At 47.6% G+C, this 115,105-nt stretch overlaps 36 protein-coding genes across 37 annotated transcripts; 19 read left to right on the forward strand and 17 right to left on the reverse strand.

Annotated features, from left to right (window-relative positions):
- The first annotated feature begins 832 nt into the window (after positions 1 to 832).
- On the forward strand, positions 833 to 2,863 carry BJ212DRAFT_1384541 (uncharacterized protein). Its single transcript, XM_041336777.1, has 7 exons — positions 833 to 958; positions 1,005 to 1,227; positions 1,280 to 1,396; positions 1,451 to 1,554; positions 1,600 to 1,909; positions 1,965 to 2,133; positions 2,195 to 2,863. Exons 1-7 carry the CDS (start codon positions 858 to 860, stop codon positions 2,539 to 2,541), a joined length of 1,371 nt encoding a protein of 456 aa, XP_041188337.1. The 5' UTR covers positions 833 to 857; the 3' UTR covers positions 2,542 to 2,863.
- Positions 2,864 to 3,104: 241 nt separating this feature from the next.
- Positions 3,105 to 3,688, forward strand: BJ212DRAFT_1485233 (uncharacterized protein; the record flags this gene model as incomplete). The annotated part of the gene is made up of 2 exons (XM_041340945.1): positions 3,105 to 3,239; positions 3,305 to 3,688. 2 exons carry the CDS (start codon positions 3,105 to 3,107, stop codon positions 3,686 to 3,688), a joined length of 519 nt encoding a protein of 172 aa, XP_041188338.1.
- Positions 3,689 to 4,148: 460 nt separating this feature from the next.
- On the reverse strand, positions 4,149 to 5,680 carry BJ212DRAFT_713289 (uncharacterized protein). Its single transcript, XM_041343897.1, has 7 exons — positions 5,338 to 5,680; positions 5,120 to 5,286; positions 5,032 to 5,067; positions 4,714 to 4,981; positions 4,529 to 4,660; positions 4,389 to 4,475; positions 4,149 to 4,340 (listed from the first exon to the last, which is right to left on the reverse strand). Exons 1-7 carry the CDS (start codon positions 5,476 to 5,478, stop codon positions 4,233 to 4,235), a joined length of 939 nt encoding a protein of 312 aa, XP_041188339.1. The 5' UTR covers positions 5,479 to 5,680; the 3' UTR covers positions 4,149 to 4,232.
- A 466-nt stretch (positions 5,681 to 6,146) lies between these two features.
- BJ212DRAFT_1303162 (uncharacterized protein) lies at positions 6,147 to 8,345 on the reverse strand (the record flags this gene model as incomplete). The annotated part of the gene is made up of 10 exons (XM_041333377.1): positions 6,147 to 6,431; positions 6,484 to 6,498; positions 6,552 to 6,640; positions 6,712 to 6,860; positions 6,923 to 7,014; positions 7,078 to 7,268; positions 7,323 to 7,407; positions 7,469 to 7,533; positions 7,585 to 8,161; positions 8,217 to 8,345. 10 exons carry the CDS (start codon positions 8,343 to 8,345, stop codon positions 6,147 to 6,149), a joined length of 1,677 nt encoding a protein of 558 aa, XP_041188340.1.
- A 573-nt stretch (positions 8,346 to 8,918) lies between these two features.
- BJ212DRAFT_1384553 (uncharacterized protein) lies at positions 8,919 to 11,188 on the forward strand. Its single transcript, XM_041336778.1, is given in 6 exon segments — positions 8,919 to 9,026; positions 9,039 to 9,040; positions 9,071 to 9,441; positions 9,607 to 10,296; positions 10,362 to 10,407; positions 10,460 to 11,188. 4 exon segments carry the CDS (start codon positions 9,343 to 9,345, stop codon positions 10,759 to 10,761), a joined length of 1,137 nt encoding a protein of 378 aa, XP_041188341.1. The 5' UTR covers positions 8,919 to 9,026; positions 9,039 to 9,040; positions 9,071 to 9,342; the 3' UTR covers positions 10,762 to 11,188.
- Positions 11,189 to 14,271: 3,083 nt separating this feature from the next.
- BJ212DRAFT_1384581 (uncharacterized protein) lies at positions 14,272 to 14,722 on the forward strand. Its single transcript, XM_041336779.1, has 3 exons — positions 14,272 to 14,389; positions 14,445 to 14,648; positions 14,702 to 14,722. The coding sequence occupies exons 1-2, from the start codon at positions 14,324 to 14,326 to the stop codon at positions 14,595 to 14,597; spliced, it is 219 nt and encodes a 72-aa protein (XP_041188342.1). The 5' UTR covers positions 14,272 to 14,323; the 3' UTR covers positions 14,598 to 14,648; positions 14,702 to 14,722.
- Positions 14,723 to 17,609: 2,887 nt separating this feature from the next.
- On the forward strand, positions 17,610 to 18,476 carry BJ212DRAFT_1384588 (uncharacterized protein). The gene is made up of 3 exons (XM_041336780.1): positions 17,610 to 17,728; positions 17,788 to 17,939; positions 17,992 to 18,476. The coding sequence occupies exons 2-3, from the start codon at positions 17,814 to 17,816 to the stop codon at positions 18,262 to 18,264; spliced, it is 399 nt and encodes a 132-aa protein (XP_041188343.1). The 5' UTR covers positions 17,610 to 17,728; positions 17,788 to 17,813; the 3' UTR covers positions 18,265 to 18,476.
- Positions 18,477 to 20,918: 2,442 nt separating this feature from the next.
- BJ212DRAFT_1436696 (uncharacterized protein) lies at positions 20,919 to 21,322 on the reverse strand. The gene is made up of 2 exons (XM_041337731.1): positions 21,109 to 21,322; positions 20,919 to 21,051 (listed from the first exon to the last, which is right to left on the reverse strand). The coding sequence occupies exons 1-2, from the start codon at positions 21,264 to 21,266 to the stop codon at positions 21,045 to 21,047; spliced, it is 165 nt and encodes a 54-aa protein (XP_041188344.1). The 5' UTR covers positions 21,267 to 21,322; the 3' UTR covers positions 20,919 to 21,044.
- A 9,312-nt stretch (positions 21,323 to 30,634) lies between these two features.
- BJ212DRAFT_1485242 (uncharacterized protein) lies at positions 30,635 to 31,742 on the reverse strand (the record flags this gene model as incomplete). Its single annotated transcript, XM_041340946.1, has 3 exons — positions 30,635 to 30,985; positions 31,039 to 31,313; positions 31,400 to 31,742. The coding sequence occupies 3 exons, from the start codon at positions 31,740 to 31,742 to the stop codon at positions 30,635 to 30,637; spliced, it is 969 nt and encodes a 322-aa protein (XP_041188345.1).
- BJ212DRAFT_1580111 (uncharacterized protein) lies at positions 31,400 to 32,655 on the reverse strand. Its single transcript, XM_041342271.1, has 3 exons — positions 32,443 to 32,655; positions 32,249 to 32,393; positions 31,400 to 32,197 (listed from the first exon to the last, which is right to left on the reverse strand). Exons 1-3 carry the CDS (start codon positions 32,524 to 32,526, stop codon positions 31,776 to 31,778), a joined length of 651 nt encoding a protein of 216 aa, XP_041188346.1. The 5' UTR covers positions 32,527 to 32,655; the 3' UTR covers positions 31,400 to 31,775.
- A 1,765-nt stretch (positions 32,656 to 34,420) lies between these two features.
- BJ212DRAFT_1281275 (uncharacterized protein) lies at positions 34,421 to 36,604 on the reverse strand (the record flags this gene model as incomplete). The annotated part of the gene is made up of 10 exons (XM_041331606.1): positions 34,421 to 34,473; positions 34,529 to 34,583; positions 34,634 to 34,697; positions 34,798 to 35,164; positions 35,332 to 35,476; positions 35,535 to 35,683; positions 35,730 to 35,790; positions 35,837 to 36,035; positions 36,085 to 36,233; positions 36,281 to 36,604. 10 exons carry the CDS (start codon positions 36,602 to 36,604, stop codon positions 34,421 to 34,423), a joined length of 1,566 nt encoding a protein of 521 aa, XP_041188347.1.
- Positions 36,605 to 37,866: 1,262 nt separating this feature from the next.
- Positions 37,867 to 38,268, reverse strand: BJ212DRAFT_1485245 (uncharacterized protein; the record flags this gene model as incomplete). Its single annotated transcript, XM_041340947.1, has 2 exons — positions 37,867 to 38,169; positions 38,209 to 38,268. The coding sequence occupies 2 exons, from the start codon at positions 38,266 to 38,268 to the stop codon at positions 37,867 to 37,869; spliced, it is 363 nt and encodes a 120-aa protein (XP_041188348.1).
- A 554-nt stretch (positions 38,269 to 38,822) lies between these two features.
- On the forward strand, positions 38,823 to 39,623 carry BJ212DRAFT_1534358 (uncharacterized protein). Its single transcript, XM_041341801.1, has 3 exons — positions 38,823 to 39,125; positions 39,199 to 39,254; positions 39,313 to 39,623. Exons 1-3 carry the CDS (start codon positions 39,007 to 39,009, stop codon positions 39,375 to 39,377), a joined length of 240 nt encoding a protein of 79 aa, XP_041188349.1. The 5' UTR covers positions 38,823 to 39,006; the 3' UTR covers positions 39,378 to 39,623.
- Positions 39,016 to 39,898, forward strand: BJ212DRAFT_1534362 (uncharacterized protein). Its single transcript, XM_041341802.1, has 4 exons — positions 39,016 to 39,125; positions 39,199 to 39,254; positions 39,313 to 39,623; positions 39,680 to 39,898. The coding sequence occupies exons 3-4, from the start codon at positions 39,411 to 39,413 to the stop codon at positions 39,794 to 39,796; spliced, it is 330 nt and encodes a 109-aa protein (XP_041188350.1). The 5' UTR covers positions 39,016 to 39,125; positions 39,199 to 39,254; positions 39,313 to 39,410; the 3' UTR covers positions 39,797 to 39,898.
- A 1,788-nt stretch (positions 39,899 to 41,686) lies between these two features.
- On the forward strand, positions 41,687 to 43,475 carry BJ212DRAFT_1485247 (FAD/NAD(P)-binding domain-containing protein; the record flags this gene model as incomplete). Its single annotated transcript, XM_041340948.1, has 8 exons — positions 41,687 to 41,710; positions 41,773 to 42,055; positions 42,105 to 42,187; positions 42,237 to 42,581; positions 42,641 to 42,765; positions 42,827 to 42,956; positions 43,011 to 43,040; positions 43,092 to 43,475. 8 exons carry the CDS (start codon positions 41,687 to 41,689, stop codon positions 43,473 to 43,475), a joined length of 1,404 nt encoding a protein of 467 aa, XP_041188351.1.
- Positions 43,476 to 45,329: 1,854 nt separating this feature from the next.
- On the forward strand, positions 45,330 to 47,396 carry BJ212DRAFT_1467698 (uncharacterized protein). The gene is made up of 8 exons (XM_041338987.1): positions 45,330 to 45,369; positions 45,431 to 45,713; positions 45,764 to 45,846; positions 45,896 to 46,240; positions 46,300 to 46,424; positions 46,486 to 46,615; positions 46,670 to 46,699; positions 46,751 to 47,396. Exons 1-8 carry the CDS (start codon positions 45,343 to 45,345, stop codon positions 47,132 to 47,134), a joined length of 1,407 nt encoding a protein of 468 aa, XP_041188352.1. The 5' UTR covers positions 45,330 to 45,342; the 3' UTR covers positions 47,135 to 47,396.
- A 55-nt stretch (positions 47,397 to 47,451) lies between these two features.
- On the reverse strand, positions 47,452 to 49,580 carry BJ212DRAFT_1449145 (uncharacterized protein; the record flags this gene model as incomplete). Its single annotated transcript, XM_041338648.1, has 6 exons — positions 47,452 to 47,680; positions 47,742 to 47,856; positions 47,909 to 48,525; positions 48,587 to 49,197; positions 49,266 to 49,417; positions 49,439 to 49,580. 6 exons carry the CDS (start codon positions 49,578 to 49,580, stop codon positions 47,452 to 47,454), a joined length of 1,866 nt encoding a protein of 621 aa, XP_041188353.1.
- Positions 49,581 to 50,860: 1,280 nt separating this feature from the next.
- BJ212DRAFT_1449146 (uncharacterized protein) lies at positions 50,861 to 53,887 on the reverse strand (the record flags this gene model as incomplete). The annotated part of the gene is made up of 9 exons (XM_041338649.1): positions 50,861 to 51,330; positions 51,382 to 51,514; positions 51,575 to 51,690; positions 51,740 to 52,407; positions 52,455 to 52,500; positions 52,556 to 52,667; positions 52,721 to 52,815; positions 52,874 to 53,022; positions 53,856 to 53,887. 9 exons carry the CDS (start codon positions 53,885 to 53,887, stop codon positions 50,861 to 50,863), a joined length of 1,821 nt encoding a protein of 606 aa, XP_041188354.1.
- Positions 53,888 to 55,046: 1,159 nt separating this feature from the next.
- BJ212DRAFT_1449147 (aldehyde dehydrogenase) lies at positions 55,047 to 57,028 on the reverse strand (the record flags this gene model as incomplete). The annotated part of the gene is made up of 11 exons (XM_041338650.1): positions 55,047 to 55,149; positions 55,209 to 55,281; positions 55,342 to 55,380; positions 55,433 to 55,492; positions 55,558 to 55,613; positions 55,664 to 55,738; positions 55,791 to 56,068; positions 56,145 to 56,535; positions 56,589 to 56,627; positions 56,679 to 56,956; positions 57,008 to 57,028. The coding sequence occupies 11 exons, from the start codon at positions 57,026 to 57,028 to the stop codon at positions 55,047 to 55,049; spliced, it is 1,413 nt and encodes a 470-aa protein (XP_041188355.1).
- Positions 57,029 to 57,288: 260 nt separating this feature from the next.
- Positions 57,289 to 58,081, forward strand: BJ212DRAFT_714761 (uncharacterized protein). Its single transcript, XM_041343898.1, has 2 exons — positions 57,289 to 57,354; positions 57,407 to 58,081. Exon 2 carries the CDS (start codon positions 57,513 to 57,515, stop codon positions 57,969 to 57,971), a length of 459 nt encoding a protein of 152 aa, XP_041188356.1. The 5' UTR covers positions 57,289 to 57,354; positions 57,407 to 57,512; the 3' UTR covers positions 57,972 to 58,081.
- Positions 58,082 to 59,707: 1,626 nt separating this feature from the next.
- On the reverse strand, positions 59,708 to 61,391 carry BJ212DRAFT_1384723 (uncharacterized protein). Of its 2 annotated transcripts, none has more exons than XM_041336781.1 (4): positions 60,217 to 60,445; positions 60,073 to 60,161; positions 59,831 to 60,017; positions 59,708 to 59,776 (listed from the first exon to the last, which is right to left on the reverse strand). In XM_041336781.1, the coding sequence occupies exons 1-3, from the start codon at positions 60,404 to 60,406 to the stop codon at positions 59,868 to 59,870; spliced, it is 429 nt and encodes a 142-aa protein (XP_041188357.1). In that variant the 5' UTR covers positions 60,407 to 60,445; the 3' UTR covers positions 59,708 to 59,776; positions 59,831 to 59,867. The 2 variants fall into 2 exon arrangements, with proteins under 2 accessions (XP_041188357.1, XP_041188358.1); XM_041336782.1 differs by lacking the exon at positions 59,708 to 59,776 and adding an exon at position 61,391 and having other exon boundaries at positions 59,886 to 60,017; positions 60,217 to 61,345.
- Positions 61,392 to 63,631: 2,240 nt separating this feature from the next.
- Positions 63,632 to 64,207, forward strand: BJ212DRAFT_1240558 (uncharacterized protein; the record flags this gene model as incomplete). The annotated part of the gene is made up of 1 exon (XM_041329582.1): positions 63,632 to 64,207. A coding segment is annotated over one exon (576 nt), but the record flags the coding sequence as incomplete, so codon positions are not given.
- A 1,683-nt stretch (positions 64,208 to 65,890) lies between these two features.
- BJ212DRAFT_715158 (uncharacterized protein) lies at positions 65,891 to 67,278 on the reverse strand. The gene is made up of 5 exons (XM_041343902.1): positions 67,098 to 67,278; positions 66,655 to 67,048; positions 66,252 to 66,588; positions 65,992 to 66,198; positions 65,891 to 65,944 (listed from the first exon to the last, which is right to left on the reverse strand). The coding sequence occupies exons 2-4, from the start codon at positions 66,940 to 66,942 to the stop codon at positions 66,023 to 66,025; spliced, it is 801 nt and encodes a 266-aa protein (XP_041188360.1). The 5' UTR covers positions 66,943 to 67,048; positions 67,098 to 67,278; the 3' UTR covers positions 65,891 to 65,944; positions 65,992 to 66,022.
- A 288-nt stretch (positions 67,279 to 67,566) lies between these two features.
- Positions 67,567 to 69,933, forward strand: BJ212DRAFT_1303175 (uncharacterized protein; the record flags this gene model as incomplete). Its single annotated transcript, XM_041333378.1, has 10 exons — positions 67,567 to 67,778; positions 67,838 to 68,017; positions 68,079 to 68,209; positions 68,238 to 68,399; positions 68,459 to 68,797; positions 68,848 to 68,934; positions 69,032 to 69,348; positions 69,402 to 69,440; positions 69,496 to 69,581; positions 69,687 to 69,933. The coding sequence occupies 10 exons, from the start codon at positions 67,567 to 67,569 to the stop codon at positions 69,931 to 69,933; spliced, it is 1,800 nt and encodes a 599-aa protein (XP_041188361.1).
- Positions 69,934 to 72,541: 2,608 nt separating this feature from the next.
- On the forward strand, positions 72,542 to 73,778 carry BJ212DRAFT_715128 (uncharacterized protein). The gene is made up of 5 exons (XM_041343901.1): positions 72,542 to 72,880; positions 72,940 to 73,119; positions 73,181 to 73,311; positions 73,370 to 73,495; positions 73,555 to 73,778. The coding sequence occupies exons 1-5, from the start codon at positions 72,663 to 72,665 to the stop codon at positions 73,683 to 73,685; spliced, it is 786 nt and encodes a 261-aa protein (XP_041188362.1). The 5' UTR covers positions 72,542 to 72,662; the 3' UTR covers positions 73,686 to 73,778.
- BJ212DRAFT_714900 (uncharacterized protein) lies at positions 73,432 to 74,875 on the forward strand. Its single transcript, XM_041343900.1, has 6 exons — positions 73,432 to 73,495; positions 73,555 to 73,894; positions 73,944 to 74,075; positions 74,128 to 74,444; positions 74,498 to 74,536; positions 74,593 to 74,875. Exons 2-6 carry the CDS (start codon positions 73,747 to 73,749, stop codon positions 74,809 to 74,811), a joined length of 855 nt encoding a protein of 284 aa, XP_041188363.1. The 5' UTR covers positions 73,432 to 73,495; positions 73,555 to 73,746; the 3' UTR covers positions 74,812 to 74,875.
- Positions 74,876 to 76,116: 1,241 nt separating this feature from the next.
- On the reverse strand, positions 76,117 to 77,902 carry BJ212DRAFT_1485256 (uncharacterized protein; the record flags this gene model as incomplete). Its single annotated transcript, XM_041340949.1, has 6 exons — positions 76,117 to 76,202; positions 76,257 to 76,443; positions 76,501 to 76,586; positions 76,642 to 76,651; positions 76,722 to 76,951; positions 77,011 to 77,902. The coding sequence occupies 6 exons, from the start codon at positions 77,900 to 77,902 to the stop codon at positions 76,117 to 76,119; spliced, it is 1,491 nt and encodes a 496-aa protein (XP_041188364.1).
- A 1,309-nt stretch (positions 77,903 to 79,211) lies between these two features.
- On the forward strand, positions 79,212 to 81,781 carry BJ212DRAFT_1580125 (Alpha/Beta hydrolase protein; the record flags this gene model as incomplete). The annotated part of the gene is made up of 7 exons (XM_041342272.1): positions 79,212 to 79,310; positions 79,365 to 79,461; positions 79,511 to 79,558; positions 79,603 to 80,541; positions 80,595 to 80,798; positions 80,857 to 81,054; positions 81,150 to 81,781. 7 exons carry the CDS (start codon positions 79,212 to 79,214, stop codon positions 81,779 to 81,781), a joined length of 2,217 nt encoding a protein of 738 aa, XP_041188365.1.
- A 1,820-nt stretch (positions 81,782 to 83,601) lies between these two features.
- On the forward strand, positions 83,602 to 85,557 carry BJ212DRAFT_1281344 (cytochrome P450; the record flags this gene model as incomplete). The annotated part of the gene is made up of 11 exons (XM_041331612.1): positions 83,602 to 83,693; positions 83,743 to 83,839; positions 83,894 to 84,030; positions 84,081 to 84,206; positions 84,261 to 84,510; positions 84,560 to 84,682; positions 84,729 to 84,831; positions 84,884 to 84,970; positions 85,027 to 85,108; positions 85,165 to 85,287; positions 85,344 to 85,557. 11 exons carry the CDS (start codon positions 83,602 to 83,604, stop codon positions 85,555 to 85,557), a joined length of 1,434 nt encoding a protein of 477 aa, XP_041188366.1.
- Positions 85,558 to 88,858: 3,301 nt separating this feature from the next.
- BJ212DRAFT_1485259 (uncharacterized protein) lies at positions 88,859 to 91,004 on the reverse strand (the record flags this gene model as incomplete). The annotated part of the gene is made up of 5 exons (XM_041340950.1): positions 88,859 to 89,096; positions 89,158 to 89,272; positions 89,325 to 89,947; positions 90,010 to 90,620; positions 90,690 to 91,004. 5 exons carry the CDS (start codon positions 91,002 to 91,004, stop codon positions 88,859 to 88,861), a joined length of 1,902 nt encoding a protein of 633 aa, XP_041188367.1.
- A 506-nt stretch (positions 91,005 to 91,510) lies between these two features.
- Positions 91,511 to 92,784, forward strand: BJ212DRAFT_1485260 (uncharacterized protein; the record flags this gene model as incomplete). The annotated part of the gene is made up of 3 exons (XM_041340951.1): positions 91,511 to 91,604; positions 92,063 to 92,259; positions 92,446 to 92,784. 3 exons carry the CDS (start codon positions 91,511 to 91,513, stop codon positions 92,782 to 92,784), a joined length of 630 nt encoding a protein of 209 aa, XP_041188368.1.
- A 1,981-nt stretch (positions 92,785 to 94,765) lies between these two features.
- BJ212DRAFT_1384807 (uncharacterized protein) lies at positions 94,766 to 95,565 on the reverse strand. Its single transcript, XM_041336783.1, has one exon. It carries the CDS (start codon positions 95,442 to 95,444, stop codon positions 95,055 to 95,057), a length of 390 nt encoding a protein of 129 aa, XP_041188369.1. The 5' UTR covers positions 95,445 to 95,565; the 3' UTR covers positions 94,766 to 95,054.
- Positions 95,566 to 96,280: 715 nt separating this feature from the next.
- On the reverse strand, positions 96,281 to 96,677 carry BJ212DRAFT_1384811 (uncharacterized protein). Its single transcript, XM_041336784.1, is given in 3 exon segments — positions 96,281 to 96,322; positions 96,333 to 96,357; positions 96,372 to 96,677. 2 exon segments carry the CDS (start codon positions 96,611 to 96,613, stop codon positions 96,333 to 96,335), a joined length of 267 nt encoding a protein of 88 aa, XP_041188370.1. The 5' UTR covers positions 96,614 to 96,677; the 3' UTR covers positions 96,281 to 96,322.
- A 1,007-nt stretch (positions 96,678 to 97,684) lies between these two features.
- On the reverse strand, positions 97,685 to 98,666 carry BJ212DRAFT_1281379 (uncharacterized protein; the record flags this gene model as incomplete). Its single annotated transcript, XM_041331614.1, has 8 exons — positions 97,685 to 97,734; positions 97,788 to 97,903; positions 97,952 to 98,001; positions 98,050 to 98,065; positions 98,120 to 98,170; positions 98,218 to 98,376; positions 98,428 to 98,504; positions 98,571 to 98,666. The coding sequence occupies 8 exons, from the start codon at positions 98,664 to 98,666 to the stop codon at positions 97,685 to 97,687; spliced, it is 615 nt and encodes a 204-aa protein (XP_041188371.1).
- A 9,223-nt stretch (positions 98,667 to 107,889) lies between these two features.
- BJ212DRAFT_1303184 (uncharacterized protein) lies at positions 107,890 to 108,312 on the forward strand (the record flags this gene model as incomplete). Its single annotated transcript, XM_041333379.1, has 1 exon — positions 107,890 to 108,312. One exon carries the CDS (start codon positions 107,890 to 107,892, stop codon positions 108,310 to 108,312), a length of 423 nt encoding a protein of 140 aa, XP_041188372.1.
- Positions 108,313 to 110,528: 2,216 nt separating this feature from the next.
- Positions 110,529 to 110,864, forward strand: BJ212DRAFT_1281339 (uncharacterized protein; the record flags this gene model as incomplete). Its single annotated transcript, XM_041331611.1, has 1 exon — positions 110,529 to 110,864. One exon carries the CDS (start codon positions 110,529 to 110,531, stop codon positions 110,862 to 110,864), a length of 336 nt encoding a protein of 111 aa, XP_041188373.1.
- Between the last annotated feature and the right edge of the window lie 4,241 nt (positions 110,865 to 115,105).

The raw sequence follows: 115,105 nt of genomic DNA on the forward strand, positions 1-115,105 counted from the left end.
TGTGATATCACATTTGAGACGCTCGAAAGGTTCGCACTAGTAACCTCGATGCTAAGTTTGCTGGATAGCAATGCGGAGCAAATGATGGACACAGAGTTTTAAGTTGCCTCGAGCTCGGACTGAGATGTGGACGGGAAGGACATGTTGAAATGGCCAGAAGAAGATTTGACTTTGCGGAATTTTGGAGCATACGTATTGACGAGGGGGTCGACCCTGCCGCAGCAGCTGACTCGGAGGATGCCATGGGATTCCGGAATATGATCATTGATGGTCACGAATATTGAATCGATGATGGGATTATATTGACTCGATATTCATAGTGCTCTTCCATCCGACAAGTACTTCTGATACCATCTGCGATTCTGCCATCCGCTACGTACACTGGCAGAACATGGCTCTGCAGCCTGCCAGGTTCTGCCGATAGAACTACTTCAAAATAGTTCTGTCCAGTGGCAACACTAGCTCAGCCGACACTTCGCGTGATATGATTGTTGATTCATACGCACACATGCAAGCCTTATCTAATCTCCGATTTTATTTGATGTGACTCTTGCATAACTACATATATAATCGACGCAAAGCAGCCTTCCTTGCCAGTGCCGAAGCTCAAGTTAACACTCAGTACTCAATTTCGAGCGAGTCAACTTGGTTTGTTGACTCATCTCCCAATCTGTTTAACTATTAACGTTCAACCGAGCGCTTTCCTCTACTCCTCCCAATTTTCTTGAATTATTTTTTGTTTATAACACATGTCTACGGAGCCTGCAGTAGCCTCTGACGAGAAAAACCCTGGAGAGGGTACAGTAATGCATGAAGGAAGTGAAGATGAGAAGTTGCAGAATGCTCGCAAGCAGAGTATGTGTTTTTTTCTATCATCTTTCTACAGATGGCTGATTGTCGACTCCGTGGATATCATAGTCGAGTTCTATTTTGCAGACTCGAACCTGCCGTTCGATAAGTGCGCATGATCATCATGCACTGCGTGCATGGCTGATATGATTCAGGTTCATGTGGAGCCTCCACACCGCAAATGCGGAACACTGGGTACCCATCAAAACTGTCTCTTCGTTCAAGCGCATGCGAGAGTATGTGTCGAACGGCCACGAGTGGATAGTGAAGGCCTTACGGACAAGCATGGAGCTGGAAGTAGATGAAGCTGGTGAAAATGCGAGGCGTCGCACTGAGGTGCAACCACCGAAGGGTCAGTTTGAGAGAAGTATCTACGCGGTAAGCTGGATCATAGAGGTATCGACAAATTTGCTCATGCATGGCACTACAGAAAGGGTTTGGCGACGAGACCTCCGATCTGCAGAAAAAGTTGGAAGAATTTTTCAACCAGTATGGAGAAACGAATGCTGTCAGAATGCGTCGTGTAGACGGGAACAAGCAGTTCAAGGCATGCTTCACAGACTCAGTCAAGAAAAAACATACGTGCTCATATTTTTCACAGGGATCGGTCTTCGTCGAATTTGCAGAGATGAAATCCGCGGAAGCATTCCTAAATGCTGATCCTAAACCATCTTGGGATGGTGCAGAGCTGCTGATCATGTCCAAGTATGATGTCTCTCTTCTTGAGTTTTTCTCTCTAATGGACTCTAGGGAGGCCTACTGCGATATGAAAATCAAAGAAAAGGGTCTTACTGGCAAAACCGCCGAAATGCGCAAGGACAGCATGGCAAGCCGGAAGGGATTCAATGCGTTCCAGGAGATGCAGGACGAGAAAAAGGGGAAGGGTCAAAAGGGTAAAGACAAGCCCAACCCCGAAGTCTGGCTCGAGTTTATGGGGTCCAAGATTCGTGTGCAGGAGGAAGATGGCGGCAGCGTGAAGAGTGAAAATGTGCCATATATCAGGGGCGCAACAATGAAGTTCACTGGCTGTGGTGGTGATGCTAACTTTACAGAGATGAAGGTAAATTGGTGGCTTTCACTTCGTCTATCAAGGTTCTGACTTCCTGCGCCAATAGACTCCTTTGAGAGAGCGTTTTGCCCGGGTACCATACATCCAATTCTCAAAAGGAGATGATTTTGGTCTCGTCGGATTCGACAAAGCCTTGACGGAAGATGAGATCGACTACGTGAAGACCAGCCTGAAGACTGTGAATTCCAATGAAGTTCAGTGGTCTATACCGGAAGGTAGTGTCACCCTCCCCGTATTGTATATGATCCGTGCCTTACTCCTGTTATCGTGTCGCAGAGGAAGAAGAGAAAAAATTCCAAATCGATCGTGCCAACTTTGCTGCGCGATCAGCTCTCTCGCGTTCTCAAGACCGAAAAGGTGGTTCATCACGAGGTGGACGAGGACGGGGGGGTGGACGCGGGGGTCGGGGTGGCAGAGGAGGGGGCCGTGGTGGCAGAGGTGGAAGCCGTGGTGGAGGTCGCAGTGGCGAGAAAAGCCAGCCCGCCGCAACATCTGAGGAACAGAGCGGAGAAAAGCGCAAACGGGCCATTGAGCCTGATGGTGGCCCTGATACTGGCGTTCGTGGTCAGGCCATCCCCACGATTGCGCCATCAAAAAAAGCAAAAACGGATGCTACATTATAGTAATATCTGGTAAGCTGTGTGTATTATGTGTGCAGTTGTACTTTTGGGCGTCTTGAAAGATAACGTCTGTTATGACTTTCAGTACTCGTACTCAATATTATTATATTGTTACTGCAGAAAAGACAACGATACGGAGGAATCAGAACACAAACAGTTGATGCAAATAATAATAGGAACATCAGAAAAAAAGCCAAGGATCCCAACTTCGCATAGGACATGTATTGTTGATCAAGGGAGTGATTAGATCGATAAGATACGGCGATAAAATACTAGGGCGCATGTCTTATTATAGTTAGGAAAGCTGTGTAAAAGCTGTGTGGCGCTCACTCAGCATGGCTGGCCTTAGAAGTTATAATAGGTTTCGCACTGCAGTCACTTCGGTTCCCTGTACTCCTCTCCAGACATAATACCTACGTTTACCTCAACCCTTTCTTACTAGAAATATCAATCCGCGTGCCTAGTAGAAATGGATAACAGGCAAGCCCATTTTCCATTTGCTCCGACTCCATTGTTCTAACGACTTCCCTACTCCCAGGTCTCATCCTTCTCATGAACCTTGCGACATGGAAAAACAACAGTTCGCAGACTCGGAAAAAGTTGACGAACTGATCCCAGAATCGGAAGAGGAAGAAATTTTGAGTGCCAACGAAACCTCTCTTGAGATGCTTGTCGTCATCCTTAACTGGACACTGATCTCAGTGAGTTCACATCGTCCACAGTATCATTGCATCCTCTAACGATGCATGGTTTTCTTTCTCTCCAGGCAGTGATAACCGGGTCAATTTGGGGGTTAGCGTTCAATGCACCGCCACCAGGATCTCCCGATGCCCCTACGCAAGAATCTCAAATGTCTTCACTGCGTTATACACTCTCACGCGGAGTCCTCCTCGTCGGCAGCTTGCTGAGTTTCTGCGTGGCACTCATCATCGGTTTGGGCAAGAACCTCATGCGTCAATACACGCTCACTCTGATATTGCCACCTTATGGCCCCCGTCGCCTCCCCAAGCATAGGGCTCAAAGTCTACGCGCGATTCCAACATCCGTGCCTACTTGGTTCATGCAGCTCCTGAAGACATTGCGATGTATCTTTCCAGTTATTCAGTTTGTGATTACTATAATGCTGCTCGTACTCTACTGGTTCTTTTAGTGGCTCGCTCTTGCCTGTTATCCTTCTGCTCACCCAGTCTGGCATCAATACTTTGCATCGTCTCTTTTTTGTAATGGAGTTTGTGTTTACTTTCACCCTCGAGGCTTCAGGGAATGAAGTATGGAGGGTTTTGAGTACGATTGCTTTTTCTTCATGCGATTTTGTTTCACCGTGATCTAGTCGCAAAACGATTTTATTTTATTTTATGATGAGTTCCGAGGACTCTATCGTCGATCTTGATTGAACGATAAATTATGGTAGAAATCATAACGAATAAAGCTCGAGATGGAAGTCCAGAAGGATAAGGACCATTATTGTACACGAATACAATGTATGTACAAGAAAAATCATCAGGAACAGTACTCTCATTTTTCATGCAATGGAATACTCGATTCAAGATCGAGTGGTTGCCTCGAGCATAAATATCGACCCAACCAAACGATGAATACTAACACAAACCTATGTACCACTAGACCGTTGAAACGTTGAAGGCAATTATAGAACCGTATAGTATCGATATGATCAACTTGAGAATCGATCGAACCTAAATGTCCTTGACTTGTTCCTCAAGCCAGTTCCATAGCTCCGAAGCCTGCTGTGGATCCTGTGCTTCTGGGTGTGTGTTCCCAATGCGCGCCCAAGGAACAAGATACTGTCCAGGATATAAGTTCGAGTTCAGTCAAGAGAGAAGAGGACTAACCTTTCCATTAAGATTTGCTCCTTCTGCAGTGGTTCCAGCGTATAGCTGCGTGAGCGCGCCAAATGATACATCATGGAAAACCATGTTCTACAAATATCGAACGATCAGCTTCCGGAAGGTTCAATGATGTGATAACATACGCCTATCATTTTGCTAAAGGAGTCATAATAACGGCTGAGCTCCGTCTTGACACCACCAGGGTTGAGTGCTGTCGAGACTATACCCTGGTCGCCATATCGTCTGGCTACCTCAGCTGCAAATAAGACGTTGCCCTTTTCACACCGGAGTTCAGCAGAGGAGTTGACACAATGGGGACAAAACTTGCCATTTTGCTCTGGCCATAGAGACCCATGGCACTCTTCTGTTTCCTGGCGGGGGAGTCCTTGAACGTGTTATAGTCCAGACTACCGAACCAGTGGGCGTTAGAAGACGTGTTCACAATGCGCGCAGTTCCGTCAGGTGACTGCGCAGCACCCGCTAGAAGAGCAGGCATGACAATTTTCGTGAAGTAGAAGTGACCAAGGACATTTGTGCCAAATTGCAAGTCATAACCGTCGTCCGTCAACATCTCCATAGGAGGAGTCATTACCCCACTGAGCGATGTGTGAGCTGACGATGAGATGACAAGTTAGGCAACACTTACGCGTTGTTGAATAGAACGTGCAGAATAGGTTCTCTCCTTGGGGAGGTGTCAGTTGTCTTGTCGCTCAACAAATGCAATGTGGGCATACCGCAGAAACTCTTCTCCAGAAGCCTTGACGGACTTCAAGTTTGCCAAGTTGAGTTGCAAGAAACACGCTTCTTTTCCGGTGCTCTCCTTTAGGTCGCGAATAGCGTCTTCACCCTTGGTCTTGTCGCGACAAGCAATGTAAACCTTGGCGTTTTTTGTGAGGAGGACCTAACGATGAAAAACGTCAGCATGAAGCAGATACGTCAGCGGGAGACAAACTCTGGCAGTCTCTTTGCCTATCCCTGAATTAGCACCAGTGACAAGAACAACCTTTCCGGACATGTCTGGGACGTCAGACGCGAAAAACTGCGTCGACGGAGGAAAAGTCTCGCGAACGAACGCTGACCAGATGTGACCCATGATGAATGATGGAGAAGCGACTTCGAGTGGTGGCTTTAGAATTCAATTGGAGGACTTTTGAACTTGAAGAAAATTGGCGAACTTCAACTGTGGGTGATCAAAGATGGTGACTGTAGTAAATATTTTGCGAGCCTTTTATACGTATGTTCAAGCCAAGTTCGAGCCGCGACTGTTCGCGTACGCGGCAATTAATTGATTGACTCCTATCAGAGTGGCGTGGAGTACCGTACGTAATATACTCACTGGGTCAGCCAATGCGTCATGCTCATTGTGTAATGGGCCAAATCATCGACGGCAATGATGCCGAACCACCATCGACCGTGCGGCGATGGTCTGAAGGTGCAAAACATAGTCCTCGATTTACGAACTGCGATTAACTTAGAACCTGCCAAAGGCTTAGTAGGCCACGCCAGCCAGCATTCAAAGGTTAACGTTCAAGGCTGACGCAAAGAGGATCACGAATCGCGGTCAATGCAACGACATCAATGTTACTAATTTACATAACAGACCCTTCCGCAGAACACAGCAATGCTTCCTTGTGGTGACTCGGCGGCGGGGTTACTTCATGACGCGCGTTGCGTAGAAATTCCTCAACATCAATGAGCAGCCGCAGCCTACCAGCCCTCTTGAACCCAAATCACATCTCGTCGTTATGATGGTGGTCGACCTCACCAGGAGAGACCATTAGTTGAACCTCCTAGCTCCTCCTCGTTGGACATTGTCTTCGCAAGGCAAATATCTATCATGCCTGCTCGCCGCAGATTGGTCTCTGTCGGATGCTGCACATCTTCCAGGACTTCATTGATAGAGGCTGAACGATGACCCAACCACAAGAGTTGTAGTACACCTATGTTCGGAATAGCAGCCTGAGTGTCGTGCGATGCATCGAGTGCCCTTGTCATGTGTAGTGCTAGTCCCAGCATGATCACCGATGCGGATGTCGCGAAAGCCAACTAGAACCATATTCGATGAATAGTTATCGCATATATATCACGACGAGCTCACAGGAAGAAGGTTGATCTACAATATGCTTCATCAGTTAATCAAAAACAGCATCTGTGCAGTTCACTTACATTGAGGCGTAGGGCAATTAACTCCTCGTTGACATATGCCGTCCCATTGCCGAGCTCAATTCCTTCATTGGATGTGCCCAATTGACCCGCTGAGCATATGACACAGAATGAGCGAGAACAGGGCGATGCTTGAAAATGTCGAACGCAATGTATCCCTTACCTATCCAGATGAGTTGTGCAGCTGCTTTTGCAGTCGCAAATTCTAATTGATCCGGTCTCAAAGTGAAATTGGAAATCAGGCGAGCACCGTCATATAGGAATTGTGAATATTCATCGGTGAGATTCAATCCTACCAATGACATGATATACCTAGAAGTCAAACCGTATGTGAGACATTTAAGCAGTGCAGTCAAGGAAATTTTTTAGCCTACTCGTCCGCAACAGAAAGTTCGGTGATTTGTAAAGGTGTACCGCCAAATACAATCCCACTGCTGCTGTCCGGGCTAGCCAAAGCACTGCCGATCTAAAATCAACGGTAAATTATTAAACTTTCATAGCCCCTCGAAATGGGGGCTGTATAACGCACCTGGGCTTGCCAACTAGTATTCGACCACTCAAATTGATTCATTTCCCATTGCGTGGATGGCTGCGATATGGACGTGGAACTCAGTAGACTGTTGGTTTGCATGTCGACCACCCCATTTGTAGTGTTCGCTGATAGCGAACATTGCACGAAATAGACCTGGATGACGTATGGAGTGACAACGCCAGGGATAGCTGCAGAACGTATTAAGTTATCATATCTGTATTTCAAACAAGCATGAACCGTACCCCAAGTCATGTTTACGGCGACCTCATCTTGTACTGAAGGCTCAATCTCCAGTAATGTGGAGACCATAAGGTAGACACCATTGAGCTAGAGTCGATTTGTTACTCAGCTTCTATAGTCTGCATGAGCTATCTCAGAGAACGCTTACCTCCGTGACTTCATTGTAAGGATCTTCATATTCCACCCATGGAACTATATGTATCTGGTCTGGCCCTGTAGACATTTTCAGCATGATAAAACATCACCACAATCACAACTACCGACAGAGAGTGCTTGCATTAAGCACGCGAGAAGAATCTGGCCCAAATGGAACGATCGCCGTGCTGGTATTCGCAGAGTATGTCACATTTGGAATCAATCCGCAATGCGATGTTACTGTCGTTGCGTTCACAGTTGCATTTCCTGCTATAGCGTCTGTTTTGAGGGTGTCGTAGAGTGTGGTGTTAGATAATCCTGCAGATGCCAGTCCAGTCAAATGATTGACAATTGGTAGGGATGAGGTAATGAGTCCCAGGTTCGCAAAAGAGCCGTACGATGAATCATCTAGCCATCCTAGTGTTGTTGGCACCGACGTCGTCATGGAAGTATTGAAGGTTTGAAATTGTAGGAGAGTGGAAGAGGTGACATGCAGCATGGTTATATTCGCAAGGTAGATTGCCACAGCAGAAGTCGTCCACCATGAGGCGGGGATGTCGGTTTGTTGCCAGACGCTACTGAGTGCAGAGCCAAGGCCGGCCCATGCGCCAGAGATGTCATGAATGGCAGTTAGTTTCAGACGACGCACAAGTATCCTCGAAATCGCAAGCCATTGGGTAAGGAAGAGCAGAATAGCCGTGTATATCTGGATCAGGTATTATAATTGGTGTATCATTAGGATAACAGTAGTAGACACGTACAGTATAAAACGCTTGCAATGAGGCACTCAGCACCACAGGCCAAAAATCATTGTTTGTTGGTGTGAAGGAGAAAGTTACATTGTGTTCCCAGTGACGGGCATAAAATATAACAAGGACGATGTGGATCATAACCAGCGTGGCATGCAGGATGTAACATGCGCATGCAGAAAACAATCCATTGTGCGCATTTTTTGAAGCATTTTTCGGGCGGGCCTTCCAGTCCACTGAGGGGGGGGATGTAGTTGTTGGCATGCAACAGGAAGCATTTAATCGACATGATACACAAGTCTTTGACATACCAAGTATCAGCGATGCAGGTGAATGTAGATGGACAGGTAATAAGGTGGACCTGGTCAACCACCTGAGCTCCAGTGGTCAGACCTTGATAGAAGGAAATTATTCATTCCTCGAATTTCCTTCTTTATAGGAGAAGGCTTCAACAGTGCATGCCTCAACGTTTCAAACTTTCGAATGGGGGTGATGCGGTCGGGCTAACCCGTGTCGTAAAGATCCTAGTCGCCCATCAAATGCTAAAGTACAATGAACCCGAGGATCGATGACACCTTTGTTCTATACTCGGTACCGTATTGTTTTACTACAAGGTCACGTAGGCTAAATAATAACGGTATCACAGGGTATCACTTGCATCGCCAGCTCCGAGTGATAGGCATCCCTACATGAAGCACTATCTGAGATTTCATATGCAATCTATTATCTGGTTATCACAACCAAGGCACTCATCCTTTTGTCCTGCTTCTCGACAACTTCTCAAGATTGCTATCAATTAGGTTGACAATAACATGCATGTACTACGTACATAATCTAACTCTCTGAGATCAGACAATTAAGTACTGTTTTCTGCTCCAGCAGCCTAGATTCCCCAGTACATGGGTACTTCCTAGGGACTCGAGAGACACTACAGGACCCACGGCCCCCAGTGCGCTGGGCTACAGACTGTTCTCGTCTCGAAAATTAGATATTTTATGTAAGAAACAGAGAAGACTTCAACACAGGCGCTCATCCGGATGTTTCCGGTGTTCCTAGAACGTCTTGGTCGAGACTAGCTAAGTTCTACGCGTATGACAATTGACCTAGCGCTCAGCGTTGCTTGTAGTACTCCTTATACATGGCTCAAGCGCTCATGCACATGGTCCACGAGTCATCTGATCAATCATTAATCATCGTCGACGTGACACAATCACTTATTCCCCGGTCCCAGAATGTTGTAGGATGTGGCAGTGGTGAGTCTTAATGCACTATATAGAATATTATATTTAGACTTCCCAGACTCCAGAGCACGCTGTAGGCTGTCAATGTGACAGCACGGACCTCCGCAGTGTAAACCACGGAACGATGAATAGATATTAATGACATACCAACCCAAAATAAGAACAACCTCGGAGCTCCCGAGACGACCATCGAAGATCCTAACCACCACCTCACCAGCCCTCCTCCCAAAAACGACTACCGAAGATTCCAACCCCCCACAAACGACCCCAACCCAACCCAACCTCCACGCACAACTTTAATACTAATGTCAACCATCGCCATCGTCTCAGCAGGAGCAATGGGCTCCGCAATAGCCAAACGCCTCGTCCACGCCGGCTGCACAATCTACACCAACCTCGACGGCCGCTCCCCCGCAGCCCACCAACGCGCCCTCGACGCAGGGATGATAAATGTCCCCCTCGAAACCCTCCTATCCAAGTCAAACTGGATACTGAGCATCGTGCCTCCAGGAGAAGCGTTTGCGTTTGCGCGCAGAGTCGTTGCGGTGTCCAATTCCGTGCCCCTTCCCCTTCCACGCGCGTTTGTCGATTGTAACGCTGTGAACCCCGAAACGGTAAGACGCATCGGAGGGCTGTTTAGAGAGACCCATATGGGATTCATCGATGCAGGGATAGTAGGGACACCACCGCGAGAAGGATGGGATCCCACTTTTTATGCCTGTACAGAATCAGGATCTGAAGACGTGTTGGAAGAGTTTGCTGCGCTGTCCCAATACGGACTCAAAATATCACTGTTGAAAGGCGCGGGTGCTGGAGTAGGCGATGCGAGTTCTTTGAAGCTTTGCGAGTCCGTGAGTCATCCGTCCTTGCAACATGGGTGAGCGGGATTGAAACTGAAGGCTGGTGGTGGTGACAGATGATGAAGAAAGGATCTATAGGCCTCTTCATGACGATGATGCTGAGTGAGTCCACCCCCAGAATTCACACCTCCGGATAATCAAACAACTACTCCAGCTGCCCACCGCTCCTCACCAGCAACAGCCGACGCCCTAATGAAGGAACTCAGCATCTCCCAACCAGCCCTAATGGGCAGACTCATCCAAACAGTCCCAGAAGGAATCCCCAAAGCCTACCGATTCGTAGCCGAGATGGAAGGGCTCGCAGAATTCGTGGGAGGGGGAGAAGCGGATATTTTTAAGGGATTCGCGAGGGTGTTTGAGAGAGTGGCGGGGTCGCTTGAGGGTGATGGGGTAGATGTCGAGACGTTGAGGAGTGGCGTGGAGAAGGCTCTGGAGTTGCAGGGGACGTCGAAGTAGGCGTTGGGTTGATCTCCAATTCGGTCAGGGCATGTCAATCAAAGATTTTGCTCAACACGCGTTCCAAAGTTTGGAGGTGAAATTGCACTTGTCGAGCGATCACAACCTCAACTACAAATTGTAGACACAGACGTAAGACATGCATGCACGTAGTTCAAGATGTGAGGTCGATAGAAGAACTGACAACATTTGTAATTGTGCAGCACTCTCTAAGCGTTTCTAAGTCAAACAAATCTCCATGGCACGCGCGAAATACCTCCAAGAAAAAAGGCAATGAGGATAATGCTGTCAATAGTGAGAGCTTAATCCAAGTGCTTCGTGGGGGGCAACAACTAAACCGGGAGTAAATGTCAAGTGGGGATCGAAGTAAAGTAGGGGATCGAAGTGCGCGCAACGTAGGCAAGAAGGGATCAAAATAAGTGACTACGAAGCAGTGACAATGCAAGTGCCGTCCGGCGAGAATGACACTGAGATAACTGACTTTGTGTGCCCCCGCATGGGCCTACCAACTAGCTGCCACGTCGCAGCATCCCACAGTCGAACAGTCTTATCCCGAGAACCACTGACTATGCGAGTGCCGTCCGGCGAGAATGAGACCGAGTAAACTGGCCCAGTGTGCCCCCGCAAGGGCTCACCGACTGGTTGCCCCGTTGCAGCATCCCACAGCCGAACAGTCATATCCATCGAACCAGTGACGATGCGAGTGCCGTCCGGCGAGAACGAGACCGACAAAACTGAACCAGTGTGCCCCCTGAGCACGGCTTGAACAGCCGGCCAGTTCATATCGCGTCCAGATACCACGCGAAGAATATTCGGAAACCGTGCAGAAAGCTTTTTGGATAGCGGAGAGTTGGCAGGTAAGAATGGGAGTGCTGATACATATAGATGCGGTGTGCTGTGTAAAATCATGCCGCCAGAAGACCTGAATGAATCTCTGTACGTCCATCGCAGTCGACGAGACATCTTTGAATTCGGGATAGCCCTGTAGTCGCGCATGAGCGTCTTATCTGGTACTCAGTAGCAATGTACTCACTTTCAGCCACTGGAAATGAGCGGAAGGGCAGTAACTGCAGCGCTGAGCGCATTGATCAGGGCGAGCAACTCGAGCCAGAAAAACAGCTGCTCATGGTCGAACAACAATTTCACTTCTTTCGCAAGCTCCTTGTCAAAGATTGTGGTTCGTACATGCGACGTCCAAAATCGAGATGAATATGACAGATGTGGGGGGAGATGCATTTTTGGACGCGATCTTGTAGCCCGGGATCTTCGCTATTAGGTAGATACGACGATTTTAAATCGCAGATATTGAACCGAAGACCGTGTTCCATTACCCGGAGTGATGCGAATGCAAGGTCGCGTTGTGTCTTTGACAGGTCGATGAAAAATTCTCCACTGGATGATTCGTCCGTTAAGAAATCGCGGAAGGATGCATGAAGGGGTCGGATTGGGGAATCTGGGTTGGTGGTGCCGCTGAGAAGGGAGCCCATGCCTTTTACCACAAGCTCCACGTCGAAATTGTCCTCCCGCGTTGGAAAATGGCACCTCATGGCATTCAGGGAAGCCAAAGGAAGGGGTTCAGCTGTGCCTAGTATTTGTCTCATCACTGAGCGAAATCTCGCTAGCTTCGTCGAACGCAGTTTCGGCGGATGCTGCATATGGGTAGATGCATCCTTGGGCATGATATTTGTTAAAATGAGGAGATACATGTCGTGCAACAGCCTGCTTCTCTCAGCAGCATCACGTGATACCACAGAATTGTAGCATTCGATTGGAGATAGCCCCATATCGGACTTTTTGATGTATCCGCAGGCGAGACGCGCCCACTCGAAAAGTCCATCGGCTTTCTCAGCGAGGACTGCAAACTCTGCGTCCCGAAAACGCCACCCTTCCAACTCCTTGGATACGTAAGCATGGATGTCACGCTTTGCGTCTGCTGGTGGAATATCATCCATCGACATCGGTTGAATATGTTGAACATCGCGAAACTCGTTATTGATATCATCAAGCAGGCGAGAGGTAACGATGAAGCGGAAGTTGTGTGGGAGGTCTGTGATTTTTGGAACGGCGGGGTTTTGATGTTTGCCAGCTAGAATACGGAGAAGGTCTCTTCGTGTCTCCACTCCACCGCTCTCGTCCAGTGCATCGATCACGATCACGATCGGTTCCCCAGTTGACCCAGATGACTTCTCCAGTGGTTCGACAAGAAGTTTCTGCCACTGCTGGAGGATATCCGCCGTCTTCTTGAGCGAACTCGCAGCCTTAACTGCATCTGATAATGCCCGCTTCATCTCTGGATCACGGTCAGCCAGGTCGCGCGCAATCGTGGAAAAGATCTTTTCATGGCGACGATCTGCTTCTCGCTGGCGGTCAAAACAGTAACACGAACCAAGCCCTCCGACGTCTTCGAACCACTTAGCGATAGTGTGCGCGATGGCCGATTTTCCCTTGCCTGCAGGGCCAGATAGCCACAGCACGCGTGGAACGCTGTCCCCAGTGCTGTTGACCCATTCGGTGATCTGGGAAAGGATTTCTGTGCGGGTCCCTTGAAGGCATTGTTTTCTGGTATCTAGTCCCGTGCCCTCTGCGTAAATCATACCGCTGAGGTACAATATTTCTTCTGAAAAGGTATGAATATATGTCAAGGTCACAAGGATGTCCGAACCATTACCCGTGCGGTGGACGTGTATAGCTATGTCATGGACGTGTATGACTACGTCGTGAGCAACTTGGTCCCGGAAGTTTTGCATGAGCCTATCGAACACATCATTGTACTTTTGAATCGTATCAATTGTTTCCGAGACGACGTTCTTTCCAAGTCTGCTCCCTGTGATGATGATAGAAGCTTAAGATGGTACAGAGCGCAGTAGCTTGTTGAGACTCACAAAAGTTCTTGGTCTCAGAATAATTTTTGATAAAATGGGCACATTCACGGGTCTGCTGAGAAATCTTTCCAAGGATAGCGCGCATCGACGAGATCTTGCCGAGCATCTCGTCTTGTGTTATGAAGTTATAAACTTCGCACAACTTTTCAAGAAGTTTAAGTACCGCTTTGTCGCGATCCACTTGAGCTAGAATAATCTGCACAAATGATTGCTGAGTACAGTGGGAGAGAGAGAGAGAAACTGAAAACATACTTTGGCTGCACAAGATAACACGCCCAGTGCCATCTTTGCATATGGATGTACCTGTGGAACTGGATTAGCTCGGTTCTGATCGAGAAAATGGCCCATACATTCGCGATCTCTCCGATAACGGTGTCGAATACCCTGAGTAGTTTGAGATATGTGTCCTGGAACTTGTCAACAGCATCGAGATCCCCTTGTGCGTCTTGAAGATGAGAAACCACGGTTGTCGCAGGTCCCGGAAGTGAATGCATGTGCTCTACAGTCTCTTGAGTATCCTGAACTACAGATTGGCACACCCTTCCGAGTCAAATGATCAATTCTCACCTGCCAACTCCAGCGTGTCCTAGGTGCACTCCTGTCAGGCACCCAAGACAGACGCCTCCATCATCCACGTTGTCAACGACGACATATAAAAGTCCAGCATTGTCGCCGTATCCATGCATCCTGGACTCTCTAAATCAGATACCATTGCACGTAGTTCGAGGATGGGATCAGTCTACATTGTGCATCATTCTTCATTTGGCTCGAATACCTACTGAGATACTGACGATTTCTCAGGTATACGTTCCCCAGCTCTTCCTCTGCCTTCTCACAAAGTCCACGACATCTGCTATGAAGTCCGTGCTGCATATCCTTTTCTCCCAATGCCTTTCAAGAGGAATGCTTACCAAGGTACCGATCCTCCAGATGAAGTGCTCAACTCTACTGTGAGTGTGATATTGTTACACCAAGCCCTACGACGGCAGACGCTGCCGCAGGTAGGCGAGTCAGTTTGCTCAGTTTGCGATGATATCGATGATGACAGATACACACAGGCCACGGGCTTGGTGTATACGAGAGTCCACAACGTATGGGACGAGTAAAGTCCACGAACTTATGGGGCTACAGAAAGCGAACAGCACCGAACTTGCCAGGAAACCATAGAACTTGCAAACTGCAAGTGCACCACAATTGCATCAGTTCCTTTCTTCCTTTCCGTGATGCCCAACACTCTCCCTCATCCGCTTAGCATCAACTGAATTCCTCAACAACTTCCACACCTTCCGAACTCTCCAAGCACACATCTAGCTCTCTCCAGGACTCCCACTCCCAAACCCCAGCCGCTCATTCTTCTCCTACCCATCCACCCTCATCACCGCTATGTTTCCCAGCTCTTGACGCATGCCGACTTTGTCATTATTGGCTCGGGAATTACTGGGTCGTCGGCTGTGAGGAGGCTTTCGGATAGTGCAAGTGCTGAGGGGTATGGTGTTAAAGTTGTTATGTTGGAAGCGAGATGCGTGTTGTGGGGTGACTGGGAGGTAAATCTCGTATCGGCTCTTTCATAGACCAGTGGACTGACACTTTCGGTAGAAACGGCGGGCATATCTCACCACCTCTATAATCATGACTACACCTCACTCGAGCGTGATCGTGGACAAGCTGTTGCACAGAAGATAATAAAATTGAGGTTGGCGCATCTCAAGGAGTTACGAAAGCAACACCCTCAAAAAGAAAAACTATACCAATAGTAAATAAAAATATAAAGGCAAAACCAGAAGGCATTCTCGCAGAATTGCAATGGTGGGATAGAATCTGTAGTTTTATAACTCGGGCATGCTCAAGAAGGCGAAGACAGGCTCAAAAACATAAAACAGGCCTCTCCTTCGATGCTGAGCACCGTGAGGTATACGAAGTAAAAGAGGTCATCGAGTCACACTGTTTCAGGGAGGGAAAGCGTGCCTTTGGTGGGGTAAGTGGGGGGGGGGAGCGCGCAACACCACCAGATACAAAAATAACCGGTAATAGTACGAACTTCCGCGGTGTAAACTACAGAATAATGAATGTTAATGACACACCCACCCATAAATAAGAACAACCTCACCAGCCCTACTCCCAAGAACGACCACCAAAGATCCCAATCCACCCCCACGTACAACCTCAATACTGATATCAACCACCGCCATTGTCTCAGCAGGAGTAATGGGCTCCGCGATAGCCAAACACATCGTCCACGCAGGCTGCACAGTCTACACCAACCTGACAGCCGCTCCTCCTTTGCCCACCAACGCTTCCTCACTGAAGGAATAATAAATGTCCCCTTCGGGAATTCGTGAGAGTGTTTGAGAGAGTGACGGGGTCGCTTGAGGGTGACGGGGTGGATGTCGAGCGATTGAGGAGCAGTGTGGAGAAGACATCAGAGTTGCAGGGTAGGCGTTGGAACTATCTCCAGTTCAACCCATAGTCCACGAGTGGCGGCGTGCCTAAACGTCTTAACTAGAAGGGCCCAGGCTCGTCAATCAATCAAAGGTTTTGTTCAACACGTGTTCGAAAGTTTATAGGCGAGGTTACACTTGTCTACAAGCTGGAACCCACCACAAACTTGTAGACGCGGACGTGGGGTATATGCACGCACGTAGTTCAATATGTGAGGTCAATAGATGAACCAACTTGAAGAGCGTTGGTGATTTTGCGTCAAGGAAGCACTTCTACAGCGTCGCGCAAGATCGAAGCGCGCGCAAAGTGAGCAACGAGGAGTCAAAATAAGTGGGGACCAAAATAAGTGAGACGAATAATATGGAAATGAGCACAAGGGATAGTAGTATTTGGATGGGAGTACAGCATTGACTACCGCAGCAAGGACGCTTTAGCACCATTGCGAGGTTTCGCGAGATCTAAAAATTATGCAAACAGTCCTATCATTCGCCCTGAGGACCAAGGATGCATTGAACTACTGCTTGCAGTTGCAAATTTGCGGAGTCTCAAAAGTCAGTACGACCGCGCCAAACTTTGCAGAAACCTAATTAAGAGCTCCATATTCTCTCCTACTACGATTGCTCCAGCATTCACGCGCACGCCCCTAGAGCGGAAGTGAAGACATCGCTATGCTGAACTCTCATATTTTTGCTGTCGCATCTTTCGAGAGTCACAAAATACAACTTGTCACTCGCACGTGGACGCCGATAGCACACGTCTTTCAGGAAGCTATAATGAAGATCCTACCATATGACAGTGGCCGGGAAGGTCATACTAAACATACTAACGCCATTGCCATTCATCCCGTTGGCACCTTCGTTGTTTCCGCATCTGGGGACAGCCATGTCCATCTCTGGCGGCTCTCAGATCGGCGAACCATCGCCATCTTCCAACCTTCATCCTCGCCGCAATCTTTCACTTTCTTCGCAGACGGCAAACACATCCTCAGCGGAGGCGAAGATAAAAATATCTCAGTGGGCAGTACCAAAGAATGCCAATTGAAAGGCGAGTTTCTATTTTTGACTATAACAACGCAATTCGAACATCCTTCGCGCAGATCCTGGCTACCACGACAGCCTGCGATGCATGTATAAGTAGGGACTTGGAGGCCGCCGAAGAGTTACTCACCCAAGACATCCACACCGACACCAATGACTATACTTCACTTGCCCATTGCCCATTCGTTATATCCCGAAAACATGCTTGGGACCTCGCCCTTGACGATGCAATCGAGGTGAGTTATACTAACCCACCATGGCTCTCTGACTGAAGACTTGCTTTCATTTGTGACATAGTCCATCAGCATTCGGCCCTCATTGACAGGCTACATCTCCCAATGCATCGCTCTCTGCGGAAAAGGCCACGTCTGGGACGCCGGGGCAGCATTCGATGTTGCATCCATGTTCGCCAACCAATATTCAGAAGCCAACCATTTTCTAAGCTTGATCAAGGTACGTTAAATTCGTCTCGTATATTCTCTCCTTCATTGCGTGTTTCAGGTTTTCGCCCTGTTCAGCACGGATCAACACTAGGGAGCAAAGCTGCTCAACAAAGAGCTGGCTGCCGCTTGTCCGAATACCGACCCTCTTGCGCGTCGTGTTGTGGAAGTATGTGTCACGCGGCTACGCTTGGTCATCGATACTGATCTTTGTAACTCGCACATCAGGCATATCTACGCATTCAGCTTGGACAATGTTGATGACCACTTCACTACCGCTGTCAACTCTTTCACGATTGACCGTTATGCAAGCGGAGATCCCGGGGCAAGAGCAAGATGGCTATGATACAGAATTCAATTTCTTCTACGGAATGCATCCAGTGCGTGCCACAGCGTATTTTCTTCCTTTCTTTCTCACGTCGTTCATTACAGCATTCTCAAATTTCCCGACCACGACCTCAACAGCGCCATGGGTGTCCCAGGAGACCAAGACTCACTGATGAAGAGCCCTCCTCTACCACCGCCTGCACCACTTATGACCCCACCGCCAGTCGCCGCCGCTATCACCTTCAGAACCCACCTACCACATCTATTCACCCGGCCGCCCCATCATGTAACGCCACCCGTCGTCGACGTCACTTTTGCCCGGGGTCTACAGGTGCAACCGGTCGATTCCCAACTGCGTCTTGGATGTCTGATGCATAAATTCACAGTGTTATACTGCAGCGGGTGTTCCTGGGAGTGACGACTCCTTGATATACGATGAAGACTCATGAACTTCCTTCACCGGATCCCAATATGCAACAACAGTAAGCAGTAGCCACGCAGGCAGACACCGGGGAATATGGAGGCGGTCGGTCGTGTTTTTACTAGGGCAATCTGTGTATTTCCCTTGAGTATCTCAGTTCTAGCGTTGATCTTGTTATGAAATCTATATTGACTTGGAGTAGTACATGTTTTATCGATAGGTAATGGCCATCGTTCTGTAAATCATTTCTCGTCCTTGTATCTATGGCTAATTATTAACCTCACGTCTTCTATATGTAAAGTTGCTTGCGCACCATAGGAGTCACATTCAAGTTTTTGAAACGTCATCGTGCTCATGAGAACTTGAGAAGGATTCGATGCATCACCCTGGAGGCGTAAGGACAAAGAACACGCACGAAGAGTGAATCGCCTGAGGCTGGCACAAGGCTCGGCAGGTAAATAGTTTTCCAGATCACCTGCAATTATGGATTATGAAATCGAGCATAGCGCGAGAGACAAGTATGAATTCGAAATGAAAGATATACGGCCAATGAGATGTAGATGAATAGGGAGTAGATCAATCACTGAAATGATCATCAACTTGTGAACAGCGCATTCAAGGATATTTCAGGTGACGTATCGATGATCTACAAACCGACGATCAGTTCTCGAATCGTGTCCGCAAGCCTCTGTGGATTGCCTTGCAGGGTCACAGCATCACCCCACGCTCCAGATTCGCAGAGTCCCATCCCGCTGAGTTTGGTGAACATATAATTGAATCCCTGCGAGTATGCACGCTAGGAAGGGACTTTTAAAGATACGTTCCGCTGATGACTGTAGATAGAGCGTGTAGGTCGTGAAATGACTCACCTTCAAGTGCGATAAACTGGCCTGCACTCCTGCATCATCCATGAATGATGAGATTGGAACCGTTGTTGTTATCCTTTGGGACTATGAGGGGCACAAGCATCAAGACCTAAGATGTATCACCGTGACAGACATAATTTGCTGAACTCGTCTACAGCGAGTCGTTAGGTTCGGTATTGCGAGACCTTCGATCTCAGTTGATCAAGAATTGGTGATGTGGCAAATGCATGAGCGCTAGAGGCGATTTCGACAGTCGAAGGTGTGTGCTCTTGCATACACACCTTCGGGAAACAAAATGGCCTTGGAATTCACATTTCGGACACATACGAACTTGTTGTTGGAACCTGAGTTGGTATGTGAGGCGAGTGTGGGTTGCGGTCAGAGTCAGATAGTAGTCCCAATGAGCGCTGACTTGAAACCTTACCGTATTTGTCTCTAAATTCTCCTTGCTCATTTTTCGAGGTATTCTGCGGTTGTGGCTTTAAGTGGGAGTGCAGGTGGTGGTGGAGAGGAGTATATGAGGAGCGGGGGAAACTTAAGGGCGGAGCGGTACGTGGTGTGAGTGCCGGGGTTGGTGGTGGGGGTAGTGGGCTTGTGAGGATGACGAATGTTAGTGAGCAGGGGAGTGTAAGGGCCCGATTTATGAGTTTGAATTTATGGTAAAGGGTTATACAAAGACGCACTCAAACAAGCCCAGATCTAAAAGGTTTGGCGAACTGGAGCTTGTGCACTGGGAGCACGGAATTGGCTGACGTGGCTTTGCAAAGTTTCGTAGAAATTATGCCAATATTCTCTCCTCCAACTACGATCGCTCCAGCATTCACACCTCTGGAGCGGAAGTGAAGATACTGCTACGTTGAGCCCTCATATTTTTGTATTAGACAGGATGAACACAGTGGGCCACGGAAATGAACAATAGTATGTACTACGCACTATCCACTGATAACGACCAAGGACTCCGTGCCTGGGTGTGTTGAAGACGCACGTAGTAATTGTATTATGAACGCCCTCTCAACAGCTTCGTGAGTCGCAGTCTGCTTTCCCTAGTCTCATATCCGAAGATTCACATCAAGCCACTCATTTAGCGCGAGCTCAATGCAAACTTATGCAACTCAATTATAGTCTTCAGACTCTTCCTGTCGAGTCTCTAGAAACCGACTATCGAAGAACTCCTTGACGAGGACGCCCGTTGTGACACGCCGGTGCACCTACGTCCAATATCACCTCAATTCAATATCACCTATCGTGCCAGAACCTCTGACGTTAGCTCCTACTCTTCGTATGGCCTCGATTTCGTCTCCCGTTCGCTTGTTCTTACCTGGTGCTTTTCCACCTCCACCTGTTTCTTCACGCCTCACATTCTTACATGCATCGTTTTCACGCTACTCTCGTTCTCACCATCTTCGTCGTGGATATCGCGATCACATGCTGTACTGGACAGTGCACGCAATGAACTACATATTGCGTCCAACCCTGTTTTCAGCCCACTTTGAATGTACTCGGTGCAACGGGAACTTGAACGACCACAGGTGACTGCAACAACCATGCCCTTCTGTTGAGCTTGTCAGTCCGTTATCAGGAAGCACCGATGCATACATTTCGACCTAATCCAAGGTGCACGCACAACCGCATTTCTGATCGAATCGGCATGCTTTGACTGGCGTTGCATGTTCTCGCAAACCAGCACAAGCATCGCGAGTCATGCAATCAGCTCCACAATGGGTCGTTCGTTCAGACAACCCTGTACTCTGACTGGATGCTGGGCATAGACTATATAGAACACGAAATATTATCCACTGTACACGTTACATGCAAGTTATATCTGAAATGTCCAAAAATATCAAAATCGCTAAAATATGATCATCACAGTACTAAGGTCTGCAGGTGTTGCTTTTAGTAAGTGGGAGAAACGGAAAGGGCTTTAAAGAGACTCACTCCTCTCGGCACCTCTGCCAGTGCTGTCCATGTGCCATGCGACTTAAATCAAGCTCAGGACCTCCTCTGGGAATCACTAACGCAGTTTCAGGGCTATAGAACAGGTCTCGAGAAGCGGGTGGTACCCAGAATAACAGCCGATGTTTGGGCCCTGCCATCCACCCACTATCAACATTCAGGAAAAAGGGGGTCGAACTGCGGTCGTCATGAGATGCTCCCTCCGTTAGCTCAGAGGTGTCGCAGAGCGCATGGGTAGAGTTGGACGAGAAGCGAATGGAGTGATTGTTCCAAGTGTTCAATTTCATGGTAGTGGTGTCCTCGATCATATGATGTTCATCTGAGAATGGTGAAGGATGTGACACGGGGCACTGTTGCGACGGCTGCCTCGTCACTGCATCCCACAGCCGAACAGTCCCATCCTGCGAACTAGTGACGATGCGAGTACCGTCTGGCGAGAACGAGACCGAGTTAACCCAATCAGTGTGCCCCCGCAAGGGCTCACCGACTGGCTGCCCCGTCGCAGCATCCCACAGCCGAACAGTCTTATCATACGAACCACTGACGATGCGAGTGCCGTCCGGCGAGAACGAGACCGAGTTAACCCAACCAGTGTGCCCCCGCAGGGGCTCACCGACTGGCCGCCTTGTCACAGCATCCCACAGCCGAACAGTCTTATCCTTCGAACCAGTGACAATGCAAGTGCCGTCGAGACGTGGACTGGGAGAAATTCAACTCGCGACTCAAGGAACAACTGACAACAATACCAGAGCCAAGACCGCTAGTTGACCTTGAAGAATTCCAACTCGCAGCAAAACGCCTCGCAAAAGTCCTTCAAGACGTAGTTGACGAAACCGTACCGAAATCCAAACCGAATCCTCACGCAAAGCGGTGGTGGTCCAAGGAACTGTCCCAAATGCTAGACCGCAAACACGAGCTAAGTGACCTATCCTATAAATTCAGAGCGCTACCAAATCACCCATCACATGAGGAACACCGCAAATTCAGAAACCAAGTCTCAGAAGCTATCTACAAGGCCAAGAAAGAACACTGGACTCAATTTCTCGAAGAAACCACTCAACGCGAACTCTGGATAGCAAACAAATACGTCACCACCCCCAGCACCGACGGCGGAAAAACTCGAATACCAGTCCTACAATCCAAGAACGCAGACGGCACAACCATGGAGGCCATATCTAACGATGAGAAGAGCACGCTCCTAGCCAAGACATTCTTCCCCCCACCTCCGGCGGACAACTTCATTCCAGAGGAATTCGAGTACCCAGAACCCATCACTCCATTCGAACGCATCACGGAAGAACACGTCGAACGAGCAATCAAGAACACAAGCCCATTCAAAGCCCCAGGACCAGACGGGATCTGCAACATAGTCTTCAAACGAAATGCCAACACACTCATACCATACTTAATGCGAATCTTCGACGCAGTTTTCACGCTCCAAACGTACTATGAACCATGGCGCGACTTCACAACCATAGTACTACGAAAACCAGGCAAAGCCGACTATAGCGTACCCAAAGCATACCGTCCCATAGCATTGATCAACACCATGTGTAAGCTACTGACAGCCATAGTTACCCAACAAGTCACCAACATCCTCGAAAAGCACCAACTTTTGCCAGCAAACCATTTCGGAGGACGACCAGGACGTTCAACTACCGACTCAGTACACCTACTCGAGGCAACAATCAAGGATGCATGGCGAACGAAACGAGTAGCATCAGTACTATTCCTAGATATCGAAGGAGCATTCCCGAATGCAGTCACCAGCCGCCTTATTCACAACATGCGACGTCGACGACTACCAATGGAACTCATCTCATTCACAGAACGAATGCTCACAGGACGACGGACCCAATTACGATTTGACGACTTCACATCAGAATGGTTTCCAGTAACAAACGGGATAGGCCAGGGCGACCCGCTATCGATGATATGCTACTTAATATACAACTCCGACCTAGTTGAAGTAGCATGAGGACGAATAGGTAACCGAAGGGAAGAAATTGCACTAGCCTTTGTGGACGACACAGCTTACATCGCCACAGCCGAAACATTCGAGGAGACGCATGAAATCCTGCGAGACATGCTTGAACGAGAAAACGGAGGCTATCAGTGGTCAAGAGAACATAACTCCAAGTTCGAAACAACGAAGTTTGCACTCATGGACTTCACGCGCAGCAAAACGAAGGAACGAAGTCCCATCATCCTCAACGGAGTTACGATCCAACCAGCGCACCATACCCGCTTCCTAGGAATCATTGTGGATCAAGAACTCACCTGGAAAGAACATGCAGCGTATGCGATAGCGAAAGGAACTGAATATGTCCTACAGATCCGACGACTCTCGAGAACCACCATGGGAATCCCAACCAAACTAATGCGTCAACTCTACCTAACAGTGGCAGTCCCAAAATTCGCATACGGCGCAGACATATGGTTCAAACCGATATTCAGACGAGGATCCAATGTGAATGTCACCCAAAGAGGCTCCAAAGGAATAGCGAAAAGACTCACATCCATACAACGCATAGCAGCGCTAAGTATAACCGGCGCCATGAGAACCTCGCCAACAGACGCGCTCGAAGCCCACGCGAATCTCCTACCAATACCACTACTCCTACAGAAGATTTGTCACCGAGCCACCGTCCGCCTAGCCACCCTCCCCCAATCCCATCCGCTATACAGCAAACTCCAATGGATAGCAGGACACAACGTTCAGACTCACCGTTCATCATTGCACAACCTACTCCACACCTTCCGCATCTTCCCAAACGACGTCGAAACGATCAACTCGTCAAACCAAACGAGAGCGTCAGAAGAACCAGCATACAAGACACAGATAGCGAAGGACAAGAAGGCCGCAAAACAAGAGCATGAACAACTCAAGGACATCATCCGCATATACTCGGACGGATCAGGATACAAGGAAGGGATTGGAGCCGCAGCAATACTGATACGAGAAGGACAGGAACCGCGAATCTTACGCTACCACCTAGGATCAGATGCAGAACATACAGTATACGAAGCCGAAACACTGGGCCTAACGCTAGCAGCTCACCTCTTAGCCACAGAACGAAATGTGACATACCCAGCATCAATCCTAATCGACAACCAAGCAGCCATAGTATGCGGAACCAAAGCAAACAAGGACAGCAGCAACTTCATTCCGGAACAGTTCAGCAACATGATCAAATCGATTTCGAAACGACGGGACGAACAAGGAGACTTTGATCTCACCATCCGTTGGGTACCCGGACACGAGAACATACCAGGCAATGAGCTAGCAGACCGCGAAGCCAAGAAAGCTGCAGAAGATCCCGTAAACAGCAGCCCAAAACGTCAGCTACCCAAATATCTACGAGATAAGCCACTCCTATGCAATGCACCTGCGCTACGAGCCGCCCAGAAGATAAAGGTAAAAGAACTCTGGAAAACCCTATGGACAAAGTCACCACGCTACACTCGAACTCATGATATCGACCCATCAATGCCCTCCGCCAAATATCTCAAACTCATCAACGGCTTACCCAAACGACACGCCAGCATGTACATCCAGCTCCGTACTCGACACATCCCCCTGAATCATCACCTCCATCGAATCAACAAATCCGACACCCCGCACTGCCCAATATGCCCCAACACGAACGAAACGGTTCACCACTATATCTTCGAATGCCCCCAATACCGAAAGGAACGCCATATCTTCGCAAACGCCGCACGTCGAGACGCACTGTCAATAGCCCACATCTTAACATCCGACAAAATCACCCCACACCTCATCCGATACATCAACAGCACTGGAAGATTCAAGCCAATATTTGGTGAGAATTAACATATGTAAAAGAACATAACACACCACAGTAAAAATGTCACAGGGAAACATACCCAAACCGCACATACCAACCCGAACCATACACTCTCCCATGAAAGGATCGACACTCCAACAAAGCTGTCACTGACGGGAACCACAGAAGACACGATTACAGAGGAACCACATAGCAAAATCGAAGAACGAACCAGACAAGACAACGAAGCTACGACCCTATAACCAACCTCCCCTACTAACACGTCTTCCTCCCGCAGCTTTCCTTTCGTGCCTGCTCACCTCGGTGACAGAGTACATGTCTGCACCATAAATGAAAAGCATCCAAACCCCCCAAAAGATGAAAGATAGCTAATGACGAGACAATGTCCAACATAGGGTCTACGACCCCAAAGGACTAAATCTGAAGCAAAAAAAAAAAAAAAAAATGCAAGTGCCGTCCGGCGAGAACGAGACCGAGTTAACCCAATCAGTGTGCCCCCGCAAGGGCTCACCGACTGGCCGCCTTGTCGCAGCATCCCACAGCCGAACAGTCCCACCCTGCGAACTAGTGACGATGCGAGTGCCGTCCGGCGAGAACGAGACCGAGTAAACTGAATCAGTGTGCCCCCACAAGGGCTCACCAACTGGCTGCCCCGTCGCAGCATCCCACAGCCAAACAGTCCCATCCTGCGAACTAGTGACGATGCGAGTACCGTCTGGCGAGAACGAGACCGAGTTAACCCAATCAGTGTGCCCCCGCAAGGGCTCACCGACTGGCTGCCCCGTCGCAGCATCCCACAGCCGAACAGTCTTATCATACGAACCACTGACGATGCGAGTGCCGTCCGGCGAGAACGAGACCGAGTTGACCCAACCAGTGTGCCCCCGCAAGGGCTCACCGACTGGCTGCCCCGTCGCAGCATCCCACAGCCGAACAGTCCCATCCTCCGAACCAGTGACAATGCAAATGCCGTCCGGCGAGAACGAGACCGAGTTAACCCAACCAGTGTGCCCCCGCAAGGGCTCACCGACTGGCCGCCTTGTCGCAGCATCCCACAGCCGAACAGTCTTATCATACGAACCACTGACGATGCGAGTACCGTCCGGCGAGAACGAGACCGAGTTAACCCAATCAGTGTGCCCCCGCAAGGGCTCACCGACTGGCTGCCCCGTCGCAGCATCCCACAGCCGAACAGTCCCATCCTGCGAACTAGTGACGATGCGAGTACCGTCTGGCGAGAACGAGACCGAGCAAACTGAATCAGTGTGCCCCCACAAGGGCTCACCGACTGGCCGCCCCGTCACAGCATCCCACAGCTGAACAGTCTTATCATACGAACCAGTGACGATGCGAGTACCGTCTGGCGAGAACGAGACCGAGTTAACCCAACCAGTGTGCCCCCGCAAGGGCTCACCGACTGGCTGCCCCGTCGCAGCATCCCACAGCCGAACAGTCTTATCATACGAACCAGTGACGATGCGAGTACCGTCTGGCGAGAACGAGACCGAGTTAACCCAATCAGTGTGCCCCCGCAAGGGCTCACCGACTGGCTGCCCCGTCGCAGCATCCCACAGCCGAACAGTCTTATCCTCCGAACCAGTGACAATGCAAGTGCCGTCCGGCGAGAACGAGACCGAGTTAACCCAACCAGTGTGCCCCCTGAGCACGGTCTGAACAACCGGCCAGTTCATATCACGTCCAGATGCCACACGAAGAATATTTGGAAACCGTGCAGACAGCTTTCTGGATAGCGGAGAGTTGGCAGGCGTGAATGGGAGTGCTGATACATATAGATGCGGTGTGCTGTGTAAAATCATACCGCCGAAGACTTGAATGAATTTCTGTACGTCCATTGCAGTCGACAAGACATCTTTGAATTTGGGATGGCCCTGTGGTTGCGCATGAGCGTTTTATCTGGCACTTAGTAGCAATGTATTCACCTTCAGCCACTGGGGAATAAATGAGAGGGCAGCAACGGCGCCACTGAGCGCATTGATCAAGGCGAGCAACTCGAGCCAGAAAAATAGCCGCTCGTGGTTGAACAACAATGTCACTTCTTTCGCAAGCTCCTTGTCGAAAACTGTGCTCCGTACGTGCGACGTCCAAAATCGAGATGAATATGACAGATGCGGGGAGATGCATTTTTTGACTCGTTCTTGTAGCCCGGGATCTTCGCTATTGGGTAGATACGACGACTTTAAATCGCAGATATTGAACCGAAGACCGTGTTCCATTACTCGGAGTGATGCGAATGCAAGGTCGCGTTGTGTCTTTGACAGGTCGATAAAAAACTCTCCGCTGGATTGTTTGTTCGTTAAGAAATCGCGGAAGGACGCGTGAAGGGGTCGGATTGGGGAATCTGGGTTGGTGGTGCCGCTGAGAAGGGAGCCCATGCTTTTTACTACAAGCTCCACGTCGAAATTGTCCTCTCCCGTTGGAAAATAGCGCCTCATGGCATTCAGGGAAGCCAAAGGAAGGGGTTCAGCTGTGCCTAGTATTTGTCCCATCACCGAGTGGAATCTTGCTAGCGCCGTCGAACGCGATTTTTGCGAATGCTGCATATGGGTAGATGTATCCCTGGGCATGATATTTGTTAAAATGAGGTCATACATGCTGTGCAACAGCATGCTTCTCTCCGCAGGATCGTGTGACACCACAGCATTGTAGCAATCAATTGCAGACAAACCCACATGAGGCTCTTTGATGTATCCGCAGGCAAGCCGCGCCCACTCGAAAAGTCCATTAGCTTTCTCAGCGAGGACTGCTGACTTTCTGTCCTGGAAATCCAGTCCTTTCAACTCTTTGGATACGTAAGCATGGATGTCGCGCTCTGCGATTGCTGTTGGAATGTCATCCATCGACATCTGTTGAATATGCTGAACGCCATGAAACTCGTCTTTGATATCACCAAGCGGGCGAGAGGTAACAATGAAGCGGAAGTTGCCTGGGAGGCCCGTGAATTTGGGGATGGCGGGGTCTTGATATTTGCCAGCTAGAATACGGAGGAGGTCTCTTCGTGTCTCTATTCCACCGCTCTCGTCCAGTGCATCGATCACGATCACGATGGGTTCCCCAGCTGACCCAGATGACTTCTTCAGTGGTTGGACAAGAAGCTTCTGCCACTGCTGGATGATATCTGACGTCTTCTTGAGTGAACTCGTGGCCTGAACTGCATCTGATAATGCCCGCTTCATCTCCGGATCACGGTCAGCCAGGTCGCGCGCGATCGTGGAAAAGATCTTTTCATGGCGACGATCTGCTTCTCGCTGGCGGTCAAAACAGTAACAAGAACCAAGCCCTCCCACATCTTCGAACCACCTAGCAATTGTGTGGGCGATGGCCGATTTTCCTTTGCCTGCAGGGCCAGATAGCCACAGCACGCGCGGAACATTGTCCCCAGTGCTGTTGACCCATTCGGTGATCTGAGAAAGGATTTCCGTGCGAGTCCCTTGAAGGCATTCTTTTCTGGTATCCAGTCCCGCGCCCTCTGCGTAAATCATACCGCTGAGGTCCGATATTTCTTTTGGAAAGGTATGAATATATGTCAAGTCACAAGGATGCCCGAACCCTTACCCGTACGGTGAACATGTATGGCTACGTCGTGACCGACCTGATCCTGGTCCCGGAAGTTTTGCATGAGCGTATCGAACACGTCATTGTATCTTTGGATCGTATCTTCCGTTTCCGAGACTACGTTCTTTCCAAGTCTGTTCCCTGTGATAATGGTAGAAGTTCGAGGCGGTACAGAGCGCAGTAGCTTGTTAAGACTCACAAAATTTCTTGGTTTCCGAATAATTCTTGATAAAATGGGCACATTCACGGGTCTGCCGACAAATATTTCCAAGGGTAGCGTGCATCGACGAGATTTTGCGAAGGATCTCGTATTGCGTCATGAAGCTATACACTTCACACAACCTTTCGAGAAGTTTGAGTACCGCTGTGTCATGATCGACTTGAGCTAGAATAATCTGCGCAAATGATAGCTGAGTAACAGTAAGAGATAGGGAGTGAGAAAATGACAACATACTTTGGCTGTACGAGACAACACGCCCAGTGCTATCTTTGCATAGGGATGTACCTGTGGAACCAGATTAGTTCGGTTCTGATTGAGAGGAGAGCCTGCATACATCCGCAATCTCTCCGATAATAGCGTCGAACATCCTGAGGGGTTCGAGATATATGCCCTGTAAATGAACAGGAGAAAGTTCTACGGTTGCAGCAGGTCCCGAACGTGAATGCATGTGCTTTACAGCCTCCACTTCCACAACAGACGGAGCCACCTGAACCTGCGCAACCACCAGAATTTAGAGAGAGCACAGAGACTGGAGGGCAAGTATGAGAACCTACCGAGGTCGATGATGCACGTTCATTCGGGAGAACAAGACTGCTGCTGGGGGAATCCCTCGAGCGCTTATGACAGTTTTAGTCGCATTCTAGGACACTCATTACACATGCTCGTGGACTTACCGAGATCCTTGGCCTCTTACCACCGCCCTCAGTAACCTTGAAAGTATAGCTGGAGTGGAGTGAACCAAGTGATCCTGATAAGCCACGTACTGAGCTTTCGGGAGCTGTTGCTTCGGTGTCTTGACTCGAATCCCCCGATAATGTGCGTTTGCGTTTGTCCATGGTGAAGCGAGGTAAGGTAAGGAAGGGTCCGATATCATTTATATATAAAACAATAGCCCATTATTGGTACATGCCTCGAGCAAGTCTCGAGGCAATATTTGTTCCACTGCCACACACTGCAAGCACTAAATGGAACAGGTGCAAATTCAGAGCAACGTGTATCAGAGAGTCAACACGGAGATTGAAAGCACAGGCTAGTATGCACGGCCATCACCAGAATGCAAGGGAACTTCTGTGCGCCAAGGTGAAACCCTAGGGTAATCATGATATCCAGAAGTCTCGAGGGTTCCCTAAGAACGAGAAAGAATCTAATCGTCCAATAATCGTTCAGTAAGGGTTGAGTCTGATCGTCGTGGCACAGCAGGTCATCATGTGCGCAACAGGTTTATACAGCATGCATAGCCGGTGCCGCACCCAGATCTCATCTCCAATCTTCTACCAACAAGACTGGCGTTCAAGTTCCCTTCAAGTGACCCGCCAAAGTACTCCAGCGTGTCCTAGGTGCACTCTCGTCAGTTGAACAAGTACCTAAGACAGACGCCTCTACCAGCGACAACTCGGATGTGTAAATTCAAGTCCTGGGCTCTTGTGACGACTGTGAGAAGCGATAGCTTTCGGAGTCGGCACAAGTGGGAATATTTCAGACGCTCGAGTAACCAGATACAAGGATCAAATTCAAGAACGCCGGTCTATACGATACAAGTCTAGGTACGTCTTATACTGTATCGTGGCAGAGTGGCTCGTGATAAAGGAATCATGTGTTTAGGCTTTGTTTCATACGTGGCAAGGGGGAGCTCGGACTTTTTCCCTTTCTGATTCGGACGTGATCAGTCTTGGACTTGTCCATCCGTCACAGCTCTCTTCCATATTTGGCATACTGACGTATACGTTTTCCCAGCACCGGGGAGAACATCATCTCCCGGACATCTAATTTAGGGATTAACATGTTTGTATACGAGACAATATATGATCAATCTGATATCGAGACCGATACCATACAAAATTCCAGGGATGCTGTTCATGTGGAAACGTCGTCAATGCATTAGATGAAAATGTCCCGTTCTTCGTAGCTACAATATCTCCAGTATCTTAACGTCTATCCTGTTAATAGCAGCCATGTCCCTGACTTGTGCGATGATATTGTTATCCGAGGCGATTCTCTTATACTCCCCACCACGCTGTCGCGCCAGCAAAAGTGCGCCGAAACGGCGACTAAGGCGAACGAGCAACCTCAACTGTCTGGTGACCAGCTCATCAGGCCAATTACCCACGCTCTGCGACTCGTCTGCAAAGTCAGGTAGCTCGAGAAGATCACGAATCCACGGATGGATGAGCAGGAACGTCTGCTGAGTACGCATTGCAGGCGAGAATTGAACAAGCTTGTCTTCCGTCGTGATCACCACGTCTCGTAGCCCATCTGCCTTGACGTCATAAGTGGAACATCTGGCCTGTCTTGACCAAGCCTCAGCCTGACTTCTGTGAGAGGAAATGTGATGCAAGGCAATTGCAGTCTGGCATCGGAAAAACGAGGAACGCTGAACTTCTCGAGGAAGGTATACAATTTCGAAGCCGACTCCACAACCACAATATCGTTTCGCAGCGTGGGGACCAATATCTGCGAATCGTGCTCAGATAGAGGTGGCAGTGTACATGATAGACCCTTGTATGAGGAAATATCGGCTGGCAGACAACTGTTGAAGTTGGACGATTGTCCTACCCAATCAAGGGCTGTGACGTTGCCCGAATGGGCTACAATATACTGCAAGAGTCGTCCGAGCGCCTTTTGTTTCTTCTCCCCGTAGATAACAGGGAGGTTGACATCAAAGATGCCATACAAAGAGTAGGCGATGTCTTCCTCCTCGTGGTTTTACGGTTTGACGCCCATCGGAGTTTCTCTCGGCTATCTCTTGTACCTGGATGGAAGTCGACGAGCGCCCGCGCATTTATACCAGTTGAACACTTCAACTCATCAATGATATAGTCAGACTGCTTGTGGTTGCATGAGCGGTCGTCGAGATATGGGGTCCAATCTGCTTGGTAGAAAAGAATGATTCTAGGAGCGAGGAACTCCTGAACGGTCCATCCTCGCGTGTTCCAAGTGCTGTTTGCGAGTGACAGAGACGGGACATCCGATAGGTAGACGATGGTGAGCGCTGAGTCCCGATACCAGATAAACATGGAAATGACTGATTCTTGGAGCTCAGCATTGTTTTACTGGTCGATGCAGCATGTGTCGCTCCACGCCCAACGATGTCCTGCAACGTGAGCGACTTTGCAGAACTTCTGCAACTTCACCATGGTTCCGACCGGATCCAAGTCGTATATATCCCTGCCTTGAATATCATGTAGTAGTGGCTCCTTGGCTCCCCACCTATGGGACAACATAACCCAACTGAAGTACTTCGCGACCGTTTCTTTGATGAGCTCCGTTTGGAGGGACCCATGCATGCCCAATGAAGTCAACTCTTCGTACTCTGTACTCTCTATGAATGCGTCGATCCGCACACCCTGATCGCACAAACGTCCAGTAGAGGTGTTGATTAGACGAAGTGGAGCCTTTTTCAGTTGGGCTTCGATGACTTTCCGAATAGCACTTTCTACTTCATATTGACGGCGGTGTTGCTGACCTAGCTCTGCAAAAAATGTAAGTCTTCAAGTCGGCGCTTGAGTCGTTTGTGGCTTACGTTGTATCCATGGATCGTGTGCGTTATTCATCTTATAGAACATGACTGTGAAAGCCTCCGATGCATCATCATGACGATGTGCGATACGAAGCGCTTTATACTTCAATTCGTATCCAAGATGAGACGAAGGGTTGAGCTCAATGACCTGCGAATATCATTACAAATATTAAGATAATCACCAATATCATCCGCACCTTGTTTGCGTCCGAAAGAGCCTCCGTATGGAGGTTCTGGCTCAACCTCACCTTACTGCGATGCACAAAGTATGAGGAATCCATCGCGAATGCTGTAGAAATTGTGTTCTCGATGGACAACAGCTGAAGATGCCCATCAAAGTCTCCACTCGCGAGCAGTTCTCCGCTAAGAGAAATCGCGACGCAGCAAACATATGTGGTGTGTTGGAGTGGCTCTCCTATCTGCTGATGGGACTTCATGTTCCACAGGCGCACGGTCTTATCGTCGGAGGCAGTTGCAATGAAGGAGCCATCAGAAGAGATGGCAAGTGAGTTGATGTCGTTGGTGTGACCGAAGCAAGGTTGACCGATCTGGGTTCCATTCAACGAGTCCCAAAACTTGACCGTTTTATCTTCTGATGCGGAGACAAGTTGCTGGCCGTCAGGTGACCACTTAACGCTGTGAACCCAACCGTCGTGAGCGTTGATGTCGAATAGAACCATGGCATTATCGGTGCTCCAAACCCGAATCTTGCACTGTGTTCCGGATGCTAGCTTTAACCCATCTGGGCTGAAGGCGACACAATACACCGCACCCACGCCCTGGAGTGTGGAGAGGATAGCGCTAGTCTTCGCATCGCATATAATAACTGTTTCATCATACCCTCTGGCAAGTCTCTTGCCATCGGGGGAGAAACACACCGACCAAACCTGGCCTCTATGCTTCATCAGCGGTTTGAATGCCATCGGCTTCTTATCGACGTCCCAGATGGCGATGGCTCCATCTTCTCCGCCACTCGCAATTTGTCTATCGTCTGGCGATATGGCGACTGAATACACATAGTCACTGTGTCCCTTGAACGGACCTCCCACCAAAGCTTTGTTCTTCACGTCCCAAATTTGCACGGTGCGATCCCATGAACTGGTGGCGACCCGTTGACCATCTTTGAAGAAGGCGACCTGCCGACACTGATTTCATGTGCACTTTCTCCGTGTATGTTAGCGTCGGCTGGGTTGACTGCTGCCGGCGTCGCGTGCCTTCCCACAGCCTGAGTAGGATCTCCTATATCGCGCAGTCCTGACATATCGCTGCGGCTAAACAGGGGGATAGACTGTCAGCAACGTTTGAAGTTGACGAGGGGCGTACTCCGTGGTTAAGTCGTCGACCTTGTGTGTCGTGGGAGGTCGTGAACTAAATCGGACGTCTGTGCACAACCCAATTTATTGGTTTGCTCCATACCACATTGCTACAGCATTTTGGTTCCATCCGAGTCAGTCACTGCCTGCGTCCGTTGTATTAAGTTCTTCAATTTTGTTCACAGCAGAAGAAATATACTTGCTGTATACCAGGCTGAAATTCGCACCCACCGATCATGAACTTCAATGTATCCTCGTGAGAGTATCTGAGAGAGTGGCGCAGTCGCTTGGGGATGGATTTCGAGACGTTGGAGAGCGGTGTGGAGAAGGCTTTGAAGTTGTAGGGACGTCGAAGTAGACGCTGGACTTACCTTCAATCGATCCACGAGTGGCGGCGTCTCAACTAGAAGCGCTCGTCGATCAATCAACGATAACACGCAGTCCAAAGTTTGTGGGCGAGGTTGTGTTTGTTTGATCCCACCACAAACCGGTAGACACGAACGTCAGATATATGCACGTAGTTCAAGATAAAGAACTGCAATTTCGGATCAAGGAGGCACTATGTTACTAAGCTGTTTCACAAATGTATAACCCCCGCGGCACGCATAAAACACAAAGCAATAAATGAGGATAATGTTGTAAATAGTAAGAGCTTAAGTTAAGGGAACAAACCAGGCAGACCAGCGGTAAACGTTAAGTGAGGATCAAAGCAAAGTGAGGGGAGGCAACGAGGGATCAAATAAGCAGGGACGAAGTAAGCGAGACGAATAATATACCCACCACAGACAAAACGCAAACGCACATCCTTCATAACTAAAAGATGATATGACCGAATAAAATAGACGAGAGAACCCATCATCACTCAGTTATCTTGCTCCATCGTCTCTTTCTCATATTTCTTCTTTAGGGAGCTCACTGCGTTTATTGTCAGTATGGGTATAGGGTTTAAGTATGAACGGGGAAAACACACCTTCTCGGGATAATTGACCCGAATTCAACCATCCACTGGGAAATGCGGCTACGATCTACCACCACCTAATGAGCACTCTCATACCAATCAAAATGGGGAACGCACCTTCTGATACAAAATCTTTCTCGACCCCTGTTCGCTAACAAGCGCATTACTCCCGTCTAATTCACTATTCGTTCACATTAACAACTACTTCCCAAATCCCCACAAGAACAATGAAAGAAGAGAAGAGAAGAGAAGAGAAGGAAAGAAGAAGAACTTGCACTCACTTCTTCTCATTCTCAAGTCTACAGCACTCATTGCTAAGCATCACAAGCTGCCACACAATCACCTTCATCGCCTCCGTCAACCTGTATTTCTGGGCAGGGGGATGTGCGTCTCGCGTTCCATCCGCTTTATTAGTTCCTGTGGCGTTATCGTCTGCGCCTGGTCCTCCACCGTCTGTGCCTGCACCGGCTCCACCATCGGTTCCGGTACCATCAGCGAGGGTTCTGTCGCCGTCTGCACGGACGTTGTCACCATCGACACCGCTCCCTGCACCATCATCGTGGTGTGCGGCGTCTGCGCTTGCACTTGGCGTCGATGCTGATGCTGCGCCCGCTTCACTTTCGTTCTTGGCCTTTTCCTTGCGGCGTTCTGTGTGAGGTGTTAGTAATGATATGAGGAAGACGTTGATGGCCAGGTGTACGAGTAGTGGAAGTTTAAAAGTGTAAAAAGCGGTTACGAGTAGTACACAAGAATTGACAAAGGAATGAACGAAAGGAAGAACAGAAAGTTGGATAAGAAAGACGGAAGTGACGCACCCCAAGCAACAACACTCTTCTCCCACTCCTCCTGCGCCTTCGAAAACCCGTCCTTTGTAAGACCCGTGAGCTGTTGAAGCAGTTCGTCTTGTCTATCTGTCAAGATCTTGAGGTGGTCTACGAATATAGTGCGTTTGATGAGTTTCTGTGCGCCGACGCCATTCAGTGAGCGAGCGCGTTCAAGGGTAGGTGATACGACGTACAGTCATAGTGAAGCGGTTATAAGGAAACAACACTGGCATAAGATTAAAAAAGTCTTCATCGTATTCGCCGAGGTTGACAGCTTTCAACGCGACATCTGCGAGTATGGGTTTGATAGAGGGTGGGAACTTGCCCTTGACGTCCCATGATTCTATGACAACGTCAGACCATAAGCTAGGGTACGTGGAGACACGTACCTTTGGAGATGGCAGTCTTTAGATCTTCGATGGCTAATTGAAGTTCAGGATGAAAGTCGCGCTGGGTGCAAGTGAGCGCAAGATATGACGTTGTTTGGGTGACGTACGAGATCGACGACTTTCCTCTTCTTCCCGTTATCCTCTATGACTGTATAGTTCTTGCGTTTCTTGTTGGTCTTGTCTTCGCCTAGCAAACTGATAGGATGTTCCTTTGTCCCTTCTTCCTTGGCAACAGTCTTGCTAGGTCCAGCAGTCGCACCACCCTCAGCAAGGACCTTTTTCGATTTAGGTTTCTTGGGCGTCCTACTGCGCACACGAAATGAGGACATTGGAGATGTAATCAAACCGCACATACCTATCTTTCATAAGAGCAACTTCGCCACTAGAGACGTAAAAGCCCTGTTGCTTTGTTTGAGCGAAATGAGTGCGATTATCGATGTTCAGCTCGGAGTCGTCAATGAAAGGGTCGTTGACGTCGTAATACTCTGAAGTAGCATGTTTTTTCTGCTGCCTTACTCAGCGAGGTGTTTATATGAAATGTGATATTTTACCTTTTTCTTTTTCGGCTCGCCGTCGTCTTCACCTTCGGAGTCTGATGTGTCTGCTTTTGGAGGAGGTGGAGTAGGTTGACGTTGACCTGTTGTTTTTGCCAAAGTAGCAATATCGACTTCATAATTATCTGGACCTCCTAGATTTATTTGTAGTCTGATAGTTTGTAGAGGGGGTGGCGGAGGAGGGGGCGGAGTTGGAGAAGGAGAACGAGGACGTTGTGGTTTTGATTTTGGTTTTATTGTAGAAGCAGGTTTTGGTGAAGAATTTGAAGATTTTAATTTCTTTGAAGGCGGTTGTTGTTGGTCAATGTCAGTATCTTGCATTACTACGTCTTCAGACATTTTCTGATATGATGAGCGCGTGCACGAAGGTGGGTACGAGGAGATGAGGTGGGTCCTTTCCTAAAAAGGAACCTCTCAGCTCAAGTCCTTTCCACTTTTCTCATCCGAATCCCTCAGTTCTCAAACTGCGAAAATCCAAAGTCAAACTAACATCGTACATAGACAATCACACTAACAATGACAAATCATTTCCCACTCGGCATTTCCCGGTGTCGGAGTCGGACTTGCAGTCTAGTTTGGTCTGGCATAGCACACCATTTCACCCCTATTGTTTTGTGACTTACCTCCAAAGACGACATCGCCAGAGCACCTCCTCCCAGCTGCAACATCCTGAAATCATCCAATATCGAGGGTCACACAGCGCTCTATTGGGCAATTGCGAATAATCGACCAGAAGCTGTTTTGGTTTTTCCCCTCATGACGACGATCACTTTTACGACGCGTGCATGATAACTGGTGACCACGCATTGTTTACGCGGCTGGGTCTTGGATATACCTCTGCTACTTGAAAGTGAATTCTAATGCCCACACAAGAAGCCATTCATTCATTCAACGGTCATCAACCGAGTATACGCATTTGATACACTCTCTAGGCTGCCCCCAGATAATATCCAGGTACATGCATGTGACGAGCCTGAGAACCACTTCGATGTTGTTTTGCGTATCAGCATGTTCCAGAAGCGCCTGCGCACTACACAATACATGTATTACGATTTTATTGCTGGGGGTGTGTGATCATGTCTCTCGCGTTGATGCCATGGCATAAATCCTTGCAGGACGTATATGGTGGTTCCGGTTCCGCTTTATAGACAGGGTATGGTCCTCCCGGATTGGCCTATGTAAGAATGCCTATCCAACCTGTCCAAATGCTGTACTTTTGATCGAGGCCCATAAACGCAAAGCCAACTGTACAACTTGAAGCGCTGACAATTCCGTTCAAACTGACGGACACCGTGACAACGCTTGTACCGTATGTTAATTTTTTTGGGATTAAACGAGTCCAAGGTGTGCTGACAACTTTATTATAACCACTTATTTCTCGCTGGCTACTATGATCTGGAAGATATTCTGAACGTCGTCCCCCTAGCGACACGGCTTACTACATTTCGAATGAGTTGGGTGATTGGGTGATGAACGAGTAAGTCTTCTCCTGTGAGCCCCCTCAGCTTGATCCGTGTTACATGTGCATGTGTTCGCTCTCATTTTACCATCCCAGTCATCTTTTACCCTTCTCCGTAAATGAATCAAACCGGCCCCTCGTTCTCGCTCTCTGACTGATAAAGTTGCTCAGGGATAGGGTCCTGGATCAACACAAACTTGAAGCCGTAGGGTATCTGCCTCAGGCTGCATGCAGCGTGCGTGCCGAGGATAGCGAAAACTTGGCCGAGCTCCTCTAGGCTCTTGCCTTTCGTCTCGCGCACGAATAGCAAGATAAGGAGGGAGCCAATATATATGCAAAGTGTTGGGGAGACAACTTGGACGTTTGCGCTGATGATTTGGCCTCCAGATATAAGTGGAGGAGTGTCGAGTACACTTAGCTCTGGGTCCTGTCCATCCAGCTGTCACCATGGAAGCTATAGGGCTACGTCTCGAAGGCCCAGCATCGGAGAAGTGTGAAATATGTCGGGAGTGCGGGTGGAAGACATGCGGAATCGACGGTGGTTGATATGAATGCTGGGGGATCTGGAATGACTTCGCGTACGCGACTGAGCTCAGAGATTGTCTCGGAAAGGGCAGGATGACCAGGGTACGTCCCGAGTGACATGCGCTTTATGTATTTGTTGGGAAGACCGCGCGGGTACTCGAAACAACAGCTGATGGTGGAGCACGTGTGAACAAGCTTTGCACTGGATATTTGATGTAAATCCTCGATATTCTTAACCTTCCGTCGCGGCAATCATTAATATTATAGTTCTCACCTCCCTCCTCATAGTCACTCTTAAGTCCTGTATAGCGCCATATGCCAGGCGCGACGTCTGCGAGGAGCCTGACCAGTGTCCATGCGCATGAAGAAAGGAAGTGTGGTAGGTAAATGTCAATTCCCATGCGCGTATCCCCTTGGGGCGGGTCTTTGGATGAAATTCGATCCAGATTCCAGAACGGGTATGCTTTGAGAGTAAGTGCGGTAGATCTCGTGCTGATCACGAGTCTAGTTCATATGACATTAATATATCTGCTCATTCCGTAAAGTATCGACACGCTTGTGTATTGCACCAAATTAGTAGTTACCATGTACACACCAATCTCATGTTCTCAAAATCAGTCGTGGGTAGGATACCTGGAACAATCGGGAGTCCACACGAGTCTATTTGGAAATTCGTTGATCAGCCAGCATATATATATTTGGGTGATAAAGGGGCGTTTCCCGAAACTTTCCCGCAATCATGTCTACTATCCCAACGACTGAAGTCATTATCTTCGACACTTCAGAGGCGTTTCGAAAGGACATCTCAGTTTTAGGCCCTGCGGCCGATGTAGTTTCAAAGGTTGATGGTGTCCGGAGGTGCGTGTGGTTTTCTTGCTGGCAGATATTGCTGGTTGTATTGGACGCCTTAATCATGCTGTTATCGCGACAGGCCCGTCTACACTGGGACACAGATCGAGAACCCAACTACAGGGTATATCTTCCTCAGTACGTTATAACATTTTGCTAGTCTTTGAAAGGGGGCTTATCATTGCCCTGGCGTTAGACTGGGAAAGCCTAGCGCACCATCAGGCGTTGATGGCTGCCCCCTCATATGGGTCCTGTGCTTGACGCTCTGAAACCCGCTTCGGGGGCCCGTTTAAGATGTATCATGTCATTTTCAACGACCATCCCATCGCATTACAGCAGCCTGTCACAGAGGTTCTCCTCCTCACGCTCAAAGATCCCAGTCATCGCACAGAGGTGTTCGAGATCCTCAGTAAGATGTCGGACTTGACCAAGAAGATGCTCGTGTTTGGGCCTACAGTGGAGAATGAGAATGAGATTATTCTTGTCGGCGGCTGGGCAAGCGTTGAGGTAGACATTGATGTTATCGTGATTTTGCACGTACTGATGCTGTTGTGGACTTCCAGGCTCATTGGGAGACGGTTGCCAATCCTGAGCCGAAAGCAGTGATCGAACGGCTGTTCGTTCTTGCTACTAAGGACCATCTGTTCCATGCTGCCTTGAAGCCATACACAGGAAAATAGCAGTCGGCAGGTGCGGTCAACTAAAGTCGAAACTAAAGTATTTGTATATTATGAGCTTCTGCATCGCAAAGCCCACACGACGGAATACAAAGTGGAAATATGGAGCCATCGAAAGCACGCCCTGGCCATTTATATATTGGTCGGGGTTGCCGGGAATCAACATTTCAACTCCCGATCCGTTATGCCTGACGCGACTTGATTCATCATTTTATTGATGAGAAGACCCATCCAAGGACATTCTGCCCCCTGGGACATCCAAGATACAAGTCGAGCTCGTACCCATTGCAATCCGCCTGAATGGAACAGCGAGACAGGAGGCACTCATCTGCGATAAGACATCGTGGCACGTTGCTCTAGCGGTGCTGGCGATAACTCCAAATGACAAATGAGCTAGGCGTTGCACCGTGCGTGACGGATGGGAACTTCATGACCAACCAATATCCTGGAACTCCCATGCGTACTTGAAAGTGGCAGCCCTGTGACGTGAAAAACCACCATATGCCTCCGATGCGGCACGATGCGATACGTTCGGCACGCATATAACGGAGCTTGAAATCAACTACGCTGAACACACAGCCGGACTCGGAGTACATCTGAATCTTTCAATTGTAGACATCAGAGGCCGGCGCAGACATCGTTGAAACACGTTCACACTACCATGGCAGATTCGCCGCACGCTATCATGGTAATGTCTCTCGAAGCACTTGGCATTATCATGCAGAGACACCGGATGACCAACCCTTCGCAGCTAAGTCTGGCTCGGGACCACTGGCACGCAGGCCATATGACCAACAGAAGGCAGAACAATTCTTCGACCATTTCCTTCGCATCTCTTCAGTGAGGACTTTCAAGACTTGGTTCCGGTAAGTTTCTTGCTGGTCCATGTCAGCGCCAGCATTCGCGATGTCAAGCAGTGTCGTGGTTCACCCAGTCGGCATTTCGGCAACTCTCTCACATAGAAAACTCCGAACTCGATATACATTATGTGACATGTCGAGTGAGAAATAAAACAGCAAATAAAATACCCACTTGTGATATAACATACCTGATTTATCTGTTATCTGACATCTCGTGCAGGAAATAAAATGGCGTTATTGAGTAGGGGGTGGTTCGTGGTAGTAACTGTACATGTGAGTTGTCTTTTTGAAGTTGTTCTTCCATCAAACCGGAGCAGGAGACAAAACCCCAGGGTCTAGACCGATTGACTTGATTAATCGATTGCCGGTGCGAGCTTAGTCTTTGTTCCTTACTCTTATAGCTTCTCGCTCATCAACATCTTAGTCCCTCCCGTCTCTCTCTGAGTTGTAGTCACTGACTGAGAACTTTCCAATGATGGGACGTTATATTATCATTGTATGTTCGAAGAAGTGTCTCAGCATTATAACAAAGGGTTTATGTAACTGTCAGACTTCTATCGGACAGTCCGGTGCGTTCACACGACATACTTAGTCAACAATCTTAATAATATGATGTTACACTACATACAATTGGAGCGCCAGATAACAAATCATCTGTACACAGACAAATCCCTGACTGTCAATATTGTGCTTTCAGTGATGCATCTTCACGGGAGCGGCCGCCTGGAAGGAAATCTTGGTCAGTGACTGCGAAAGGATCATTCATTTACCTCTAGGACGTGTGCTGACATTTTCAAGTAAGAGAACACTCGCTGCTTCCAATTCGGGAGACGGAACCCACAAGAAATAACTAGCCAGCGACGAAGACGGGCGCGGACTCCTGATGATTGTATTGATATGACAGAATAATGTACGTTCTCGTTCTCCTTAGCAGCCTATATCAACAGTCCGCCCACATCAATCATTACACACTTTCAACCACCTCTATCATCCGCACTGTATCATTCCCAAGTCTTACTCCTTAATTGATACCATGAACGCACAGGAATCTAAAACAGTTAGTAATGATGTGGGGCTTGGTTAAAACGAAGCTATGTACTGACCCTCTCGATATCTTAGGCTGGTTCGACCCATCAGCCGGACCATCTATACAAAGGAAGGCGAGCTTCATTGCCCCTCAACATCGTAGTCATAGGATGCGGTATGGGAGGTCTCGCCGCTGCATACTGCCTCGCACAAGCAGGCCACAACATCACCATCCTCGAAGCGGCGTCAGCCATCGGTGAAGTAGGCGCTGGCGTTCAAGCCAGTCCTAACGTCTCGCGTCTCTTGATGCGCTGGGGTCTCGGCCCATATCTTGAGAAATTTGGCGTCAAAATTCAGGCTTTGAGCTTCAAACGATGTGAGTTGCGTTGAAGTTTCTGGTGCTCTTGCTTGATGCCAATCTCCAGGGAGCAACGATGAGGTCGTAGGGTGGACACCGCTTGGGGATGTGATTTATAAGGAATACGGTTCCCCTTTCTACTTCTTACACGTCAGTCCTCTCGTTATTGCATCTTTTCCTTCTGACGAGGCTAAAACAGCGAGCTGATTTACACAAAATGCTCTACGAAGTCACAGAGCCATGCTGTAACATCCGCGTTAATAGTCGCGTCGTATCCATGGACCCATCGAAGCCCAGTGTAACTCTTGCTTCTGGAGAGGTCGTATCTGCTGACCTCATCATTGGCGCCGACGGAGTCAAAAGTATTACTCGGGAGTATGTTGTCGGCGGGCCCGACAAACCCAGGGTTACCGGAGATGCTGCTTACAGAGCCATCATCCCGGCTGAGAAACTCCTACAGGATGATGAGCTGAAACCGTTGGTGGAGAAAATGGAATCGACTATATGGATGGGCCCCGGAGGTCAGATCATCGGCTATACTATTGTAAGCTCACTGTTCGGTTAACATGGTTAATATCGGGAACTAATGCTCAAGCTGGACAGCGTGCCAAGAAAGAATTTAACCTTGTCATGGTGCACCCTGATGAAGCTGAAGGAGGCGTGGAATCATGGACTGCTGAAGGTAACGTGGTTAAAATGAGGGAGAACTACAAGCAATGGAGCACCACGTCAGTGACTCCGTTTCAATCCCGACCGTATGGTCATGCTAACTAGTGGCGCGAGATGCAGTGTTCAAAAGCTCCTGGCGCTTGTTCCGTCAACGCTCGATTGGAAGTTGATGGACCGAGACCCATTGCCTTCGTGGATTCACAAGGATGGCAAGTTGGTCTTGTTGGGCGACTCGTGCCACCCAATGCTGGTTTGTGTAATTTCTCAATCAAAATAGCGCATACTGAGTGTCATATTCCCCCAGCCATACCGCGGACAAGGGTTAGCTATGGCGGTAAGGAGGAGTGTCGACAGTAAAACGAGTGCTGACATCAGAGTTCTCTAGATTGAGGATGCTGCCGTACTAGGAAACATATTCTCGCACTGCTCGGACCGTTCAGATATCTTGCCTCTCCTCTATGCCTACCAATCTATCCGGTACGATCGTGCCACCGCGACGCAGAAGTCCTCAAGTTTAAACCGGCACATACTTCACAAACCCGACGGGCCAGACCAAGAGGCTCGTGATCGCGACATGCGCGTGGCCATGGAGGAGGGCTTGCGCATTGCACGCGGCGAGCCGAGCACTGTTATGCTAGCGGGAAATGCGAATCAGTGGGCTGATAAGACGAAGAGCAACATCCAATTTGGATACGATGCGGACGAGGAGTCAGAAAAGTGGTGGCTCGCGAATGGGAATAAGCTTATGACCCTGGTTCCTTCAATTTGACGCGAGCCAAGAGTTGTGCGTTTTGCAAATCGTGTCACTAACACCATGCGAGTCTTTTAGTTGTTATTTATATTGGTTCTATTCTAGACTATTGGCTGATACACAGATATCGAGTATGGTGGCCGTTTGGCTTAGCAGTCCCATCCTACAGTAGTACTGTACCTATTGCACAGCTGACCTATAACATTTTGAATTTTCACAATACTTATTCTGAAATATTCTGAGGACGACACCATTATGTCATCTATGCTCATTATGGCATATGGTAGATGACCGTGCTCCGCACGGTCATCTCCACATAATCTTGACATATGAGCACGAAACTTTGGCTCAAGTTCCCGTATCGTGACTCGCTCAAACGCTTTTGGTAGTGTGAAAAGAACGGTTGGTTGATTCATGGGAATATTGGAAAATCCGAGTCGATCAATAGCATTGGGTCTGCAGAAACTCGACGTCAAAAATGATTTCTTGGGCAACATCTGCAAGAGCCTTTCGCGATCAGGCATCCGCATTTTCATGGAGGGGCCCGGCAGGGTGGCCTATCGGTGCAAGCTGTTTGCTTCACGTGAGTCATATGAAGGTGGTCTCTCCCTCAGGCAGACCGTTACAGAAGGAAGACAGTTGTCACTTCTTACAGGTATCTCTACTGCACACCCTACATCTGGAAGAATAAATTCATCCAATGAATGGTGTCGCAGTTAAGATTCAAGGTTTGTGACTTGAGCGGTACAGCAGATTAGCACTAACAAGCTTCTGAATCCAGTACTATCAGCGGAAACCCACAGGGAAAGAGATGTACAATCTCGTCTGCAAGCTGTTCACGGTCATCTATGTTTAAGTTTTCGAGCATCCAGATTTAATGTGATCTATCTCCGTACATCCGATGATCTACCCGAAGGGCATAGCATTGCCAGGAGTCCTAAACCAGGATAGGTGCGCTGATCTCTTGTGCAGCTCATTCAAACCTGCGATCTTATTTTCTACGCCATGCATAGGTTGTCCGGAGGCCGGGGCATGGCAGCCGTGACAGTGGCACAGTTCATCTACCTCATGCGCCATACATACTCACGGTATACACGCTTGTCATCATTCAGAAGTCCATAAAGGAAGTACGGCTTGTCCTACCACAAGCCCATTCATAGTCGACCGTAGATCGGATATTTTGCCTTCGCTGCGCCTCGCCCACGGGGAATATCCCATTTCTAAAAATTTACTGCGGTAATTCATTCTTCCCTGCAATGTCTCTTGCATTACCTTTGTCGAGTATGGTTTACTAATTGAATACCAACAGTCCGGCGACCGTATACCAATCGTCTTGTCTCATCCACCCCTATCATCATCATCTTTGCAAGCATCCTGGCTCTGAGTTAAAATTTTCCGGGCCCTCTGTGGACGCTTGTGTGCCTGAGAGTTTGGAGATTTTGATAACATGCTGTGCGTCCACATGGCATACAATTGGTGTGTCTGGTAACACCTCATTTAGACACAGACAAAGCCCTAACTGTCAAGGTGCTTTCAGTGATGCGTCTTCACGGAAGCGGCCGCCCGGAAGGAAATTTTGGTCAGTGATTGCGAAAGGATCATTCGTTTACCCTCTGATTCAAAGGACCTGTGTTCACATTTTCAAGCAAGAGAGCACTCCTGCTTCCAATTCAGGAGACAAAACCCACGAGGGAAGAAACATGACTAGCCAGCGACGAAGACGGGCGCGAAACTCCTGATGATTGGATCGATATGACGAAATAAGGTACATTCTCGTACTCCTTAGCAGCCCGTATTAATAATCCACTCACATCAATGATTATACACTCTCAGTCCTCTCTATCATCACCACTGTATCATTCCCAAGTCCTGCTCCTTGATTGATATGATGAACGCACAGGAATCTAAAACAGTCAGTAATGATGTGGGCCCGATCAAAGCGAAGCTATATACTAACCTTCTGAATGTCTCAGGCCAGTTCCACCCATCAGCCGGACCATCTATACAAAGGAAGGCGAGCTTCATTGCCCCTCAACATCGTGGTCATAGGATGCGGTATGGGAGGTCTCGCCGCTGCATACTGCCTCGCACAGGCAGGCCACAACATCACCATTCTCGAAGCAGCGTCAGCCATTGGTGAGGCAGGCGCTGGCGTTCAAGCCAGTCCTAACGTCTCGCGTCTCTTGATGCGCTGGGGTCTCGGCCCATATCTTGAGAAATTTGGCGTCAAAATTCAGGCTCTGAGCTTTAAACGATGTGAGTTGCGTTGAAGCGTTCTGGTGCTCTTGCTTGATGCCGATCTCCAGGGAGCAACGATGAGGTCGTAGGGTGGACGCCGCTTGGGGATGTGATTGATAAGGAATACGGTTCCCCTTTCTACCTCTTACACGTCAGTCCTCTCCTTATTGCATCTATTCTTTCTGACGAGGCTAAAACAGCGAGCTGATTTACACAACATGCTCTACGAAGCTACTGAGGCATACTGTATTATCCGTGTTAATAGTCGCGTCATATCCGTGGACCCATCGAAACCTAGTGTCACTCTTGCTTCTGGGGAGGTCGTATTTGCTGACCTAATCATTGGCGCCGACGGAGTCAAAAGTGTTACTCGGGAGTATGTTGTCGGTGGGCCCGATAAACCCAGGGTTACCGGAGATGCTGCTTACAGAGCCATCATCCCGGCTGAGAAACTCCTACAGGACGATGAGCTGAAACCGTTGGTGGAGAAAATGGAATCGACTATATGGATGGGCCCCGGAGGTCACATCGTTGGCTATACTATTGTAAGCCAACTATTCGGTTAACGTGGTTAACATCGGGAACTAACACTCGAGCTGGACAGCGTGCCAAGAAAGAATTTAACCTTGTCATGGTGCACCCTGATGAAGCTGAAGGAGGCGTAGAATCATGGACCGCTGAAGGTAACGTAGACAAAATGAGGGAGAACTATAAGCAATGGAGCACCACGTCAGTGACTCGGTTTCAATCCCGACCGTATGGTCATGCTAACTGGTGGTGCGGGATGCAGTGTTCAAAAGCTCCTGGCGCTTATTCCGTCAACGCTCGATTGGAAGTTGATGGACCGAGACCCACTGCCTTCGTGGATTCACAAGGATGGCAAGTTGGTCTTGTTGGGCGACTCGTGCCACCCAATGCTGGTTTGTGTGAATTATCGATCAAAATAGTGCATACTAAGTCTCACATCTCCCTAGCCGTACCGTGCGCAAGGGTTAGCTATGGCGGTGAGGAGGAGTGTCGACAGTAAAATGTGTGCTGACATCAGAGTTCTCTAGATTGAAGATGCTGCCGTCTTAGGCAACATATTCTCGCATTGCTCGGACCGCTCGCAGATCTTGCCTCTCCTCTATGCCTACCAATCTATCCGGTACGATCGTGCCACCGCGACGCAGAAGTCCTCAAGTCTAAACCGGTACATATTTCACAAACACGACGGGCCAGAGCAAGAGGATCGTGATCGCGACATGCGCGCGGCCATGGAGGACGGCTTGCGCGTTGCACGCGGGGAGCAGAGTACCCTTGTGCTAGCGGGAAATGCGAATCAGTGGGCTGACAAGACGAAGAGCGACATCCAATTTGGATACGATGCGGACGAGGAGTCAGAAAAGTGGTGGCTCGCGAATGGGAATAAGCTTATGACCCTGGTTCCTTCAATTTGACGCGAGCCAAGAGTTGTGCGTTTTGCAAATCGTGTCACTAACACCATGCGAGTCTTTTAGTTGTTATTTATATTGGTTCTATTTTAGACTATTGGCTGATACACAGGTATCGAGTGTGGTGGCCGTTTGGCTTAGCGGTCTCATCCTACACTAGTACCTATTGCGCAGCTGACCTGTAACGTTTCGAATTTTCACAATACTTATTCTGTCAGGATGAAATATTCTGAACATCTCTTTGACAATCGAATAAAATTCTTACGCTATAGGCAAGTAATGTTATAGATTCAGATAATGTTACCAAGCTAACCACTACTTATTCAAAACTTCACCTCCCCAGTGATTTCACCAGCATACGTGTATCCCATGTGAACTCGCAACATCGTGTTCGGATCAGCTGGATCGTGCTTTCCATGTTTGGATTGACCTGCCCATTCTTCGTTCTGGCCCCACAGATCGAAGAATCTTTGAATCTTCTCATGCTGTCCGGATGTGAGCAGGTATTCATACACTGCACGCCATGCGCTGTCCAGTGCACCGACGACCCACCTGCAAGTTACATTGCCTTCAAGTTGTAATTATCAAAACGACCCAACTGATTTTCACTCACGAGTGACGAATGCTGATGGCCTCTCCAGCGAAATGGAGCCTCTTGTTGGCATTGGGTACGGTGAGAGACGTGTATAAATCTTGAAAATCTCCGGGCCCAAAGAACGCAAAGGCACCTGTGGCAGAGAGTGAAAATCAATTGGCTCACATCAATATTCAAAGACTCACCCATGACGAGCGGGTCGTCGCTCCAGTCCCACGCATGCATGTCTACGTACTGATCCAACAAGAAACTATAATCCATATTGTGTACTTCCGCGAGATTGCGCAGCACGAGTTCCTTCAATTGCTCCTCATACTCTATCTTACCGGTGTTGATGAGCGCTCCCAAGCGTTCTGCATCATTTGTCAAACAGTAGCTCGCAATCAGCACTGTGGACGGCGTGCTAGATTCAGCCCCGTGAGAAGGGTAGATGATAGTTCGAATAGGAAGGTCTGTGGATGATTTGCCTCCTATGATACCGAAAAGTTCGGTCCACCACGCTGATTGAAAGCGCATGCCAACCTTGACTGAAGGACCGTACTGCAGTTTACGCAATGCATTTTTCTGCATCACATTCAAACCAGCACCTCCGAGTTCGATCACCCGTAGACCCGGTAGAGGAATAGTCGATATAACGTGTGAATATGTGCGCGGGCTACACTCGCCCCTCACAGAAACATCCATTGCCATGTCTCCACTCTGAGAGATGCTTGTGACCTTCTTATTGAACTGGATGACAGGCTTGGTGCCGTTAGCAGTAAGGTATGCCGCCATGTAGTCGGTGAGCACTTGAGAACCGCCTCTGGGTACGGTAATGGCATGTGTGAGACTGTGCATGAGTTCCAAGACAGAAGTGCGCTTACTCTAAACACTTCCATTCTACGCCTCCAAGGGTCTGTGACTCAACACTAGCTAATGCCAGCGCTTGAAGAACCGCTTCAGTGAGACCGCGATCATACGCGCCCGTGCTATCGTCGAATGTCTCGCACCAATTGATAGCATTGGCGGAAAGATGCGTGCGCGGAATTTGGAGGCTGGCGCTGGGAGTGTATTTGAGTGACATGAATGAGCGAAGCGAGTATGCATCGTGCTTCATTATGTTATGCCAGCCCGAATGGACATTTTGCTCCAAGTCTTCAATGAGGTCCTTAGCGAACGGTCGAATGACATCCTGGATAATATTCTCAACTCCCACGGCGATGTACTGAGAATTCACACCCATTTCTTGGGCACGGAAGTCAGGAGGGCGCGATGTCTGAGAGACTTGATAACGTTGATTGTTGAAGTAGAGGAAATGCCCTTGTCTCTTTGACGTAACATGATAATCGATAAGTTGGGAGCTTAGAGGTGGCTTCGATAAACCCTTGTTGAGCTTCGAGTAGTTGATTAACTCGCCCAGGCGCCTCATCATACCAATCTTGTAGTTGCCTTGAGCGTCCTTCGTTGGCAGGGGAAACCTCATGGCGCCAACATCCTAGTTAGCAGGGAATCCAAGAATTTACATGGTCAGCATCTTTGGCGCAGCAGCATCGAACGACATACGTAGTAGTCGTATTTACCACCATTCGGGAAGTTGTAGGTGAAGAGGCGTCCGCCGGTGCGGTCCGACGCCTCCAAGATCTCGTAGTCGATGTTCAGCGAATCTAGGATAAGGGCGGTGTATAGACCACCAACTCCCGCGCCTAGAATTCCAACTGTTCCCAGCGGGCCATAACCACGCTTAGGGAGCGCAGGTATCTGCGAGGTCTCTTGATGAGGAGTCGCGGTGAGTGGGGGAATGTTTTTGCAGAGAGCATCATCATAATCTTCGATGATTTTTCGACCCCAGTAGCCTAACACATCTCCTCGAGAATCCATGGTAATCGCACCTGGGATTAGATATTGAATGTGTCGAATGTATCTCGTCTAGTAAGATCAGATCGAAAACCACCCTATATATATTGAGCATATCGTTCGGAGAATGAGAAAGATTAGCCTGTTCTGTGACTGCCCAGTGCAAACAACGTTTGGACGGGAACCTGAAGATATCGGTTATAGAGTAGCTTCACCCACGGCCGGCATTTTTAAGACGCCATCACCAGATAGAAGTATGCTGTCTCAGCAGATTAAGAATTCGAAGAGAAGGAAGTGGTCTCGTACCCAGCTGCCTGATAATTTGGTAGGAGTAGTAGAAATAAGGCAAAAGCGATAGGTCTTGGTTAGTGGTCCTGGTAAGTGTTTTGGCAGGGGATCTGGTCCAACAGAATAGGGAGATGGTCGGACCTTTCTTTGCAATGTGGGATAATGGTTTGCCAGAATTCTGAAGTTGGAGTTGCTCCGGTGTACTAGTGCGTACGAGTGGGCCTTTGATCTTGTAGTCATGATCGCGAACGTACTAAAGAGTGACGCGTGCACCGGGAGGGGCGTCTATCGGATTATCGGGATGAACGTACTGGAGCTAGCCATCGCTGTCAATGAAATCAGCAGACATGTACGTAGAGAAGGAGAAGTTTTGCTAGAAGGTCGACGGACCGCTCCCGAGTCCCGAGTCTATAAGTATCTTTCATACACTTACTATAGATACACGTTTTCCTTCTCCTTCTTCAATTTTTTCTCCATCTCGACTCCCCCTAGTGGCTCATCAAAGCGGCATTAAGGGGAATTCATCATCAGCGGAGTGACCCTCCCAGTGAAACAAATTAATTACCAGGTAATACATAGTCTCCTCGACGTCTAAACAAAGTTTGATACAGTCACGTGCAATCATCATCTCTCGTTTCAACCGAATAGAAACCCACTATTCTGAGAATGGCTGAGGTTGCGTAAAATTATCTAAACTGAGCGACCCAACTTATCTCGACAGAAAAATGATACTAATAGCACATGTGCGTATGTGCACCGTTGATCACCAAAGCTTCAAGGTGCATGTGACCGGTGACCGTCAAGGAAGTATAATACCGGGAAGCCTTTTACTGTTCATGCCCAAGTGGGTAGTCAATCTGAGCTTCGAGAGCCTGTATCAAAATATCAGATAGTAATACACGTGCAAATGATATCGACAACAAATGTCAAATGATAGATAGCATGCGAACAAATCCATCAAACACATCCGTCTTAGACGCAAAATGTCGGCCATCAGCACATCACAGCTCAACTCATCATACATTTGCCCTCTCCAGGTCCTCCTCCCTCCTCGCCTTCTCGTTGCCAACAGTGCTCGGTACATTGCCCTCCACCTGATAAAGCTGCTCAGGGACAGGGTTCTGGAACAATACGAACTTCTTGAAGCCGTAGGGTATCTGCCGCAGGCCGTACGCAGCATGCATGCCAACGTCCATAGCGAAAACTTGGTCAAGTTCCTCCAGGGTCTTGCCTTTCGTCTCGCGCACGAATAGCAGGACGAGCACCCAGAGAATACAGCACCATGCTGCGTACCAGCCGAAGGCACCCTGTGGTTTGAAGGTCAAGATGAGCGAAGGCCAAGTGATTGACAAAACGAAGTTCCAGAACCAAGTGGTCGCAGTGGCAAAGGACATGCCGAGATCACGGATATAGAGAGGGAATGCCTCTGCGGAGTACGTGAACGGCACTGGACCTTCACCTGGAGAATAGAAGATCGCAAAGAGGTCTGAAGGAGTGGATATCAATGGCAGTATTTAGAACCAAAAAGATGGCGTACATATACCGATACTGACGCCAGCTACACGCCCTGTTTCCGAAGTACTCCAGAAGGAGAAGCCGGTGATTAAAAGACAGATGGCCATGCAGGGAAACGTGAACAAAAGCAAGTTCCTCCGCCCGTAAGTGTCGATCTAGTGTTTCAATTTTAAACATTTATGGAAACTCCAACAACCATGGAAGGGACCACTCACGGTGAAAACAGCAGGGAGGGCGAACAACCAATTAAGTACACCGAATACAAGGGATGAATCTAGTGCCGCACCCTGCGAGAAGCCAGAAGCCAGGAAGATGTTGGACGAATAGTAAGCTGCCAATCCGTTAACGATTATTTCAAATCATGGACACGGATCTCATACCGATGACATTGACACCGCAAAACTGCTGACCAAACATGACAATCCAACTAGCAACGGCAGCATGCCTGTTACGCGGAATCGTGAACATCTCAATAACACGGTTGCGATCCTTCTTTATCTCGTCTTCCGCCTCGAGCAATACGTGAATGTAGTACAAATCACGAGCAGCCTGAACACGCGAGAAACGAAGCCGACAAAGCTCATTGAAAGCATCCTCGTAGCGACCCCCAGAGATCAACCAACGAGGCGACTCGGGCACAAATAAGACTTGCAGGCAGACAATAAGACCGGGAATACCAGCAGAACCTAGCATGAGTCGCCAGTTCAGACCAGTCACACCGGGGGTGTCCTCAATGAAGTAGAATACAGAGTCGATAAGGTCTCCCAGAGCAATGCCGAAAGCGGTCCACATCTGCCACATCATGACGAGAGCACCACGTATCGGCGCAGGCGAACACTCGGCAGTATACACTGGGACAGTGGCAGATTTGGGACCAATACCAAAACCAAGAAAGAACCGTGAGATGAAAAGGTGCCACCAAGTATTGGTGAATCCAGACCAGATACATGTCAAGAACGAGATCAAGCAAGTGATGAAAATGGTCTTTTTACGCCCAAAATAGTGGTTGAGTGGATGCGTCATCCAGCAAGAAATGGTGGCGCAGCATCTGCGAAGTGATGAGGAACGATATTCTGCAATAAAAAAAGCACACACAAGTAGGGTGCAGAGTTGATAAGACCGACCAACCATGAATCGCGTTCTGCACACAATTTATGAATGATGATGATTGGAATGATAGAAGGGCTTTTACGCACGACTATTCGGATCGCCGATACCAAACTGCTTGGGATAAAGGATTTGAGCGCCATTGATAACAGCCTCGTCCATTCCCTGAACAGCCGCTGCAAGTGATGACATTATGACCATCTATTTTAACGGTGTGAGCTATGACAACCAGTCTAAAAGAGGGCAGCTCCAACATAATACAGCGTGGGCGTTTGTCGCCACTTGTGTGTAACCTCTTCCGTAAAAATGCGTTTGTCTTCATCTGAAAATATGGCTAGACGATTGTAGCCTGCACATCAAACATCTCAAGTCGGCTGAGGAAAATGTGTCTCAACAAGTTAACACACATGTGGGATCCTGGGCAACAAGCGCCCCTTTCTTGAGCTCAGGCAACAGATGGGTCATTCCTCTCTCCTGGGCAAAGATTTCGACATCCGCCATAAGACGATCATGAGGTATGCCGCGCAGGGGGTTTGATAACTTGGCATTGACGTTACTGACAGAAAACTTTGCGTCAGTCGTGGGTACATAATACAAGGGTTATCTCATTCGCACGCGGCCCTTGTCCCCGCATTTGTTTTATGGCGGTGAACATGATGCGGGTGATGCGAGTGCTCTACTGTGGTATCGGATTTTTCATTCGAGGGCGGGGACGTCGACATCACAGTCGTAGGCATACAGCACGGAAAGGCGAGCAGAAGGCACCACCCGGGCACTAGAAAAACGCTGCGCCACGTTGCAACTGCTGCGGTAATAAAAACTTGAGCAAAGCCTGTGTGGATAATCAACTCAAATAAAATAACGGTGATGTAAGGCGCACGTATAGTTATTGTACGGACAAATCAATATCGCGCCGGACATGTCATTGTATGGCAAGGTCGATCGTAATCATGGATGAAACGACAGCCTACAGCACACCGAAACTGCCTTTGAAACCTCCACGGCCAACTCATGAAAGCAATTGAGTACTGTCACAAACAGGGATATATGTTTGGTGATCTTCAAAAGTCGAACAACATGATCACGAAGGACGACAATATGCATCTCATCGATTTTGACTGAGATGGACGTGAAGGCGAAGGCGAAGTCACATGCCCTTTGGCCAAGTCCATCTCTGCTGGTATTAACTAGGTGCAAGCTCAAGCTTAAGGATTAATCGATTAGGCCTGGCTGATCCTGCAGCTGAAACGTTCAGCATGAATCTTAGCGCTACTTACCCTAAATGATCATGATGAATTTGCAAACCAATGAACCACACCGAGATGCTTGAGCAGCGGAGTTTGAATGTCACCCTGTTCGCTCCTTGGACCTCGGGATCAATGATAGTACTTATCAATATTCTTGGGCCTCACTGTACTCATTTCTAACTCCTTCAACTTCGGAAACCTCTACTTACCCTGAAGCCTCTTCACCTATACTTTGATCGACTTTTAAATATCGAGCCGAGGCTGCTTGCTCAGCATATCACAACTAACTGCACTTGCAGCACCCGTGCAAATTAATGTGTTGGCGCTGTGCAAACCATTATCGCTATCGAAGATTCTCCCATTTATACTCCGTCATGCGCTATCTTTACATTCACAGCTAAGATTCGAAGATGACGATGACATCTCGCCACCGAATTCTACTGCACCGAGTTTTTTGCACTTCGGACCGAGTTTATTCTTGATTCTTACCCCGTGTTCCGATTACACCAAGTTTTATAACGAGATCCGAGTACTCGTCGATGATATTTTGGTTTGATAACGTCAAGTTCAACGTACACCAAGACTTATCATACCGAGATCCTCTGCAGTCCAAGCATCCATGAGCAACTTTCCAGAGTATGCTAGACTCTAGTACCCTCCCCAAATCATCATCGGCTCTTCCAGGTTGCTAGATAAAGAAAACGAGGGTGTGTTACACGTACAACCATTCTCAACGAACTTGAAGTGGGCTCGATGGCTGCCTACTCTCCCTGCACAGAAGAAAAAAAACAAGGAAAACTTTGTATAGAATTCGTTGACGAGCTGCCGGACATGTTTCTTTCATTTCGAGTCAGAGTTTGAATCTTTGCATCGAGTTCTGCGTACCGAGGTTTGTTGCAACGAAATCTTTGTACTGAGTTCGCGCCGAGTTTATCGCACTGAGTTACTGATGTGCACCGAGATCCTTTGTGTCGACTTTTGTACTTCCTTTGCTCGAAATGGGTGCGAGCATAGTTTCAAAAATGACTCGATGTAAGTTGAGTGTATGGACCTATCAATTTTCTGCTTTACCCTCATATCTACATTCCAGGTCCGCACTATCACTGACGTCCCAGCTGTACATAGTACCAACCCATGATCATGGCAATATATAATACAGTAAGTCTGCGAGTTCCCAGACTACTATTAGTCCTTCAGCAAATCTAATACTGAATGCATGCGCCCCTATCCACCGTGCGCCCCGGATACAGTCTTCGCAATATCAATGCTGGTAGAAGCATACCTCCCAACATCTTACCCATGCAACGACACTACATCATCCCGTCGACTCTTCTCATAGGCGATTTGGTGGAATAGGCGTATACACCGCAGCAGTGAGCGCTTTCACCGCCTCCTCCGAATGAGGCAGATACCTCATCGCTAGTTGTGCCTCAGCCCTACCCAGATTCAGATCAGCCTTCCGAGAGATGAAAAGATAACCAAAAACAGAACTCACTCCTTCGGCATATCAATAGAACTACGAAGCTGCGTGAACGTATCATACGTATGTTTCATAAACTGGTATCCATCTGTCAGGGTCCAGCGTCAGCGTCAGTGGCCTTCCTTCCTAGGTAGAGTGGAAATCTCACAGCCCGACTCGCCCACCCCTGCAAATGGTAGTTCGCTCACTGGCCAGTGGATCTGTGTGAGCGCTAATACGAGCATGATGTTAGGACGTACCGGCGAGCTGTTGGAAGGTGTCATTGAAAACAATACCACCGCTCTGTGTTTCCGAGACAACTGTTGTAAAAAAAATTGATTACAATGTTTTAGTATGAACCGTCATCAGCCAAGTGAAAACATACGCTGTTGCTTCAGGCTCTCGTTGTCACTAAAAGTGTACAGAACTAGCGGATGAGATCTTTGTGCGATAAATCAGTCGATGAGTTGGATTTTGGGAGGAGAGCTTACCGTGCATTAACAAAGTTGATTGCCTGTTGGAGAGAATCTACGGGCACGATAGGTAATATCGGACCAAAGATTTCTCTGTAAATACCATGCTATCAGAAATACATTTCCAACAACAGGGAATACTGACTCTTCGAGCAAGGAGTCGCCATCTACGACATCCTTAACAATGGTGGGCTCAAGTCTCCTCCTTGCGGCATCAGCGCGACCCCGAAGAACGACTTCACCCTTTGTGCGGGAAAGAAGTGAAATGAGGCGTTTATAGTGCGAATCTGACACGATACTTCCGAACGATGGCGAATCCAGCGCACCCTTGGGGAAGAATGCGTTATAATGCTTTTGGAATGCCTTGACCAGCTCGTCCTGCTTGTCCCGCTGTATGAGGACATAGTCAGGTGCCACACAGATCTGCCAGAATTCCCGTTCAGTATGTTATAACTTGTCACATCGGGGAGTGGCCCCAAATTGGTCAATATTAACTTACCTGTCCTGCATTGTTGCACTTGCCCCACAAGATCCTCTTGGCGGCAAGATCGATATCGTATGCCGAGTCGATAATGACAGGACTCTTTCCACCTAATTCCAGTGTCAGTGGTGACAGGTGCTTAGCGGCAGCGCTGGCGACGATCCTGGCGACCTTGCCATTCCCCGTGTAGAAAATATGGTCCCATTGAAGCTCGAGAAGCTCTGTAGTTTCAGGCACAGCACCATTGACAACACGGTACGCATTTGGGTCGAGGTACTTTGGCACAATTTCCTCCAAGAGCTGTGAGAAGGTGGGGAGAAGCTCAGAGGGTTTTAGTACGGCGGTGCAGCCTGCTGCAATTGCTCCAATGAGAGGTTGGAAACTGAGGACCATAGGGTAGTTCCACGGTCTGTTTAAGTGCGATGTCAGGAAACGGAATTGAGACAGTATCTTCTGCCTCACGAGATTATCAACACATTGCCCTTCGGAGCCTTGTAGATCCTGGTAGATGTATAATTATGAGTGACATTGATGGATCAAACGATCACTCACGCTGGCTTCCATAACTTCTGCCGATCAGCCACGTCAGGATATTCAGTCTTGGCCCACTCTGGGAGTTGTTTTGCACTCTTCACAGCTCTTGCGATGATGCTGCCCACTTCGTTCACCAAGACCTCTGTTTTCGGCTTTCCGAGGTCTATTTGTAGGGCATCGTAAATGAGCTCCCGTTCATTCTGCGCCATGCGTGCAAGCTGGTATAGCTGGTGCTGACGCCACGGTAAAGGACGCGTCAATCCGCTACGGAATGTCGCATGAAGAGCATCTCTAATCTTCACCGCTGACTTAGATCATACAACGAGTGTTGAACAGACCGAACTTACCTTTGGAATCGTACTAGTCATCCTTCCGTCGCAAATCAATCGATCAAGTTGTACAGGCTGGAGAGATGCTAACAGTCTGAGAACCAGACATTTTATTCACGGACAGTAGCCGCTCGACGGGAAACAAAATTACCGGGGTGTGCATCACGAGTATTTTGAATCAGCGGCAGAAATAGGGATTACTGCGGTCCGTGCGGATCATGAAAGAAGAAGCCAGTCCCGCACGTAATACAACGTGTTGCATGAAAACTTGCAGTACGCCTCGTTTTTCAAACATACCTTTACTGGGACGTTTGACGTGACGGATGCAATTCTGGGTGCATAAGTAGCAAGGCCAATTTTTGGAAATCTGCGCAACATACTGTAAGTACGTTGATTAGTAGCATAGGAATGACGCAGCTATCTTTCGTAGATCTGTACTTTGATATGTTAGCCACGCCAAATCTCGGGAGTCGGTTGATGAGTTCACGATATGGGCACCTGCGAATAGAACTTTGTAAATCTGATGCAAGCAAAAGTCTCGGACCCGTCAAGGCCGGGTCAGTCACAAATCCCGATGTGTTCGAACTTGGTTAGTCGTCCGCGTGTCTTATCAGATGGGATGCGAAGAGCTTACTCTTTACCCGGGTACTTTTTATTTCCTTTTACGTCTTTTACCCTTGTATTCTACAAACGCCTCGTTTTTCTCCTATCTCTTGAACATAGTCACATTGTGCAGGGCTCCCTTTCATCGTCGAACATCCCTTTGTCACTAACGTTCCGCTTCTCATATGCGCTTCTTATGACTCACTTCTCCCTATATTCATGTATACGCTGTCGAATCCAGCGCGTTTCAATCCCACAGAAGCAAACGTCCTTTAACCGTCTCAATAATTCAAATATCCCTTTTAACGAATTCCTTTCAACTTGTTTCGAACGCATTCCCCATCGAACTCATGCGCATCAGCCTTACAAAATATCTTGAGTCCTCGTTAATGATCAACATATGATCAATGTCCATCTCCTCGGAGTGTCGCATTCACCTCTCACCACACTTACGGTGCTCTGCGTTTGTACTACTCAGAATATGGAATGCATCAATGAGTAGTGTGTATCTTGTATTGCCTCTTCAGATGCAGTGCGAAGTATTGTCTCGCCGTGTCAAACCTCGACCCCACCTTGTCACAGCCTCTGTACTACTAGCATGTCAAGCCCCAACCGTGCCGTGTCATGCCTCGTTCAGGCTGGGTCAAGGACCACTTATATCACAACACGTCTCCCTCATCATCTTCGCAGCCTCCGCACTGGTGCAGTGGTGCTAATCTCCATACTTACCTATACCACGTCAAAGCCCACCCTGCCCGTCAGCACTTTGACTGTCAGTCTGACTTGCGTATATTTTCGATCTCTCATAATAATTGATTTTCTTACATTGTCACCTTAGGTCTCCTTTCGTCCTAACAGAATTAGACGTCATACACTGTGGTCGTCCACTTTTATCTTATCTCTTTTAACCGAGACATGTGGCATAGTGCGAACAAACAAGTCTTGTTTAAACTTAGCCGTCAACAAACCTCGCAGTGAAATAGGGCTGTTGGGTACGCTGCGGTTGATGAAACAGACAACTGATGAGCGATAGCAGGATTCCCAATTGACGGAGACAGTTTACTTTGCGACGTGCAGCGTCCGTCTCTATTGCTCAGAGATTAGTGCCCTGCACGCGGGAATTGTATTTCTGGAAAGAAAGGCGGGTGGCTTATTCGCCTACACTAACATCTTCTGAAATAAACCATTTGCATTGGCAGGCTTTTAGTCCTCGTCGTCTTTGGTGAAGTGCGCCTACCCATTGACGGCTGTGGAGGGAGCGAAGGAGGGGCTGGACTCTGGAGGGCGCGATCGAGTGAGAAGGCGAATACGGTGAGTGCAAGTGCATCGCTAATTTTTTCGAGGTGGTGGGAGCGTATATGGTTATGGCTTTGGATTGATTTTTATTTTTATGAGCTGATACAGGATACGTATACGCGGACACACGGGGAGCTCGTCATATTTGCCTAGCCTCCTTGCGCAGCGCCATAAGCTTACCGATGACAGGCGGGAACCGACTCGAAGGGTGGCGCAGCTCATAAGTTTTGCATCGCCCGCTTTGTTGAACTCATCATCATCGTCTGGATATCGTCATCGACACAAAGGTTTCAAATTGTCAGCATTGCTTCCAGAATCGTGCAGTTGAAGATTTCATCAAATAGTGACGCCAGCTTGAATTTGCAGAGGCACGCTTCATTCATTATGCACAAGTTAGCTATCAGGGCCAGGAACTAGTACTGATATGCCAGCAGGGCCTCTTATCAATAAAAGTTCGAATTGGCGCATGTAGATTTGTGGTAATCGATAGGATTCCCTCACTTCGGGGCGGAACAGTGTAAGGTATAACCTTGCGAGTCAACTATACGACGTGTCGTCGATCAAAATTACAGCGATTCAGATACTCGAATTGAACGTATTTTGGCCACTAAAAGTTGTCTCGAATATGAATGGAATAAGAGAACTACCTACAACGCAACAAGCAGCAAAAAAATTGTATGTGTATCGTTCAACGGCATGGCTGATTGTGCGCCTATCAATGCGTCGCCAGCCTGACATGGATGCTTCTATATTTAAATATAGAAATCAAGAAATTCCCATTAAAAAGTAAGGCAAGTACCTCTCACGAGAGGGGCACCAGGGACCCAGTACCGGGACCAGCATAAACGCAGTCCATCTTCACATCTAGGAGCGGATGATCGCTCGTCCCTTGTGTAATTGTCATGTCAGAGCGGTAGCATCGTGAACACATAAGTACCCTACCAGCATGACAGTACGGGATTCCATCCTCTTTGTGTCCTCACCACATCACAGGCGACCACTCGTCTATGAGGTTGGCAAATGTCTGGATGTGGCCATATGCAGCCGGCTGGGGGCCACGCAGTCGGCGCAGTGCGATGAAAGTGAAGAAACAAGCAAATATGAAAAGCGCAATGCATAGGTTCCAGATCTGCACGAGGGTGTGAGGATATCGTAGCAGCTTTACATAGGCAGTAAGTGCGAACCTGGGCAGCATACATGGCTACCGGCAATACCTCCAGTTTCTCATCTTGGACGACGGCATTCGTGTTGAATGCAAGCCCAAACATCCAGTCTGTGATCGTCGACGATGGTATTCAATAACACCGATAAAGGCATGAATGACTCACGTAGGAAAGGCTTCGCGACGAAAACTATAAGACAGGTCGGATGAGTGAAAATCGTCTTCACCGGGTTCGTCGCTGTTCTAAGTCCTTTCCTCCCTGTAGCACACCTCCATTGTCTTTCGTCTCGAATGCAATTTGCGATGAGGTCCGAGCAATGCAGCCCAAGCGTCAACGGTCCCTGGATAACTGCCATGTTGACAAAGAGCAGAATCCACCCGGCATAAGATACCGAATGGAACCGACCCCGTTGGGCAAGAACGACCCCGTTTGCAGGGTCAGCGCATCAGAGGAAGATACCCACCCGCCTAAAAACTTGCCCCAGATATACATGACAAGTGCGGCCCATCCAGCGCATGCTGCAACGATCCCCCAAAGAGAAAAGACAGCTTTCCGGATGCTAGGGTGAGCACGCCACGCAGAGGGTTGTATCTCCGGTGGCTTCGTTGGACCTCCATACGTGTCTAGGTCAGACACACGACACATGCACCGGAGAGTAGCGGGGGTCAATTGTGTGTGGTGGACCAGAGCGGCGGTCAAGTCGAAAGGTGAGGAGCTCCACGTCAATATTTTGACAGCCCACATCCCTGATAATGCGATCATCACCTGGAGAGAGAGTGCGACGCCCAAAATGATGAGAGGTAACCCTGCAAAGGCAATGCGCGCCGGAAATATAATTGGCGTGTGTGACGGTATTTGATAGTCTAAACATACGACGAGTGAGGCTGAGCTATAGGATATAACGAGGAGGACACCCGAGATACCATTAAGCAGGGCACCGTTAGGGCTATACCATCCACGAACTGCAGTCAGAAGGCGCAGGTTGGTGTTGAGCCAAAGCCGAGACTCTGAGGTTAGCGCAGAGCGCAATGAGATACAGTGTACGAATCCTATGGACTCGGTGCATAACGTGACGATTAAGTTAAGGGTCAGGGCCAATATCTCCATATCCAGCGGCAACTGAGCATAAGGATTATTGGGAATCGTGTTGATCTCCGGCAACTCCGTGATTGGCTAAAGTGACAATGCCTGCAATGATGCATGGGCAGCTGAAGATACTTGAGCATGCCACTCCGACAAGAGCATATCTGCGACTCGTCAGATTGCGGTCGTAGAAATCGGTTCTAGTCTCAGACTGTACATAAGTAAATTGCGCAAATGCAACTTCAAAGATACTCACTATCAAATCGATCACTTGATGGATCCCAGGCGTGATAAATTTGATTCTCTTCAGCAAACGTCCGTAATATTAAGACACCATGTCGAGCTTGCTTTGAACATTACAAGGTTCCATCACCCGCATGCCAGTGCACTGATACCGCGGCAGATCGCTCGCATTCACTAATGCTTATGTGATGTTAGCAAAGCCTTGCTTGGATGGTCTGGAAACTCACATGGGACGACTACTGGCATTCAATGAGCTTCAAAGTGCCTGAGCTAGTACAGGATTCCCCGATATGTTTATCTCCTTATCGCTCTCGCTTTCCTCCACGAACATCGCACGGTGCAATTGTGACTGTTGAGGACGGTGGTCGCCAATGTTGGAAAGCTAAATGTATGCGACCCCCGTTGTCGGAGAGGTAGCCCTCCTTTGACACGTCAGAGTATTACACCTAGTCAGAACTTGGTTTTGGATGCGACATTCGATGGAGAAGCAGACAAGAATTAAGCAGTAAGGAAAGATCATGTATTGGCTGACTCAGAGCGAATAAGGACCCTGTGAAAGCTGCGTCGACTTTGAAAGTGTGTTGCATATCAAACTGTAGTATGAATTGAGAACAGACGGCACCAAATCGTAAGCTGATGAGGGTTGTCATCTCTCAGTTGCAGGTCAATCGATAGAGTCGAAATCGTGCTGTACAGGTCCGAGATATACCAGTAGCCTGAGGACCTTCGTTCACACAAAGGACAGATAGCCGCTCAATCGAAGGCAGATGGGGTCGCCGTGTGGGTCACAGAGGAGAAGCGCCATGTGAATTGGTTTGCAATGCTAACGATTGCTATGATGATTTCTAGGCGGTGGGGTGAGTCCTGTATTGCTTTGATAGCGACGCAGTCTCTCTACACATATACCATATTATCCACGGTCGATGAGTTTAGGGCGTAGGCGCCTATGAATGATGGAAGCGAGAATGGACTCATCAGAAAGTTTCGAAGGGAGCTGCGCTGTGACGACGGTGACGTTGCTACACCAAGTCACTCACTCCCTGTCACTCCGGTCCGTCGACATTCTTACTAAACAACAGTACTAGCTGAAGTTCGAACGTTCAACCCCTTCCTCACACATCAGGGTTATCAATATCAATGATAACCCCGATGTGTCAGGTGTATCTGCTGATTTCATCGACGGCGATTGATAGAAAACCGAACCCGAACCAAACTGCGGCAACTTTAGCGCCAATTGTTATATAATTAAAGTATACATGCGAAGAGGATTGTGTCGAAAGGTAGCTGCGGCTCGCGTCCCTCGCTTTGTTGAACTCATCCTCACCGTCTGTCATCGACACGTAGGTTTCAAATTGTCAGCGTTACCTCCAAAATCGTGCAGCTGAAGAAGATTTCATCAAACGGTGATGCCAGCTCGAATTTGCAAAGGCACGCTTCATTCATTATGCACAGGTTAGCCATCACCGGGGCCGGGTATGCCAGCGGAGCCTCTTATCAAGCTCGAATTGGCGCCATGTAGATCTGGGGTAATCGATAGGAGATTGGTATACACCGGTGACCCCAACATATGCAGCTGCGCTTCTTCGGGTTTCTCCATACTCAATGCTTTTAATAGGGCGACGAGCCACCCACAGCCCGAACCATCCTTCTCTTGAATTCAAAGGTTATCACGAATTTCCCCCCGAGACTTTGAGTTTCACTGTGAGTTGCAATATCTCCTTCCCCGACATTGAACGCGACTATAACTTACTCTTCAAATATATTAATAGGAATAAGTCTCGCGTGAACTCTAGCACAACCATTATTTTTGAAGTCCAGCGACACGTACTTATGTGGGTGTTGGGACCACCGTCTTGTATGAATGCTACTGAAGCTCCAATCTTTTGCAGTCCAGTGGCATATGGAGTGGGTTTTGGTAATCGTAGAGAACAGCACTGGCGCCAAGCTGTGGTTCAGCGATGGCAAGCCCATCGGAGCAGTCCGTGGCAAAGAGAGCCACAGGCTGATCATCGACAAACAAGGTTTCATCGATATCACTGTACCCTATGCAGTACCTCTGTCTGCGATCGACCTGAACAACACGGTCGCCATCTGCCCAGAACTCCAACAAGTGAGCATTAACCTCGCAATCCCCGGGGATGGTACTTTCTCGTTCTCGATCACTCCATCTATACCTGTTCACAAATCTACCTTTATGGGGACGTTAAAGCCGCTGCCGGAGGTGTTGGATGGTGATGTATCGTTTTTCAACGAGATGGTGGACTCGTGCTACGTGCCATACCAAGACATACCAGACGCACCAGGCAAGGATGTGGAGGAGATCAAAGCTTTAGGGCTACGCCTTTTTCCATTCTCACCACACAGCTTTCAGCTGGCAATGGCGGTGTATGACTGGACGACTGCGTCGTTTGCGCGCATGGTGCTGATGAAAATATTCGAGTACACTAGCATCCCACCAACGCCGTATCCTCTTGACTCTCCAAATATCGCAAACGCAATCTGGAAGTCAAACTGGGGCTCGTATGTTCCGAGCAATAAATTCTACATGAATTCTTTTATGATGAAGCCCGCGTCTACATTGCAAGATGTTCAGGATCAGCTTTGCGACGTCGAGGCTCGTCTGCAGAAGTTCAGCATCATTCAAAACCGGTTACTCGGTGCTGCTTTTGCGGCGATGCCCCGCACATCCGTCTTTTATGCGCCACAATTATTCAGCGGGCAGCTTGATATATCTCAGCTCAGCCTCGATTACTTTGGCATCGAGATGCTAGAGTGCCCCCTCAATGCTGGGCCGACTAGCGAGTCGCTTGTCGTGTCTTTTACGGCAGCGATGGCGACTTTCGTCAAGGTGGGCAGCATTATCACAACCAAGATGGTATGGAGCTTTGCGGATTCGATCGACATCGCAAAACATTACCAAAATGGCCTTGTATTGGTTGTCAATCCTCCTGACAACGACTCGTGGGTTTGGGATGCGGCAAGCTATATCACACCGCTCTCGGACGATCCTGAGAAGAATGAGTATACATTCGCTCCAGGGACGTCATTCATTGTGGAGTCACTAGACGTACGGGACATTGATGACGATGAGAGGAACAAGTCTGTTCAGTTTCTGACTCTGAAGCTGCATCTTCCTGGTTCTGTTCGCGATGATCAAACCACGCAACTTCCGAGTCGGCCTCCACTCAATAACATACCTGCGCGTCGTTCCAGCGGCCCCAAGTTCAATCACCATCTCACGAATAAGACTGGTGGAAGACGATGTCATTGTGTTGATGATGCTGAAAGGTATGTCTATTGGTCATGGTTTTCATGAGATTTGCTGACAAGTTTGCGCCGCAGGAGCCAGCGGGAAGAGGCAGCACAATCGGTAGAATAAATAAGATGTACACTTGAGGTGTGAGGCTTGAAGTACCAATCCAATGATGAAGTATTGTTCTCGTTTGCACAAGTGATGCAGTAGAGAATCGCCGGCAGTAACCTTGTTCCGCAGGTGTTGTGAGTTTACGCAGTCTTGGGCTGCCTGTCAAGTATCTTGACCCCTTCGCTTCCCTACGTCTCATATCCCGTCTTGCCCATCTTCTTACCCATCTGATCAGAATACCCTCTTCGCAGGTCAGGGATTTCATCAAGAATTTCGATCTGGGCAAAGTATTCGCAGTTCGATTGAGGCGCCTTGCAAAGAACGGACGCACGCAACGCAGCTCGACGACCACCCACCATAAAGGTGATAACTCCATCTTTGCAGAAATCCTTAGTGAGTTTTCCATTCCTTCATCCACTCTCCATTCGAATTCATCACTACTAGTGTACCCTGGTTCTCTGGCGAGGGATCCAGGTCCCGAGGTCTCCATCGATATTTCCTTCGCCAGATCCTCTCATGGCGATTCTTCTACCCGCAAAGCTTCTGACATGGCTCAGATATTTTTGCCTTGTGTCAAGGGCGTTGCATGTGCAATCCCATTTGCCGGTCCTCCGATGCAAGCTACTATTAGTGGATTATTATCAATTCTTCAAACCATAGATGTGAGAGCTTATTTTATCACCCGCGGGAGCCCCGATGCAAATCGGAGCATACAATCATCTAGCCCGACTCCGTTCCCAGAGCCGAAGCAGAAATGCACCTTATTCGCAATTTTTACATCCAGCAGACTGTATGTTACCATGAAAGTACGCTAGCAGTCTTGAACTGAAAGCTCAATATATCTACCGCTTCCAGGTTGTGCATGACCTTGTCTGTTGAGTTGCTTAACCGATGCTGATCGTACCACAGCTATGATCTTGCCTTTGACCTACTTACCTGACGCTGATGGTGCCGCGGCCGTGTCCCACTCTCAGTGTGTACCAGGAAACCAAAAAGGAACACGGAGTGCTCTGTTTGAGGCCGCGGCCTTGGCATCCTGTGTCGAGGGTTGATTATACTTACTGATCACAGCATACCACCACTAAAGTACTGATGCAAATGATCCTCTGAGAAATCCATGCGCTATTACTAGCGGTTAAATTAACAACGTAACGGCGCCAGGTTGGTCGGCTGAATCTAAGTTATCTAGAAGGAATGATACCACTGCATGCGCGATCAGAGGAGTAATCAATGGCTACTAAAACACTTACTAGAACACTTACAGAACTTCTGGACCCAGCACTAATCCCGTTTACCACTCGTGTCGTAAACAGCGCGGATGCATAGGTCCGATAAATAATGGTAGAATGGTGAACCCAGAATCGACACCAAATGACAAGCGCCAAGGAAAGCAAATGTTATGCTCATATAAAGTCGAACAGTTTCGGAGTGAGATACGAACCCCGTGAGCACGATGGCTGACAATGGACTGTGTAAGTTGCGATCACGCATTACGAGGTAAACTGCTCACCTATGAGCAAAAGCACAACTGATATGCTAAAGATAATGATTGGTACTGCCAAACCTAGGAGGTGCCAGAAAATTCTCCAGCGTCTCTCAATTATGATCTGTGATGAGGTCAACGCTGGCCTTCCACTCTGACAATAAAATCCGTACTTCTGCAGCACTACGCTTTTGAAAAGGAATCCAGAGGCAGATGCCTTCAGCTGGAACAATAGCCCAAACAACGAAAAGACGAGCGACTCTGCCATACAGGCATAAGATGCAGAAGATGCGTAGTTGACTTGTTTCGCAAGCGGTGGGTTTGAGGAGATAAAAACCGCCGCAGTGGTAAGCACTAGTCCTTGCTGCGCAAGAAGTTAGAACACATTAATGCGATCAATTTGAATGAATGATGCCCATCATCGACTTACCACGATGCTCACTTGATTGAGCTGGGTCAGATATTGACGATGCAGCTCTTCCCAGGTGTTTCCTTCTTTCAAGAGGTCATGCAGCCAGTGCAGATCGTCGTGCCAGGTGAATATGAGGCAGCATATTTTGAAGATATGCCGCAGAATAAAGGATTCTGGAGTAACCCACTTGCGTGGAAATTGGTCGAAAAAGCTCCCTGAATCATTCGGGGCAGTGTGTGGCTGTGCCAATGACTGTGAGGATTCACAGTTGACTCGAGTATTCTGACTTGGACTGGACATGTGCATGAGCAACAGTAAGCAGTAACAGACTTATCTGAGTCAGACACAATTGCGAGGATATATAGGCTAACATTATAAAGGGTTTATATTGACTGCGTACGTTGAACACAACCTAATTTCAATCTTGCAGCACAGAAAATTCGAATGTACGTGTGACTTACCTCACATGAGTGCTAACAGTTTTAGGAGGAACGGCAGATGCCCACTATGCACCATATGGTGCAGGACAGCTTCATCCGTGATTACCGCAGCCGGAAAGCGTTTTTCATGCATCAAATGATAGCCACGGCATCATTGACAATCTTTTTTTACAGAACCCTCTCCCACTATAGCTAAAGTGGATTTCGTGGAAGGAAAGATGAAACAAAGTCGCTTCTAGCGCGTGATCAACAATGCGCTAGTCCAATGGTATTTCTCGGTTCCTTCGAACAACCCAGACGCCCTGACATCATTCAGACCCCAGACTGCTCAACATCTTCGCTTCAGCTTGTAAATGTTGTAGTCATCATATATATAACGGTTTCAGCATATTGTCGCTCCCGCTCCCTTCCCTTTCCTTCACTCCTTTGTTGACTTTGTCGGTTCGATCTTTACCAGCATCGGTTCTATACCACTCACACTCCTTCTACAATGTTTCGTGTGCCCGCGAACCTTCTATTCACTGCTATCATCAGCAGCCAGGTTATTATACTGGCATTTGGGTATGGATTTCTTGGCGCAGTTCTCTATTATGGTTACCTCGCTCCACCTGATCGAGTCGGCAATTTATGGAAGCATTACCCCCAAAAGTTGACAATGGTAGTCACATTAATAGCAACTGCACTTTCGGTGACTACTGCTATGTCTGTACACGCCTTTACTCTCTCTAGCTTACCGCTCACAGAGATGAACATTCCCCTAGTCTTTTCACGATTTCAATGAAGAAGGCATTAAAACATCGGATGTCGGATCCCATGTCTCTCGTTCAGCTAAGCGCTGGTGTTGCTCTGTCGAAGGGCTCATACATATTGAGACCCGAGTACTTGCGACTGACTACCCTCACACTGTTCGTGTTTGGTATCCTAAGACTCTTGACAGCTGGGTAACTCATTACCGAGAACATTGTATTGTTGCAGTATTGTCTAATTTAAGTGCGGATATAGATGGACGACTCTCCTGACGCCAACCTACTTCCTATGGCCAATTCAGATGCAAGGATGCGAACTTGACATTACTGGAACCGCGTTTGCCACCTTGCTCTCCGGAGAATTTCAAATGCAGGGTCTTGTTGATAGTGCGTATCTCTACTAGTACTTTCCCAGCGTTTTGTCCGTTTCTTCTAAAACGAATGACCCAAGTCCAGGACAATGCTTTTGAGGTACTCGACATCGGCGCAATGCTAAGCGGAGTCTCCGCTGCTGGGTATACCTATGGTCTTCCTGGGACATTTAATTTCAATGGCGCAAAATATAACGTATCAACTCGTAGGTTCAGATTCTCAGGTCACTTGAAGTTCTTTTGCGATGATGTATTGTGTACCTAGAGGGGATTGTGCCCGTTATCGAGGATTATTCCGGCTCGGATGGAGTTCCGGATGCCAATAGTACTCGTCTTGGGTTTTCTGGTGGAAACGTCACAGTCAACACAAGACAGATACCGGGAGAACATACCAGCGTGACTATTCCTCAAGGCTTCAGTAGGAACTATTCCATGTGGCAGCAAGGGTTGACAGCCAATGTCAGCTGCCGGCCCATTGACGCGAGTCAAACGCAGTACCTTTGGAACACGGATAATTCCTCCGTTATCTATGCCAACGCAGCTGCTTCGAACAAGTCTATCGCTGGTCTTCGCCTGTGGAATATAACTGCAAACTGCGGAGCCGGTGAGTTCCGACCGCATATATCTTGCCTCGGATTTACTGTCAGCTCTTAGGTACACCCACATCGCAAGAATATGTGACCATGGTGGACTGCAAGTGGAAATGCGAGCCTGTCAGGGAGCGGTTTTCTTCCTTCAGTTGTGTGCCCAGGGCCTACGAATATAAATCAGACTTATACAAGCTTCAGTGAGCCATTGAAATATGGGTTGTAGTCATTGACCGATTTTGTTCCTATAGCGATTCTTTCACAAGGGTTTTACAAGTATGGGTTCCTCAATGCAAGCGTGTGCGAAGTGACCCCACTGTTGACCACAGTCCGCGCCAAATACTCCTATGACCTAATTTCCTCCGAGGTTAATTCATCCACCCCTTTCCGGCCAGAAAATGCTCCGCTACTGTCATTCGTTGCTGGAGTTGCCAAGTTTCAGTCGATGAACTCGCAGGGGCTCTTGAGCAGCGTGATTGGAGACACTCTGTACTCCATCTATTCCTCAACAACCAACACATCCATAGATGAAAATCTTAGAAATCAGACGCAGATTTACCAAGAACTGGTGGGTTTCATGTTGCAATGTCTTTGACCACCTTAAGTTTATGCCTCTCTTAGGAGGAGTATTGGCGTGGCGTTGTTGAATTTTCTGCTACAGTGAGAGTTCTGATCCCTTGGGTCAAATCCAGATTGACTCAACATCGTTTGACAGTTCCTTCGCTCCGGGTTCATGGCTGTGGGTAGCTTCCCCGGCAATACGATCCCAGACGACCTCGTCTCTCCAGTCAATGGGACAATGTACATATCAACGATAGGTTGGACTCGGCGTTCGGTGACATATCTTCTTGCTATTCTTCCCATCACCATCACCACCATCCTCACATTCGCTTGCGCGTTGTATAGTATCTTACAGGCTCGGAAAGAGAACAGTGGCCATAGGACCACATTCGATCCGTCAAATACCCTTCATCTCATTATGGCATCTGCTGCTGGGAATCTGACACTCAAAGATTTCAACGAGAATGGAATTATCGACAATGAAGGCGTGAGGGTGCGACTGGAGGAGTCCAAGGACGACTATGGTGTGAAGAAGATGTTTGTGATAGCTGATCCATCGGATTTAGTGGCGTCGCAGGAGAACCTGGTATGATTTCTGGTGCCATCCCACCATGACGGTTGTCTTTTCTTATCGGTATACCCATCTTGACCCGTTTGATGGTAATGGTCGCATGGCACTGTCAAACAGCGCGCCTATACTGTCAAACCTCCTAAGTACGCTCATTTGTTATTCTACAGTCGCCATCGACCGAGTATTTTACTATCATTCTTTACCTTTTTCCCTGTCCCCACGTCTGCCTGATACTCACTGTTTTGTGGCCTCAAATACAGTCGTTAGTTGTAGAGTTACACTAGTGTATTTTGAAGCCCCGAATTGGACGCTTTGACCTCATTTTTCGTTCGAACTACTCTTCTCTATTGTGCCGTTGTCTTCGAGCCATATGCACTACAAGGACACCCCTTCGGTCGGCTGTTGGACAATATCTTGTGACTTGTACCCCCATCATCGCACCAAAACCTGGTGCCCCCACTGGCAGTCGTCGTCTACCACACTAGATAGCGCGTCTAGAGCTCTAATATACTTGGTCTCAAGCACGCAAACCCCTCATCAACAATGACAATGACGACAAATACGAAAACAGCAACCAGTACCTTCATAGCTACCTCCTCTGTGGGAAAGGACAACCTAACATAACCTATTGCACTTGACAGGGTGCAAGTCGACCGCGGCAAAAGAGGATGGTGTAACCATTGAGATTGACGGTCAGAAGGTTGCACTGGGCATTCCTGGAACATTGAAAGCAGCGCGCTGCTGCTTGGAATGTTGATACTTTCGTGGATATTCGCCCGCAGAGCTGCCACCGCTGACAAGGTAGCCGCAGGCATACTTTTGTACGTTTTGATCAGTCTCTATCCCAGCACCTTCAAGAGCTAACTGATGGTCCGTTCAGCCTTGCCTCACCGCTTGCGTCGTATGTGACTGACCATATGCTGGAGGTGACTGAGCAGACGAGGAATCTAATATCGCATGACAACTATCTCCTGCGCAGTTGTATTATTTTCCGATATTTTTTCATTGCTAGGATATCGAAACTTCAAACAACTCACGAGTGGAGCGATCGTGCATTAAACGTATCAATTTTGCTTCTCGTACTGATGAGCACACCGAGGGAAATGATAGGTCCATCGGCGATATCACCTGGTGAAGCAAAGTCCTCTAGAAATTGAAAGTAAAAGACCGGTGGTACTTCTGTTCGATTTCACAGGTGACACGGTGTCGCACAGGGTGCTTTTCTTCCTCACAGGTGGGGCTATCGGCCGTCCTGCTTTGCAATACGACCAGCATTCTAGAGTCAGGGTCCATCCCATCTAAATTCGACGTCGTACTCGAGACTGAAATTTAGTTCAATTACGAGGTATTATTTAAAATGCAGCACCCATGCCCATCTGCGTGGCTCTAGCCAAAGCCTAACGGAGGCTGCGCCAGAAGCAAAGAGTACTCTCCAAGACAAGACGTTCTGAAAGGGAGTGCATCGTCGGTCTATTGATAATGCAAAACGTCAGATGAAAGAGCTTACGGCGCGCAAGATAGCGTGCTTACACAAATGACGATAGGATGGTCATTCAGTCAGATAATAGCGAATATGATGTGTGTTGAGGATGTGACAGTTTTGCATATAAAAGAAAGCTCGCGGAGTCAATGCATGGTCCTACAGAAGATCGGAGCTCAGGCATGTCTCCATGCATGGCTTGTACCGTCCGTTCGCACGCGCGTTATTGAGCGACTCCGCTTGTTTGATCATCTCTTCAATATCCTTCCATTGCAGCTCGCTCGGAGAATTTCTCTGCATCGGCCCAGAAAGACATCTGCACTTCCGCTTCCTCGGACTGAGTGCTATCTGAAACGAAGCGCAAAAAATAAGCTTCTTTGAGATTTTGAAATGTGGGGCAGAGGGTTAGAGAGAGATCTGAGTCTAGCTGCAGTAAGCGGTAATCGACTGACCTGAGTCAGAAACAATTGCAAGGATACGTAGGTTATGTAAAGGACTCACCTCACACACGAGCGCTAACAGTTTTAGGGATCCTCCCTCCAAGTCTCCATCTCTGTCATCTTGTAAATTCCGTGCATCCGACTCGTCACCAGAGCTATAATCATTATTTAAATCAGAAGAAGGGTCCTGGTGGTGTTAAAGACGAGAAACTATGGTGTTAATACAGTGTGTACAGTGTGCAGTAGACATTGGATTTGAGCTCCGAACTTACTAATCGTTGCAGAATCAGTTACAGTACTAGTCATTTGCATACATGGTCGAAGTTTAGCCAAATCCGAGTTCCCGAACGGACTCTTATAACTGATTCGCACCGTAGGATGAACGGCAGATGGGCCCATACACGACATGGTGCAGGACAGCTTCATCGGTGATTACCGCAGCATTTTTCACCCATCAAACGACAGATGCCGGCCAATCATTGATATTTATTTTCTACAGAACCCTCTCCCACTATAGCTGGAGTGGGTGTCGGGAAAGGAAAGATGAAACAGAAGTCGCTTCCCGTGCGTGGTCAACGCTGTGCTAGGTGACTCTAACGGCATTTCTCGATTCCTTCGAACGACCACAAAAAGTTCGGACATCCCTGATGTCATTCAGACCCCAGTTGATTGCTCAAAATCTTCGCTTCAGCTTATAAATGTCGTAGACATCATATCCTCACTCCCAGTCCTTTCCTTTCCCTTCCTTCCCTTCACTCCCTTGTTGACTGCAGCAGCTTTGTCGGTTCGATCTTTACTAGAATTGATTTTGTACGACCTACCCTGGTTCCATGACGTCTCGTGTGCCTGCGAACCTTCTATTCCATACTGTTATCATCGGTAGCCAGGTTATTATCCTGGCATTTGGGTATGGATTTCTTGGTGCAGTTCTCTATTATGGTTACCTCGCTCCACCCGATCGAGTCGGCAATTTATGGAAGCATTACCCCGAAGACTTGACAATGGTAGTCGCACTGATAGCCACTGCGCTTTCAGTGACTACCACTATGTCTGTATACCCTTTTACTCTCCCTAGCTTACCACTCACAGAGATGAACATTCCCCCAGTCTTTTCACGATTTCAATGAAGAAGGCATTGAAACATCGGATGTCGGATCCCATGTCTCTCGTTCAGATAAGCGCCGGTATCGCTTTGGTGAAGGGCTCATTCATATTGAGACCTGAGTACTTGCGACTGACCACCCTTACGCTGTTTGTCTTTGGTGTGCTGAAACTCTTGACAGCAGGGTAACTCGTCAATGGGATCATTGTACTATTGCGGTATTGTCTGATTTAAGTGCGGATATAGGTGGACGACTCTCCTGACGCCAATTGACTTCCTATGGCCAATTCAGATGCAAGGATCCGAACTTGACATTACTGGAACCGCATTTGCAACCTTGCTCTCCAGAGAATTTCAAAAGCAGGGTTTTGTTGACAGTGCGTATCTCTACTTCCCTACTGTTTCGTCCGTTTCTTCTAAAACGAATGACTCAAGTCCAGGACAATGCTTTCGAGATTCTTGATATTGGCGCAATGCTAAGCGGAGGCTCTGCTGCAGGGTATACCTATGGTCTTCCTGGAACATTTAATTTCAATGGCGCAAAATATAATGCATCGACTCGTAGGTTCAGATTCTCAGGTCACTTGAAGCTCTTTTGCGATGATGTATTGTGTACCTAGAGGGGATTGTGCCCATCATCGAGGGTTATTCTGGCTCGGATGGAGTTCCAGGTGCCAACGGAACCCGTCTCGGGTTTTCTGGTGGGAAAGTTGTAGTCAACACAGGACCAATACTGGGAAAACATACCTAGCGTGACTATCCTCAAGGCTTCAGCAGGAATTATTCCATGTGGCAGCAAGGGTTAACAGCCTATGTCAGCTGCCAGCCCATTGACGCGAGTCAAACGCAGTGTGTTTGGAACACGACTAACTCCAGTATTATCTATATCAACCCAGCTCCTTCGAACAATTCCATCAATAGGTCTTCGCCTGTGGAATGTATCTGCAAACTGCGTCGCCAGTAAGTTTGACTACATATATCTTGCATCGAATTTACTATCAGCTCCTAGACATGCCCATGGCGCAACAATACGTGACCTTGGTGGATGCAAGTGGAAATGCGAGCCTGTCAGGGAGTGGCTTTCTTCCTTCAGTTGTGTGCCCGGGGCCCATGAATATGAATCAAACTTATTCAAGCCTTAGTGAGCCATTGAAATATATGTTTGTAGTCATTGACCGATTCCGTTCCTATAGCAATTCTTTCACAAGGATTTTATAAGTATAGGTTCCTCGACGCAAGCATATGTGAAGTGACCCCACTGCTGACCACAGTCCGCGCCAATTATTCCAACGACCTAATTTCTTCCGAGGTCAATTCATCTACCCCTTTCCGGCCAGAGAATGTTCAGCTACTGTCATTCATCGCTGGAGTTGTCAAGTTCCAGTCGATGAACTCGCAGGGGCTTTCGAGCAGCGTGATCGGAGATACTCTGTACTCCATCTATTCCTCGACAACTAACACATCTATCGATAACAATCTTGGAAATCAGACGCAGGTTTACAAAGAGCTGGTGAGCTTCATGTTGCAGGGTCTTTGGCCACCTTAGGTTTATGCCTTTCTTAGGAGGAGTACTGGCGTGGCGTTATCGAGTTTTCTGCCACAGTGAGGGTTCTGATCCCCTGTGGTCCAATCCAAATTGACTTGACATCGCTTTGCAGTTCCTTCGCTCCGGGTTTATGGTTGTGGGTAGCTTCCCTGATAATACGATCCCCAACAACCTCTCCTCCCCAGTGAACGGAACAATGTACATATCGACAATAGGTTGGACTCGGCGTTCGGTGACATATCTTCTTGCTATCCTTCCCATCACCATCACCGCCATCTTCACACTCGCTTGTGCTTTGTACAGTATCTTCAAAGAGGGACGGTATCGTTAGGGCCACATTCGATCCTTCAAACATCCTCCATCTCATTATGGCATCCGCTGCCATGGATCTGAAACTCAACGGTTTCTCCAAGGATGGGATTATTGCGAACGAGGACGTGAAGGTGCAGCTGCATGAGTTCAAGAACGATCATGGTGTGGAGGAGAAGAAGTTTGTAAGAATTTAGACGCTTGTGTGATTTTTGGGACTGTTGCTAGTTGACTTTTCTTGTATACTTGTCTGATTGTAATGGTGGAGCAGTCGGACTGGCGCCTATTCTTTCCGATTCTGTCAAACCTCCTAACTACACTCATTTGTTGTTATTCTACAGTCGCCATTGGCCGAGCACTTTGCTAACCATAGTTTACCTCTTTTCTGGTGTAGGACTTGTGCCGCATCACAGGCGTGTCATGAGGACAGTGGTCGCCAATGGAATGTATGCGACCCCCGTTGTCGGAGAAATCGAACGGGTCGGAGTATTATACCTAGTTAGAACTTGGTTTTGGATGAGACATTGGATGGAGAAGCAAAACAGTACTGACAAATTGTGTGCTGGCTCACTCAGATTGACCCTGTGAAAGCTGCGTTGACTTTTACAGCACGATGTTGTATATTAAACTGTTGCAGTACGGATTTGAGAATAGACCACACTCACATCTGGGATCGTACTGACGAGTGTCGCCATTTCTAAGTTGCAGGTCAATCGATCAAGTCGGAGTCAAGCTGTACAGGCCTGAGATATACTAGCAGCCTGAGGACCTTCGTTCATGCAAAGGGCTTGAGGAGAATTGATTTACAATGATGGGTGCCGTGATTTCCACGCGGTGGGGTGAGTCCCGCACTACTTCAGTAGTGACGGAGCTATACCTCTCGGATTTGCAGAGGCATGATTTATTCATTACGCACAAGTTAGCTATCGTGGCCAGGAACTAGTACTGATATGCCAGCTGGACCTCTTATCATTAATAAAAGTTCGAATTGATGCCATGTAGATTTGGGGTAATCGATAGGACTCCCTCACCTCGGGGCGGAACAGTCCAAGGTATAACCTTGCAAGTCAACTATACGGCGTGTCCGAGTCATTAATCAAAATCACAACGATTCGGAAGCTCGAACTGATACGTGTCTCCTCTAAAAGTTGACCCAGATATGAATGGTATAAGAGAACTACCTACAATGCAGCAAGCAGCAAGACTTTTTTTGTATATCGTTCAACGGCATGGCTGATTGTGCGCCTATCAATGCGTTGACATGGATGCTCCTACATTTAAATATAGAAATCAAGAAATTCCCATTCAAAAGTAAAGCAAGTACCTCTCACGAGAGAGGCACCGGAGATCCAGCACCGGAACCAGCATACACGCGGTCCATCTTCACATCCGGGAGTGGATGATCACTCGTCCCTTGTGTAATCGTCACGTCAGAGAGGTAACATCGTGAACACATAAGTACCCTACCAGCATGACAGTACGGGATTCCGTCCTCTTTATGTCCCCACCACATCACAGGCGACCACTCGTCTACAAGGTTGGCGAGTGTCTGGACGTGGCCGTACGCAGCCGGCTGGGGGCCACGCGGTCGGCGCAGTGCGACGAAAGTGAAGAAACAGGCAAATATAAAAAGCGCAATGCATAAGTTCCATATCTGCACGAGGGTGTGAAGATGTCGTAGCAACTTTACATAGGCAGTAACCGTACGAACCTGAGCGGTGTACATGTATACCAATAATACCAGTTTCTCGTCTTGGGAGTTGTTATGTATGTTGAATGCAAGCCCAAACATCCAGTCTGTAATTGTTGACGATGGTGTTCAATAACACCAATCAAGGCATGAATGACTCACGCAGGAAAGGCTTGGCAATGAAAAGTACAAGGACAGATCGGATGAGTGAAAATCGTCTTCACCGGGTTTGTCGCAGTTACAAGTCCTTTCATCCCAGTAGCACACCTCCATTGTCTTTCGTCTCGAATGACATTTGCGATGAGCTCCGAGCAATGCAACCCAAGTGTCAACGGTCCCTGAATAACTGCGATGTTGACAAAGAGTAAAATCCACCCCACAAAATTGGCACCCGGCATAAGATACACAATGGAATTGAACCCGTTTGGCAAGAACGACCATGTATGTGGGGTCAGCGCATCAGGGAAAGATGCTTTCTCGCTGTCAGACTTATCCCATATATACATGACAAGTCCGGCCCATCCAGCGCACGCTGCAAAGATCCCCCAAAGAGAAATGACAACTTTCCGGATGCTAGGGTGAGCATGCCACGCAGAGGCTGTGTCTCTACTGGCTTCGCTGGACCTCCATACGTGTCTGGGTCAGACACACAACGCATGCATCGGAAAGGAGCAGGGATCAATTGCGTGTGGCGGACCAGTGCGGCGGTCAAGTCGAAAGGTGAGGAGCTCCACGTCAATATTTTGACAGCCCGCATCCCTGACAATGCAATCAACACCTGGAGGAGGAGTGCGACACCCAAAATGAGGAGAGGTAGCGCTGCGATGGAAACACTCAACTCGTTGTTGAGTGGCATCGTTGGACGGCTGCGCCATACGACGAGTGAGGCCGAGCTGTAGGATACCATGAGGAGGACAGCCGAGATACCGTTAAGCAGGGCGCCGTTAGGGTTATACCATCCACGAGCTGCAGTCAGAAGGCGCAGGTTGGTGTTGAAACGAAGCCGAGACTCTGAGGCTAGTGCAGAGCGCAATGAGATGCCGTGTATGAAGCCTAGGGACTCAGTGCATAACGTGACGATTAAGTTAAGTGTCAGGGCCAATATCACCGCATGCAGGCTTAACAGAATAGGAGAATCATTGGTGATCATGTTGATGATGATTTGTCCGGAGACTCCGTAATTGGCTAAAGTGACGACGCCTGCAACGATGCACGAGCAGCTGAAGATACTTGAGCATGCCACTCCGACAAGGGCACATCTGCGACCCGTCAGACCATGGTCGTAGAAGTCGGTTCTATCATCAGTAGTGAACTTCACATCAGATATCATCAGGTCAAAGTCCTGGTGATTCGGGAGTGCGTCATACGCAAGAAGACCGGACGGATGCGAACTTTCATCTGTCAGTTTGGAAGAAGTGGTCATGGGAGGCACAGACAGAAGGCTGGCACATTATGGACAAGCAGATTAAATATATTTCGCTTATGAGCATAGCCTCTGGCACAAGTGACTCCAGTGCACTGTTGATTGACGTCGCATCGCAACGCGGAAATACTAAAAGTGCACATATTAGGATGTTGATCGTCGAAAGTCAGTCGAGCCTATCCTTATACTGTACACGTATCCGTGCAGGATGCACAGACCGGCCGTTGTCTGCCAATTAAGTCAGGCCAGTGAGAAACAAGATCAGCAATCAAAGGAGTTTGAAGGTGTGGAACATCAGAAAGTAGCAGCGATATCCTCCACAAATAGACTGCATATAAGCAAATTGCGCAAATGCAATTTTAAATATACTCACCTTGATGAGAACACGTCAAATTGGTCAATTGATGGATTCCAGGCGTTATAAATTTGTTTCTCATCAGCAAACGTCCGTAATATTAAGATTCTATGTCGAGCTTGTTTTGAACATTAGAGTGCCGTTATTCGCATACCATTGCACTGATAACCACGACCGATCGCTTGCATTCACTTGTTCTCATCAATACCTAGTCTGTACATGTGATGTTAGTAAACCCTTGCTTGGATGGTCTGCAAACACACTTGGGACGACTATTGTTGAGGACAGTGGTCGCCAATGTTATGATATACAACCCCCGTTGTCAGGGAAATAGCCATCCTCTAACTCGTCGGGGCATCACACCTAGTCAGAACTTGGTTTTGGATGCGAGATTCGATGGAGAAGCAGGCAAGAATTAAGCAGTGAGGACAGATTATGTGCTAGTTGACTCGGGTTGAGTAATACTAAGGACCCTATGAAAGCTGCGTTGAACTTTACAGTCCGTTGCATATCAAACTGCAGTACGAGTTGAGAACAGACGACACTCACCTTTGGGATCGTACTACTGACGAGTGTTGCCGTCTGAGTCTTAGTTGCAGGTCAATTGATCAAGTCGAAGTCAAGCTGTACAGGCTCGAGATATATTAGCAGCCTGAGGACCTTCGTTCATGCAAAGGGTTTCGATGAGATTGCCACGACATTTGAAATGAGCGTAGTGTCATGATGATGGATTGTTGTGATGATGATTTCTGGGCGGTGGGGTGAGTTCCGCACTACTACTTCAGTAGCGATGCAGCTATCTCTCTTCGCATATTTGTACCTTGACATGTTATGCACGGGTTGATGAGCTTAGGCCTTAGGGTGTAGGCGCCTGTGAATATAATTTTGTGATGGATAGAAGCGAGAGTCGAAATTAGAAGGTCGGTTCAAGGTTGCGCGTTGACCCTATACCCGATGTCACTCCAACATACTGGTCCGTCGACATTCTATACTGAACTAGCTGAAATTCCACTTCCTGTATCTGCTGAATTCATTGACGGCGATGTTGCACGGGTTACATATTCCATTCGCGATCACGATTGAAACATCAAACGATATCTCACCAAGACATTCGACAATCAGTGCACAACCTCTCATGATTCATCCGAAGTAAAGGCGTTCAAGACATCACCTTCTCAAAGCTCGTCAAGCGATCCTGAGAGAGGTAGCTAATAACAAACGATTCGTCGAGATCTGGGCTGGCACCCAATTAGAAGCTTCTTTGGATGTATCAAACTACCATCAAGCTTTCCTCACAGATGGTGAGCAGAACAAAAACTACGAACACCCGCTAATCGAATCCCAGATTTCCTATACTCTCTCTCCTTTTCCCCCTCTGAAACGTCCCTACTATACACTGCCGAAGCATCTCTCAACACCGATGATGATCCATACTTCAAATTTAGATACGCACCTCACTTTGGTGATACCTCTCGCGCAAAGAAACATCCTACCATCTTTCTATTCAACTGGACTAGATCCCCTGCCTTCGCAAGAGCAACTACACAAGACTTGGCCCTTGTTGTAATTCCGTGTCAGTCCACCAAAACACCAATTTTATTCGCCCAAGCCACATTTGCAACAGAAGACACAATCTTCGCAACAGGTCACGAATACACTATAGACGGCCGTCTCCTCGGCGCAAAAGGATGCTTCAACCGTCCCATGGGCATATGGCAACTCACTTCCCCCAAAGGCTCGTTCCGCTCCCCATCCGCATCAAGACTCACTCTCCCAAACAGATCTTGTCGTTCCCCTCGCGTCTTATACCACGACAACCAGCCCATCAAACTCTTCTGGTTCTCAAACCCCGTAGGTGGCCCTCACGCATCCTGCGTCTCTCTCGAATTCCGCGACCTTCTCACAGGCATTAACACTATCCTCGTAAACAGCGTATTCGAACCTACCCCCTCAAACGACTTTCCAGGCCTCTACACAGAATACAACATGCCTTCAAGCCCATTTCTACGCCGCGCAGACCGCGTATACATTGTGCTCCAGTCTATATGGCACTCACGCACAACTGTTCTCTTCATCGATACCCAATCCGGAGCGATCATAAATGCGACCACATTAGGCGACGGACCGTTGTATAGCTGGACTGTACACGCTACGGATAATAAGAGTCGGTTTATTTGCTCAAGGAGTACGCCTACTACCCCTTGGGAGGTCGTATCAGGATCTTTTGATCAAAATGATACCCTCCAATGGAAATTCCTTGACAAACCGATGATATCTTCTACAAGTACGTCCCATCCAAGTCCTGCGCGTCCCACTCACTCACTCGCTTGTTTTCAGTCAAAGAAGCCCTTGACGACTTAACACCATCCATCATACCCATCACCACCCGCGCACCAACAGAAACGCTCCTCATCCAGTCCAAGAAAGCTTCTACGAGTAATGGCCCCAAACCAGTGTGCGTCACTATCCCGCACGGAGGACCCCATGCGACATCGACTACTGCGTTTGTTCCAAGTGTTGTCGCATTAGCACTTGAAGGATGTACGTCCCTCTCTCTAACTTCCAAACTGCAATCCTCGATCACTCACTCACACCACAGACACCCTCAACCTGCCCAACTACACAGGCTCCATGGGATTCGGCCAAGTATACATCCAAAAGCTCCTCGGACACTGCGGGAGCATGGACGTCGAAGACGTCGCAGAAAGCGTTAGGGAGCTTATTAAAAGGGGCGTTTCAGAGGAAGGAAGACAGGTCGTGATGGGTGGCAGTCATGGCGGGTTTATCGCTGCTCATCGTACGTCCTCTTTCATCCAAAATGGCTTTTTCATTCACACTTGATATACACGTTTGATGACGATGACACTGACGTTCACCTTTGCGCGCATACAGTGATAGGTCAACACCCAACCCTATTCAACGCAGCATCACTCCGCAATCCCGTCATCTCAGCAGGCGAACTCGCATCGGGGACTGATATCCCTGATTGGGTTTATTCTGAATTCGGTGTTCCGTCCAACGACCCTGGCTCCTACACGTCATCCATGACCATCTTCAACTCCCTCATACCACCACCATCCACATCACCCACACCGACGCCTCTCACGTCCGCACCTTCTGAAATGGCGCTCCTGCTCCCACCAACACCCCCAACTCCACTAATGACACCCGACACATATAACACCCTCTACGCCGCATCCCCAATCGCGCATGTCGATAATGTAACAGCGCCAGTGCTGATATTGATAGGCGAGGATGATTTGAGGGTCGCTCCGGGGCAGGGGATTGGTTTTTATCATGCGATTAAGGGCAGGGCAGGTGGAGGTGCGGTGCGGACTGGGAATGCGACTGAAGATGGAACTGGAGCTGTGGATGAGACAGGGACCGAGAAGGACAAAAAGAAAGGGATAGTAGAAATGTTATCCTTCCCCGGAGAATCGCATGCGATCGATGGAGTTGAAGCTGCTAGGGTTTCGTTTGAGGCTACGAGGGATTGGTTCAAGGCGTTTGCAGAGGGCCGTTAGTTCGTGTGGTGGTGTATACATACGGGAAATCATGTAGGCTGGGATATACCCTTGACGTCGACCGTTGAAATTTGAACATGGTGTAAATTCGACAGATCGATTCGTTCTTCTTGTGTCAACTAGGTGTTCGGAATATCAATGGATGTATGGCTCAATCAAGCATTGCACTGTATCATGGTGTCGTTCTATTTGGACATCCTGTTAGCTACCTTGATCTCACGCATAAAGATTTGAATTGATATCATTGTGCATGGAATCATGGGAGCTAACAACCTGCCAGTATAACGCTCCCCACCTCGAGCACCGGGAGAACTGGCTGCATAGAGGACACCACAAAAAAACCAAATAAGAAAAAATCTAGAGATCAACGATTCGAAGTACTCATCTCTGGCCGTGAATCCAGAATCCTGGTACTCACCCTCAGAATCGACCCGGACCCTATCAAACTCCCCTGATCTCATCGACAAATAAGTTGTATGTTCTATCAACGAGATCATGAAAGCTACCAGTGCCAACTTCAAGCTCGACCTCCACGCAGAGGACCTTGAAGCGGTGAGACTTGGACTCGCTGCGAAAAATAGAAATGCTAGTAGAGGTTCACATATTAGTAGGGCTATAGCTTTGATTACATAATGTCACGCTTTTCAGAATCAGTTGGAGGCGTTGCGGCCATCCCTCGAAGAGTTCACCGGTTCACTGATGATGGTTGTGTCCGCCATCATCGTGAGAGAATATGAAGAACGCCCATGACACACTGCGAGCACGCAGTCGACTCAAGAGGTGTGCGAAAGGGAAATCCCGTACAAAGAGCCCAAAATTAGTCATCATGTAAACCTTAAATATACAGCCACATGAACTTACCAGACGCGTGATCTGAGTTACCAGATAGCGGCGTCAAAAGTTAATGAAATCGTTTGCTGAATACTGAGAAGGGGGTGGTTTATACTACTTTAGAACATATCTAGATAGTCGGATCAATGAAAAAAGTGTGTTGAAGGGCGCTGCTCACTAAATGCAGTATTTTGGATGTCATGAGTGATATCATGTGACCAAAATCAATGAATATATGCGCGTCGTTCGTGTCTTGATATGTGTTATTGACGTGTCTCATAATCTCATTCATGGATTCACAACATTGGCATACTTTTAATTCATTATTCCGTCCATTTCAATGTCTCCGCCATCAACTTCTTCTGATCCGTTGATCGATAACTTCACGCAGCTTCTCATTTGTTTCACACTCAGTCTGAACTTGACACTTTGAAATTGTTTTCATGTAGTCTGTTACCTGCTTGACTCGCTATGGACCTACGTACTTCTTATGCTTTGCATGTCCTCGTTTCTATTTCACGCTGCTGGTTCCGTATGTTCTACAATCAATGTCATTGAATTTTGCGTCTTAGAAGTATTCGAAGTTACATTAGTAAGCTACTATATATGGTTAAATTAAGGTGACCGTAACGTTGTCACGGTAGGAGGGGGTATGTGTCAACTTACGCCAGCTCGATGTCCAGAATTGCACTTTCCCACACCTCTTGAGTCGACTAGTACGAACTTGGCATTTCAAATCCAAAACCTAGGTGAGGACAAACACAAGGGAGTTATCCACTCGAAAACGTGAGGTGCTGCGCATCCTGCACCGGGACTATTCACATGAGATTTTCGTAATCATACTAGGTCCCATTTGAAAGTGCGGTGCTTCTGGAGTACTTAACCTGTGCCCATGGCATGGGGTGCTGTGACTATCAGCAAGCCCGACTGTTGCAATGGCGTTTATCACTGTTGCATGCACTCTTATTGTCTTGGCCAGCATCTGGATCATGAAACAACAATATCAGGCCACAAGGCGACTGTCATTACCGCCTGGACCGCCTGGACGCTGGCTTTTAGGAAATACAATGCCAAAGTCATAGTGAGTCTTTATCAAGGGACATCAATATGATCTCTAATCCCTCACGCAGTGCACCGTTTCAATTCGCGAGGTGGACAGAACAATACGGACCCGTGTTCTCGCTCAAACAAGGCCATAGGATTTTTGTCATTATAGGACGTCATCAGGTAAGTATCAAGCAGACCATTGTCTAGCCAGGCACGAAGTGGGTCTCGTCATAGGCTGCGGTGGATATCATGGAAAAAGAGGGAGCAAACCTCGCAGACCGCCCACGTTCTATTGCAGTTCAAGAGACATTATCTGGCGGGATGAGAATACTCCTTGAGCGCAGTGGTGAGAAATTGCGCCGGGTGCGCAGGTATACACTTTGTCTACCAGGTGCAATCAGTGGTACTGAATGTAACACAGGGTCTTGCATGCAGGCTTGCAACCCAGCGCTGCAGAGACATACGAGCCCATTCAGACGAGGAATTCGAAGAACCTGGTTCTGGATATTTTAAATGATCCAAAGAACCACCAAAGTCATGCTATGCGGTACGAACACTAGCTATTGCTCACGCAGTACAGGTTATAACGCGTGCATTTTAGTTATGCCGCTTCTGTGGTCATGTCTTTTACCTATGGAAAAACTACTCCGACTTCATACACAGACCCTGAAGTTGTTGCCGTCAACAAATCTCTTGCGCGTTTTGGTCGAGCCGTGAGGCCGGGAGCATACCTTGTGGATACATATCCAATCCTGCGTTTCGTCCCAGGGTACCTGAGCGAGCTGAAGGCATGGCACCAAGATGAACTTGCTCTCTTTAATGGGCAGTTGAATGCGGTGCAAAGACAGATGGTTCGTGATTTTGTTGTTCTGATAGACGTCTTCGTTCACCACTGTGAAGTGTGAGGGAACTGCAAAGCCATCATTTACGAAGTTCATTTTGGAGCATCAGAAACAGTACCAGCTCAAAGACAAGGAACTAGGATACATCGCAGGAGGAATGTTTGAGGCTGGTTCTGATACGGTAAGCTCTTACATTGCATCACGTCTTAACTTGACGATTGTTGTAGACTGCATCTGCAATCACAATTATGATGATGGCTGCTACCATTCACACGGACGCACAAGCTCGCGTGCAAGAGGAACTTGATAACGTCGTGGGGCATAAGCGACGTAGGTTACGCCTTTCTTTGTTCATCTACTGGCTGAGATAGCTCCTGATTAGTGCCGAAATTTGATGATCAGGAAATGCTGCCACAGGTTACTGCATTCATGCTCGAGACTCTGAGGTGGAGACCTGTCAGCTTTGGAGGTAGGTCTCATTTGAGACGTGATGACGCGATCGTGAACGACGGTGTTGCACTACAGGCTTCGCGCATCGCGCGACCAAGGACATAATTTGGAATAACTACCTCATTCCTGCGGGTGCGACTGTTATTGGCAACCATTGGTCAGTAGGCAATCATTTTCGTTGTCTCACCTTTATCTCTGACACTGGTCTTTCAGGGCTATTGCAAACGATCCTGAGGTCTTCCCAGAACCGCACAAGTTCAATCCTCAGCGTTGGATTGACAATGCGGGTCGTGTGCGCGATGATCTCCGGTTTTTCACTTTTGGGTTTGGCCGCCGGTGAGTGGCATCGCTCATTTCTTGACCCGTTCTCATGACTTGCTTGAAAACGTCAGAGTATGTCCTGGTCAACATGTCGCAAATCGGTCTATCTTCATCAACACGGCTCTTATTCTTTGGGCTTTCCACCTGTCCGAAAATCCTGCAGCAAAGATTGACACACTTGCCTTCTCGGATACTCCGAGTATACATGCTGCTCCGTTTCAGATATGTTTGGAGACGAGAATCGATGAGAATCTGATCAGGGAACTGTGCGCATCCGGGGAGTGAAGGGGGTCTATCTGCGAACTTGCAAATTCAGTGATGCTTATAAGTATGTAAATAGTACTGGTTGATACATATGCTAAGCGCTTGTTTACAGCGCACACCTTTGTACCTGGGAATCTGTGATCTTGTGGGAGTCTGTAGCGCGCCAGCTTCCAACTTGTTCTGTACTATACGCCCAATACACGTGCTGCGGTATCATTGCACACGGCTATGAAGACGTTGCGCAATAAGATTCCCTTGGAACAGCAGACCGTGTTCATTCATATCGGTGCCTAGCTTCGTGAGACTTGTTCGCCATATTTGAGGTGCATTTGCGGTAAGTAATATCATACCCTATCAGCATACTGCATGCTTACACCGCATCTCGATCGCTCTGAATCGTTGGACCAGGGGTCCCAAGGCAGTGGTCTAGAAACGATGGCTCTCGGAGGTCTCTATAACTTGAGATTTCGTACCTTTGCACTCGTTTCTTCATTTCACTGTACAACGGGAGAGACTGATCAGATGCCCGACTGGATATTACCCTTTCTCGGAGAATCGCATGCAATCGATGGAGTTGAAGTTGCTAGGGTTTTGTTCGAAGCTACGAGGGATTGGTTCAAGGCGTTTGCAGAGGGCTGTTAGTTCATGCGGTGGTGTATACATACGGGAAATCATGTAGGTTGGGATATACCCTTGACGTCGACCGTTGAAATTTGAACATGGTGTAAATTCGAAAGATCTTCTCGTGTCAACTAGGTGTTCGGAATATCAATGGATGTATGGCTCGATCAAGCATTGCGCTGCATCATGGTGTCGTTCTATCTGGACATCCTGTTAGCTACCTTGATCTCATGCATAAAGATTTAAATTGATATCATTGTGCATGGAATCATGGGAGCTAACAACCTGCCGGTGTAACACTCCCCACCTCGAGCACCGGGAGAACTGGCTACATAGAGGACACCACAAAAAAAACCAATTAGAAAAAATCTAGAGATCAACGATTCGAAGTACTCATCTCTGACCACGAATCCAGAACCCTGGAACCCACACCCTCAGAACTGACCCGGACCCTATCAACGAGATCATGGTAGCTGCCAGTGCCAACTTCAAGCTCCACCTCCACGTGGAGGACCTTGAAGCGGGGAGACTCGGACTCGCCGTGGAAAATGAGAAAGCTGGCAGAGGTTTACCAGCCTCCTCACTGTCCGCGCAGCTACCAGTACTAGTACATATCCTACAATCAGATATCAGCGAGCTCTGCGTGATATGGATAAAAGATTTACCAGCGAGGGTGCAGAACTGGCGCTTGGTGCGATAGACACTGAGTGCTAGGTAAATGATGGGTGAACTTTCGCAATGGCGTCGAGGTACGCGCAATGCCAAGTTGGCATGATATCCACTGGGATCGGATCGAACGGAATGTACATTGTGTGCATCTTATCCTTAGTATCGACCTATATGAGGTATATGAACTCATACATGCTACGAGTAAACATTCATACCTCGGCGTCTTGATCCAGAGCCCGGCAGACGTGAGGGGCGTCTCAAATTCCGCAACGATCAGCACAGTAAGAGTTTTTCGTCGACGTGAAGTACTTACTACTAATGGGTGCAGATCATCCGTTAGGAGATGGTAGACTACTTAGTCGTCATCGCCGAACGGAATCTCCAACACTGGTAGTGTGATGGGCTTCGGAACGGGTGCTTCCAAGGTGACAGTGATGCATCACGAGCTGCTCATCGATGGCACAGGTGACTGCCAAGTCATAGGCGACATCAATCCGACAGGATGTGTGTTGCTCAGAGCGAAGTCGGGTGAGAGAAGGAGGAGGAATGGCCGGTTAGTGTCTCGAGGGACTCACCTTAAGTAGTTTGCATGGTTTAAGGGACGATCCAATCATAGTAGATCTTATTGTTGAATATAACTGGAAAGAGTCGTCGTATTTGGGACTCGGAATGTTGTTGATGGTCAGGAAGCTGACTGCTGTGACTATGGAGTTGTCATGTTTAGAAGTTCGAAGTATACAACGATGGAATCACTCACGTATAGGACATCGATTTCTCCGAGGATTCATGACCAGCTGATTCAGGATTCTCTGACGGTTTGGGAGACGGTTTTTTTCAGTTATTGAAATGTCATTTCAAGGTTCAAATCACTCACAAGAACACGAGGATCCAAGAGGAAAGTCGAATTCAGACTTCCTGCGCAGACTAATATTGTTTATGGAATTAGATGTGCCACCGTCGGGTCCCCGCACCGGAATGCGACGTTCAGGCTGAAGCTGCTGGTCAACGAGCTATGGCGAAAGAGACTGATTAGATGCCTGACTACAGTGCTCGCCGTTACAGCTCTTCCGTCGCCATAATATTACAGGGCTGAAAATGGAGAATCAGTCACGGTGCGGTTTGCGGATCGTTACGTGTAATTCTGAATCATGAGGGATTTGCTGGAAGGCCCCACTTAAAAAAATGGTATTGGTCCTCATTGATCTTCCAGTACAACAATCTTAAGATACAGCAAGACGGGAGAAATGATTGGAGCGATGATCAACAGCAGCAAAATTAGGCACGTACAAAGGAAGAAGGAATGTAGATAATCACCCGAACATGAGTAACCCTAATGACTGTGTCAGGATCGATATTGGTATCTACAGTGTCCATTGATGTCTCCGGCCAATGCAAGTGGGGACATTGACGGAGCGCTGCAAATAACTCGCGGAATGTAACGGGTGTTATCCGCTGGTCCACTAATTCCAGCCAGCCTATGTGCGACTACGCTGACATGGCTTCGAAAAGAAGGTCGGTGATGATGATGATGATGATGATGATGATGGAGTGATGAAGACTGAGCTGCAGGTATCGGAGCTACGTGAAACAAAGGAGGTGTGAAACCGCTGTCAAAGAGTTTCCTGAGGGCTCGTGCGTGAACTTCTAGACCCGAAGAGACCATGATAATGGTGCTTTCGAGGGTGTGGCATGCCTTGCACTGGGATAGTGCACGAAAAAGCTGCTCAACCTCCATCCACGGAAATGCAACGACATCGATGTGAAACTCTTTCAATGAGAGGAATTCTGAGTATTGCATGAGTGTTTTGATGTATGCGGCTGTGCCTGAGGGAAGTAAAGAATCGCGAGGTTGAGGAAAGGAGTAAAATCGAAATGATGGTTATTGAGATCCAACTGGAGGGACGGAAATCTTCTCCCGCTCTTGCTAATTGCAACTTCGAGAAGGGCACGGAGATTGGATAGGTACTCCCATGCAGCCAGGTCGAGGGGTGGACAAGCCAAAGTTACAAGTTGCTTGCACGAACGGACACTGTCAAATAGAAAGGACAGCTTGCTCCCCAGTGAGTTCACTAGCATATGTGAATCCCATGTGAACTCGCAACATGGTGTTCGGATCAGCTGGATCGTGCTTTCCATGTTTGGATTGGCCCGTCCACTCTTCATTCCGGCCCCACAGCTCGAAGAATCTTTGAATCTTATCATGCTGTCCAGATGCAAGCAGGTATTCATACACTGCGCGCCATGCACTGTCCAATGCACCGACAACCCACCTGCAGGTTACATTACCTTTAAGTTGTAGTCATCAAAATGATCCGACCGCTTTTCACTTACGCGTGACGGGTGCTGATGGCCTCTCCAGCGAAATGAAGCCTCTTGTTGGCATTGGGTACGGTGAGAGATGTGTATAAATCTTGAAAATCTCCGGGGCCAAAGAACGCGAAGGCACCTGTAGCAGAGAGTGAAAATGGATTAGCTCACACCAATATTCAAAGACTCACCCATGACGAGTGGTTCGTCGCTCCAGTCCCATGCATGCATATCTACGTACTGACCCAACAAGAAACTATAATCCATATTGTGTACTTCCGCGAGATTGCGCAGCACGAGTTCCTTCAATTGCTCCTCATACTCTATCTTACTGGTGTTGATGAGCGCTCCCAAGCGTTCTGCATCATTTGTCAAACAGTAACTTGCAATCAGCACTGTGGACGGTGTGCTAGATTCAACCCCATAAGACGGGTAGATGATAGTTCGAATAGGAAGGTCTGTGGATGATTGGCCTCCTATTATATCGAAAAGTTCGGTCCACCACGCTGATTGAAAGCGCATGCCAACCTTGACTGAAGGACCGTACTGCAGTTTACGCAATGCATTTTTCTGCATCACATTTAAACCAGCACCTCCGAGTTCAATCATCCGCAGGCCCGGCAGAGGGATGGTCGATATAACGTGTGAATATGTGCGCGGGCTAGATTCACCCCTCACATAAACATTCATCGCTATGTCCCCACTCTGAATGATACTCGTGACCTTCTTATTGAACTGGATGACAGGCTTGGTGCCGATAGTAGTACTAGTAATGTATGCCGCCATGTAGTCGGTAAGCACTTGAGAACCGCCTCTGGGGTACAGTAATGGTACGTGTGAGACTCCGCATGAGGTCCAAGACAGAGGTGCACTTACTCGAAACACTTCCATTCTACTTCTCCAAAGGTCTGCGACTCGACACTGACGAATGCCAGTGCATCAAGAACCGACTCGGTTAAAGCACGGTTAAATGGGCCTGTGCTGTCGTAGAATGTCTCGCACCAATTGATAACGTTGGTAGAAAGATGCGTGCGCGGAATTTGAAGGCTGGCGCTGGGAATGTACTTGAATGACATGAATGAACGAAGCGAGTATGCATCGTGCTTCATCATGTTGTGCCAGCCCGAATGGACATTTTGCTCTAAGTCTTTCATGAGGTCCTTAGCGAATGGCTGGATGACATCCTCGACAATATTCTCAACTCCCGCGACGACGTACTGAGAATTCACACCCATTTCTTGGGCACGGAAGTCAGGAGGGCGCGATGTCTGAGAGACTTGATAACGTTGATTGTTGAAGTAGAGGAAATGCCCTTGTCTCTGTGACGTAAAATAATAATCGATCAGTTTGGAGCTTAGAGGTGCCTTGGATAAACCCTCGTTGAGCTTCGAGTAGTTGATTAACTCGCCCAAGCGCCTCATGATGCCAGGCTTGTAATTGCCTTGAGCATCCTTCTTTGGCAGGGGAAACCTCATGGCGCCAACATCCTAGTTAGCGGGAAAGCCAAGAGTTTACATGGTCAGCATCTTTGGCGCAGCATCAAATGAACGACATACGTAGTAGTCGTATTTGCCACCATTCGGAAAGTTGTAGGTAAGGAGACGTCCGCCGGTGCGGTCAGACGCCTCCAGGATCTCGTAGTCGATGTTCAGCGAATTTAGGATGAGGGCAGTGTATAGACCACCAACTCCTGCGCCTAGGATTCCTACTGCACCCGGCGGACCATAACCATGCTTAGGGAGCACAGGTAGCTGCGAGGTCTCTTCGAGAGGAATCGCGGTGAGTGAGGGAATGTTTTTGAGGAGAACATCATCATAATCTTCGATAATGTTTCGACCCCAGTAACTGAACACATCTCCTTGGAAAACCATGATAAGCTCGCAGCTGGGATTGAAGATAGAATTTGTCGAATATATGTCGTCTAGTAAGCACAGACCAAAAACCACCTTATATATTGTGTGTTTTGTTCGGAGAATGAGAGGGATCAGCGCTAGCCCATGGCGTAAGCAACATTTGGACAGGAACCTGAAGATATCGGATATGGAGTAGTCTCTCCCGCGGTTGACTTCTTTAGACCCCAGATATCACCATATCCAGCCAAGTGTCTCGCCGCGTCATACTGTATCATGAGGTTGTGAACTTGACCAACTTGATTAAATATTTGTTCGTCATATAAATCTGCTAGAACGTATGATAAAAGGTGCCAACTGTTCCAAAGTCTGAGTGTCATGCAAAAGTCACTCATGGTCATGTGACGTTAGTTGGTTGTCCAAGAACCCTACCTTACACGTTTTCCTTTGCCTTTTGAATTTTGTTTCTCCGTCTGGGTCTCAACATTCACTCCTAGTGACTCATCAAAGAGACATTTGTCCAGTCCATGTGGTACTCGCGCACAACTGTTTTCTTCATCGAATCCCAATCAGGAGCGATCATAGATGCTAGCTGGACTGTACACGCTGCCGATAACGAGGGTCAGTTTACTATTTGCTCGAGAAGTACACCCCTTAGAAGGTCTTATTAGGACCTTTTAATCAAAATGATACCCTTGAATGGTGAGTCCTTGATAAACCGACTTGTCTTCTACGAGTACGTCCCATCCAAATCCAAATCCTCCTACCCCCGTCCCACTCACTAACTCGCTTCCAGTCAAAGAAGCCCTGGATGACTTAACACTATCCATCATACTCATCACCACCCGCACACCAACACAAATATTCCTCATCCAATCCAAGAAAGCTTCTACGAGTGGTGGCCCAAAACCAGTGTGCGTTACTATCCCGTACAGAGGACCCCATACAACCTCGACTACTGCGTTTGTTTCCGGTTGTCGTCATATTAACACTTGAAGGATTTGCATCCCTCTTTCTCCTACCAAACCGCGACTCCCAAACTACAACCCTAATCACTTGCTCACCCACTCACATCACAGACACCCTCAACCTCTTCAACTACACAGGCTCCATGGGATTCGGCCAAACATATATTCAAAAGCTCCTCGGGCACTGTGAGAGCATTGACGTTGAAGATATCGCAGAGAGTGTCAGGGAACCTCTTAGAAAGGGCATTTCGGAGGAAGGAAGACAAGTCGTGATGGGAGGAGTCATAGCGGGTTTATCACTGCCCATCGTACGTCCTCTTTCGTCCGAAATGACCTTTTTCATTCACACTCGATATACATGTTCGATGACGATGACGCTGACGTTCATCTATACAGTGATATGCCAATACCCAACCTTATTTAATGCAGTGTCACTCCGCAACCCCGACATCTCAGCGGGCGAACTCGCACCAGGGACTGATATCCCTGATTAGGTTTATTCTGAATTCGGGGTTCTATCCACCGACTCTGATTATGACTCCTATACGTCACCCCCATCCAACTCCAACTCCCTCACATCACCCACACCAACGCCCCTCACGTCCGCACCTTCCCAAACGATGCCCCTGGCCACACCTCCACCTCCACTAATGACACCCAAAACATACAACACCCTATTCACCGCATCCCCAATCGCGTACGTCGATAATATAACAGCGCCAGTACTGATGTTGATAGACAAAGATGTCATGAGGGTCGCTCCAGGGCAGGGGTTTGGTTTTATCATGCGACTAAGGGGAGGGGGGCGAGGATGGGACCGCGGCTGGGACTGAAGATGGAACTGGGAATGCAACCGGGACTGGTGATGAGACAGGGACCGAGAAGGAAAAAAAAGGGATAGTAGAGATGTTATCCTTCTCCGGAGAATCGCATGCGATCGATGGAGTTGAAGCTACTGGGATTTCGTTCGAGGCTATGAGGGATTGGTTCAAGGCGTTTGCAGAGGGCTGTTAGTCGTGCAGTGGTGTATACATATGGGAAATCATGTAGGCTGAGATATATCCTTGACGTCGACCATCGAAGTTTGAACATAGTGTAAGTTCGAAAGGTCATTCCTCTCGTTTCAACTGGATATTTGGAATATCAATGGATGTGATACTGGTTCGATCAAGCGTTGCGCTGTCGTTCTATATTGGACATCTTGTTAGCTCCCTTGATCTCATGCATGAAAAGTAGCATAATTCATACATGAGATCATGGGAGTTAATAACTTGCCATTGTAACGCTCCCCCACCTCAAACACCGGGAGGATTGGCTATGAAGGAGACGCCACGAACAAAAACCAATCAGAAAAAGTCTAGAGATCAACAATTCTAAGTACTGATATCTGGCCGCGAATCCAGAATCCTGGTACTCACCCTCAGAATCGACCCGGACCCTATCATGAAGCTCTCCTGATCTCATCGATGAACACCAACAAACAAGTTGTATGTTCTATCAATGAGATCATGAAAGCTGCCAGTGCCAACTTCAAGCTCGACCTCCACGTAAAGCACCTTGAAGCAGCAAGACTTGGACTCGCTGTGAAAAATGGGAAAGCTGGTAGAGGTTCACCAGCCTTCTCGCTGTCTGTGCCGTTACTACTACTAGTGCCAATATCCTGTAATCTGATATCACTAGCTCTGATATGAAGAGAAGATTTACCAGCGAGGAAGTAGAACTGGCGCTTGGTGCAATAGACACTGGGTACTAAATAAATGATGGGTGAACTTTCGCAACGGCATCGAGGTACGCATAGTGATGATATAGAAAATAGGGACCTGCTATCGCGATGTATGGCGTGTCGAATATCCGGAAATTGAATGCATACGCATACGTATTGTCCTTTGTATCGATCTATGCAAGGTGCGTGAGCTCATGCATGCTACGAGTAAACATCCATACCTCGGTGTCTTGACCCAGAACACGGCAAACACCTGCATATGAGGGGCATCTCAAATTCCGCAATGATCAGCACAGTAAAATAATTTTTCGTCAACGTAAAATAAAGATTAGTATTCTGTGAGGAAACAGTAGACCGCGGGATCTCTCTCGGTGTCTACTGCCTGGTGGAATCTCTAATACTGGTGGTGCGGTGGGCTTCATCTGAAATCCAATGAGTGCTTCCAAGGTGATGGTGATGAGAAATGGAGTAGCATGGCGCAGGTGTAACTGCCAGCTTATGGGCAATATCAACCTGACAGGATGTGTGCTGCTCAGAGCGAAGTCGGGTGAGAGAGGGGGGAGGAATGGGAGGATAATATCTCGAGGGACTCACCTTTAAGTAGTTCGCATGGTTTAAGAGACAATCCTATCGTAGTAGATCTTATTGTTGAATATATCTAGGAAGAGTCGTCGTATTTGGGACTCAGAATCCTGTTGATAGTCAGGAAGCTGACTGTTGTGACTATGGAATCGTCACGTTTAAAGGTTCGATTTACTTACAAGTATACAACGATGGAATCACTCACGTATAGGACAATGATTTCTCCGAGGATTCATGACCAGCTGATTCAGAATTCTTTGACAGTTTGGGAGACCGTTTATTTTTCAGCTATTGAATGGTCATTTCAAGGTTCAAATTACTCACAAGGGTGCGGGAGTCCTGGAGGGATGTTCAATTTACCCTCCCAGCGGCGCAGATTGTTTGTGGAATTAGATGTGCCACCGTCGGGTCCCTGCACCGGAATGCGACGTTCGGGCTGGAACTACTGGTCAACGAGCTATGACGGAAGAGACTGATCAGGTGCCTGACCTTGCCTGACTGCAGTGCTCGTAGTTACAGTTGTAGAAAGCTTTTCCGTCACTGTAATATTACGGGGCTGCAAGTGGAGAATCAGTTACGATGCGGTTTGCAGATCGTTACATGTAATTCTGAAACATGAGAGATTTGCTGGAAGGCCCCATATTAAAAAATGGTATTGGTCCTTATTGGTCTTGTGGTACAGCAACTTCAAGTCACGGCGAGACGAGAGAAATAATTGGAGCCATGGTCAACGGCAGCAAAATCAGGCTACAAACGAAGGCATGTAGATAGTTGCTCGAACATGAGTATATCCCAAAATCAGATCTCTGACGGTACTCCTGTGATATAGTGACCAGTGACCGGAGAAGATCTGAAAGATTCAAGATGCCGATTGACCTCATGCCACGAGTATAATTCGGGGTATACCGAGTATAGAACCCTGTCGACGCAAGGGAGCATGGAGAAGATGATGCGAGCAACAGCTTCGCCATCTGCTAAATCAGATGGTCTCAAAATCAGTTGCTGTAGAGCGGTATGTTGAAATGACTCTGTGTCAGGATCGATATCGATGTTCACGGTGTCCGTTGATATCTGCAGCCAATGCAAGTGGGGACAATGACGGAGCGCTGCAAATAACCCGCGGAATGTAACGGGTGTTATCTGCTGGTCCACTAATTCCAGCCAGACTATGTGCGGCCACGCTGACATGGCTTCGAAAAGAAGGTCGTTGTTAATGATAATGGAGTAATGAAGACTGAGCTGCAGGTATCGGAGCTGCGTGAAACAAAGGAGGTGTGTAACTGCTGCCAAAGAGTTGCCTGGAGGTTCGTGAACCTCTGGGCCCGAACAAACCATGATAATGGTTTCGAGGGTGTGGCATGCTTTGCACTGGGATAGTGCACGAAAAAGCTGCTCAGCCTCCATCCGCGGCAATACATCGACATCCATGCGGAATTCTTTCAATGAGGGGAATTCTGAGTGTCGCATGAGTGTTGTGATGTATGTGGCTGTGTCTGAGCGGAAAAAGAGAGACGTGAGGTTGAGGAAAGGTGTGAAATTGAGATTATGATTATTAACGAGATCTAACTTGGGGGACGGAATTTTTCTCCTCCTCCTGCCAATTACGACTTCGAGAAGGGTATGGAGGTTGGACAGGTGCTCCCATGCAGCCAAGTTGAGGGGTAGACAAGTCAGAGTTACAAGTCGCTTGCACGAACGGACGCTGTCAGACAGTATGGACAGCTTATCCGTTATGTCCCCATCAAAGGATTCTACGACTAAGTGCTCCAAAGTAGTGCAACGAGTCACCATTAATATGAAATCTGGTTGGATGTACTCTTGGTAGCAACTACGCAGCATGGGGGACAAAAAGAGATGCGAGTAGCTAGTTGGAGGTAGAAGCATGAAGGATATTGATGTCAGTCTAGGGAACAAGCATGTCTCGTTGGGGAAGACTGAGAGCAGGTGAAAATGGGTGTCGGATTCTATACGAATAGAGCGCACACGGGTGGCGTGACGCAAGAATTGATGGGTCTCAAGCTCAGATAATGGTTCGAGGCCTTGAGAGGACCAGCAGCGGTAGTAAGTATACTGTGTTTAAATGCTCTGTGAACCTATGGATGAGAAGGGCACGATACACTGACCTTTTGATATACTATTGGATGCAGCCTCGTCACACAACCTAGTAGTTGATCCAGGTCCACTATGTCGGCCCAAAGCTCATTCATTGCAGACTCGTGAAAGGCTTTGCATGTCGTTGCAAGTGCTGCAAAGCATCTCGAAGATGCTCTGCGATCAGGAAATCGGGAGAATTCAAATCGGAGGAATCCAAATATCTCTAGAAGAACATCGGGTACAAGTAGAGCTCGATGCATCATCACTGCAGACTTTCACAAGCTTGCTTGCAGGGTCATACATGAAGGTTATCTACATGAACAAACAACGGAAAAATCCGAACAAATTTCTCTCTCGCTCGCCTCAAATGGCGAATGATTAATTCACAATGGCCCCCTCTGGGCATACTTGTACCCTTCGTATAATGGTTCGAGGCCTCGAGATGACCAGCATGGAAAGTAAGATTACATGTTCTGTGAACCTATGGATAACTTCACGCTGACCTTTTGATATACTATTGGATGCAGCCTCGTTACACAGCTTATGGCAAGTCCCCCACGTCAGCCCAAAGCTCATTCATTGCAGGCGCTGCGGAGTGGCTCAAAGTTGTTTTCATGAATCTCGCCCACCTCAAATGACGATGATTAATAATCCCTGGTCTGATTTCACTGATGAGTTCACACCCCTCTTCTCGCTCGTGATGTTGCTCCTCTCGCGATATTTGATTGCTATCTTTTTGCGCATTTCAGAAGATTACAATCAAAGTTTGGACAATTCTGAACCGCTCGAGACACCCGTGAGGTTTGGACCATGACGATAGACATCTTTGTTGCAGTCGGAGGTGTCCTATCAGTCATGCGTCCCGTTCATATTCCTGCCCTGACGAAGTGTGAGTCCCTGCTTTTAAGATGATGGTCGTCGGTTTCCAAGTCACTCGTCAGTTTTAGGAGAACGAGAATTTCTTAATGCCATGGACGGCGCAAACTATGACCAGTTTGATTCGGTTCTCAATCGCGTCCGACGCCGGACCGAGGAAGAAGAGACGGCGTGTCGCGAAGTTCCAAGGTGCCTGAGACGTTAGTCTTCACAGCCAGCTCAAGATGATGACGAATCTATGTGGGACGAGGAAGATGCAGAGTGAGAAGTGAGTCTGGATTTGTGATCAGTTGATCGATAGTCTTTGCTCATGTTCAAGATTTTCTTGAATTCTTTGCATTTGGCTTTACTTCATTGATTTGTCACACCATACAGCACTTGTAGCATTATTCCAGCCTATTTTCACTTGTCTATAGGACGCGCAAAGAATCAGGAAACCCCAGAGGAAAAGTCGTTTCTCAATCGATCGTAACGGTCAACAACGTAACAATACCATCTTGAGCGATGCCTGACAGTTGACCCTGATGTCAGATAAGCAACTACTTAACCGATCAAGCTCACCATGGTTAATACCATCAGAGCCAGCTGCGAGGAGACCAGTGATGTTTTGAGCAGTGGTACTGTATTTGACCCCGTTAAACCATGTTTCACCAACTGCTGCTGACACCAGCTGGTCGCTGAAACTGGATTGGTGATCCATTCGTTACGGTCACGGAGCTACTTACCGGCCAATATCATATCCATCTGGCACGATATTATGATTTTCTGATGCTGGCTAAAGGTGGCGTTCGGTTGTGCAACAAAACCTTGTCGAATTACGCACCTCCTCTCGAGACACGCTGGCACATCAAGTAAGATACTAGTAGAGCAATAGACAATCTAGGGATGCTTACGCTAGGAAGAGAGCGCCACTGTCCGCCGTAGTGCCATTCTGTACATAAATACTGGACGAATATTATCACCACCCTAGATCAGTAGTCAACAAATTTACCGAAAATGATTTCCTCCGACGAGGCTCTCAAAACACGTTCCGCCTCCCGCGTTTCCATAGTCCTGGCGAAGTTCAATGGTTTGATTGACCCATCCGTTTCCATCTCCCAAGTCGCCAGACATATAACCACCTAAGTGAAGGCCGAAGCATTCTTCAGAGCTATCGCGAGCAAATAAGTAAGACGCAGCCCACAGATATTGCCATGCTTACAATCCAATAGCACGAGCAAAATTGATAGCTCCGTCAAATGTGAGGACACCACGAGAGCTAAGTCCAGAGATGATGACCTAAATGTTTGGGGTCAGTCAAGCTACACATTAAGCGAGGGTGTCACGGTGATGAAAGATAAATACATTCATAGGTTCACCATATCCATCGCCAGCATTGATGAGCATCGATCCGCCTCCGGGAGTCGGGTTATAATAAGCGATACCACCCCACTTGTCCATCCAAGGTGATGATACTGGAATGAATTGTAGATATGGCATCACAAAACCAAGTAAAGCATTCATAAGATGCATCTTGTTGATGAATGATGAATACGTCGAGTCTTATGCGTGGATCAAGAGGAAGGGTATATAACCTGGTAGCATAACACACCACATCTATTTTATACGCACTAGCTCGAAGGTGGGAATGACATGCGGAAGTAGCACGCACCAGGTTAGACAGCGAATGCAGCCGGTTCTGGAATTATACAAAACCAGTGTTGTCGGCACGGCTATAAGACAGCCGTTTCATTTGTACACAAATGATTTCAATAGATCGAAAATCAAATCTGACACCAAGGCGAGGCCTGACAGACAGATGGGCGTTGGCTTGGATGCGGCCAAGAAGCTCGTTGATTCGGAGATCGAGGTCCTGGGTCACCCCCACGCACCTGTACTAGTAAAGAAGGCCATCTAAACTCTGGACTTGTTTCGAGTATATCATGATAGAATGAAGAATCCGCGAATGGAGATCTCTCTAACGAGCACAAAATCATTATTTGAGAGTCGATCGGCGAATGAAAAACTCGATGATTCGACATATTGCCAACTCAACATCAATTGAGGCAATTATGCAGAAGACAATATTTCCTTCATAACTGGACCATCGACACCAAGCCAGGTAAGAGACCGAATACTATCAAAGCGTCCTGTGATATGCATGTGCAAAGCTCACAGAAAAGGACTTTCAAGAAGGAAGTCTGCGTCACGAAGGAATGAACGTTTGAAGCTTGTTTTCCGAACGTCTGCTTCTGAACTTCCGAACAATTACAGATTCCATATATGGAAGTATGTTATCGTGGTCCTCGAAACTCAAGTTATTATGGGACTGGGCTAGAACGTCTACAATTGCAAGACATGTTGTCATTACCTTGGGGAGAGCACTAACGTAGCCAGTGCACCACTGTACGACTCATTTGTACTGGACACTTGTTCACGACCAAATCTGTGCTGCCTCCATTATTCAGCTACTGATCTGCTAGTAGTGACCTCGAGCTCCATACTCATGGCTAATACCATCACCGTAGTGACTCGAATTCAGATGGATGCATTTTACGTGGTGCTGCAAGATTTGTGACGGGACTGGACCCTAAATACTCATCAGCATTGCCTGTTCAGATAGGCAAATAGTACATGACCCAGCCATCAGAAACAAGTATAGAGCATCAGTTGGACATTAAATACTACACGCATAATCGAAGTAGTGCAGTAGAACATTGTACAGCACAGACACAACAACATTCGGGCTAGTAGCTGACCGGTCAACACTTGATGAAATCATGGGAGCTACCAGTGCCAACTTCAAGCTCATTGCTTCTTGGACCTGTACCAAGTGGCACCCTGAGTAGGACCCTGTAACTACTCAACCAGCATAAGGCGCAACAGCGCCAAACTGCCATACGGCGCCAGAGCGCTACCCAACCTGCTCATAAGCACAATAGTTATTAAGTCTAACCCACATAATGTCAACAGATCCTCTGGAGAACTCCCAAAACTCCAAACAGTCAAGACCCAAACAACATGCAACCACATTCAGGTCCTCCAAAAGATCCATTCCAGAACTCCTTAATGACCCTGCAACTGCCTCAGACATAATCGATGAACGTACAGCGAGAATAGCTTTAGAGACTAGGTTGTTCATCACCCCAGCAGCAGAAATAACCATAGATACACTAACCACAGCACTCCTGGAATTCTCGGTTCAAGCACCATCCCTCACCCCAATGCACATAGACATAATCCGCGCCATAGCTATCCTCCTTTTCAAAACTGACCATGAACAAAAAGCTAACATAATTTCAGATGCAGTATGCACACGCTTAGAAAAACCTCTTACTCGGCTAAACAAGATGATAGACAACACTCCCACAGATGGTGTCAACCTCAAAACCTTGAATGAAGCAATAAAAAAAACAAAATAACAAATGCAATGAAAGAAATGAAGGACTCAGTTGATAAGCTTGCTCCATCTATTAACTCAACGCAAGGAAACAACGCTAACACCATTAATATAGAATCCAGCCTTGAGAAACTACAACAAGAGATGACCACTCTATGTTACGAACTAGGATAGTCGCAATGACAGCTACTTGATAAGAGCAATGGCTGGGGTTGAATCAAGACCTTACAAATGTAAGGGTCATTAAGACAAGTCAAGGAGAGTGTCCTTGGCTTGAATATTGATGATCAGATGACTTAGGATTGGAGGTCCTAAGTGAAGGATGTTTCAGGTGAGAACCTAGTAGATTAAAGTGAAGTTCTACTGAGTACATGACCAAGTATATATAGTAAGTAAGCGCTTTAGGGCAAGCACGATGAGTCATAGATAAGGACGAGTCAGAGATAAGTCATCTAGTGATGGTGATAGTGATCATGATGTAATACAGATAGAAGAAATGAGTCATCTAGTGACGGCGACAGTGGTCATGATGTAATACAGTAAGAGATGAGAGAAATAAATAGGGGGCAAGCGTAACTGTAACATTACCCCTTGTTTAGGAATGAAGTCACTGACTTCAGTTATCCTGATTAGCCCAGTAAATGGGGTTGGCGTCGTAGTTTGAATCAAGCAAGTCATTCTGTTCCTCAGTGATAGGGAGTGACCTATCAGCTAGTTCAGCAGTGTGGTAAATGGCGTCCTGCTTAATTTCCCAATGGGCAAGGGCATCGTAAAAGCCAGGGTCAGTCCATACCAGTGGAATGACTGCTTCTCCTTTCAACTCCTTACAAAAGACTGACAGGTGTCCAGGCGCATACACCTTGCAAACACGACAATAGTATGCTGGGCAGTTCTTGTGGTGATGTCCAGCAGTGCAGCAGTTACGACATATGACATTATCAACTGGTGCAGTTTTTACAATGGTGATGGAGGATGATTGGTCTGGTGGAGAAGGGGATCTGGATCGCTTGAGCATTTTGTGTGGGGAAACAGACATGGCTCATTTGGCAGCAATACGGGAGGATCTACGTTGGATAGGGTATCTGCGCATGGTGGGCGAGATGGGGGTAGGAGATGGAGAAGCTGGTACGTCAAGTACAGCAATAGGAGGGATATTATCATTCTGATGCTCCATGGTAGTTGTTACAGGGACCGGCAGTGGGACTGGAATGGCAATATGTGGGGAAGGAGGGCGCGCGACTGGGTCAATAGCAATTCGTTCCGTGACAATGTGAATAGCCTCTCTGATAGCGTCTCTAGTATCATCAGGCAACAGATGGATTGCAGTATTACAAATGCGTATATGAAGGTGATGGAATATGGTCTTGTGACGTTCGTCATCAAGAAGATTGGCGGTGCGCTTGATGAGACTGGCATCCCTAATGATTCTGATGATGAGTCCACTAGATATCGCTCCTCTTTCTCCTAAAAGATGATCTATTTCTATAGTGTATTGCTGGGAGGTGAGAGCGGATTCAAAAAGGGCACTGGTTTCAACTTGATCAATAATTGAAAAGTAATCGGTAAGGGTGGAGTCATTGGTAAGGGTAGAGTCGGATGATGGTGGGGAAACCACTGGTGAGGGTGTGTTATTAGTGAGGTCAATGGCAGTGGCAGTCTGATAATCAAGGAGGGACAATGGGTGGGCGTTTCCTTCGGCTATGGTGTTCATAGCAGCAGTGAGTTCTTCGATGCATTGTATGCAGAGGCATAGGCGTTCGAGAGACATGGTTTCTGGATTTACAATCGATGAGCTCTTTTATATGCAACAAGAGCGTTGGCAGCATTGCTAAGGTTTTCTTCTGGGATCCACTCGTTACTGGCAGAAGAGTATCCTTTCCAGGATACTAGATAGCATCTTCATTTACCTGTTCCTTTGTGCGATAAGATCGCATCAATTTCATATTCTTCTTCATTATCGATGACGTCTGGGGGTGGATTGTGGAAGTTCGGACCATGAATCTCTGTCTCATGATAGGATGATAGTTCGGAAGCATGGAACGTGGGGTGAACTTTCCATTGTGACAGTAGTTGGAGTGTGAATGTGATGGGGGAGAGGACGGCGGTGATTGGGAAAGGGCCATATTGCTTTGGTGCAAGTTTCTGTGATGGTAACTGCATGATTAGGTTCTTTCCAGACAGCCAAACCTTATCTCCTACTTTCCATGGATGGTATTTCCATCCATGGGTTCATTCCACCATTCATTGCATAGCGAGGTTATGACAGGAGAGTGCTTCTTCTCTAGATTCCTGAAGCGAGCAGAGTCTGTCTTCTGCCACGGGGATGGTGGAGTCGGGAAGTGTATGGGGAAGGGCTTGGGGTTTGTATCCCATCATTAGGAAGAACGGTGAGGCGTTGTGAGAGTCGTGCTTTTGGTGGTTATGCACAAATTCTGCCATAGGAAGGTGTTCCACCCAATCTTCAGGGTGATTCCTGCAATAGATTCGAAGATATGTTTCGAGTTCCTGATTAAGTCGTTCGGTTTGACCATCAGTTTGTGGATGATAAGCGGTGGATGCAGATATGTCATATTTCAAAAGCTTGGCAAGGGCTTTTGAGAATTTTGACATGAATTGTGGCCCGCGATCAGAAATGACTTTTTCATGCAGGCCGAATCGACGGTAGACATATTTGAAAAATTTCTTGGCAACCCCTTCTGAGGTGATGGTTTTACTGCATGGGATAAGAATTACCCCCTTCATAAGCCCATGGTCTACCATGACCATGACAGAATCAAAGCCAGCACAGGGAGGAAGGTCGGTGATCAGATCAACTGAGACTTGGGTGAAGGGAGCGGTGGCGGTGGATGGGATTGGGATGAGGGGAGGTGTAGTCGGATGAGTATTGGATTTCATCTGCTGACAGAGGGCGCAACCCTCAACGTATTTATGGATATAGGTACCCATAGAGGGCCACCAAAAATCCCATTTGATTAATTCTTCAGTTTTAAAATGCCCAGGGTGACCAGTGGTGGGATGATCATGACATCATTCTAAAATAAGGTGCCGACCCGCAGGGTGGACGTAGGCATAATCCTTATAGTAAAGGATATCATCCTTAATAGACCAATCCGCAAGGGTGGATTTCATGGGAGGAAGAGAAAGGCCATCCAAAGCATCGGAGGCAGCTTGGAAGATGGGATTGGGGTTGGAGGGGTTGGGGTTTGCGAGGGAGGTTATGAGTTTGACATCAAGAAGGCGGACGAACATGGAGTCGGGAAGAAGGGTTTCATTGGTGTTATCCTCCAAAGAATCCACTCCGTGATCGGGACAATGGGAGAGTGCATCAGGAGTGACGAGTTTAGTTCCAGCAATATGATGGAGTTCGATATCATAGCAGGACAAAATCAATTGCCATTGGGCCTGTTGTTGGGTCAATTTCTGGGCAGTTCTAAAATACAACAGATTTTTATGGTCCGTGAAGACGATGACGGGGTGAGGGTTACCCTCCAAATAATGACGCCATTCAGTTAGAGTGCGAATGACAGCAAGGAGTTCGCGATCAAAAATCTGATAATTACATTCTGTGGGATTCAACGTTTGCGACAGGTATCCGCATGGGTGATAAACACCATTCTCATCAGTCTGTAGTAAGACTGTGCCGGTAGCGACAAGCGATGCATTAGTTGCTACTGTGAACTGTCTGCTCAGATTGGGGTTTCGAAGGACCGGTTGCTTGAGGAAGCATTCTTTCAGAGTGGAGAAAGCTGATGCGCATCGCTCTGACCATAGAAACTTCATGTCCTTCTTGGTGAGGTCGATCAGCGGTCTGGCAATGTCAGAATAATGAGAGATGAAATTTCGATAGAAGTTGCAGAATCCTAAAAATGACTGAACTTCTTTTACTGTTGTAGGGATAGGCCAGTCGTGAATACCGTCGGTCTTGGCAATGTCCATTGCTACACATCCGGGGCAGATGATCATTCCTAGATATTCTACCTCTTGTGCATCAAATGTGCATTTTTCTGGTTTCAGGAAGAGTTTCTCTTGGCAGATCTTTTCTAAGACACACCAGGTTTGTTTGTGGTGAGAATCAAGATCATTGGAGAAAATTAAGATATCATCCATGTATATGACGAGCCATCCTTCATTGATCTCCTGTTGGAATGTCCAATTCATATATGCTTGGAAGGTGGCAGGGGAGTTGCAGAGACCAAAGAACATGACATTTGGCTCAAAGAGACCATATTCCATGGTAAAGGCAGCTTTCCATCTATCATCAGGATGAATATGGATATTGTTGTATCTGGAGCGAACATCCATCTTTGTGAAGTATTTAGCACCATGCAACCTTGCGACTAGCGAAAGTGGTAGCAGGAGAGGGTAAGCATTCTTAACCGTCCAATCATTGATGTACTGATAGTCTTGACAGGGGCAAAGATCGCTGCTTTTCTTTCCCATGAAGAAAAAACCGCTTGCTTGTGGTGATTTTGACTCAGAGATAAAGCCTTTCTTTATGTTTTCATCAATGAAGGCTTTAACTGCCGTATGCTCTGCTTCCGATAACGGGTACACCTTGGACATCTTTGGAATAAAACCAGGTTTGGTTTCAATACGATGATCTATACCAGGTCATTCAGGCGGTAGCTGGTTAAGGCCATCCTTTGCAAAGATATCAGCGAAATCGTGAAGGTAGGAAGGGATGAGCTCCTTGAATGACTTCTTCTTTTGTTCAAGCCCGGCTGCCAATGCAAATTGCTGTGCCTTGTTACTGGTTTTAACGTATTCAGATTCTGTTGGCCATGACAGTGGTGTAACCGTAGTTTGTTGTTCTGCGATGCTAGTACCGTCTTTGGTTAGGGGGGTATCCATAGAGATGTTGGTAATAACCCGGAGCTTGGAAGCGTCGCTGGGATACTCAACCAAAAATTCGTCATCCTTGAGGTGGTACGTAGCAATCTCGCGTATAGGTGGCGCATTATCTGTGGTCCATACATCGTCTTTGGTGTCAAAGGAGTCGTCATCGTCGTCAGGGATGGGATCAAGGTTAGGGAGTATTGGGGATGCTTCTTCATCTGGGATTTCTTCAATGGTGGCTCGGGGTGCTGATTCCTTGGGTGATGCAGCCATGACCGACTCTACAGGAGGTGCCTTCGGCAGCACTACAACTGGAATCAGTTCTGGTCTCAGATCATTCTCCTGGAGTTTTCGGAAGAAGGGTGGAAGTCCGTTCTTTTCTTGTTCAATATCAACTTCTTCCTCAATCTGATCACTTTTCTCAGTTCTGGGGAGCTTCAGCTCTTCCGCCTTCCATCTGATTACTGGGTCCATAGCACGTAGCCAGGGGATCCCGAGTAATATCTGATCACGATGGCTGAGCTGTGTGATATTGAACTTCCCAATCATGGATCGTTCGTCAATTTTTACAATGAGGATGCAATATCAGGTGATAGTGCCCCCCTTTGTATAGCTTCCATCCACAGTGGTGACTTGGAATGGTTTCGAAAGTTTGTGTGTCCGAATTCCGTGGGTTTTAACAAATTCTTCGGAAATAAATGTTCCAGCAGTGCCGGAGTCAATAACAGCAGTTGTTTCAACGGTTTTCAGACAGGTTTTGGAGATGAGAGAAATAGGAACTTGAAGTTCCTTTCTGATTCCAATACTTCATACAAGTCTGATAGGTACATCGGAAGATACTGACGTCGATCCAGTCTTCCATGTCAAAAATCCTCAGCGAGGCGACAGATCATTGTATCTTCATCCTCTTTATTGCTGTCCTCTATCTCTTCACAACAAACCAAAATCTTCTTCTTCTGTGGGCACACTCTAGTCATATGTCCCTTCTGGTGACACGTGAAGCATAATCCTTTCTTCATATGGTCACTTCTTTCGGCTTCTGTGAGTCGATCTACCTCCATGGCGTTTGGATCGTGCCGATCAATGGATGGTCTAGGCACGTAACATTGTCCAGTTGGTCTAGTGGTGGTACGATGGTTCTGTCAAAATGTGGCACCTCTCTGATAGTTACTGTCAAGCCTAATGGTTGCGGCAACGTACTTGTCGAAGTCTGTAGGAATGGTTTCCATCTGGAAAATGGAATTAACAATCCCCTTCTTTAATCCATCATTGAAGAACGTGATTAAGACTGCATCTTGCTTTACGGAGGCCTGCGCAGCAAGGGTCTTAAAGCTAGTGACATAGGAAGTGAGGTCGCCCATTTGTTTCAGGGTTCGGAGTTTGTTCATGGCAGTGCCAATGGCATCAGCCAGTACGAAGGCTTCCTTGAACTTGGTTTCAAAGTTCGCAAAAGTTCCATAAGACTTGGAGGTGGAATTGTCGACTTCGGTGTAAAAGGTAAGTGCCCAACCCATGGCACTATATTCAGTCATGTACACAAGGGCGGTGATGACTTTCTTCTCATCGGTGTTATAGATTGTAGTGTTAAGCACAAAGTATGCCTTAATTGCATACAACCATTGTAAAGCCTGCTGAGGGCTCCCATCGTAGGTAGAGGGTGCTCTGGCTTTAAGTTCTGGGGTGCTAGTGGACATCCTGATCATTCTGGTCTAGTAATGTTTCTACTGCAGGGGACGTCTTGGTCTCTCTCTGCTTCGTTCTGTTTCTGGTTCTGGGACCTCTTTGATAGAGAGGGTCGATAGGAGACTTTAATCTTTTGTTACGAACTAGGATAGTCGCAATGACAGCTACTCAATAAGAGCAACGGCTGGGGTTGAATCAAGACCTTACAAATGTAAGGGTCGTTAAGACAAGTCAAGGAGAGTGTCCTTGGCTTGAATATTGATGATCAGATGACTTAGGATTGGAGGTCCTAAGTGAAGGATGTTTCAAGTGAGAACCTAGTAGATTAAAGTGAAGTTCTACTGAGTACATGACCAAGTATATATAGTAAGTAAGCGCTTTAGGGCAAGCATGATGAGTCATAGATAAGGATGAGTCAGAGATAAGTCATCTAGTGACGGCGATAGTGATCATGATGTAATACAGATAGAAGAAATGAGTCATCTAGTGATGGCAACAGCGGTCATGATGTAATACAGTAAGAGATGAGAGAAATGAATAGGGGGCAAGCATAACTGTAACACTCTAGTCAAGGAAACAACCCAAAAGAACGGATACAAGGCAGCTTTACTTCCTGGACTAGACAACAACACTAACGACCATACCATCCATATAGCAGCCAGAGATGCAATCAAAGCCCACCAGATCCTCATCAATGTTGCCCCTGATGGTCCAGTAGCCCCAAATAAAGTGTCACATGCACAACTAGTCAAGAAAATTCAAGAAATGTTCTTAGCTATCATCAACTTCGACACACTGGACCTAATCATCAAGAATGTCGCCCAATACCACAATGGAGGAACAATCATTGAAATGACCACAGCAGAGGCAGCTGACTACCTCAAAAAGAATGATGTAAAAGAAGAACTCATCAAGAACCTAGACCTGAAGGTGGTCTTCAAAGACAGAGCATATCTGGTAGTTATACAATTTGTCCCACTAACTTTCAATCCTAACAGCGAAAATGAAATCTGCAAACTCAAGCAAGAGAACGACTGGGAAGAAGGAGCCATATCAATGGCATGTTGGATCAAACCTCCCAACAAGAGAACAGACCAACAACGAGTCACCCATCTCCTAGTTACCCTCAAGAATCCCAACAATGCAAACAAAGCGATACGCAATGGAGTCACCCTAAACAAAAACTGACTACAAGCAAAGAAGAATAGAAGAGAACCCATTCGATGTGCTAAGTGTCAACATTATGGTCACATAGCTCAGGAATGTACATCTCACCAGGATACCTGCACTAACTGCTCTGAAGACCACAGAACCAGTGAATGCAACAATAAGCAATGACGATGCTGCATATCATGCGAAAAAGAGGGCCATGCCAGCTGGGAATGAAGTTGCCCAGAATTCAAGAGACAATGCATGGACCTAGACAAAAGATATCCAGAGAACACCATGCCCTACTTCCCAACAGATGAACTGTGGACTCAAGTACTAGCTCCCCCAAAACCAACCAACACTCCCATCATAACTCAACAGCAACAATGACAAGCAGATCAATACTGCAACCAGGATACACTGGACAGACACCTCGATCAAAGAGGATTGAGACCACTAAGAGGCACCTCCCACCTACCACGGAACACAGGATTCTCATCAAGGCGCCCCCCAATGGCCTCAACCTCCCGCTCCCCCTCGCCAGAACTCTTCCACTCATTCACTAATGTCTAACACACCCGATGATCAATCAGTAAGACTGTGAATATGGCAAGAAAATCTAAACAAATCAGATACAGCACAACACTGTATACTAAGCGGTCCATTCACTGTGAAAGCTTTTGATACAGTGGCTCAAAAAACTGTCCGCATGTTTTGACATTTTTCACTATCTATGATATTGTGTGAGAACAAACAAATGCCTCAAGGACATGGTTAAACCACATTGTAGTATGGCTTCAGGGCTTTCATTTGAGCCCTACACCGTGGGAATCGGTGGAGATATGGTGGAGATACAAGGCTCACAAAATGGTGACTCATGCGGACAGTTTTTTGAGCACATATTAAAACTATATAAATCATCATTTATGACACCATAACAATCATGCCACCATTAAATAAATTATAAAGTGGTGTCATTATGTCATTTTAAAACCATATCTAACTATACAAACCAAAAATTTCCATATGTCATGGTTATATTCACCATGAAAGCCACCCCCCCTGCTCAAAGGGATAATATCCTCTCTCTTTCCTATTCTGGCCTCTCTGCTTGTCAAATTTCCTCTAGAACTGGAGTATCCAAGTCCACTGTGGCCAAGTTCATCAAAGAAAGTCACACAGACAAGGAAAACCTCTGTGAAGGGTGTCCATCCAAGCTCACCTCTACTGATAGGAGGGCTATTATTCAACATATCACTACAGGAAAGGCTGATAATGCTGTCCAGGTCACCTATTACATCAATTCCACCATCACATTCCCTGTCTCTTCACACACTGTGAGAAACATTCTCAAGACAGCTCATCTCAGGTCAGTAACAAGGAAGAAAAGGCTCTCCTCTCTATCACACATATGCAGAGAGGACTAGCACCCTTCATTTTTCACATATATACCTTGCCATCTGACCCAATCCTATTTATTGTGGTCTTATATGATCATATAACATGCTTCCAGTCCATGTAATCCAATTCTGATGGGCTAAGGCAAAGGTTAGTCATCTCTGTTTATGTGTGATAGAGAGGAGAGCCTTTTCTTCCTTGTTACTGACCTGAGATGAGCTGTCTTGAGAATGTTTCTCACAGTGTGTGAAGAGACAGGGAATGTGATGGTGGAATTGATGTAATAGGTGACCTGGACAGCATTATCAGCCTTTCCTGTAGTGATATGTTGAATAATAGCCCTCCTATCAGTAGAGGTGAGCTTGGATGGACACCCTTCACAGAGGTTTTCCTTGTCTGTGTGACTTTCTTTGATGAACTTGGCCACAGTGGACTTGGATACTCCAGTTCTAGAGGAAATTTGACAAGCAGAGAGGCCAGAATAGGAAAGAGAGAGGATATTATCCCTTTGAGCAGGGGGGGTGGCTTTCATGGTGAATATAACCATGACATATGGAAATTTTTGGTTTGTATAGTTAGATATGGTTTTAAAATGACATAATGACACCACTTTATAATTTATTTAATGGTGGCATGATTGTTATGGTGTCATAAATGATGATTTATATAGTTTTAATATGTGCTCAAAAAACTGTCCGCATGAGTCACCATTTTGTGAGCCTTGTATCTCCACCATATCTCCACCGATTCCCACGGTGTAGGGCTCAAATGAAAGCCCTGAAGCCATACTACAATGTGGTTTAACCATGTCCTTGAGGCATTTGTTTGTTCTCACACAATATCATAGATAGTGAAAAATGTCAAAACATGCGGACAGTTTTTTGAGCCACTGTATAGTCGCACTCCAGGAACCCTTCATCGACACTCTAGGTAATACAAAGGCAACCCCAGACTGGAACATCATATACCCTATGCATAGGTTCACCCACAACAAACAATCACGCACAGTCACATTAATACACAAACAGCTAGACACCAACAACTGGAGGCAAATCCTGTTCCCATCTTTGGATGTGGTTGTTATCCAAATGCAGGGCGCCTTCGGAAAGCTCACCATCGTCAACATCTATGACGACAGTAAGAAACGAGAAGTCCTACCTGCACTAACTGCATTCCTAGACAAGGAGAGCTGACTCATCCAACCCTCATCCACAGACCACCTAGTTATCCTAGGTGACTTCAATGCACACCACCACCTATGGGAAGAGGCCAGGAACGCTCACCTTTGCACCCCTCCAGAGGCCCAAGAAGCAGCGCAACACATAATTGAGTTAATGGCTGACCATGATCTGCAAATGGCACTACCAAGAGACAAACCCACACTCCAATCGACTAGCAGCAGCAACTGGACTAGACCGGACAACGTTCTCTGCACCTCCCACACACTCGACTCACTCACCCTTTGTGACATGGCACCTAGGCAATGTCCTCCATGTACTGACCATGTACCCATATACAGCACCTTAGACCTCCCCATCCCTCAAGCATCCACATCAGTCATGTTCAACTATTGAGATGTCGACTGGGACAAATTCTGCAGCACCCTCAATAGAAACCTAGCTGAATTTCCAGACCCAGAAGTCATCACAACAGAAGAACAGTTCCAGGCTGCCACCACTAACCTCAAAACTGCTATCAGTCTAACTATCAAGCAGAAAGTTCCAAAAACAAAGCCAAGCCCACATGCAAAGAGATGGTGGATGAAAGAACTAATGCTGATGATGAAAAGGAAAAACAAGCTAAGTGATATCTCTTACAGAATGAGAGGACTACCTGAGCACCCTAGCCACACAGAACACCGGCAATATCGAAATCAAGTAATGGAAGTGATCTGCAAGACGAAGCAGGAACATCGGATAGAGTACCTAAAGGACTTGGACCAACAATCAGTATACACAGCAAACTGATACATCACAACTCCCTGCAGTGATGGAGGAAGATCTAGCATCCCAGTCCTCAAAGTCAAGAACGAGAACGGCAACCTGATCGAAGCTATCACTAACACTGAAAAGAGCAAAGCCCTTGCTAATGTGTTCTTTCCTCCTCCCCCAGACAACAGCTCAGTTCCCCCAAACTACAACTATCTAGACCCAGTTGCTTCTTTCACAGAGATCACAGAAGAGCAAATTGCAAAAGCAATAACTAACACTAGCTCTTACAAAGCACCAGGTCCAGATGGAGTATGCAACATTGTCTTCAAACGGGCATCAGCTATACTAACTCCATACCTCAAACACCTATTCAATGCCGTCTTCACTCTTGGGACCTACTTCGATCCATGGCGAGAATTCACTACAGCGGTCCTTAAGAAACCAGGGAAAGCGGACTATATGACCCCCAAAGCATACCAGCCTATCACTCTGATCAATACAATGTGCAAGCTTCTAATGGCAATCATAGCTGAACGAGTCTCAGATCTCATGGAACACCACAATCTTCTCCCCAACACCCACTTCAGAGGATGACCCAGATGCACAACGATGGACTCACTTCACCTGCTGGAACTAACCGTCAAGAATGCCTGGTGCAGCAGAAAAGTAGCTTCAGTACTGTTCCTCGACATCGAAGGAGCATTCCCTAACGCAGTAACTGACCAACTGGCTCATAACATGAAGAAATGATGCCTACCCCCGGAAATAGTTCAATTCACGGTAAGGATGCTATCAGGATGTCGAATGCAACTAAAATTCAATGACTCGATCTTGGAATGGATACAAGTACGCAACGGAATAGGACAGGGAGACCCACTATCTATGATTGCTTATTTAATATATAACACTGACCTTATTGATATAGCCAACCCCTACAACAACAAAACAGCACTAGCCTTTGTAGATGACATGGCATACATATCTGTAGGACCATCATTTGAAGATACCCACAACATGCTCAAAGACATGATGGAAAGACTGGATGGAGCACTCCAATGGTCAAGAGATCATAACTCAAGGTTTGAAGTAAATAAATTTGCACTAATCAATTTCACCCACAGCAAGACACGCACCCACCCCTCGATCGTCACACAAAACACCACCATACATCCAACTGAGCATCATCAATTCCTTGGCCTAATATTTGATCAAGAACTGACCTGGAAACATCACACAGGACATGCTATAGCTAAAGGCACAGAGTACGTACTTCAGCTACATTGACTATCAAGGCCTGCCAATGGGATATCGGCAAAACTCATGTGACAATTATACCTCACTGTGGCCATACTGAAATTCACCTACAGAGCAAACGTCTGGTTCAAACCAATCTATTGCAATGAGACAATAAAGGAACAACGAGGTTCAATAGGTATAGCAAAGCGTCTAGCTACAGTCCAAAGAATAGCTGTGCTAAGCATCACTGGGGCAATGAGAACTACAGCCACAGATCACCTACACAACCATGCCAACCTCCTACCGGTCTCTCTCCTCCTTCAGAAAGTATGTCACCAAGCCACCCTTCACCTCGCTACCCTTCTGCAGTGACACCCAATATACACACCCTTGCAACACATCATCAGATACCAAAACACAACCTGTCATCGATCATCACTCCACAACCTCATAGCCACCTACCAAATTCTTCCCAAGGACATCAAAACACTTGACCCTATCAGCAGATCAGACAAACAATGACCAAATGTCTATCACACTCACATAACAAGAAAGGAGAAGGAAGCTATAAAGGAGCAGAAAGAACTGATGGACAAAGTCCAGGTCTTCACAGACAGCTCAGGTCATAATGGAAAGATAGGAGCAGCTGCAGTCCTACTGCAAGAAGGGCAAGTGCCAAGAATACTGAGGTATCACCTAGGCTCAGATCACAAACACACAGTATACAAGGCAGAAGTCATAGGCCTAACACTTGCAGCAAAGCTCATAGCCATGGAAAGGAACATGACATATCTGGCATTGATATTCATTGACAATCAAGCAGCTATTCAATCCGGTGAGAGTCAGTACATGAAACTGGGTGGATACTTAGTAGAGCATTTCCGCAACCTCACAGCACAACTAGCTAAGCAAAGAGATGACAGAGGACTCAACTTTGACCTCATGATAAGATGGATCCCAGGACACAAGGGAGTAGAGGGAAACGAAATAGCAGATGAAGCAGCAAAGAAGGCAGTGGAAGGAATGAGAAAGTCAAGTCCGAGAAAACGACTACCGTCATTCCTCCAGGTCGACAAGCTACCGGACAGCATTTCAGCCCTGAAACAATGGCACCAATCAGACCTAAATGTAAGATGGGCAGAAAAATGGAAGAAATCGCCTTGATACGCCCACTCATCAGCCATCAACCCCAGCATGCCATCCAACAAGTTCATCAAGCTAGTCACCAACCTCCCAAGATGCCAGACCAGCATCTTCACCCAACTATGAACCCACCACTCCCCTCTCAACCAGCACCTCCATCATATAGGAAAAAGTTTCTCGCCTCATTGCCCATTCTGTCCAGAGATAACAGAAACCATTCCTCACTTCCTATTTGACTGCCATCAGTACACAAGAGAACACCACATACTATCCAACACTCTATGCTGCAAAGTGAACTCCCTCACCTATCTGCTCACATCAGAAGAGGCAATCAGTCCACTAATGCAATATATCAACAGCACAGGAAGGTTCAAGACTACATTCAGTGAGATTTCAGACTCGTAAAAACTGTAAATGATTCAAGCACGCACATAACAAACAGAACATACAAGAACAAATGTAAAACACTCAACACTCCGAGACAGGAGGGAAAGACTAGCGCAGGACGCTTAGTCACTGTAGAAGAAGAGAAGAAGCAGAAGGAGAACCAAGTTGGCCAGGGACCCCAGGATCAAAACCGCGACAACACCAACACGCGTACAACGCCAACCAATACTCCCAACCTACTACTACATACCACTACATCATTCCCTCTGTACGAAATCGGCGTCGGCCTTTGCCCAACAACATGCCGACGGAGTACGCGTACGCCCACTCAACACCAAGATAGATTATTACACTACATACGATAGATAAGCGGGAGTAAGCCCCCCGCGCATAGGGCTATGTCCAACATAGGGTCCACGACCCTAAAGGACAATAAATTGGATTTTTTTTTAAAAAAAACTTCAAGCTCGACCTCCACGAGGAGCACCTTGAAGCGGGGACTCGGAGACTCGGACTCGCCAGGGGACACCGCGAAAAATGGAAAAGCTAGTAGGGGCCCACCAGCCTAAACAAAATTTCTCGCTGTCCCCGCTGTTACTAGTACTAGTACTAATAGCCTGCAATCCGATATCAGCGAGCTCTGTGATGTAAAAGAAGATTTACCAGTAAGGACGCAGAGCTGGCGCTTGGTGCGATAGACACTGGGTGCTAAATAAATGATGGGTGAACTTTCGCAA

The sequence above is a fragment of the Suillus subaureus genome, assembly GCF_016647635.1.
Source record: "Suillus subaureus strain MN1 chromosome Unknown BJ212scaffold_40, whole genome shotgun sequence".
Taxonomy (NCBI): Eukaryota; Fungi; Basidiomycota; class Agaricomycetes; order Boletales; family Suillaceae; genus Suillus; species Suillus subaureus.

Coding starts and splice junctions, on each gene's coding strand:
- BJ212DRAFT_1384541 (XM_041336777.1), top strand. CDS start 858: ATGTGTTTTTTTCTATCATCTTTCTACAGATGGCTGATTGTCGACTCC. Junction 959..1,004: donor TCGAACCTGCCGTTCGATAA/GTGCGCATGATC, acceptor GATATGATTCAG/GTTCATGTGGAGCCTCCACA. Junction 1,228..1,279: donor TTGAGAGAAGTATCTACGCG/GTAAGCTGGATC, acceptor ATGGCACTACAG/AAAGGGTTTGGCGACGAGAC.
- BJ212DRAFT_713289 (XM_041343897.1), bottom strand. CDS start 5,478: ATGGGTCACATCTGGTCAGCGTTCGTTCGCGAGACTTTTCCTCCGTCG. Junction 5,287..5,337: donor TAGGCAAAGAGACTGCCAGA/GTTTGTCTCCCG, acceptor TTTCATCGTTAG/GTCCTCCTCACAAAAAACGC. Junction 4,476..4,528: donor CCTTTAGCAAAATGATAGGC/GTATGTTATCAC, acceptor CGATATTTGTAG/AACATGGTTTTCCATGATGT.
- BJ212DRAFT_1384553 (XM_041336778.1), top strand. CDS start 9,343: ATGGCTCAAGCGCTCATGCACATGGTCCACGAGTCATCTGATCAATCA. Junction 9,442..9,606: donor TTCCCCGGTCCCAGAATGTT/GTAGGATGTGGC, acceptor ACCCAAAATAAG/AACAACCTCGGAGCTCCCGA. Junction 10,297..10,361: donor CTTTGAAGCTTTGCGAGTCC/GTGAGTCATCCG, acceptor TGGTGGTGACAG/ATGATGAAGAAAGGATCTAT.
- BJ212DRAFT_1384581 (XM_041336779.1), top strand. CDS start 14,324: ATGCATCCTGGACTCTCTAAATCAGATACCATTGCACGTAGTTCGAGG. Junction 14,390..14,444: donor GGATGGGATCAGTCTACATT/GTGCATCATTCT, acceptor ACGATTTCTCAG/GTATACGTTCCCCAGCTCTT.
- BJ212DRAFT_1384588 (XM_041336780.1), top strand. CDS start 17,814: ATGTTGATGACCACTTCACTACCGCTGTCAACTCTTTCACGATTGACC. Junction 17,940..17,991: donor TCTTCTACGGAATGCATCCA/GTGCGTGCCACA, acceptor CGTTCATTACAG/CATTCTCAAATTTCCCGACC.
- BJ212DRAFT_1436696 (XM_041337731.1), bottom strand. CDS start 21,266: ATGGCAGGGCCCAAACATCGGCTGTTATTCTGGGTACCACCCGCTTCT.
- BJ212DRAFT_1580111 (XM_041342271.1), bottom strand. CDS start 32,526: ATGGATTCCTCATACTTTGTGCATCGCAGTAAGGTGAGGTTGAGCCAG. Junction 32,394..32,442: donor CTCTTTCGGACGCAAACAAG/GTGCGGATGATA, acceptor TGATATTCGCAG/GTCATTGAGCTCAACCCTTC. Junction 32,198..32,248: donor ACACGATCCATGGATACAAC/GTAAGCCACAAA, acceptor CATTTTTTGCAG/AGCTAGGTCAGCAACACCGC.
- BJ212DRAFT_1534358 (XM_041341801.1), top strand. CDS start 39,007: ATGTCTACTATCCCAACGACTGAAGTCATTATCTTCGACACTTCAGAG. Junction 39,126..39,198: donor AAGGTTGATGGTGTCCGGAG/GTGCGTGTGGTT, acceptor TTATCGCGACAG/GCCCGTCTACACTGGGACAC. Junction 39,255..39,312: donor TACAGGGTATATCTTCCTCA/GTACGTTATAAC, acceptor CCCTGGCGTTAG/ACTGGGAAAGCCTAGCGCAC.
- BJ212DRAFT_1534362 (XM_041341802.1), top strand. CDS start 39,411: ATGTATCATGTCATTTTCAACGACCATCCCATCGCATTACAGCAGCCT. Junction 39,624..39,679: donor GCGGCTGGGCAAGCGTTGAG/GTAGACATTGAT, acceptor GTGGACTTCCAG/GCTCATTGGGAGACGGTTGC.
- BJ212DRAFT_1467698 (XM_041338987.1), top strand. CDS start 45,343: ATGATGAACGCACAGGAATCTAAAACA. Junction 46,241..46,299: donor ACATCGTTGGCTATACTATT/GTAAGCCAACTA, acceptor CGAGCTGGACAG/CGTGCCAAGAAAGAATTTAA. Junction 46,425..46,485: donor TATAAGCAATGGAGCACCAC/GTCAGTGACTCG, acceptor TGCGGGATGCAG/TGTTCAAAAGCTCCTGGCGC.
- BJ212DRAFT_714761 (XM_041343898.1), top strand. CDS start 57,513: ATGCAAGCAAAAGTCTCGGACCCGTCAAGGCCGGGTCAGTCACAAATC.
- BJ212DRAFT_1384723 (XM_041336782.1), bottom strand. CDS start 61,158: ATGGAGATATTGGCCCTGACCCTTAACTTAATCGTCACGTTATGCACC.
- BJ212DRAFT_715158 (XM_041343902.1), bottom strand. CDS start 66,942: ATGCACATGTCCAGTCCAAGTCAGAATACTCGAGTCAACTGTGAATCC. Junction 66,589..66,654: donor TCAATCAAGTGAGCATCGTG/GTAAGTCGATGA, acceptor CTTCTTGCGCAG/CAAGGACTAGTGCTTACCAC. Junction 66,199..66,251: donor AGTTGTGCTTTTGCTCATAG/GTGAGCAGTTTA, acceptor GTCCATTGTCAG/CCATCGTGCTCACGGGGTTC.
- BJ212DRAFT_715128 (XM_041343901.1), top strand. CDS start 72,663: ATGACGTCTCGTGTGCCTGCGAACCTTCTATTCCATACTGTTATCATC. Junction 73,312..73,369: donor AAAGCAGGGTTTTGTTGACA/GTGCGTATCTCT, acceptor GAATGACTCAAG/TCCAGGACAATGCTTTCGAG. Junction 73,496..73,554: donor AAAATATAATGCATCGACTC/GTAGGTTCAGAT, acceptor TTGTGTACCTAG/AGGGGATTGTGCCCATCATC.
- BJ212DRAFT_714900 (XM_041343900.1), top strand. CDS start 73,747: ATGTCAGCTGCCAGCCCATTGACGCGAGTCAAACGCAGTGTGTTTGGA. Junction 73,895..73,943: donor ATCTGCAAACTGCGTCGCCA/GTAAGTTTGACT, acceptor ATCAGCTCCTAG/ACATGCCCATGGCGCAACAA. Junction 74,076..74,127: donor TCAAACTTATTCAAGCCTTA/GTGAGCCATTGA, acceptor CCGTTCCTATAG/CAATTCTTTCACAAGGATTT.
- BJ212DRAFT_1384807 (XM_041336783.1), bottom strand. CDS start 95,444: ATGTCAGCGTGGCCGCACATAGTCTGGCTGGAATTAGTGGACCAGCAG.
- BJ212DRAFT_1384811 (XM_041336784.1), bottom strand. CDS start 96,613: ATGATGCATCGAGCTCTACTTGTACCCGATGTTCTTCTAGAGATATTT.